The sequence below is a fragment of the Typopeltis vanoorti genome, chromosome 11, assembly GCF_054136105.1.
Source record: "Typopeltis vanoorti isolate ZY-2024b chromosome 11, IOZ_Tvanoo_1.0, whole genome shotgun sequence".
Classification (NCBI taxonomy): Eukaryota; Metazoa; Arthropoda; class Arachnida; order Uropygi; family Thelyphonidae; genus Typopeltis; species Typopeltis vanoorti.
In genome coordinates, this window is record NC_143559.1 from 51780270 (window position 1) to 51924448 (window position 144179).

The window sequence follows — 144179 nt, forward strand, 5'->3', positions numbered from 1 at the left end:
TGATGCTTCATTTTCATGACGTAAACCAAGCCAGTGAAAGCTCCTTCGAAATGTATAGACAAAACAGGTCTACTTCATAATCGCTGTTGCTTCTGAGTATTGTAAGCAACCAACTAATTCGTCAACAGAAGACCACACTTTATTAACGAAAGGATATTTTGGATATTTTGGCCGAAACGATTAAAAGCCTATAAGGCACTATATTGTGTCTGTTAATTACATGGTTAACAGACATCTTCAAGATCGGCGTTTCCTGAAAGGAAAAAAAAACCTTGACAACTTCACGAGACAGGTTAACTCCCCTTCAGTTAGAAGTCCCTTATAAAGGTTCGTGGCGTTCTAGATTGGATTCGATCTTTCTCGGCCGAAGGGCAGATGTAAAGGACCTCGCAATTGCTTTATTAAATACATAATAGATTATCCCATACGTCACGTTTACATACACAAAATAATGTTTCCTTAATCGAAAATTCAAAAGTTTTTTTGAAATTTGGATACAAACTGTTGAACTTGCTTGCTGTTTGAATTTTTATAGTAATTCAAGAGGAACCAAATAGGTTAACTTGTAGAAAGAAATTTACGTATTTCGTTATACTTTCCGGTAAAATTTTATCTCCTTTTATTTTACTACGTTTTAGTGTGAAACGATTACTTTTAAGCTTTTATGCTGGCTCCACTACATTTTTTATTTTCAGCCACACTATACATGTTATCAATTGACATATACTAATGACTGAATATGGAAAGATGGAACTCAATTTATACACCACTTCTTCTTATCAATTTCACTATCATCCTCGAGCACCGCTTTCCATAAATAGGAACATGAGCACACTAAGCGTTATATATTCTATATTCGAAATCGTACCAATAAGGCGTTATTTTCTATTGAACAGAGTTGTTCAACGCAAAAATTAATTCCATAGATAGTTGATCATTGACTCATTCGCCCATTCCGCTACCTGTTAAACAGATTCCCATTTTCTGTTTTCTCTTCCTTCTCGTTTCTTCTGAGTACGCACTTTCAAGGTCATGGGTCAATAAAACAGAAATTCGTAATTATTTTAATCGATTCAAAACTTTTTGATACGTAACTTCGAACTTATCGTACCCACTAATCCTCCTTATTAACATACCACAGGAGCTCTTAACTTTTTTTTTTTTTTTTACCTATCGATCCCCTCATAAAAACATTTCTCACTCACTGACTCTGTTGTATCAATGCACACTGTATTACTTAAAGTGCATCAGATACATCATAATCAAAGGGTTGCAGAAATTCTTTGATTGCTACATTTTGTGTATGACGAAAATTATCGCTGAATGGATCTGCCACCTAGCGGTAAAATTTGCTAAGTTGTCAAAACCGAAATTTACAAGACAAGTTCATAGTTGCATTTTTAAATAATATATTGTATTTTTTATATTTATTAGTTTTATATTATAATATCATTTGCCTGTTAGACCCATTAACATTCTTTCCAGTCAAACGATCTTATTGGGAATCCGTTAAAGGATATACTGAGCAAATATCCTTTTAATTTTGCGTGGATGGGACTGCTATAAAAATGAAACAAAGATAGCATTTTCTCAGTTCAGAGGATAATCAAATTTCAGTTGATTAACTTACACTGTTTAAAGCCCTTGTGTAAATAAAGCTTTAGTCTGAGTTATCAACAAGCAGTTTCTGTTATTAGGGAACATGAGTGAATAATGCTGTCACGAAACTCTTCAACTCTATGTTCAGTTTTAATATATCGGAATCCTGTCAGTTTTGCAAAGCAGTGGACGAATGTGCTAAAGCGATGCCAATCCTCTGGTAACAGCGACTCACTTAATCTCCGTCCCGTCGGGTATTAAATGAAGGCTACTTCCTATTTCCGTTTACACCGCATGACCTCGACAGCCACTGCGTGACACGGCGTTTCGCTATTACCCAGCTTACTACCGACGTGACTCGGGTAAACATTCTAAGCTTAAGGTCATCGTTGTGCGAATGAGTTGCATTAGAATGATTGGATTGCTTTTTCGTGTACAGTTTTAGACGTTGCTAGGAAAACAGAGCTTCTGAGAGGGTGTTTTGCATTCCACGATGTGGCCAAGATCAACATCACTTTTCCATACTTAAGAAGCTAATGCTCAGTAATAGATGCTGCGATCGCTAGGAAACTGCCTTTTCGTGTTTCCAATCGAGCACTTAGAATATACCTTTACGTGCCTTCGCTGAATGCCAATGCATGTTGTGAAAGTATGTGAAAGCCGAAGCAAGTAATTTGTTTGCTTTGGTATTTGCTTCTGTATCTTTTCGTTCATTGATTTGCTCCCAATTACAGTTCGCCTTCATGTCGATACTCTAAATGACTCTTGGTATAAACGTGTACAATGTAGACTTCACCAAATGCAGTCTTATTTGTTACTCTTCGGCGGTTAATAAAGATGGGGTACAGGGAAAGAATCTTTGTAGGATCAGATGACGTCGAATGCAAGATTATGTTCGGCAATTCTCTTTTATTTCTGAGAAATTATAGGAGGGAAAAAAGAAAATAACGAAGAGTTCCACAAAGAATATAACTAGCAAACCTTTAAGAACAAATTAGTAAAATTGTAATCGAACGTCTGTTGATATAAAAGGTTATGAACGCTTGAGTCGACCTGAGTTTTATTGTTTTAAGATATCATTTTCAAGGAAGAGCTAACAAATCACTATAATAATTTATTAAGCAGACATTTGGGACTTAAGCTTCATAAATAATAATTTCAAGTTGTTGGGGGTTTTTTCCTTCAGTCTTTTTCGATCCTACGCGACTTTGTAGGCATTGCTCACAAGGTGTTCCTGGTGAGATTTTTAAAGCGTAGTTCACCACTGCTTTCCCCCAAACCCCCCGATTTTATCTAGTCTCGAGGCCGGCACATGGATGGGAAGAAAAGGTAGGGTTTTTTTTTTTTTTTCTGGATGAAAAAACCCCCTACCTTCGTATGAGACCGGCGCTAACTCACCTTTAGTCGAAAGAGACGAGATAAACAACACACACACACACACACACACACACACACACACACACACACACACACACACACACACACACACACACACACGCACACACACACACACACACACATATATATATATATATATGATAAACACCTAGAACAAAAATGATATTAAAGCAACTGATATAACCACAAGAAAGAACATACGAGGATATAAGAATATAAGATCATAAGTTACCTTCATAACTCTGCTACTAGTATGTTCTTTCTTGTGGCTATATCAGTTGCTATAATATCATTTTTTTCTAGGTGTTTATCAGAACTTTCCAGATCCCCCCCCCTCCCCTCGAATGTAGTGTAAATTTGTCAGGTGAGAGGGAATAGTATAATGGACTGATCTGTCAACTGAAATAGGTCGTTCATACAGGAAGAAAGAGAGTGACTGAAAGAACAGTCTTGTAAAAACACTCTACTTTATTATGTTATATTTGGTAATGAAATATTAATACTTAGCGGTAACAAGCAACTAAATATCATAGAGGAGTTAAATGTTAATATATGAATGCAGTACGAAGGCTGAAATTCATAGTAAAATATTGCAATCCGTTCTGGAAATGTTTGACTGAATATCAGTTTCATTTTTCGTCCTTTCAATATTGGGGAACTGATATTTGTTCCATAGGAAAATATTCTTCTAGCATTTCGAAAACAGTAATTATACGAATTAAATTAATAATAATAATAAATCGAAATTTATATTTATACTATTTTCCATCGAAAGTTTAATTGAAAAAATTTTTGTTGAGATGATTTGTTTGTTTTATTAACGTTTATAACTAATTTTTATTTGTGATGCAATAAGATTTCCAATATTGGTGATCATAGTAAATTTGTAAATATTATAAATATTATATGTTCTTGCCTGATTTCAGTTGATAACTTTTTTGATATAGTTATTGCTTCTCTCTTAATCAAACAGTGTAGAAAAAAGAATCACATCTGAATGAAAAAAAAAAGGTGAAAAAGATGGGACCGAGTTCTGAAAAACTTATGGAGGTGCATCATATATATAGATTATGTAAACTCCGATAATTTATGCTCGCATGGTGTTTTTAAAAATGCATAGTATTGCTCTTTCTGACTGTATATTTCCAGGAATTTATGACGTGCAGGATCCAAAGGAAAAACCTGGTGAAACTCTTCAATATCAACTGTAGCTTATAAGGTATACCTTTCTCGTTTGTCCGCTAGGTGGTAGTACCTAAGCTTTCATTGAAACACCGAGTGGAAAAAACAGCACAGTGTGGCTGATGAAGTTGCTTATTGCGCACTTCTCTGTCCAAAGAATCAGTTGCGGTTATCAAACTCTATCCGCAAAGTAAAACTGCTAAACTAAACAATCTTTGTACCCTCCGTAGGTGCGCCTACGCGAACACGACCAAGCAGAAAATCTTCCGGCGTCCGTCTAGCCACTCACCGCCACTTCCATAAACCCCCCCTAAGAGCGCGATCTAGGCAGGCAGACGACAGCATTCAGCGGAGCGTAACTAGTGGAGACTGGGACGTAGTGTCACCACCCAAGCCGTGCGGTGCTGTGTGTCGGGAGGCTCCAAGTAGGACGAGGGTCGTCTGCTTGTTATTTATTTTATTTTATTTATTTTTTTAAAAATAAAGTAATCCGATGGATACACGACAGTGAGTGAGTGAGTGTCGAAGGGCTGATTCAGAATGCCAACTTCTAGTTTAGGCTTAGGCCTTCTGTCGTCATGAGTGTTACCGCCAACGAGGACCTAGAAGAGGTAAGTTGAAATCTATGTTGTGCGTTCGTTACCCAGGCAACCTAGTATCTAGTATGATTCGGGATGCAGTCTTCGCATGAGAATAAGGGTCGTGTCGACTGACCCACTAAGAAAGGGAAATAACAACTCTTGTTGATAGATATAATATTAATCATAAATGTCAATATTATAACGGGCGTTAAAGAAGTTACTGATATGTTTTGACCTGTTTCCAACCTATTTATTCGAAAGAAACTGAACTGGATTATTTCTGTGAAAGTTATGTCTGCTATTAGTTAAAGGCATTTGTATTAGAAAATATATTATGACTTTTGTGAGATCTAAAAAATTCTTCTGTGCAGTCTGAAGTTTAACTAAATCATTCCAAATTTTGATTGTGTTTCTTTGATTAAGAGAAAACAAAAATATTCTCAAACAAATACTACTCGCCTTGGATTTAATTCCGTTCAAATATCTAGGGTTAATTGTACTAAACGCTTTATAGCAAACATAATTATACTTGTATTTATATAATGATTAAACGACTGATAAGTAGATAGTTTTACTAAATTTCTGGACTATTTTGTGAGTCTTTATATAAATATTGCCCTCTTATTTATACGAATTTTGACAGCATTGAATTTGGCAGTTCTTTATTTGTTGTCTTCTTGAGAATCATTTCAATGATATTGATTAAGAGACGGTGTTTTTGCCAGACATAGTAAAAGATTTACAGTATTAAGAAACAGGAAAGAAAATAATTAAATTTTTGAGATAAGGTAAATATTTGAGATATTAGAGAGAGAGAGAGAGAGAGAGAGAGAGAGACCATGATTCAGAGGAGTAGATCCTAAATGAATGGAAAAATCCAATACTTGTTCAAAAATAGTTTGAACAAATATTGGGTTTATCTCTTTTCTGTTTTGACCAGCTGGCGTCTAACGAACGTTCTCCCCTCGATTATTCCTCGAGGCATCGCTGGTGATTTAACCTACTTTTTAGAAGAAAATTATTTCCATTTTCGTTCGAAAGGGAAAGGAACAAACTAACAGCTGCTGATTTCAATGATATTCTCGCAACGAATGCCGTTTTCACCTCTAGGGCTTGCTGGCTCTAAAATCAAAAATTTAGTGTGTGTGTGTGTGTGTGTGTGTGTGTGTGTGTGTGTGTGTGTGTGTGTGTGTGTGTGTGTGTGTGTGTGTGTGTGTGTGTGTGTGTGTGTGTGTGTGTGTGTGTAGATAGTTTCATTAAAGGATCTGCATAATCCAGTGAAGTTGATAAACTCCCGTCGACAACGAAGAATAGTCTAGATTTTATGTAAAAAGAAAGTTAAGTTGTTTTTGTTTATTTTAAAAGCAAACTTGATACTAAGGAACTTCATGAAGTTAAACAAGTAAATGTTAAAACGAAGATATATCTCGTTACTATATTTTTACTAGGGCGTCAAGAGCCAAATAGGAGATTGGAGCGATATATTTTTGGAGGAAGTGGAGAAGGAGTGTGTTTTTATCTTAGTTCCCAAGAATTCGGCAATACTGTATTCAAGTAGAATAAAAACAGAAATTAACTAATAACTAAACTTATGAAATGTAGAAAAAAATAAAACATTCTATCTACGTTGGGCACCTTTGGAGACTCTAAGTGACTAGAGTTTCAAAAAGATGCGATTTTCTAAGAAGGTCTTTCAATCGTCGTCCAATTTTTTCTCCTGTTTTGATGTTTATATTCATTACAGTGATGCCGGTCTATTTTTAGCCACAGCATAATTAGGAACTATGTACTAAGACTTTTAACTTTACCGTAATAGTATAGATTTATAAGAATGCTTTACTAAACGATTACTGAAACATGTCAAAATATAGCTCTATACACATACACACGCATGCACAGACAATAAGAATCAGTTTTCTTTTCGTTCTGTTATTTCACGTTTCCCGTGGAGACTTTTTCCCCACAAAGAGGAATGAATCATCTATGGGATAACCAAGCGAAGGTGTGTTTTTCTTGTTGTTGTTTATTAATTCTAAATTGTCGTCGCCTGTCGACTGCTCTTGTTAAGTATTCCTAATAGGGTTTATCTACCATCCTTTTAAAATATTTCTTAGCTTTCTTTGATAAATAATCTCGGGTCATAAAACGTATTGACTAATTAGAGTGAAGATTCTTTACGTATACATTTAGATGTTTTTATTCTCTTTCTTTCAGAAAGCTTTCGTTTGCTTCCTTAAGAGCTACCATTCCGTCTCTCTCTTTCTCTCTCGATCTTGAGACCGAGAGAGCGAGAGAGAGAGAGAGAGCGTTCACTGCTCCTCCCTTTAGTTATTGTCGCCTGCATTGTCTGGATTTTGAAGCACTGATTTTAAGTAAATTACTTTAATGACTACTAAGTTCAAACTCAATATTTACAGGTCACGTAAACTTTCAAATAAAAGCCATGTTCTGTCATTAAAAATAAGAACAACGTACACAATCCAAGGAAACGTTCATTCGCTTATTTTTTATTTTTTTCTATTCTTCTATTCGGAATTTAAATCAGTCGTTGAAAGGACAAAAGCAAAAGACAAAATAAGAGATTGTACCGGCGTCCAATTAGGATAGCTAAAGACAGCTACAAACCTTAATTGCTCAATGCACTTCCGAGATGTAAGTAAAATAGTTTTCATTCTGCTGAATGTAAAGGTTAATTAGCATAGCTTGACGACTCTCTGTTCCTTTGGGAAAAAGGAAGATTAAGCTACTTCGAATTTTTACGCATTCTAATATCAGAGGCGTAAACGACACTTCATTTGTTTATGGGAAAGCTAAATATTTACTTACAAATTCAACAAAGTTGAGTGCCTATTTAGCACAACAATTCCCGCTCTGTTTTGAGCACGCTCGCGTGAAGCGTGTAGATAGAGAGTGATATTTAGGAAGAACTGCTGCATTATTAGTAATAATCATAAATTAGTTTTAGTTTTCTGTCGAATTTGTTTTCGAAAGTGAGATATACAAAGTGCTGAATATGCTAATGTTCCATTTTGTGTGTACTTTTCTAATTTTCAAATATATATTCCTAAAAAAGACATTATATTATCTCTTTATAACATGACATTAATTCATATGGATTTTAATCTACGGCAGTGTTTATTTGTAACCAGAATTCTAATAGAAAAGTGTCACGTAATAAAAAAAATGTTGCCTCAAACATTAATCATCATATCCATTGGTAGCATGCAGTTGCCAATGGAAACGATACTGAAAAGAAAGTTATTTCTAGCCAGCAGCTGGCATTTAGAACTCTGTGAGCCAATCGAAGAGCATCAGCAGCTAAACTGAATGTCGTCAGCAGGAAATTTTAAACAGTAGAGTTGAAAAACAAATGAAAACACATTGCACACTGTGTATATTCCATGGAGAGAAATTCACGTCAGTAGAGACTTGCATCTTAAGATACTTTTTTAAATTCTTCTGTTATCGTACGATTGAAAAAGATACAGTTGAATAATGAGGCCTTACATTGTTGAATCTAATAATAATTTTACTTGCTGATTTTACAAAAAAACATAGAAAGTGTGTGTGTGTGTGTGTGTGTGTGTGTGTGTGTGTGTGTGTGTGTGTGTGTGTGTGTGTGTGTGTGTGTGTGTGTGTGTGTGAGAGAGAGAGAGAGAGAGAGAGAGAGAGAGAGAGAGAGTGATAGTAGAAGGCTTTCTTCATTAATATTCATTAATACAGAACTCCATTTGCAAAATTCAACTCACCAGTGGATCATCATTGTTCAACACATGTAAGAGTGTTCTGAAATATTCGTTTCTTATCGGAAAAATGTCCTGGGATGTTTTCCCGTTGGAACTACCACCATCAAATATTGAACAGCTCATTTCGAAACAAGTAAGATGAGTTTGGACCAAGAATTTTTGCTCCTATAAAATTTTTCGGAGATACATTTACAGGGGAACATACTGTAGTTTGAAAGTCGAAAATTAAAAATATCTCCCCTGTAAATGTATCTCTACTGTATCACTTATATGTCGTGCAGTTCAGGTTTTGTGGCGTGTTACTGATTTTCAAATTTTGCGCGTCTTACCAATTTCATTTTGAGAAGATTATATATATACTTAGATCCACTTTTTTTTTACCATATTATTATAGTTTACCCCCTTCATTTTATGCGTTTTGGTTATTCGCTTTCTTTTATTGTCGTAGCATGACAATAAAAGAAAGCAAGCAAGCAAGTTGGTTGACTCTCAGATTACACCAAAGTACAGACTTCGAAATTAGTGCATTCTGTAAGTTGCTTGCCCTCGTTTACAGGATGGTGAATCCAGGCATATCAACCCAAAGACTTAAATTCTGTTGCGCTAGATAGTGAGCTAAGGAGGGCATTAATTACTCGAGTATTTAATATTAGCCCATCTGCGGGTATTACATAGACTAGATGTATAAACTCCCATCCTAAGGTTAACTTTAAGTATAATCAATGAGGAGCAATATTTTCTCAGCCATCCAGTGGCTGAGAAACCAATTTCTGCTTGATAACACTGGAGAGTTCTTTGAACCGAATGGCATTTTGCATTACAGACATATGCATAAGGCACAGTAGATGACAAAGTATCATGATCTAGTCATTATATGAGTAAACTAGTTAATTTTCATTAAGCACATTTCTTTCGCTTATTGCATTAACTTTACTATGTTCTCGGATCTTTTATTTTAGATGAAGTTTTGTTTCTCCTTTTTGAATAGACCAGTTTTTTAAAAAAATTAAAATACTGTATACGCAAATATATACAAATCTAAATTACCTATATGATTAAAGTAACTGATTAACTTGCTGATGATAAAAATTGTGAAGAAAGGCGTCGTCATTGAGAATGTGGCATCTTTAATGACTGCGTCAGTTTCCACTACACAACACACACAGTACTATTAAGTACGTTAAACCTATTATTCGGAAACCTCAGTATTGACTATCATTCCACTACTACACGGTAGTTTTCGATGGATATGAATGCCAGAAAAAAATTTAATTGTCTAGCATTCTTGTCTTTCAAATTCTAATTTGAAGAAGTAAAAACACTATACTAAATCCTGAACTTTATAGGACGTATGTGTTGATTATGCTCAATAAGGTAGTATATGTACGTTAAATGTACAGATGCTCAAATAAAGAAAATAAGGTGATTATTATTATTATTATTATTATTATTATTATTATTATTATTATTATTATTATTATTATTATTATTATTATTATTATTATTATTATTTTTGGTACATTGTACTAAATATTATTTTCTCGGTGGAGGTATTTTTTTTTTTATCGTGTCGATCCTATCTACGAAAGGCGAATAACCTATAGTGCATTTAGTACCGTAAATAGGACAAAGGTGAATATCGCTTTAGAGATTAAACATTGAACTTTTCAAACGATTGAGGTCTTCAGTCAGTGGGGTTGGTGACGGTTTCACAATGGACTTTGAAAATCTATTACCTAAGTATAAACCAATAAAACTGAGATTGCATATTGCGCGTATCACAATTACTGATGATAAAAATTACACTTTCCATGACAGAAGCCGAGGTACGTTCTAAATATAATAGACAGAAAGATATTTTCCTGAAAATGAGCTCAAGATAATACTTGGTTTTTTTATTTCTCAGATTTAGTTAACCGCTTATCGCAATACACATAGTGGTAGATTGTTTACATTCATGTATTTGTTATGGCAAAATAATCAATGAAGAAAAATGTCCATAATACATCAGAAAAAAAAAGTTATTATTCACATTGTGGATAGTTTATATTTGTGGTCTTGAATCTGCTTTTATGTTAACGTTTTTATCTTTTTAGAGATATAGTTGAAAGATTATTTTAATGCCATTTGATTCAGTCACGAAGCCAGAATTATTGTCCTATTTTAATGTATTTCACACGAGCTGCTGTCTCTTTATACATATTATGCTTCATGATAACTGAACTTAAGATCTATAATAGTGTTTACAAGAATATATGTACTAGTTATTTTTATGTGCGTCCCAGCCAAAGTATTTTAAACTTACAGGACATTTGAGTCGTGGATAGGCTCAGGGTTAGATACATAGTTACTAATTACTTTTTAATAATTTTAATTACTTTTAGCGATCGTTTTAATAATTAAATATTTTAATAATAGTAGCAAATAGAAGAGAGAGAGAGAGAGAGAGAGAGTTTCTCTTGTTTATTTACCCAAAGAATAAAATATATGCTACTTCCTAATGCAGAGAAAGTACGGATTTAAACTTATCAAGGTCTGCATAATAAAAAATAGTTATTGACTGTGGTTCATGAATTATTATCGCATTGTGGATATTTCTTAAGTCAGTAAGCCAATGTAGTTAAACGCAAATGGCATAGATCGATGTTGAATATATAGCTGTAACTAAGCAGTAGTAGAACAGAAACTAGAGCAAAGGGAATACTGCATTTATCATTATTGTCATTTAATAACTTCTGTGGCATTGGAACACGCAATGCTTATCTTGAAACCATAACCGTTATCTGCCGTTTCCTATTAATAGAATAGCCGATATCAGGTTGAAATCCCAGAGCAATGTAAGATTGAAGTGGACAGCATTCACTGTATACAAATGATGGGTCTCGGAGGTTCTCCTATGATTAAACTTAAGTGTTAGTGCAATTCAGCATCACTTCTTTTTCCTAAATTATTTAGCTAAATCGATTATTTCTAAATGTGAATTTTCAGTAATAAAACGTTTATTAAGTGGTAAGGTACGAACAACCTAGTTTATGGTGAATTTCTCGCATTCTTTGCTAATTAAATATGCTTGTCGGGTGAATAAATGGCAACCAAGTTATACCCCCCCCCCCCTTACTTGCTGGACAAACTGAAACCCCGAAACCTTTTTGTAATGTTTTTCTTACGGAATCCTAGTACGACAATGGCCTGTTTCTTCGTGTAATACACCCAAGCCGTTCTTTTAAATACATGCACTTTACTGATATAATATGCATTTTGTCTTTGGTTGCATTTGCAAAACTAATCCAAAGGGAAGCTATCTGCTGCAGTCCAAAACCTTACCTAAAAACTCAGAATTTCTCGGCTCTCTTCTTCATCATAGATTAGAAATATATTCTAAGGAAACCAAAAAAGAAAGACTTCTTAAGTAGCAGGTTTCAAAGGAATGCCTTTTAGGTTCTATTAAAAGTTAAATTAACTTATTTCGCAGAAAACCGGCAAAAACGATTGCTTGATTTTCAATTTAGAATACCAAAAAGGAAATTCCATCACGGTACACACAGTAATTGTTAATATGATGAAATAATGGAAGTCGTGACTTTTGTGCATATCTGCTCTTGCTAATTTTGATATCAATGCGTTTTCGATCTTCTTTTTTTATTACTGATGCAGCTGAATTTTCTCCATACACACTTTTCCTGCGTCTGTTGTTATTCACTGCCACTACTGATTCGCTCTATAGAAGTTTTAACGATTCTTTAAAGAATTTTCGTTTCTATAAAGCCAAATAAAGTGTCCTTCTCATTTACGTTTATGCGTCGACCCACACTCCACTGCGCCTGTGTTTGAAACTGACGGAATAGGTTAGTTAATCCTTATTCCCGAAATGTCCTATGTCTGTATATCGAACCGATTTGTCAGTCCACGTCCGTTATGTGACCGGCTAACTCGTTATATGATTGAAAAGGCGTCTGACAAAGATTCCTTACGTCGTAGATGGGATTCGAACCAGGGTCTTTCTAACCAAAGAGTTCGTATCAACCAACTGAGCTACGGAGGCTCTAAATAAGTGTACAAGTTTTAAAAGAATTTGTATTTTCTTTTAAATGAAAATTTTGAATGCAATAAATTTTAGCAGGATAAGAATAGCAGAAGTAAATAATGGATTCCCAAGTGTGTGTGTGTGTGTGTGTGTGTGTGTGTGTGTGTGTGTGTGTGTGTGTGTGTGTGTGTGTGTGTGTGTGTGTGTGTGTGTGTGTGTGTGTGTGTGTGTGATGTTGTTGCTGCTCTGCCATGTCATAGTAACAACGACAGCTCACTGTAACATTTATACATTGTAACTAGCTAGGTTTAGTTATCGAGTGATATTATTTAATTTGATGTCCTTTTTTTAAAAAAAAATGTTCGATTTAATGCGATTTCATAATACAACTTGATCTTTTCATTTAGAGGATTATTGGAAAAACTATACGTTTTTAAGATTGTATTTAAGATTATTTTGACCCCCTACCTTATAACGTTTAAGAGATCTCGTCTACTGAGTAAATTTTAGGTTATCTGTACCGAGTTCCTAAGCTGTAGCTTGTTTAGCTTATTTATATGTAAATCCAGCCTAGTATACGCTTAAATACATGACCACAAATGCAAAATACACGCCGAAATCTGCAAAAGTTCCTGATATGACCTTTACAATCAAATATATTTATTACTAGTAAAGGAACAGTTCAAGCCAGAAGCATTCACCTACACCATCTTTTAATTATTGTACATTTTACAGTGATTTCTATTATCTCTCACACAATGTGCTGTTTTAAGCGCAGAAGAACCTAATACATAGTTCTTTTACTTTCATCTAAAATTACAAACAATTGCATTATGTAATGCATACAAACGTGTTCGTTTTAATTACACAGGAAATTAAAAATAAAACCGGTAGATTTTCTAAATAATCTAAATTAACTTTCTCTTGCGGTTTGTCTACGATCAAGTATCTAATTAAACCATTACGTCTTTTATATTTCAATGAATGATTAAAGATAAATTCGCTTTTAACTTTTCAACAGAAAGGTTTTCCACCTAAAATATTCCCCATTGTTAAATAGCAGGAAATTAATTTATCGCCAATTGATTACTTTAATTTTTCTGCTTGCAAGATTTACCTTTAATTAAATTCCACGTAAGTTAATTAGCAACAGATCGAGGAAGAAAAAAAATTAAAGTGAGGGCGCTGTTGTTGCTGTCCACCACAATGCAATCAGCGCCTCCACAAATTTTGCTTTTATAAATTCAACAATACAGCAGTGACTTATGAGCAATTGTTTATTCTGGAATTATTATAAATTTACGCACTGTAAAACAGTTTTGCTAAATGTCAATTTCCTTTTGATAAACGCAATCACAAAATCCCAATCACAAAATCACAAAGTTAATGAAACTTTCAGGACTTCTGCTCATTTACATGTATTATTTAATGAATAAATTAAACCATGCAGAATAACTCATAGTTGTCTTCTAGTGCTGCCTCGCAAGCAAATACAGGGAATAACAGTATACGAAGACTTTAGATATGTTTCTAAGTTAGTTTAAATTCGCTCAGATTTAGAAATGAATAAATTTATTTATTCATTTCTAATTTTAGAAATGAATAAATTTTTACATTTTTGCTTAAAGGAAAATCATAATATAAATTCCATGGATGGTGCTTTCGAAATTACGTGTATTTTCGATTATCCGAGCTAATGGGAGGAAGGGGGGGGGGAAGCAAAGATAACTGAAAACATGGAGAATCTGAACTTTATATTTTGTCGCATTTCATAAATATAACAACTGAATTTAAGTATAATGATTCTTACTGAACATTCGTACGCATTATTAAATATTAAACCAAATAATCAATAGTTTTTGTATATCTCTGAAATATTTTCTAATGTCAAGATTATATCTTGAATAAATTTAACTAACAAAGCTTAGTTTCAGAATTCTCCTTTTCAAAATTTTCAATTAACGAAACTTTTGTTTTATAATGAGCATAATTTTCATCCTGTTTTCAGGCATTTTTATAAGGTGGCCACACTGAAAAATTACGTACAAGAAATTACATGACTAGTTTACCGCCTTAAGAAATATATCGCATTCTCTTTTCGCTAGACAAAGACTGAGAAACGTGCTCTTGTCACCCACTTCTCGCTCCCTGTGCGTCGTGTGTGTGTGTGTGTGCGCGCGCATTTATTTAGACTTATTTGTTAATTTATTTTAATTAATAAAATAAATATTTCGATGTATTTATTCGGCAAATCAAACACAGATTATCGATGCATTGATAATCTGCCAAAATTAATAATCGAGAATACGCTATTTATTATTATGAATTGTTATAGTTTATTATTACAACATTAATGAAAACAATGAGTAAGACAAACTTTTCTCCTGAAACAGAAGAATGTAATGAGAAACAGAGAATGATAATGATCCTCTTTGTTGGAAGCTATACGTTATTCGCAATTTATCTATTACATCCATTAATCTTTCTTCTATTTCGATGTTGATGATATGCTATGATTAATTTTGCTGAACTGATTTATAGATTTCATACGGCAAAAAATTTACAAAGAGTTCAAATTATTGTCTATAAAGATTACACTGATATTATATTTCTGATTTTGAACTGCTGATTTATAGCGAAAAAGACGAAAACTGTCATAAAACCAAATACAATTTGAGTTGGGTGGATAATTTTCTGATGTTTACTTCACAACAAAAACATTATATCTGTCTTAACAAAAAAGAAGAAATTATTTTAATTAGTGTTCATCATAGAAAGCATTAAGTTGGTGAAAGCAATATTAATAATTCGAACAAAATTTGGGAAAGAAAAGGAAGGGGGCGTAACAAGCAAATAAACGGTGCTAAGGTTACTTTAGAATCTTCCTGCTGAGAAAGTGATTAGTTTTAAGGAAGTTAGTTATTGGAAAATATCCTGTTAACTTGCATTTTGACGAAGGATATGCTGTTGATGACAGTTTTGTCCGGTTTTTTTAAAAAATGTTCTTTCTTGGGTCTCTCAAAATGCTGTCTTTCAAGTGTTTATGTCATAACTTCACAGGATTGATACATATCAAACTAAGTGAAGTATCTAGGTAGTATAGAAACATTTAAAATGCATTAAAAAGAAAGTGGCAGCTGTTATCGTTTAAACTAAACGAAAATCGCTCTGACGAAGATGAGAATTATCGGCAATAAAATGAAACTATAGAAATTATTTACAAAAAAGTACTTTTAAAATACAAATATCTGATGCTGTATACATTGGCGACATCAACATTTTTACACTTCTGGAGGGGAAATGCATGCACTAATGGAAGATTTTAATTTTGTAGGTATATGCACTGAGGAACAAAAGTACATTTGCATACGAAAATCAAATATATAAAGATTTAGATTTGGCAACGTTTCTATTCCCATAATTCCTATATATATATATATATTTATTTTTATTTTTTATTTTTTCTCATACATGCCAATGAATTATTTTGGCCACTTGATCATGGCGGTATAGATGTTCTACAGTCTCATCTTACTGATCGCATAATCTGCATTTGCTGTTATTATTGATGTTCAAAATTTTGCTTTGAACATCATTGCATTAGTTTATAATGCCTGTTCTTGAGCTGCTAGAATAAATCCTTCTGTTTCTTGTTTAATATATAAATTATTATTATTATTATTATTATTATTATTACATTGCACTTCCATTGAATTCGATGGGGATCGAGCGCCGAATGGGGCCCAATGAAAGTGCTCATGAACGATAAAATAGAATAAAATCGCTCATTATCTTTATTAAATAATTCTTTATTTGTATTACAAATCACTCTATTGCAGGGGTCGAGAACCTGCGGCTCTTGGGTGAACAAAGTGCGGCTCTTTTATATTGAATTAAAAGATACGTAATTAATACAAACAACTAAATATTGTTTTTTTTGATACCGCCTGTTCGTGGCGCTAGATACTATGCATATGACGTGTGTTTCGCATGAAATTTTATGACATAAACAACTGACAACTATGTTAAATTTGAAATACCGCTAAATATTAACCCTGCCTATGGTAACTAGGGCCACGGCGAAAATTTGAACTAATTGATGAGCTGTCCTGTCAAACACCACGGTTTTTAGATACATACGGTTTTCACTTAAAAATAAATATTCTGTAGTTAAGTTATTTATTGTGGTACTAAACTGGTGTTTAATTTAGTGTCAGGTAATGTTACGCACAAATTAATTTTTATTATGTTATTATGTTGAATTTGGGTTTTTATTTGCAGGTAAAGTTGTGATAATAACCCTCTTAAAACGAGCTCAAGAAAAAGAAAAATAATCGAAGAAAACAGAGGATTCAATAAAATGTGGATAGTGAAATTTGCATTTACAGAAGTAAATGGAAATCTCAATGTTCAATTTGCCATCTACGACCTTAAAATAACAAATTAAGTAATGTCGAACGACATTTTCGAGGAAAGCATTTAGACTTCAGTAAAAATATCCTGAGGGTGATAATAAAAAAACAAGCTATTGAAGAATTACAAAGGAAAACATTGCTTCAGCAAAGAAATTTGTCAACTTGGACGAAATCTTCGTCAAATACTAATGAAGCAAGTTTTTTGTTATCCCTTGAAATAGCAAAAGCGGGAAAACCGATGGTGAATTTCTGAAAAATTGCATGTATAATGTCTCTGAAATTCTATTTAAGGATATGAAAAATAAGGACGAGATACGTAAAAAAAATTAAAGATTTTATTAAAGATACATCTTTCGGCTAGAACTGTCAAGGAACGGATTGTAACAATTTGTGCAGAAGTTTCAAATATGCAAATTATGGATATTAATTCTGCCGATTTTATATCTATTGCGGTTGATGAATCACGTGATATTTCTGATATGGCACAATGCTGCGTGATGGTTAAATCTATCACATCTTCCGGTATTCAAGAAGAACTTCTTGATCTGCTAACATTTAAAGGAGACACTACGGGTCAAGATATTTCAGAAAACCTTCTAACAAGTTTACAGAATAAAAATATAAATATTAATAATATAGTTTGCATTGCGACTGATGGCGCGCCTTCTATGATTGAGAAAAATAAAGGATTTGTTAAATTATTCTCCACTCATAGTCCACGTGGAGTTATTTCATTTCATTGCATTTTGCATCAAGAAGCTTTATTTGCAAATTCTTTGGGATTATTACCGCAACTAAAAAGAGTGATGGATGTTGTTGTGCTAATGATCAATTTCATCCGATTTCAGGCGTTGAATCACAGACTTTTTACATATTTTTAGAGGAACTAGGTAGTCAACATAAAGATTTAGTGATATTTACATCTGTAAGTTGGTTATCAAGAGGAAAAGCATTTAAACGTTTTTTTTTTCAGTGCTTAAAAGAAGTAATAGTTTTCTTAACCACTAAAAATTATAACGTAAATCATGACACAACCTTACAATTACTAGAGGAAGTCCTTACCTTTGAACAGAAACTAAAAATGTTTTTCGAAGATGTTACTGAAGAAAAATTTATATATTTTAAAATCTAAAAAATTATAGATTGAATTTAAATCAAGAAAACGTTGACTGCAAAATATTAGCTGAAATGATAACTGTAATTTTAAATTAATTTACAAGCAGATTTCAGGATTTTAAAAACCATCTGGAGATGATGAAATTTATATTACATCCGTTAAATTGCAGGTTAAAATTAACAGATATTGAAGCTTTCCCGGAATATCAATTGCAAAACTACAAATAGAGCTCCTGGAAATTCAGAATAAAAGCATCTGGGTATAAAAACTTCAGGAAATGGTAGCACAAATTGAAGAAAATGAGGAAACGATGGAAGAAACACCGCAGGAAATTATATTTAAATGTTGGAATTCTTTCCCAACTAATTATTCAAATACCAGGCGACTTGCATTTGGGGTTTTGACTCTTTTCGGTTCAACGTATAATTGGGAACAATTTTTCTCTTCAATGAATTACATTTAAAATAAGTATAGGAACAAATTGACTAATGAAAGTTTGAAAGCCGAATTACTATTAAAGTGCACGACATTCAATCCAGATTTAAGTAAATTGGCTGAGAAGATGCAAAATCAAAAGTCTCATTAGTGAATTTTAAATTAAAACAATCAAATATCTATTAAAATGCATAATATTGTATTTTTGTTTGGACTAATTCTTTTTGCAATACAAATTTTGACTTTTTGTGCAATATTATACTTACTTAAACATGTTTTGTGATTAAAAACTTAATCAAACGTAATATTGTTTTATTTATTGAGCAAACATAAAAGTGATATTTGATATCTGGAAGTACTGAATTAAAAACAAATTTACCTAAGTTTGAACTAACTGCAACTTTGAGTCACCAGGAAAAATCGAATTGGAGTTGCGGCTCCCAACATTTTGTTTTAATTAATTTTTTTTGGGTGAAATGGCTCTATGGTTCAAAAAGGTTCCCTACCCCTGCCTGTATGGAATTCATTCTTTGTTGTATATAAATTAAATTATATACAACATATACAACAATAATGCCTTAAATGAAAAAGGAAAAAAAAAGATTTAGTAATACAACACGTTATCATAATGCAAAATCTCGCTGATTTGATTTTGGGATTTGATAATATACCAAACATGAACATTTTGACATCGTCGATGTTAGAAAGATTTTTGTAATGACAAATTATTCAAGGTTGAGGACATGGAAGATAATGTCTTAGGTTCTCTTGTTAGCTTTGTATAACTCAAATAAAAATACAGTGTAGTTTAAAAGTTTAGAGACAAGAATTGTTGTATGTTGAGTCTCCGTAACTCAGTCGATATAGACGAAGCCTTTTGGTCGGGAAGACCTGGGTTCGATTCCCATCAGTGAGTGAGGGACCTTTATCTGATCTCTTTAGACGAAAGGAAGGTGAGTTAGCTGATCTCATACGGAGGGGGGGGGTTCACCCGAAAACTCGGGTTTATCGTCCTCCAGAACAGGCAAACCTGTCCCGTAAATGTCGCTTTTAGGGTTTGCAGCGGAGGAGTGACGAACCGGCTACATTAATTAACCATAACAATGATATTGGTATTGAGTGGATTAATTAAAGCATAAAGTCACTATGTAGGAATAAACACAACTAAAATGACTGCTTTGTCTATTTTTATTTCCTCAGAAGAGAAAAATCAATTTAATTTGGTTCGATTTGAATGAGAGTGGAGGCAACTGAGGCTACAAAAGAAAGGGATTATGCCAATTAAATGCCTGATAATACAAAAGGAAAAAATACAGAAAGAAAAGCGCGTTTTTCTGGAGGGGAAAAGTTCTGCCAACTGTGTAATCTTCATTGGAAAAACCCTTCTAAAGGTTCTTCATTTCGTATTCGAATCCAGGTCTTTCTAACCGAAGGGCATGTGGTGACCTCCTCGGACTGCATTACAGAGGGCGCAGCACATGCCAATCAGGTCATATATTTTGGGAGAGTAAAATACACGGTTTCGGATATGATAATGCTAACGCCAATTGAGTCATCGGATGTTGAAACTCACTTATAAATGTTCATTACGTCCTAGAAGAAATTAGAACAAATTAAAATTTGTTATTTTCAAACAGAACATCTAGAAATGAGATCATTGATTCATGTGATTCATATTGGTTCATGTTTTGGTTGACAGATAGCTTAGAGCTTTACGCATGCACAATTCGTTCATCACAACTTGGAATAAAAACAAAGACGACTATGAATTATAATTAGATCAGGACACACACACACACACACACACACACACACACACACACTTTTTTTTCAATTATTTCGACCGAATCTTCACTGATGATTTTCAGAGACTTACAATAAACCTTCACTGTTTTACTTATTTCCCTCATTTATTTTCTTTTGCATTTTATATTTAGCTTGGGATAACAAGAGCGTTCGCTGCATAACGCATGAACTTTACGAAGCGCCTGTCGCTCGCCTTCGGGGCGTCAAAGAAGATGGAATATTTCAGGAAACCGCGGCTAAGTCGGGAGTATTTGAGGCGCCGCAAGAATCCAAGGATATTACCAACACTATTTCACGACGAAGCGATTTCGATCAAACGGTGGCTTTGGTTATATGCAAAGGACGAATAATGGTCGTCTAGGGGGTCTCTTAAGAATTTCAGAATAGCACGAAAAAAAGAAGTAAAGGAATACGCATGACTGTCAGCTTCTTCATCATACTGAGGGGAGGTGATCTAAGCGCATAACGCTAGTGTAAAAAAAAAAAACCTTAAACTTTAAAAAAAAAACATCGCAGGAAATGAAGCTTGTTGCCGATATAGTACGAAGAACAATAGACATTTGATCGATTGAAGCTGACTCATTCTGAATGAATCAAACCTCCCTCAAGGGGAGGAGAGGTTGCAGGAATATTATGCTTATGTTTTCATACTCACTTGCGTTATGAAATTTTCTGAATGAAAAGAAGCGATGACGTCATTCAGGAGCAAGTGAAAGAACTGTGGAATTATGATTGAGAACTTTATTTTTATTTGCAAGAAAACAAGATTTGTAGAAACTATTCCACCAACGCCACCTATTATAAATCACTTCTATTATAGGGTTATATATATATATATATATATCTTTTTTTTTTTTCGATTTTAGAATATTTCTTTCCGTGGAAAATAAATAATTGACAAATAAACTACCAGAAGTTAAAGAATACTCGAATATTAAGTAAAGTGAATAATTTTTAGTAAAATTTTTTATGTTCTGATAAACTTTATAAAAAGCAGTCTAAAAAAAAGTGGAGTTGTTCAGGACTTCCTTTAACAATTGCATCATTATTTTTTTCCATAGTACTAAAGTTAATTACCGTAAAAATAAAGAATTTTATCTTTCTGGATTACCCATTCGGCACTCTAAAATGAATCTTGACTAACCTCAATTCTAATGACTGACTCTAACTTTAGATGAAATATTTGACTGCCAAATAAATTAACAGAAAGTGAAGATTTAATGATTAAGTATGGATATTGTAGAAAAGATGCTTAATAAATTTGGTAATTTATTATCGTTTATAGCTAAAAATAAAAAAAATTCTCTTGAAAGCCACTATGTAACACGCATTTATGCAGTATAACCAAATAGACATACACACTGAGTCGACTCTTATAACTGTTTACATGCAACACAGTTTGAAATTTGTGGAGTTTTGATTGGCAGTACTGGCCTAATTTTCGCGAATATTAACGTGATATCAGTGACAAATTTACGGTATTTAAAAAAAAAGTCACTGAAGGGTGGTGCTGGATTTCAAATGTAAGAATGTTTCTTATAACATTTCTGCCTGTTTAAATATTCTTACTAGCCTAGCCATTAAAAAAAAACCTCCAATATTACTAACAATTTCTTGTTTATACAATGTATTATTTTATCCGTCCATTATTAAACAAGTTATTCCAGGGCTCTGGCAGGACGGACTTTATTTATACTTTTGTCGAGGACTATTCCAATTTTCTTCTGAGGACTATTTTCAGAGGCACAGAAAGGTAGACCTGTTTGAAATTAAAATTTTCAATTATCATTCTGGCCAGTGACGTAAGAGCATTTGAAATTTAGAGTGCAAATACAAAGATGCCCATGAAGTTCATTTTAGGTTTCCGTAGGTTTATTTTTATTTTAATTTTTTGACTAAATTTGGGGAAACATTTAGTACTGATATCATCAATTCCATACCGAATGAGTGGAATTTAATGAAATATGGTATTTAGCATTTCTATTAAAATTTATCGAGATTTCAATTTTGGTTTCAAACAAACCATTTGTAATGGCAAAATTACAAAATTATATGTTACGGTAGAGGATCTCAGCTTCGTTGATCCCCCCCCCCCTTATAAAAGCATTTCTACTCTACTGATCCTCTTAATATAAAAATACAGACATTTCAAGTTTAACTTGATTGCATATACAAAATTGTTAATATTTATTTATTAAAATATATAAAAAAATAAAATAATACATAAGTAACAGTTAGTTCGAAATACAATTACGTCTATTTAATAATAATTATCTATGTATATGTAACTATTATGTTCTCTTCAGATTATTAAAGTAGAACCATTGTTACATAAAGTTATTTGAATGACGTGAATTCGCTGCAAGCGACTTGACAATTCTTGCAAAAAAAACAAAAAAACAATGGAAATATCAACCATCGAAAAATTTTCACTGAATTATTGTATATGCTATAAATACATTGACATATTACATTGTATTTTGGCATATTACATTGTATATGCCAAAAACAACTCCAACTGGGATAAAGCTATTACGAAAAACCTTTTATGATTATCGGCAATAATTTCCTAGCTATTAACAGTATTGTCCATATCTGATTTAATTTTCCTTAATCTTGCCACTAAAATGGTCCTTCCCATTAAAACTACAATTGATTTGATGCAACAAATTTCATAGTGACTCTAAATACTATATTTCATTGAATTCTATCTAGAAAGTGCAGAATTATCATTATTATTAGTCTATCCATGAAAGGTTTGTATAAACCTATAATGCATTCGTACCGTGGGTGGAGAAAGGATTTTTTTATCTTTCTTATTAGTTTTATATTTGTATAAATATAAAACTAATAAGAAATATAAAACTAATAAAATACAATGCATAATTTTTATGCAATAAAAATTATGCATTTTTATTGCATAATTCTGAAATCCTAATGCTAAAAACAGTAAACAACCTAAATTGAATATCAATTTTAATCATTTTTCCGTAAAATTATTCAAATTATATTAAAAATATAATTGAAAGACACAGATAAAATATCCTTTCGACGATTCATGTGGTCCGATTAAAAGAAAATTGGAAGTGACTGGATGAACTTTTATACCGGTTTCAAACACAAAATTTAGATCAAATACATACGTCCTGATTTCCAGGATAACGTACGTACTAAGTGCAGAGGGTCGGATAAAAAGAATCAAATAATTGCCTGTGAATTTTGTCAGACGTACCTTAACATAGAAATAAAATTTCTGCAGTCTTTACACACTAGAAAAATATTCCGTGGTTTAAATTCATGTCTGGGATAGATACAGCTTGCGTTGTTTTCAAAAGACTGTACACTTCCAATATCTCTTGTGAAGGGGGATTAACAATGTCGTTTATATGAGCTCTACTGCGGATGGTCTAGGTTTGTGAACATCAGAGAGCGGTTTCCGAGAGACCGCTTCGCTGATCACAAGGAGAAGAAGAGAAGTGCGCTCTGTGATATTCTTGTTACTCCCGTGACTAGTTGTTTTTACATTGGAGGAAATACATACCTTATAAGATTATGGTTTACTTGGCTCGTGCTGATCTTTTTTTATATATAAGAGATTCAGATTTCCAAACACGGGAAAAGTAGGAAATAAAAATACCGAGAAGCAAAGAAACAGGAGAAGTATATTTTTAAGATCGCTTATGTCAAGATTTAAGATCAGTTATTTCAAGGTTAAGATTGACATAACTGATCTTAAATGGTCAGGTGAAACAGTCGCTCAACCAGGAGTTTTACACTGAATAATATTCTTGAGATATTTTGGATAATTCAAAATATAAAAAAAACTACCCCATCATCAACTCCTCCCCCCCCCCCCCTTCGTATGCTTGTCAGGAAAGGATAAAGGTTTTCGCATTCTATCCAGGATTTGAACCCAGGTATTTTCAATTTGAAAATGTTATGCTTTATTAGTATTATTACTATTATTAATAGTAGTAGTAATAATAGTAATAATGGCGTAATAAGACAGCAATAAACAAACTACTTCACATTGTGCCTATCAATACACAATCGAAAAACTACCCTATCTTTTATATGTCCGATATAGAGAGCTGAAAAGGGCATAAAGTAAATATGCATGAAGAAGTCCTCTCTTGCCAACACAAAGATAAAAACATACACTGCAATATGCCATGAATCTATTCATGTGTTTAATCCGTTCACATCATAAATATTATACCAGACACAGCATGATACGCTTATCAGGCACTCATGGATACAAAATGATTAATATGTGTGCGTCCGTGCTTTTTTTTTTCTTTCAGAAGTATATATATATACACATTTAAACCGATGTCTATCGTGTTGTTGTTGTTATTAAATCAAAACTACTAAATCGGAACTATCCAAAATCATCATTAGACGTTAGTGTAAGCTTCGATGATGTATTTAAGAACATTACCAGAACAAAATAAAACAACTGGGGTAAAAAAGTTGAATTATTGCTTTTAGATTTCATCTAATTATACGCAGCATTTGAGTAGTGACAAAGCGTCAGTAGCTTAATTGGAAAAAGATGCTCTTTAGTTGGGAAGACCCACATTATCCTGTTAAAATTGTGGATTCAGAAGCTAAGAATACTTGACGGATAGTTGGATTTAAGGACCTTTAAGTGATAACTACAAAAATTCAGATTGTTGTTAAATGAAATAATAGGGTTCACTGAAGATGTTCATTGTACACATGTACATAATCAGTTATATGAATACAATCTGGAAGCTCTTTGATGTGTTGGCTTCTTGAACCCAAAACTCTCACGTTTTGTCAACTAAGAAATGTGTAAGAATGAACCAACAAAAAAAAAATTAAGCCAAAAGTGGTTGAAAGAATCTGGTTTTTCCTTTCATAATGACAAAATTGTGTTTCAACTTTTAAATACCCTGTCATGTTGAATACTAGCGCCACAGAATTTTTTTCGATAATGACAGTAGATATTTTATTGAAAAAAAATCGGTACTCCTCTTGAACTTTATTCTGTTATTTTTATTAATTAGTTTTTAATATATTCATCTCTGATATCAAATTTCAATTTCATGAATCGATGTTACTTGATAGGAATAATTCCTCCCAAACGTTTTCTTGATTTTCTCCAAGATAGGAAAATAAGGCGAATTTTTGTTGTCATTCTTGTAGTATGAAGCTACTTCAGATATTTCAGGTACTATCAGTGCACTCTTATTCACTCGGTACCAACTTCGCTAGTTACTTCGCTGCTCTAATTTAAGAGCCCTCTAGTGAAACTATGAAAATTCAAAGTTCTGGAAAAATGTAATGAGTGAATTCAGTAGGACTTTTTTTCAAAAATCAAATAGAAAGATTAGTAGCATGAAAAGAATCAAATAATAAATAAAATTATTGATTTATGATTTAAAAATGTCAGTATAAATATTATCATCATAATTAAAATTGTTGCAAAAACAGAAATAAATTTACGACATTTTCTTTTAAAAAATGTTACACTTTTATCATCTGAATCTGTACTTAATTTAGTTACAAGAAAATTAAATATTCGTGTCATTTCCTGCGAACGGAAGTGGAAAAATGTTTCTTTGTGGAAATGACTCTGTATTTGCCGATGGTATTTCTCATGAAAGATAGCGGAAATTGTGACCGTTCATAGGAAAGGCCTACGACAAAGAGATGATCAAACAATCAAACGTTATTTATGACATTTAATACTAAATCGTTATCCCGTTAAGTGATTTGTGTCGTTCAGGAAATTTCACACTTGTTCCAAACTGACGTCTGGGTGTGTTCCACTGATCTATCCGTGACCAGACGTATCTAGACATTTCCTGGCAGCTCAGACATAGAGAGTCGCATGTATGTTCTCATCGATTCTTTGCGTATGTCAGTAGCACGGAAGTGTTAAGTGCTGGACGAGAGACGGCAGTTATTTTTGCCTTTTTCATGAAGGTCACCCACTTTGAACAAGGGGTGGATAAGTATTTTAGGTAAAACGGAAATTATCTAAATTTGGCAGCTTACGACTCCAATTGTGACATTCTGTTAAAACAATTAATATCATTTATTTAAATTAAGGGGATATTAAATCCCACATTGTTTTAAAACCGAATAAGAAACTCAAAGATTGGAATCAGAGAGTTTCTTGCCGAATATAGTATAGTAAACTATAAAGTATCGGCGATCACTAAGCGTCCGCTAAATGCAAGTGGCCCAGCACGTAGTGCAATACCGGAAATCTCGCAGCAAAGTTATTAGCTCTCTATATTTAAGCAATTAATATCAAATAATCATAGAACGTATAGCACTTATGCCCTTACAAAAACTGAATTAAACTAGGCTTTATTGCGTAATTAATAGGACAATACCAAGGCAACTCGAGGGGATGTTCAAAGTAGTGTAAAAGAGATTTCTTTTATTTTGTGAGAAGCAGCATGGAGTAAAAATAATTCGAAACTACTATTGATTAAAATTTTGAAAGTGGAGAATTTTCACTTAAAAGTTTTGTAAATTAACAGTTTTTTTTAACTCCATATGGGAAATGTCATACAGTTTGCGTTGATAAAAAACAAAAATTGTTATATAATTAATCAATAGCCAATAGATATAATTGTATTTTTAAATAAATTAATTAATTGAGAAGGATAGTACATTTCTAATTATTTCTGGCACACTATTTTTAGAATTATTACATTAAAAATTCAAACGAAACGTTATCTTATGTAATTAGGAATTCTATTTCGTTTTCGATTTTTCATTAGAATTTATATCAGAAATTATCTCGTCATTAAAGTTTCACTAAAACATGTGACAACCTTCCTACTTTTATAGAGAAAGCATACAATAGGAAGGAGTATAAAATTAAGAAGAACCAACAGATATCGGAATATCTGTTGGTTCTTCTTATCATATCGTAAATGCAGCCGTAAGTAGAAACAGAAATGCAGGATTACATGTGCACTGATTCGTAATTTTAATTAAAAAAAAAGAACAGATATATCATTTTTTAAAGATTTTCTAGGTAGTGTATTGATTTAATAAGAAAACATATTGCGTCTATGGGCTCTATCTAATGTCGCCACATGTAAGTTAAGTTCAAATAAAACCAAACAGTAAAATTGTTTGCTTTTCTTTCTCATAATAATTCATACATCTTGGCCTTGGCGAATACTGAGCTTCCGTAGGATAGTCGGCAACGAAGATTCACTTTCGCTGGAAAGAAAGAGTTTCCAGTGGACAAACTATTTTCTCTTCTCATGAGCTTAGCTAACTAAAATCTTGTCTAGGACATGAAGACCATTTTAGCTGAAGATGTGTTAGCTATGCTCATGCGAAGGGAAAATAGTTTGTCTACCGGAAACTCTTTCTTTTATCCCATAAAACAGGAAAATCAGAATAAGCAAAATTTTCCTTTAGCTTGCAATACAATGACTTCATAGTGTTGGATGCGTAATTCAAAACGACCCCACCCAACCTAGCAAATCAGAGATTTCGAGATCACATCATCCCCCCCCCCACCTCTCTCTCTCTCTTTCTTATTCGATTATTCAACCAATTATTAACCAAGTTTCATTTTGATGAATTGTGGATTTTCGATGAATTACCCTTCAACAGCGGTTTTTTAATTTTTTTTCCCATGAGGACCTGTCTTTCGATAAATTTATAAGTTAATTGTTGTTCGATGAGTTGCTTTTTCGGTTGATTGTTATTCTACAACTGGTTTTTTGGTTAATTGTTGTTCGATAACCGCTCTTTTTGGTTAATCGTTGTTCTGCAATTGATTTTTTGATTAACTGTTGTTAGATGACTGCTTTTTTCATTAATTGTTGTTCGAAAATTGCTTTTTTTTTGGTTAATTTTTGTTCAATAACTACTGTTTTGGTCCGTGTTGCTTTTTTGGTTAATTGTTGTTCGATAACTGCTTGTTTGGTTAATTGTTGGTCGATGGCTGCTTTCTTAGTTAACTGTTGTTCGATTAACTGTTAACTATGATTATTTTTTTTGGGGGGGGAAGGGTAAATTGCCTTTCCGTAAATTTTCTTTCGATAAATGATAAATATTTTCGATGAATTTTCTACATAGCAGGACCAAACATATTTTATATGTAGAATAATCATAAAGTAGTCTCGTTTTTACATTAAGTAGCGCCACTTGTTAGAATTTTAATCTTCCTTATCCCCTCATAAATGTGTCATGTGTAATATAATAAACTCTTACTCCCCATCGTAACAAAATAACTGCTTGGAAGCTGTTCGTTATAAAAATGAACTGAAATGGAAGGCGTTTTTAGAAGATTTGACTAAACTTCCATTTTGTGAAATGTATATCGGTATAAAAACAAATCCTGTTAATTTAATATTATTTGCAAATCTGTTTCTTTCATATATCGAAAGAGGTTCAAAGACCGAGTTTTCAATGATGCTTGGCCTGTGAAGTATTAAGACAGCTTAACATTTTTTATCCTTAATTAAAATTTGCCATGGAAATGGATGGAATGGTTTTCCAAACTTCTCGAGAAGTATGCGATCAGTCAAAGGGGATATTTGAACGAGAAAGAAAAAAAAATCCGTTAATAAATCTCCAAGAATGTATAAAGTACGTAGGCCGCAGCGGAGATCCAATGAAATATGTGGAAACTGAGAAAGGGGCGGGGATATTGACTTGGCAGATGGGGTCGATAAGGAAATAATGAACAAGAAAAAAATGCTGGTGAAGTCAACGAAAGTATACACTGAGTGCGTAGATGTTTTTAAAAATTAAGCTAATAGAGTTAACGTTTGTTAACGAGATTAATTGGTGATTAATTAATTGATTGAAATTCATCCAGCATTAAGCCATTTAAAACATAATTAGTACGTCAATGGTGGAGAGGCGATTTTTTCTCTTTTTTTGTCATTGGCGGGTATATTCATGGATATATTCGGTACAAAGTAATGAGATATCTCGATCTCGAAAGAGAAAATGGATATTAAAGAAAATGAGGAAAGAAATGGTTTCGACATGTTGCACAAGCAAAGCTTAGAAACCAACCTACTGGTAGGAAAAATAAAAAAAGAAAAGCAGGCACTTGCGTGACATTCTACAACCTTGCGTGCAAGGATGGCATCTCATTCTTCTCCGGAGATGAGCCGATTTGTTCACTTAAGAACAGACAAAGAATGACCTCATGACCTTTAGGACAATTATTCACAATGCATGAGAACTGGGAATGGCCACACTGTTGAACAGATCGTTAAAACATACTTCTGTGAATGTATCTGAATGTCTTCCAAGGGGAAATTTTTAAATGATCAAAGATCATTTGAAAATTCATTTAAAAACTTTGATTTTAAATGATAAAAGATCGTTTAAAATCAAATGATCGAAGAAATTATAAAAAAAATCATCTGATTGAATAACGTAAACTTTTATCACATGACAGAATTATAACAACTAAAATGGAGAAAATGATTTCAGTATACGAGAATCATTTATTGAAAACGATTCATTAATGGTTATCCAAGTTTTGAAAATAGCATACAGTCAGATTTATTCATAAGGAGAGAATAAGAAAACATCATTGGAAATTACGCAATTCATCTTAGACAAGGCTTCAAAAGAGAACTTTTGATTGTGTACACGCACCAACAATATGCAAATTGTTAGCTAGAGTTTTATGAGGATGAAAATAAAACAATGTTGGTAAGGAGGTTCAAATTGTTTAAATAAAATTTATGCAAAGAAAAGCAGAAAATCAAATCAAGTTCATATTCGTAACATAGTTTAAAGAATTTCTAAATAAGACTTAGAATGTAATAAATAAGAAATCATTTGATACAGAAGAATAGAAACTATATATATATATATTGAGAGAGAGAGAGAGAGAGAGAGAGAGAGAGAGAGAGAGAGAGAGAGAGAGAGAGAGCCCGGTGCACAAAATTCAATAATATAATGAATACACAATGGAGAAAGAAGAAAAATAAAAAAGCGAACATAGACGACGTCTCAGAGAAAGCAAATGCGAAAATGAAAAGAAATGTTACAGGAAATTGGATGAAGGAATATTTTACTCAAGAAAGAACTACAAGATGAGAGGGAGAAAGAGAATGAGCACGAGAGAGAGAAATGCGAACGATTGAATGATGCACAATGCATCACTTGAGGCAAGTTTACAAGAGGAGTTCATTACGGCCGCTACAGCGGCCTGTATTTCTCGGTATAGTCTTCTCCAATATTGTAGCATTTCTCCCGTGTATTGATTTGTGTGCTGCCACCTCCGTAGAACAGAAGTCTTATACACAAGGGCAGAGGGACTGCATGCGATTCAAGTGAAAATATATTTAAAAAAAAAAGTTCTCAAATTATGTCGAATTCAGAGGACTGAGATGCAGTCTTAAAGAGAAAAATAAACTAATTTTATTTTATTCAAACTCTTTTCTGTTTCCCCATTGTACGTACTGGTAGGATTACGAGAGACGTAGATGAGTATCTACACTATTATGGGATGTGTGTTTGCATGCGAAATACATTTGGTCCTTTGTATTATGGGAAAGTTGGGTTATTTTTATGTTTTAATGGTTGCGATTTGTGTTTAGGACTCATAAAGCAGCAAAAGGATTGTATGAAGAATCCATAGGCATCATTCATTGAAAAACCTCCACTTTAGAAACTCGAAACGGAGCCTTAATAAATTTTCCATCTCCACAAACACCCCTTTTTTATATTAAGATGAGATCGCTGCTTTCAAGTAGCAAAATCTGTTTTGCTGCTAAAAGTGTGTGTGTGTGGGGGGGGTATGCTTAAACAGATGTTACTGCTGCTGCTGTTGTTAATACTTTCTGGGATGGTTGGGCTATTTTCAAGTTGCTATTTGTGTACAGAGTATTTTATATTTTAAGGAAGATTTGCTGTTGTTTGAAACAAAAACTCCATTCAATCAAAGCCTTATTTAGTAATTCATGATCCATTACCGTTCCTTTCTGTTTTACGCTTTTGAGTAGACCATACAGGCTACCGAAACCAGATTAGACAGAATAATGTGGTCAATCTTTATTCCGGTGGTATCCTATTATCTCTAAATTGCGTGTGTTGTTCGGACCTGTTTGCCCGTTTTGAAGGCAAACCGGTCCGAAACAAAAAACCCGACTGGAGGAAAAACATATTCGCCTCTGTACGAGGCCGGCTAACTCACCATCAATTGAAAGACCTGATAAAGGTTATCCAAGTCCTGAAAAGGATTTAAACTCAGGTTTTTCCAGTTGGTGATAAAAAAAACACATCTCAAATATAAATATGGTTGAATAAGGAGATTAATTTCCAATAGTAGTGAAACATAGACATTTTCTTTATTTATATGCCTCCCACTAGGAAAGACTGTAAACCTCTGGTGCATTTGTACCGCTTGTGGTATATTTATTTAATTTTTTTTTTACATTATACGGAAATAATATAATTTTTTTACATAACTCCGGAAGACCTTTTTGATACCATGAAACTTTTCACACACCACGTGATGATATCCATTTCCTCCCCCCCCCCCCGTAATGTTTACAAAACATTCCAGCTCACAGTGGGATACGAACACCGTTTGTTGGTGTTGGATAATATACGCTAATCACTCGGCTAACAAGGTCGGCATACATTCTACATTCTTAATGAAGTATTATTTTAATTTTTTATGATAAGCTCAGCCATGAATGTCTGCAAATTTATAATATTACAAATTATACATTTGTAATACAATGGACGGCTGACTAAATCGCTAACTTTACAATCTATGACAAATAATTTGTTCACACAAAACAAATACACTTGCCGGTTAGTCTGTACAGTTGACAAATATAACACACTTATCTTGTGGCCTTAACTACTTTATCGTTAATAGCAAACAATTCAAGCATCATATGGATTCCCTCTTATAATATCCAACATTTTGAAGTCAAGTTAAAGCAAAATCTTACGAGTGAATATAATAAATATAGTAAATATAATAACTATAAATATTTTCTGTTTCTGAATGTTTATTCTCTCTAGAATAAACATTCAGAGACAGAAAAAAAGCGTGAAGGATTTCGAAACCTCGACCCTAAGACATTTGTTATCAAATCTGATTAACTGCTTTCTTTGCTGTGCCTTTGCCGTCACTCTAACTTTAAATGCGAAGAAAGACAGTTTTCTAAAATTAAAAAAAAATAGAAGTTCACATTACTCAAAGATGAGATCCAAAACGGCAAACTTTCTTTTTCTATATTAATTTTCATCAATTAATATTATAGCTTCGCATATTTAAATATATCAAAGGTAGCTGAGTAGAGTTACGGGAGGGGGTGTTCATTCGGTTATATTCAGAAATTAATTTGAACGGTTCGTCATACCTACAGTTAATGATAAGAGATGGCTGTTGACAGTTGTTTGCAGTGTAAACACGGTACAAATGTAAACAGTTACGACAAGTACTTAGGAGTCGAGTGAACAAACAGAGAATTCCAGGCGTGTATGTATCAACGCTATCTAGGAAATCAAGGGCTGTATTCTCTTTGAAGATTCCTGCGCTGTTTGAATATAGCGCTTTGTTCCACCGCCGTCTCCCCTTCTACCAACCCCTGAAGGGATCAGAAGTGTAATTCCAGATTATTCACGGAATATATTGCCATAGGCCAGTGGTTTTCGGACTGTGGAAAGAGCCACTTAGAGAAGCATGAGACCCTGTCTGGTGGAGCGAAGCACTGGTCAGTATTATTATGTAATTTTGAGCACAATTCCCGGATGAACTCGATAAGAGATCCACTTATTTCAATACAATATGAAATTAAAAATACTTTTTGCAAAAAAAAAAAAAAACATCTTGAAGAACGAACCTAGCCATCTCATTAAATATTGTATTGTAATTAATATTAGACATTTAAATTATTAGTTAGACATTTAAAAGATGTCTAAAGTTCACAACTTTAGAAATCTTTTGTCTAAAGTTGATAAAACGGTTCACGAGAGAAGTAATTAATCAAATATTTCACTTTAGGAGCATCCATCTATATATTTTGTTTTCAGTAAAAAATACTAAATATAAAATTTAAAATTTCTTAGTGTCATAAAATAATAAAATTGAAGGAAAAGGTAAAGACTAGCATTGATTATGCTGATTTATATTATTATGATAGCATTTAGGTGATTTTATTATCATTTTCTTTGATATCTATACTCAAAATTGCACCTATGATCTTAAACTAGCTTTGCAAACGATATTCTTGAATATGTTGCCCTTTTCCCCTAACTATTCTTAAATATTTTGTTCTCTATAATAACTATTCTAACTATTAATAGAATAGTTAATAGGAATCCTATCCTATCCCAATGGCTTTAACAGGCCTTAAGGCCCACAACCTTCCAAGCATGCTTGGATTTCGTAACCGAAATACGAGGATAGAATGGTCACTCCTATGCCTCAAGGTATTCTTGGCTGTATCGCTGTGTGTTCAAGGGGCCGGTTTGCTTGCTTGGGGGATGAAAAACACCAGATAAACTGGTGGAAAAAACCCTACTGCCCGCGCCCAAGACCGGCTAACTTGGCTATGGCTGAGGAAGATCTTTCAGCTCCTCACGTCGTGGACGGGATCGAACCTAGGACACTCCTTCCCCAGGCATATGGTTGCGAAGCGCAAAGCCACTAGGCTAACCGCGCGGACGTTAATAGGAATAATAGGAGTATATAAATATTTATCTACAAATATTAGTTGGATATAAATATTATCCCGAAATATTCTTAAATATCGTGCTCTTTCTCCCTAACCATCCTGTCCCATTTTTGTAACAATTAATATTCCATCTACACAGCCTGTAGTAAGAAAGAATATTAATAACTTTATACAGAATAAACAATTTCACAACGCTAAGTATAATCGAAATAATAAATCATACATAAAATATTTCTTTCTTTTATTTTTTTTATATTTGGGAATAACATGAAACATGATTTCAAATTTTCTTGTGCAGAATTTTCTCCCGATTAATTTCGTTATGTTGCAAGTAAAACAACAAATGTATACGGCAGAATGATTTTTAAAGAATGCCGATGGTAGGCATTCTTTAAAAATATAGTGGAATTACTGAGCGAGCACTTTGCAAGAGTATATCATCCACATTGCAGGAATGAAAGAACCAACAGCTTATACGGGAATTGTGGTGAATGAAGTGGAGGTGAGTAGTCTATTACAAAACCTCAATGTCAATACATCTGTGGGACTGGATGATATATCAGCTCGTGTCATACATGAAGCGGCTAAAGAACTGTCAGTGCCCTTGACCATTTTGTTTAACTTGAACCTCGGGTTTGAGTTAGTCCCGAGGTGGTGGAAAGTGGGGAAAATAGTTCCATTGCATAAAGGAGGCTCTAAGACTGCTGTTGTAAATTATCGATCGATCAGCATATCAGGAATTGTTGTCAAGGTCTTGGAGAAAATAGTCAAGAGAAAAAGACAGGATTGGATAGATGAAAATGGGACACTGTATGGGGGACAGCATGGTTTTGTGAAGGGTAGATCATGCCTCAGTAACTTGCTCACGTTTTATAACACAGTGACGGCTGAACTGGATAAGGGTAAAGGGTTCGCAGTGATACAGCTTGACCTGGCTAAGGCCTTTGACAGGATACCACATGGAATTCTAATCCGTAAACTGCAACATAAGGGAATGGATATAGGGTTGGTGAGATGGACATGAGGGTGGTCGATGGAGAGATACCAGAGAGTAATTTACTCAGGAATAGTCCAAAAGACGGCCTGTGAATAGTGGTGTGCCGCAGGGTTCTGTTCTTCGACCACTGTTGTTTAATTTGTTCATTAACGATATAGGAAAGCATCTGAGAGGAACTGTTCATGTGTTCGCTGATGATGCAAAGTTGGGTAGAGCAATAGTGAGTACACAGGATGTCAAATTTTGCAGGATGATTTGGATAGTTTGGAGGACTGGGCTAAGGAGAATGGATGTCAATTTAATGTGGCAAAATGTAAGGTTATGCATTTTGGGATGACAAGATTAGCAGCAGTATATCCCATTGGTGGAACTGTACTTCAGGAGATTGATGAGGCCAGGGATTTGAGAGTGTTGGTGGATAGGGAGTTGAAGTTTAGGGAGCACATCGCAAAAGTGGCTAAATCAGCTCATCAAATCACTTGGTTGCTGAAAAATATTTTAACAAGCAGAGACAAACAGGTTATTGTTCCTCTGTATCGAGCCTTGATAAAACCCCATCTAGATTACTGTGCCCAGATATGAGTGCCAGGGTTTCTTCTTGATGGGGAGGAGGTGGAGAGGATCCAGAGACGAGTGACCAAGATGATAGCAGGTCTATGGAATAAACCTTATGAGAACATGTTGAGGATTTGTGGGTTGCAGAAATTGGTTGATATTCGGAAAAGGGGTGATATGATTGAGACATTCAAATTACTGAAGGGTTTCTATATGATTAATTCAGAAGATATTTTTGAGAATAGGACTGATGGTGGGAGGACTAGGGGCCATACATGGAAGCTGGGCAAGAGTGTGGTTAGCAAGGCTGTTAGAGCTAAGTTTTTTACTTGGAGAGTGGTGAATGAGTGGAATAAGCTGCCAGTGTCTGTTGTGGATGCCATGACTGTGAATGAGTTCAAGGCGACATATGATAGATGATGTGTGAATGTCAAATAGTTGTTCTTGACATGATGTTAGGGCCTCCCTCGATGAGTCTATGGACTCATTGGCGTAATAATAATTTTCCCCGCGATGAATTGTCCGGACATGTAAGAAAACTATAGGTCAATATTGTTTTCTGAAAAGCGTGCGGGAGACGCTGAATTTTGTTTACAGAAGGGGGAATCTAATAAAAAGTTTGAAAACCACTCCCATAGACAGTTTCATAACCTCAGTCACCAGTTGAAAATTTTGTTCAATGCGTGTAACGTTTGCTTTGCTTTAGTTAAAAAATAAAGTAAAAGGGATTGTAAAACGGATACTTCCAATATAAGAAGACCGATAGTGTGCAGAAAAGGTACTATTTTAGTTCTTCGAGTTCATGAAAGTTCTCAAGTCACGTCTTTCAGAATGAATTATAGATTAGTTAGTTTTCTCTTTTATTTAGAAAGCATTCTCCAGATAAAACTATCATTGAAAAAGATTAAAGTACTGGTGATCCAAACATGCGCTTTGGTAGAACAAATTCTCATCCATTTCGAAGTATCTAGAATAAAAACGAGAATGGATTTTATCCCTACTGGAATTTGTGAAAATAAATATTATAAGATATTCTCCCACACCATCTTCATTCTGTCACCGCGCGCATAATCCTATACTTTAAGTGCGATGACCAGAGATACTAGTTCAGATTGTGTTGCTGGATTTTTATTGGCCATTACTGAGTTTGTTTATTGGCTATAAACACACTTTGGGTCATAAACTTCGTGTAATATATCAAGATTTTGCTGACACATCAGCGAGCTCTCGTGCTTGGATTAAAAATAGTCCTGAAGAAAGGGATAGACCATTAAAAAAATGTTTTTTTCAGTTTCTGCTTTTTGTAAATAGAATAGTGACAGACATAAATTAGGTTTGTCCTTAGTTAACGACAATTTTTTTGAATTTTCAATATATTTCAGCTTCTTCATACTCTCTGTTTTTTTTTTATTCTGTCTCTCTACCATTTCGGATGACATCCGGATCCACATCGATATTTTCCTTGCTGCAAAATGAACGTGCCCTAGTCCAAAGCAGCTTTCCAGGCAGGTGCAGTTGATCGTTGCACGCTTTCCATAAATGATTCAATCCACTGGGGACAAAAAGAATAAACCACAGGAATACAGGGTAGTTGCAGTCACTCAGGGAAAATAGAGAACCAGTGGCGCTCCACCCCATTAACTTTTCAAACACCTTCTGCATTGCATCTCATCAGTAATTCTCACGTGTTCACCTACTTACTATCCCCCACCCCTACCCTTACTCCACTTGTGCATAGATCGGAGAGTGTTTTGTTCTTACACCTGAAACACATATGGAAGCTCGTGTTTAATCTTTCACAATGCATGTGCGGAGAACAATCCCATTTAGATGCGATCTGATTGCTGATTTAGCCATTTTGGTATTTATGCTTGGGTTCAGAATGGGGAGAAGTGTGATGCGTAGTGTTGCATTAAAGAAATTCGCTTAGAAAAAGACCCAAAAGAATACATGCAATTTCATTACAGATAGTGTTTTTGTTGCAGAGGAGATGCGTGTCTAAATTTCAAGATAATTTCCGAACTTTGAATTCCAATATTCCAAATATATAAACAACTGTGATTCATTCTAGTCTCTGGTGAGCAGAGTCTCAGCACTTTCAGAATTGGCGAGAGGAAGCTCAGATGTTTACGACATTCACGTGAAATAAGAACGAAGTACGTTATTGCAGGGCCATCGTATTGTAGTCGGTAACGATAGACGTCCTTTAATTTTAAAGACGTGATTTGAATACTCCTGTTAATAACAGAAAAAAAACTATGTTAAAACTTTTTAAACTAAAAATGAGTTAGTGGGTCTACCTGGGAACACGGTTTTCTAATCACACACCGACTATTAAATCAGGAAAAAAATAGACACAAATGACAAACACGGCATACTCTCTTCATAGTATTAGCTGCTTTGGCATAAACTCAATAAGCAACCAGTCTACTGCGTGTGCAAATTTTGAGTCGTATTCTACACACACAGAGAGAGAGAGAGAGAGCAAAAATATATACGCATGAAAGATTTTTGCATATCTTTGTGAAAATTAACAAGATGCCAAATGCGTAGAAGAATAACTTAATAGAAGTTATTCTTCCACGCATTTGGGAGAATACAAGGTTTTTAATCCCATGGAACGTTCGCTACATCCACGTAAATACTAGTTAGGATTAGGAACATTGTTTTTTCGCTATCTCTAATACTTTGATGAAAATGGATTACACCTACCTAATTTACAACAGGAAGATACAAAGGCAATATCTAAGTTGCCACAATACAGTTATTGCCCTATAGCTCTTCATATTTTCTTTTCTCTCTCTCTCTCTCTCTCTCTCTCTGTGTGTGTGTGTGTGTGTGTGTGTGTGTGTGTGTGTGTGTGTGTGTGTGTGTGTGTGTGTGTGTGTGTGTGTGTGTGTGTGTGTGTGTGTGTGTGTGTGTGTGTGTGTGTGTGTGTGTGTACCAGCTAACTCATCTTTAGTTAAAAAGCTCTAAACTGCTTTCCGCATTCAAAACAGGATTCGAACCTAGATCTTCGCATCCCAAGGGAGTCGTCAGTACACGCACACACACATATTAGCTTCCGATTAAGGTACAGAGGCTAGTTCTAGCGTGTTTATTCCATAAACTATTTCATGTTTTTTATTGTAATCGAAAAAAAAACCCATAAAACTACAGCATGAAAAACTATTTTACTTCCTCTTTAAATGAAGGACAAATCCCATCACTCATGGAAGGTAAAGGAAATCCTTAAATGTTCCTACGCAAGAGATTATTTTCCGTTGTTTTCGCTAACCCAGTATTGGATGGTACATCACGAGGTCGTCATCAGTGAACTTAAATGATCTCTCGTGCCATTTTATAACAACATAATATCCAAAGTTCTGCTTATGAATTCCACACAGCAAGTACAGCACCGTTTGGGGGTTTTCCCACACTTTAATGCCTTATAATGGCATCTGAGATGTTTCTTCGCCATAGTTACGACCACAAGGGATATTTTTGTAATTATAAACATAAGAGGACGCAGTGTGTAGCTATTCATTCTTATGTTTACATAAGAAATAGATTGGATATCTCGGCATCACTTCTGGCTGTTGATAATTCCATCTTTCCTCGGAACATCAAGCAAATGGCATCGTGTTTATACTACAACAGTAATGTTCGCTGTTCGCGAATAAACGACGCTGAAATCTTTAATACAACCTGCATAGAAAAAAATTGTAAACGGAAAAAGTGAAGCTGGAACAGCCTTTTGAAGACGGTGATTGTTTGAGTTTGTTTGTAAAGAGAGAAACATAAAAATTCATTGCCTTTCTAACTTCGTAGAGTGAAAATAATATATATATATAGTTGGATGTCAAATAATATTTCTAAGTCTTGAAATTATTCAAGTAAAAAAAGGAGTAATTTTTTCTATCTTTCTTTAGGAATATATGACAGAAAATTTAAAGCAATGCAGGTTTTTTAAGGTATGGATTTAAAGTACAGGGACGGGATAATAGTGCTGGAGCATCGCTGGAATAAATGTATTCGTTTTAAGGAGATTATGTTAAAAAATAAAAATAATTTTGAAATTATAAATTCGTTTTTTCATTGTTAGGCCGAGAATCTTTCAGACCACCCTCGTACATATTCATTCTGAGAAACGAGCAAAAAAAAAAAAAATTTCTATCTTAAACATATTTCAAATACTTCTTCCTCCTTATTGCTATTATAGCGTAACTGCACGCTATCACTCAAGACCATTAAACAATTTAAGGACGAACGCTTCAATAAAATTAAATACTCCACTTTATCATTAGCTGAGATATCATAATTCACTAAATGCGATTTGTTTCATTCGACCTTGGATCCATTTAAGATTATATCTTGCTATTATTTTCTACTTTCCTAATGTTGTCTTTAAATGTTTTCAAGCTTCAAGAGCAACAATGTCCATCTTTAGTTGAAGAAGACGTAAATAAACGTTTAATACCACAAGCTTTTCCGTTGTACTAACACCAAATAGTCTCTGACTGATTTCGATTACTACAAAGGAAACCATGAAAGAAATTCTTCCTGCTGTCGATAAAATCTAACACCTTGTGTTAGAATAAATGTCTGGCGTGTCGCGAAAAAGTGTGATGGATTGGCATCGTGAATGGGAGGGTTACGCAAACTCGATATCCAATATTAAAAAAAGGACATATAGCTTGATGCACTGTTAAAAATGAGTCTTGGTCTACGGTGCTTTGATTTATAGCCTGAACAGTTAACTAACTGATGCATTCATCCATTCTGAGCTGTCCTAATAGTTATTTTAACTATTCAGCTTGTCTTATGATGAGATAAAGATTGATTATTTGGATGCTATTAGTTTAATGTTATCTTAGTTTCAGAGTATTTGTCTGGGAATCATACTTCTTTAGACAGTGCCGATATAATCTATGTAATAACACATTTCACACGCTGTTAATGTCATCATTATAACCGTTAATGCATCTCAAATCTTTCTAAGCGCTTTTAATCCCATCATTACGGACACTAAACCAGAATGTGAAGATGGATTTGTCATCATTTTCCAGTTAATTTCTTTTCAACCCAAGCTATTTCGTGTTCCATTACGTATAGAATGCATCCTCAGTATATCAGTAAAAAAAGCCGAACTTAATTACTTTGTTTCCATTTCCATCCTCTCCTTTCTTAATCGGACATTTTCTATTGCACATAGGAAGCATTATTTGGGAGGAATTGGCTATATTAGTATCGCAAGATGAATTCTTTGCTCATCTCCAGATAGATTAAGCAATTTGTTTTTTTTTCCCTATAATTTCCTATGCATGATTTACGTTCCAAACAAATTCTTAAAATGTTTGCTAATACGTTTTGCAATTTTATCTGATCTCCGAGAAGATATAAATGAAATTAAATACATTTGTTTTTATGAAAACGCATCGGTTTTCATTCATTAATATTTTAGATACACCTGAATGCATAATTGAACATTCATTTAAATATAATTGAATGTAACCCACAATACTGAAAATCGAGACTACTTTTGCTGATATCTTTAAATGCATTGACATTACTCGCACGCAACATAAAAGAACAATGTTATAGGAAGGCTAAGAGAAACCTAGTAGCCAAATCACTGTAAACTATTACTGTAACAAATATAGATTTTATTTCAGTGGCTGTGTGGTCACGAACATGTTTACAAAATTTGACTGCTTTTTGTTGATCAACACTGAATTCATGCGAATTGTGGCGCACGTGAGTTGTGTAAAGCAGCGCATTACAATAACAAACTTTGTTTTTGACGGAAGAAAGAGCTTTTCCATGAAGCATTTTAAGAATGAACAGGATATCGTAGGCCGTAGCTTGAGGGTGTTCAGAGACACAATTCCAACTATGAAATTGTGTTTCACACAATTTAGTTTCTTCAATTTAGTTTAGAAGCAATTCTCAACTCTTAGAAGCAAAACCCCATGGTTTGTGGATCCACTCGTTCCTGAGATATCCAAGAATGTTTGAAGTGAAAAAAAAAAACAGTTGGATAGTCTGCAAATCATACTTGTATCGCCTCCAACTTTTGATCACAGGTAAAAGGACACTCTCTCAAAACATTTTTCCATAACCTCTGGAGTGTTGTCTCTACAATCTGAACCTGCAGCAGGAAAATGGGTATTCGCATTGAAGAAAATAATAAGACATTATGGAAGTTCATTTGTAAATCCACTCCTATGTACACACACGCACACCACACACACACACACCGGCCACTAAATTGGAAACCTTTATGCAGAAATACGAAAACATCACTTATGAAGCATATATGCAAAATACTTGGTCATGTTCTAGGAAACTATTTAACAATAGTCAATATTATTTATGGAAAATGGGAAAAAAGGATCTTTCGGTTCGATAAAGAGCTTATTGTGGTTGTCCATTTGGCTGGAGCCACGATTTTGAAAACAGGCGAACTAACTGGTTTCTCAAGAGGTGAGATATCCTCAGTGTGTTTAATCAGTGGGAAAATTACCCACATTACTGGTCCAAGAGACAACTGTGGTCGTAAGTCAGGAACGAGATCGCTGTCGTCTGTGAAGGGTTGTACCAGTAAACTTCCTATGCGCAGCAATTGACCGACGCATTTAATGAAGGCCGTTCCCGACCCATATCTGACCGAATTATGCGCAGGAAATTGAAGAGAATCGGTAATGGCAGTCGCAGGCCATACGGAAAATACTGATCTCTACCAAGAACCGGAAAGTACATCTACAGTGATCAGGAACACCGTGACTCGACAAAAAGTCATAGTCCAGCGAGTCACGATACACCTTTGTTCCGTACGGACGTAGGCAGAGAGTTTGGTGGGATCCCAATGAAGAATGAGCCAAGCTTGCCTTGTAAACACAAGTCAAGGTCTGGAGGTGGTGTGGGAGATGTTCTGTTGGTACAGAACAGGTCCCTTGATATTGCTGGAAGTCAGGTGTCCTCCAAGGAATATGTGATCATTGTTGCCGATGAAGTCCACCCTTCAATGTCGACGTTTTATCCAGCAGGCGACGGTTGTTTCATGGAAGAGAATGCTCCTGTCCATCGCTCAAGAATTGTTCCCCAGGTGGTTCAGCAAGCATGATGGCCACTTTATGGCCACCACGATAAAGCCAAGATATCAACCCCCCCACTGACAATGTAATCAGACATGTTTGAAAAACAGATCCGGGATTAAAGTCCTATCTGTTAAACCTGAGACAGTTAAAGGTGAATCTGGTTATATTGTAGACGTAGATACAGTCCAGCACCTTTGTGGAATTTATGCAAACTGGATATGTGCTGTTTTAGGGCTATATGAGGTCCAATACAACATTAAATAAAAGTTTCTAATTTAGTGTCCGGTATGTGCATGCTTCGCTATGGCACAAGATTTTCACCATGTTGTTCTCTATAGCTCTGATAATTTCTGTACATGCTGTTTGTCACACGTGTAGAAATGCAATTAACGGCAACACACAAAAATGGAATCAACTGACTTTTTTCTTTGTTGCTGCATGTAGTCTTCAGAATTGCTAAATTTAACACAAGTAATTCAGCAAGACAACGGAATTTTAAAAATCGTCTAATATATCTTTTATTACCCAAGAGGAGTAGGACGAGGCTCTTTAGCTATAACTTTTTGAAGACTACTAGACAGCCAATTCCTATTCTTAGTCATCACTGATAGCTGGCTCAAGGTTATCAATGATTTCATAGGCATTCTGGAGGAAAGCACGGAAGACAACTGCTGCCATTTCGTGGTTCTCCCTAACGGCTTTGCTCCTCGATAGTTATATTGAAGGAAACAATTCGAGTTTAATGTCAGTTGAATATATAGTCAATAGATCATATTCATGCATACTAATAGTAAGCAAAAATATAGAAAGATATTGGCAGAGTGGTTAGCGTATCCGCTCTCCAAGCAAAAGGCTGTGGGTTCGAATCCCGCCATTGGCATGGATGTTTGTGATTGTCTGTGAAAATACTAGTGCTGGTCGGCGGTAGATGGCGTTGGTGTAATTGGTGGATTGAGTGGAGGAGACAGTTATAGAGTAGGTACCCTCCTTCGATGAGTCTTTGGACTCCTTGGAGGTGTCACGTAATAATAATAATAATATAAACTCGAAATAACGTCATTGATCTGACGCAACTAAGAAGCAACGAACTTTCATCTTCGCCAGCGGGATAAGAGAATTAGAAAGATGTAGTTCAATATTAGAACATCAGCTATGATATTTTGGGATCTGTTTTTAAAGGTTGCATTGGTTTATTTGTTAAATTTATTTGTATCGGTGTGCTTGTAACAGCTTTAAAGTAAATTGCAGGTCTTATACCGAGGTGGTGAAGATTTTTCTTAGGGAAAACTCGGGTTTTTCAGCTTGAAACATATGCCAGACGAACGCACGCAGTCAACAGACATGATATGTCCACTCACAGCTTTAGTTGCTTAGGCGGAAATCCCAACCAAACTTCACATCAAACTAGGCCAATACCAGCAATCCACTTACAGAAAGGATTTGTGTAATAAATCCATTATGTAAGATTCATTTCTCTTCCACTATATTTGGGCCATTTTATTGGCAAGGTGTTTCGAAATGATCATATTTGCGAATTTAATGAAATTTGGTATTTAAGATCTCTACTAAAATTTGTCGAGTGTTTTTAATTCTGGTTTAAATCACACACACACACACACACGACTAAAATAGGCAAAACGAATTTGATTGTGCAGCACCTAAGCCAAAACGGCTCTTGCTTCGACTGTTTTGATAATGAATCATTTTCTTACTTGTTCATATGAACCGTAACAGAGTTTATTTATTTTTTTGTGTCGTCCCTCCAAAGGTTGTGTTCACTGTATAACAGCACAGTGGGTAGGCTAGTAATATTTTTGTTATCATGTATTTACTTTCTCAAAATTTATTTTTGCACAGTTCAGAAACCCTCCTCTACGGACCAACTTTTTCAAGTCACGTCAATCCTTCGATAAGCTGAGAAATGGGTCACACTAGGCGATGAAACTCATCTACTACTTAAAGGCAATTCATAACATCCTTGCGTGTGGTGGGATTCGAACCCGGCCTATTGGCTGGAAATTGGTACATTAACCATTTGTCCAACCCGACTGGCCATAACATATGAAATTATATAATCTGTTTACCTATAAAATGCTTCACATGAACTAAAATAAAGTTATTAATCCGAACTGCGAGTTACTTTTAAACGTTTTGCCTGTTTTCTCTTAGCAAATGGCCTTACTGAAACCGAAATTGTGTGAAGACGTTTTAGAACAGATACGGATTGCTAAATTTCAAGGAAATCATTTCTTCGCTAGAGTGACGGAAACTCCATATTGTAAAAATGCATCTAAAACCTTCGCATTTCTCGAAAAAAAATTTTTTGTTAGATTAGAAAATAAATCACATTAATCGTATACAAAAATTTAATTAAATTTATGCAAATAAATGTTAACATAAATATTAATTATTTCACCAGCAAATATATTTCTAATAATTAAATATGTTAATTGAAATATCATTTTATTTTTACTGAATGAATTTTAAAGTAGCTAACTTACAATAAATAAATGAATTATATTATTATTATTATTATTATTATTATTATTATAAAAAACCTTCATGAAGTCAAAGACTCATCATGGGAGGTCCACTATTATATACAGTTTAGTATACCGCGCTTTAAATATATTTACTGTCTCTGCGCTCACCACACTCTCGGGCAATGCATTCCAATCACTCACCACTCTCCAAGCAAAAAACCTGCTCCTCACTCCCTCCTTATACAGCTTCTAGGGATGACCTCTTGTTCTCTTCCTATCTTCACCCGTTCTGTGCAAAACCTCCCCGACATTAATCTGGTAATAACCTCTTAACAGCTTATATGTCCCGATCATGTCCCCTTTCCCCCTTCTATCCACCAATTTTTGCAAATTGTATCTTATCAATCTGTCTTCATACGCAAAATTCCAGAGACTAGAAACTACCTTAGTCAATCGTCTCTGAACTTTTTCGAACACATCTTCATCTTTTTGAAAACCAGGTGACCAAATCTGTTCAAAGTAATCCATATGTGGCCTGATCAAAGCCGTGTATAAAGGAACCATAACATCCTTACTTGAACAAGTCAGTGTCCACTGCATCATTCCTATTATCCGCTGTGTTGTTCTCACAATTTTAGTAAAATGTCGCCGAAAATTTAGCTCCTTGTCTACAATCACTCCCAAATTTCTGATCTCCTCTACCACTTCCAAGATATTTTCACCGATTGTGTACAATTGGTGGAAATATGTGGCAATTTATCACCCCGTTTCTTCTTCCAAAATTTCAAAACCTTACACTTTGCAACATTGAATTGAAATCCCCACTCATTTAACCATTCAGCCAGTGAATTCAAGTCCTCTTGCAAAGTTACATCTGCTCTACTTCTGATAGCTTTCCCCAACATTACATCATCAGCAAACAACTGCATATCGCCATTCAGACCTCTCCAAATATCATTTACCTACAAATTAAACAGCAATGGACCCACAACAGACCCTTGGGGTACACTAGTAGAAACTTTCCTCTTCTGGAATATCGCTCCTCCATAGACAACTCGCTGATACCTATCAGACAGCCAATTTCCAACCCAGCGAACTAATCTACTGTTCAGCCCCATTCGTTTCAATTTAATTACCAGCTTGTCATGTGGCAATTTATCAAATGGTTTTGCAAAATCTAAATATACCACTATATATGCAACACCCTTATCCAACGCATTTGTCACTTTATTATAAAACGTAAGCAGATTGCTAAAGCACGATCTTCCTTTAGTAAATCCATGCTGGCCCCCAAAGAGTATTTTTCTGTTGTCAACCCAATTCTGAATCTTATTCCTAACTAACTTCTCTAATACTTTAACCACCACTCCAGACACATAGACTTGTCTATAATTCAAAGCCCTACCCTTATCACCTTCCTTACGAATTGGAACAATTTTACTCTCTTTCCACTCTTTTGGAACTTGACCCAGTGAGCGACTCATGTTAAAAAGATATGCAAAAGCCGTTGTTAATTCTCTGCAACACTCCCACAAAACACGTGCTGAAATAGCATCAAGTCCCACAGCTTTATTTGCAACAAGTCTATTCAATTCCTCATATACCTCCTGTTCACTTACTAACAGTTCCTCCTCCTCCTTCTATCCCACTGCTTTCAAGTTATGCAGGATGCCACATTCATAAGAATGAAATACCTTTATAAATTGCTCATTAAATATCTCAACTATATCCTCCGCAACGGTTACTGTTCCTCCGTTTTCACCAAATCAATCATATCCTATTATAATTATTCTTTTTTCTACTGGCCACATATCGAAAAAACTTCTTGGGATTTTTTTTGGCCGCTTTAGCTAACTACTGCTCATACCGCAGTTTTGCTACCCTTATCAAGCGAGTCACCTTCCTCACCTGCTCTTTGTACTTCTCATGCAACTAGTTGTTATAAATACTCATCTTGTGTTTCTTCCATAACACCTCTTTCTTTTTCTTCCAGATTGCATACATTTTCTCTTGATTCATCCATTTCACACCTGCTCTAATTATCCTCTTAACCTTTGCAATACATAGTGATATTGCCTCCACCAAATAGTTCTTGAGTAGGGCCCAAGCAGCACTGATAAACTTTTCATCCAGTTCCTCTTTCCATTGCAAGCTGTTTCCTGAGCTTTTAATAATTACCAGTCTTATAATTCCATATATATATCCCTTTCTAAACAGACGTCCTCGAATGACTGGTCACCATGCAAGTGATCACCTGGTGGTAACTCTTACCAACTTACCAACAGATGGAAGATTTGACACCTCATTTATAATAACATCATCTGATGAGATGATCAAATCCAATACACTCTTGATCCTTGTGTACCCTCCGTTACGTACTGCCTAGGATAATTGTCTTTCAAAAACTCCAAAAATTCATTTTCTTTACCCCCAGATGCAGTCTCTTAATTCCAGTCTATATTACCATAATTAAAGTCGCCCATAATGGTCACTTTTCTCTAGTTTGGCCAATTTACCTATACATTTTCTTCTCATTACCCTCCATATTACCAGGTCTATAGCAACACACAACTAAATATTTCATCGTGTTTACTTCTACCTCACACCATGCTGCCTCAAAACCGTGGCCACTATTTGCACCTTGTAAATCCACCTTAGATGGGCACAACTAATCTGCTACCATCAACAGTACTCCTCCTCCTCCCTTTCTTCCCTGTCTGTCTTCACGAAAAATATCATATTCGTTAATCTCTATTCCTGTCAGGATGTCATCGTCATCTAACCATGTCTCGCTTATACCAACAATTTTGGGGCGAATAAGCTCAAGCAAAAGTAACAATTTTGTTCCGCTTATTTTGAATACTTCTAGCATTAGTATATAAACATAAGAAATCATTACTGCTCCTACCAGTGCTACGAACGTCACTTCTCCGAAGTGACATTTCAATACCTACCCCAGTCACTTCCTCTATATTATCACCAATTCTACAACTTTCCTCGTACTAAAACTCTCCCCACCCATCCCGGGCTATCTCATGTGTTTGCCCGCTCACGCATTCACCTCTGGATCCAGCATTCGCATGTTTCACAAAGTGTCTCTCTGTCCACCCTGACGCCCACCCCCCCGTTTCCCTGTTTGTGTTGTGCTTCCACTCTCTCATTTACTTCATTCATGATATTCACCTCTTCGTTTGCAAGTGAGCAAATACCTCTTTCCATTTTGCTCTTTCATATTACCTCGCACCACCTCAGATCTATTCATTACAGTCACTACCTCTCCTGCTAGTAACAATCTCTTCAGCCGACTCACTCCAAAACCATTTAAATGCACTCCATCTTCTTTATACAATTCCACCCGTCCCTCAAATTCCTCCCACGTGCCACTCTCGAATTATTCGTTACATTTTTCGCATGGCTATCTTTCCTTCTACTCTTTTTCACTCTTCGATGTATGTCCATAATTATTTTCATTTCATTTCGAATGCAGTTCATCTCTTGCCTCATCATCGTCATCATCATCATCAACTCTGCCTTCATGTCTGGATCCAATATATATTCATATCTGACATTTTAATATAGTTTCATATTATGTCTTTTAATATTTTTAGTTGTGCAGCCTCTGCAGCAGACCTCACACTGATGCTCTGACAAGGATATCCAAGGATAATTAATTGACTCATTTTTCTTCTCCTGAGTGACATATTGATCTTGCAGTGGAAGCTGCTGATCATGTTTTTATGAATGTTTGGCGTAACAGCAGTAGGCCTGAATGTATACCAAGACATCATCATGGAACTACTATCTTGATGTGAAGAACTGGCAAAAGGTGAAACTACAACTCCAGGTAATAACAGTGAGACACCAGGTTCCATATATTTTAACATACTTGGTGAAACTTGACAAGAAGTAGATAATGCAGGTGACACAGAACAAAGAACTAATATTTGGCCATCTCTACTGGGCCCTGATTCTATGTTATTTGAGGGAGTTTCAACTAACTCAACAGTATTAAGAATAGACGTCGTATTCATTACTGGGATTAACATTGGATCTTACACACTGTCAAAAGATGTTGTCACCGCCTGTGATTCCGCTATTTCTATTATTGTATCATCATTTTGTTTGATCCTTTTGCTAACATTGAACTCTTTACAGATGAAAATAAGTTCTGAGTTGAACTAGGATATCTATTTGAATGAGAAACAGAAATCTCATTTAATGGATAATCAGTTCCTGACAGTTCTGACATTCCTTCTGTATCTTCTGGTGTGTCTAATTCATTTATGTTTGATGATATATATTGGTCTTCATGCATTTACTGTTAGAACCACGAAGATATCTACTCAGAGGTCTTCCTCTTTTCCTCTTAATTAACGGTGGCAATTCTGCGCTGTGTGTTTTTGGTTGTACCTCAGCAAGTAATAAGGCCTGGTCACTCGAGTCATGTTCACTCTTCTCCTGAATATCCATATTGGAAGTATCCCAATGTGCAACTTCTGTAGAGATCTCAACATTCAGAATTTTAGCAGCACTAAGTAACGTAGCAAGTTGGTCCTGCAAAATGATCACTTCACCCTTGTACATAAAATCTATTATCATTTTTAAATCCCTGTATTTTATATCTTTGAGAATAACAACTGGATGTCTGCACGAGATTTCAAGAAATATGCCATAAAAGAAAGAAATACAGGCAGGCAAAACTATTTTGTGTGCTTTAAGTCTCTTACCTTCATATACTAAAGTCGCATCTACAAAAGTTTCAGTAAAAAGTAATTCATTAAAAGCAGTTAATACGTTAACATGGTGATTATTCATTCTTAAACAGATCTGCTGAGCTTCCATCTTCATAATCTAGTAACAATTTGTTTTAAGTTAACCAATAGCAAGTTGTAAAAATGCAACTAACACCTAAATTGGCATGTCTTTACCAGCAATACAATGGTAGTCATACACGTGTAAATTAGGCCTAACTCGACGCATATACGAAACTCCAATCAATGAAAAATCAACGACATTACTGATTTTACTCACCACATTAATGACTTCATTTATCATAAGAATGTCTTATCACACATATACCATGAATATAATTCAACTTCTGCACCAACTAATAATGTAAACAAAAGAACTGATAATTATCCGACATTAACTAATTATTGGTGTATGGTTTAAACATGTCATTATTTTTAAAAAAGAAAATCAAAAATGCATTTGGCACGTGCAAGGATTTGAAGTTCTACGCAATACCTTGCGAGGAATGTGAATGCAAAAAACTCCAACAAAATAAAAGCAAAAGAATTGTAAATATCATTTATGGAATATCACATTACTAGCCTGAAATTAAGACAGTAGAGGGCGTAGAGCTCATTCGTTATAACATACTATATTCATCTTCTCACAATTGTGTGTTGTAAATGGCGATATTGGCAGAACAATCGTACCGTTTTCCTGGCTCTATGAAATGTTTTCTTTTTGTTTAGCAGGAAAATCTAGATGCGTAGATTTTCTTGAAGCATTTACATGGCCATTATAAACGGTAGGAAGTCCAATTACGTTTGTGTAATTTAAGTCAATTAAACAATAATTAATCACCTACTACATAATCTCTTCCGCTATTAGATATTGATCTGTCTACAGAAATTAAGAGCTAATCTGCGTTAGAATATTATTAAATGTCGTTCATTATTTCGAAGAAATTTCGATAAATAAAACTATGTGTTCGACTACAGTAAAACGAGAAGAATGGAAACTTATTCGAATATGCATAACGAGCACATCGTAGATAGATGTGCTAATTTTACGATAATTTGCAAGCCTCGTTGGCGACAGTATAGTGCTTTCGTTTTCCACCCTACACTCTGTTGGGTGAATGTCTTTAATTCGTAGATAATTTCAGAGCCCGGTGTGAGACCACCACTGGAAAACTTAAGTAGACGGAAACGTTCCATGTAGTCTCGAGATCAAAATTTCCCAATTACTAAACCTTAGCTTATTCATGGTACTGATCTACTATAGCTGAATAAATAACAAGCGGCTATAGAAAGGTAAAATCAATTAAGTCACATAGTTAAATTTATTTAATTAAATATTGTACCTTTTCACTGAGGTCAGGTTTTGAGTTGAGTCTAGATTTTTCCAAACAAAAGGTGTAAGGTGTAAGTTACTATTGAAGTACGCAGTATAACTGAAATGAACAATCAGGATTATTAGGATGACTGCAATAGGATCTTTGCAATATACGAAGTATGATAAAAGGAATTTTCACTGTGTGTTTTTCTCCAAGAAAACGAACGACATTTCCATGTTATTCCAATCTGGTCCCTTCCTGTTAGTATCTAGTGTTACCTGCTTTCGGGCTCCGAAATTTTGATCTTATCCAGTACAGTTTTCGACTAAAAATTTCTTACTCGAAAATGTAGTTGGAAAATTGATAAAATTCTCTTACTTCCACCTCTATTAGTATCTTCCAAAAGAACTGAATAAGGCATTCAACATTAACACTCTTAATAAATAGTTTCACTGAGATCTGAAATTTAGAAATAGCATCAGCCATGAAGCACTCTTTCATATTCAATAGCTGCATTAATTTGCAAAGATGTGGGAGATGACCATTTTGAGACTTAATAGCCTGACGTCTACAAATCAACTTTATGATTATTCGGCCCATAGAAGGTGCAATGTAAGGACATTAGTTCAGTTTCAGTTACAATTTCAAACGAATTATTTTCCATATTTATTTACTTTAGTGCTGTCTGCTTGTCACAATTATAATTGTGCTCTGAAGATGATGGATAGAAATCCCGCGAAATATTAGTATGTTTAATAAATTTATTTTTTACTCTTTTGGTGTTGTTTATACTAAAGCCCTATTCTGATTGGACTAGAAATTAGAACGTCTTTCTTCGGGAGGCCTACCGCTATGGATGCATACTGGACACGAGGCCTTCTTAATTTGTTAGAAGTTACAATAAGATAACGTGTGCTAACGTTTTTTTTTCATTAGTTTGGTTTGTTGTTATATGGATAGTGTGTCCACTCTCTAACCAGCAGGATGTGCGTTTTCATTATTGGAGGCCTGAAGTGGCCTGAAAAGTTCCATGTTTGTTTCTAGGACAGGGTTTCTTTTTTTTTTTTTCTAATATTAATGAACTAATATATTTACATTAAAAATAAATAAATAAAAGAAAAGAAAAATAGCGCAGTGAACATCAATAAAGTTAATATTTTAAGATCAAAAATGTTATTTTTTAAAATCATTTGGTGATTCTCTGCTACATGAACATGATAACAGAAAAAAAATAAAGCAGATTCCGGACGTAAAAGGCTTTTAAAAAATATTGGGTAGCTCGATGCATGTCATTCTTTTCCATGCATCCCTATTTGAAATTGAGACTTAAAATTCAACCTGAATCCGCACGTAACAGGTGAAATTATGACAAGAAATATCAGACAATGTCTAAATCAAGAACGGAGAAATATAAAATTTCGAAAACATGCATAAGGACGCTTCGAAGTCGCTAAAGAAAAAAATGCGTCTCGAAATAGTACTACACGTTTTATTTATTTATATAGAGTTTCCTCCCTTTTCTCCCCCGTCCCTATTGGGGCGAGTTGAACCCCCTCATGGGGGGTTAAGTATTTATGGCTGTAGATCCGTGTGTTCACGGGGCCGGTTTGCTTGCTTTGCTTGCGGATGAAAATTCCCCAGATAAACTGGTGTAAAAAAAAACCTGCTGTCCACGACCAAGACCGGCTAACTTGGCTATGGCAGATGCTTAAGCTCCTCACGTCGTCGACGAGAATCGAACCCAGGCCACTCCTTCCCCAGGCATATGGTTGCGAAGCGCAAAGCCACTAGGCTAACCGCGCGGACACACGTTTTATTAAAGTATTGTTTTTCACAAATTTGAATAATATAAAAGTAATTAGGAGAGATTTCAGTTGATAAACTATTTTTTGTCAGATTTTATCTGGTGATCTGTGTATTATCTGCTTGCTACCCACTTTGCAAAAGTATCTATTTGTTCTTGAGATGACAACTAAAATATATAAAACTGTACTGCAAGAACAGAAATATGATATTTCTATACTCTATTAATAGTGCATCCCAAAATAAACATCACAATTACCTCCACATCTTTTGTCTGATCTCATTTCATGCGCGGTCTTCCCCAGGTATGCATGTAGAAGAAGGCCAGTTATTTGCGTGCACTTGGGAGCTGATAAATGATGGTTTTAGGTTTTAGTAGAACTACCATAAATATATAAATAGTGTACACAAAGACCGGATGCAACATCGAGAGCCTGATGTCTGTTGATAAAACCATCGACTGAGAATCTTTCCAACTGCTTATTTTTACAGAAAGAAAACAAAAGAAGAGTATCCTACATCGCTTATGTGGGATGTAGGATTTATAGAAGGGATTTATAGAATTTGTAGGATTTATAGAATAAGCCAAGCCAGTAAGCTACTGTATGTACGGCATTGAATCAGCAGAGATTTCAAGGATGAAGTGCCTCTCAAAGATTCATATTGAACTCATAATACTTATCTATCATACAAATAGTGATTTTGCTGCAGAAGGCGGACATTAAATGAGTGGAAAAAATGTGCTTTAGAGTGATGAATCTCACCGATCGCCAATTTCTTTCGATGAATAATGTAGACCTTGTAAAATTTGTAAAGCTTGAAGGGCGAAGAAATGTTATTAGGAGGAAAATTAAGGAATTAAGGATTCGTTTAATCTGATTAATCAATTATTTACGATTATTTCGGAGTCCAGAGTAGGCCATAATAAGCCTAAATCCGTGAGTCAGAAGACTACGAAGGTTAAAATTCAAGAGAAAACATCTGTAGGATTACGGAAGATAGCGCTTGACAAAAATGTAAACAACTTAAACAGACATTTCACCGTGGACGGGAGGAGATTTGATATACAATTTACTCAATGAATACTGTAAGAGGAGAAACATTTCAGAACTTTAAAATATAAATTATGGTTAGTGGTTTGGTCTTAGAGAACGTATTCATAATGCACAACATCATGACCGAAGAAAACAATGTGTGTGACTAAACGAAATTAAGAAACTGAAACCAGCTAAATATGCTCTTTGTTAGATTGAGATTCGCAATCTCAACCTAAATATTTCTGTTATCAATTTACTGCGTACCACTTACCATTCTGACATTTTTTTAATTTTCAACCCTAAACAGTCAGTTTTTCGCAAGCAGAACTAGTTATATTTCCTCCGCTCAATTTGTAATTACTTCGGAAGTAGCATCAGGGGTATCCAAACAATACGTGCTTTCATAATATCACCGAGTATCTTACCTACAAAGTTCTCATTTCAACTTTCTTTCGCAGAATAAAAATAATTTTTGCATTCTATTAAATTTGCTGTTTCAGTCGTTTTTATTATTTAATTCTTCTTCCTTTTGAATTTATTATTATTTTTTAAAGAATAGTGTCTTTTTTTATTCATTTCTCCAATAGAGAGAGAGATACAATTTTTCTTAATTTTCAACAGAGTATCTTTCCCAATTGTACTGACCCATGAAGAAGAAATATCTGTAAAATGAGACCTAATTTAAAAAAGAAAGAAAAAACATCTAAACTGCTGGTACTTCCCCCCCCCCCCCCATTCACACACACACACTCACTGCGATAAACCCCCTTATATATATATATATATATATATATATATATATATAATAAAATAATAAAATATGGAATAAAAGAGTTAGGGTATCTTTCTTGGGAATATCACTCATGTTCATCCGATTAAAATCTTAATCGGATGATCATGAGTGATATTCATGAACATAAAGTGTTCATGAGTTCACTTTTAGAGTCTATTTGCGGCATAAAGTGCCGCAAATAGACTCTAAAAGTGTCTATTTGCGGCACTGAGTGTGAGAAAATGAAAACTGGATAAAAATCTAGAATTTAGTTAATCGGATATTATCAGTATGCATGTCTCTACTTGTATTTTATATGTGAACCTTTGACGACTTAACGGTTACTTAGATAATCATGTTCATCTAGTTTATAGACCAAACTTTGTACTTTCTGCAACATCATTACCATAGTGGGATTCTCATCCACATCCTGTTGATTGAAGCGTAAAGATGCTATTGAAAATCTTATTATTCTTATTTATTTTCCCTGGTATGCTGTTTTAGCACATTTCAATCTAATATGATAGAAAAATGAAAAGATTAGCTCCATATATATACGTTCTATTATTAGAAACAAGATTCGAACCAGAAATGTTTTATTAATCACCTAGGGTCAGACCATTGTATTACTGAAGCAATAAAACGCCCATCTTATTTAATGTAGATTTAAAAAAGGATAAATGGATCTTAAACGGGTTTTTGAGAAGGGTTTAGTTGTGTTTCAGTGGTAATTTGCAATGGAAGTGCTTGTTTCACTGCTGTATTGAAGATTGTCCAGTTCAATAAGTGTGGAAAGCCTTCCTGTTAAAATTGTAGGAATGTCGAATATTTCTAAATAATCTTTATTAATCTTGCTGATAGAGTAGAAATGTGGAGGAAGTAAATTGTGTCTCGAAATATGAAGGAATATTTATTAATTTGCCTCAGGAACAACTATGGCTGAGAGGTGTAATTCCTGGTGCACTTATCATCATATTTTCTCGTTCATTATCTGATGCATACACGCCAACAATTACTACTGTGAAGATATATGTTCGAACATTCAACTATTTTCAGAATTTTTGGCAGAGGCTAGTGTCTCTCTCTCTCTCTCTGTCTCCCTACAAGATGTGTCGATTGAAATCCAAGTTTGGCACCAGTGTTAGTGAAAATCTTTAGGGATTTGAATGGTTCTAGGAGAAAATTACCATATCTGATCCTAGAGCAGTAATGAATCATGGATTATCATCGAACTCTTGGCTCACCTATTGGCATTAATGCTCGGTATATTACATTTTATGAGTGAAATTAAAGATCGAACTGTATGAAAACTGACTTATTAAAATTATTTATTAATTCTGTCTTATTTAAGTATATTCTGAGTATGTGCTTGGAATATTTGCATTCCAACTAATCTCATTAAAATATATAAATGCATCGTTATGAAAGTAAGGAAGAATTGTAAGAATATATTTGCATAAAGTTAACGGGATAAAAATGACGAATGTAGTTTAAAATTACATAAAAGCGATTGGGTAAAATCTTAAAGAAAATTTATGAAACTGGACAAGACCATACACACATTTTTACTCATGAAAAAAAACCATACAAGCATGTGTTAGCAGTTGTCGAAGACATACTATATTATATGCTGTCTCGCGCATCTCACTCTATTGATGGCAACAAGTTTAAACTTGGGAATAAAATAAATCCGTACTGCGACGTTAATGTATTGACTGCAGAAAGAAAGATGAAATTTGTATCCCCTTACGTGGGGGCAGTGACTGTATAAGGGTATACAGAAATGCGGCTTGAAATGTTTAATTATTGTTAATGCAATATAACACACACACACACAACAGGATTATTCGCAAGCGAAGCGCCATGCAAGTACATGCCCATTCTGTAATTATCTACAATTACATCATCACCTGCACAGAAACCATTGCACGTCACCACAATCACCATTAAGGACCTGACACTTTCTTCGCTTTGCACTAATGGAAGCGCAACATCATCAAATTATTCCAGTTCACAAAACTTTCCAAATTTCTATAAAGGAACACTTTATTGCTGTCATTTTCAGCAACACAGTGAAACGGTATGAAAAGCTTGATAAAATGGTCTCTTTCTCTAACTTTCCCCACGTTCGTTTATTTAATTGTTGAAGAGCGCGTTGTGATTATATGATAACAACAGATTCTGTTTGCGTACACCAGATAGCAGATTTTAGTGTGTATCGTCAGTGTTATGAAATGGGCGATGTGTGTGTTTTCGGCACTAGAAAAGTCCAAGTAGGAAGTTACAACGCTCCTTAAGCCCCTTAAGGGCCCACGATCTTCCCAGATTGGTTTCCAGTACCAGAATTTCAGAATAAGGTTGTTCGTCTTAGGCCTCAATATATATTTTGCATGTAAATTGTACATATTCTCCTGGCTGGTTGCCTAGTTGCAGGATAAAAATCCTTCCCTCCACATGAGACCAGCTAACTCAACTTCCATCGAAAAGTCATAATAAAGTTCTTCTCATAGACGGGATTCGAACCCAGATTTTTTCCAGCCAAAGGGCTTCGTCGAAACCGACTGAGCTACTGAGCTCCGAATTAGTCGTAGTAGTTAATTCTATTATTATTATTATTATTATTATTATTATTATTATTATTATTATTATTATTATTATTATTATTATTATTATTATTATTATTTATATAACATAAATTTATATAACATAATTTCCTTTATATAACATAAAGGAAACCTGGCACCTGATTAATGAAATGCTGGATAATATACACAGAACTACTGCCTCAGAAACAATAAAATACAGCTTTGCCTTTCCTCACACAAACGAACATTCCCCACTAGGTCCACGAGCAACCCAGTCGATGTGGTTCCCCCATAGTAACAAAAGAACTATCACTGGCAATTCAACAAATTAACTTAACAAAGAACCGGGGATAGACTTAATCAGACCAAAAGACACCAAGAAACACTCAACCAACCTACTTTCAGTTATACAAAAACTGTTAAATAAAATCTTCGAAACGGGACACATACTTGAAACACTGAAGGCTGCATTAATCACACCCATACACAAACAGGGAAAAAGAAACATTATAAGTAATTACAGACCCATTGCCACGCTGTCTGTAATCAACCAAATCATGGAGCGCATCGTGCATCAGAAACTCTCCACATACGTTGAAAATTTTCAAATCATACCCAAAACACAATATGGCTTTCAAAAAAATAAAGGAACAGCAACACTCCTGGAAGATTTCACAGATCTAATAAACGTTGCATTGGATAAAAACAGAATAACATTAGTGGCATTCATTGACCTAACAAAAGCATTTGACACACTAACACACAAAACCTTGTTAACAAAACTAACCCATATCGGAATTGGAGGTCGTCTACTCCAGTGGTTTAAAACATACACGAAAAACTGAAAGCACACCACACGTATAGGATCAGCATACAGCAAAGAGGTACATGTAACTGTGGAGTACCGCAAGGAGCTGTCCTATCTCCCATTCTATTTAACATATACACACACGACATAAGTCAACTTCCCCTAAAAAATAAAATCTTCCAGTACGCAGATGACACGGCCATAGTATCTATAAAATATGACATGCTATGACACGCTAGCTTGGACTTCACTTCGATGCTGATCAAAGTTGGAATAGCCATACAAACTACCTACATACCAAGCTTAGGATAATAGCAAGCAAACTATACAGATTAAAAGACATTGCCCCAAACCACATAAAATACTAATCTATAAAGCATTATGTGAAAATATTTTAAGATATGCAATCACATCATATGCATTCTGCGCAGACTACAGACTTAACAGGCTACAATGGTTGCAAAATAAAATGGTATAACTGATATTCTGGGAACAACCCACTTTTATGCAGGAAGCACGGACAAAACACAAAATATTTAAGGTGAAACACTTATGCCACTACACAGTCATGTTAAAGCATTACTACAGTCCAACATATAGAGTAACCAGAACAACATATCAAATAACAAGACCATAGTCAACAAACTACATAACATACAGGGTGTTCGGGATAAATTTGACAGTTTCGTAAGGAAAAAGAAAATCTTCTTTGTATCTATTAAATTTAATGAATTGACAAAAAAACATTACAGGCAGAGTTAATTACAATACTATCAACAAGATTTACTCAAAATAACCACCATTAGCATCGATCACAGCTTCAATTCTGCTTCGGAACCTCGAACAAGCTGATGCTACAGTCTCCCTGGGAAGGGCCGCAAAAACTGTTTTAATTTTATCCATTAACTGGACTTTTGTATTACTGGAAGTGCGATTGGTGTCTTTTTCAACTGCGCCCCATACAAAATAATCCATGGGGTTAAGGTCTGGGGAGTTTGGAGGCCAAACATTTGGACTGGTGAAGTCGTAGAAATTTTCAGACAACCATTTTTGACTTTTCCCAGAGGTGTGGCAAGGGGCCGAATCCTGCTGCCATACATACGGCCTACCATTGGCTACCCTTGTTATCCAGGGCTTGACTACAGTTAGCAACTCCACGAACAAAGCCCGAATTCCAATGCCAGGGTTCTTCAACACCTGTTCCTGCAGATTTGCGAGGAATTCTGCTGTACGAACGCAATCAGATCGTCTGCTAGGGATCTTTCTTCTTGCTACATCCTCGTAGTCACCATTGCAAGTCTCTAGTTCATGCCTGATTGTTTTTACTGTATTCAAGGAGCATTGGGCAGCAGTCGTAATATCCTTATTTTGATGGCAGGCACGAATCATCATGATACAAGTTATTCTCTTCCATGATTCAGGTGGGTTCCAGCTATCCATCCTTTCTGACATCTTGTATATGAATGAAGAAGGGTCCAAACTTTTAAATGAAGAGAAGTGTGTGTTAATACATGTAACTTACGGAAAAATATAATTAATTATAAATATGTCAAATTTATCCCGAACACCCTGTATAAGTACAACAATCACTACCGCAAAGCCACCCGAAACTTCTACGTACCTGACATAATAAACAAACTGCTGTTCGACAACAGAAACCTAGGAACATACAGAGAGCTGAAACAGGCACTATATAAATATTATAGCGAGAATGAAAATTAGAGCAATTCCTGTTTCTCTCTCCCCCCCCCCCGACACACGCACACACACACAAACCTATGACAACTCCCCCCTCAAAAACCATCACTATAAGAACACAAAGAAACAAACGCACCATGTCTAAATCCAACCCTATTTACACAAAAAAGAAGAGAAAAAAAGTTAAACTGTAATAGCAGTCGAAGTCTTCCGAGCACGTACCAACAAACAGTAAAATCAACGCCTGGCTTGTGACCAGTATAGGAACATAACCAAGAAACCACCACCATCTATCATCTATTATTTTCCTCAGATAAGCTCTGCTAAGCTTCGAGGAAGAAAATTATTAACTTGCAAGTATCTGTTATTCACAATTGTAATGTGTTATAAATATTATATATATATAATTATTACAGCATCTATGTATGCAATTTATCTGAGACATAAAAAAAAATATTATTATTATTATTATTATATTTTTTTCGAAGCCTCTCTCTTTTAAGCTAGAAGCATTTATTATAAAAATACTTAAAAATATCAACTTGATTGTTTCGCATAAAACTTCTTTAAAAATGCACAAGAAAAAATGAAGACAAAGTCTGACCTTGAACAGCTGATTCTGGCAATCCACCAAGACTTCTCCTTCTCCTGTCGTACAATGCTCCAATACCTTGTTGCCAAGGCCACTGTCTAGCGATTTGTGTATCGAGACGTTATCTTTGTTACCATGGTCTGCTTAATTTCAATTCCAGAAATAGCGCCAAGAATCGAGTGGACACACACACACACACACACACACACACACACACACACACACACACACACACACACACACACACACACACACACACACACACACACACACAGACTGCAGTATATTTTGCTGCACGTACACATCCAGTAAAATAGCGCAGTCAAGGTAGAAAATGGTAGCTGAGACATTTTGGCACAGTACTATATGAACCGTATAAGAATTCCAAATAGAGTTAAATGTAACAGAAAGATTTTTAGCATTAAGATATCTGCTAGATAGAATTTTATTTCGAGTATAAGACTATTTTTGTGCTGATAGAAGAATTCTTGAATTTGAAAAACTCGAAAAATTCAAACTACTAGAGATCACCCCCTAGTGTTAAAGAGGTTTAGCATCTGTATAGGAAAGAAACTTGGAGAAGTTAGAAATACAACAAATCCTATTTCGGGAAACCGTTGGATACAAATTGAAATCGTAGCTGCAGTAAGTGGTATCCATGGATACCAGCAACATGATGTTCTCCAGCATTCTCTCGAGTGTTGGGCGATGCCTAAATTACTTCACTTGAATAATTTAAGTTGCATTTCACACTTCAGTAAACGGTGGGTTCTTCTCAGCCTGAAGCGATCTTCATAAATTTTTCAACACTAATTCTCTAGGAAGTACTCTGGTAGCATGCGTCAGTAGCCGAGATCAAAGTGCATGCAATTTAGAATGACTTACTGAAAATGTAGGTTTCAACTTTGCTGCAGTAAAAACTTTGAGTTCATCTAAACTGAGAATATCCTGGCAGTATTCCAGTAATCGGCTGAATGGAATATCCATTAAGATGTTGTTTTTAATAATTAATACTGATGGTTTTTGGTTACGAATTTAGAGACGAAATAGAATTCTGCTAATTTTATTTTTGGCGTTCAAAATTAGTGGATCAATTTGTTGATTTTCAAAATATCGTTTTTGTCTTTATGGACTATGAATTACTTCTGATTTGGGAGTAAATATGATATGTAGGCCACTGGTAGCGAGGCTTAATCAAAACACGCACCTTGGAATATTTATGAGCTGTCAAAATAGCCTTCTAACATGGGAAGTGGGCGTTTCCTAATTTCCATTGTAAAATTGTCGTGCATGAAAACAACAGCAAAAATCTATTGTTTAGGTTTCAATGAGGGAAAATATAAAAATAAAATGTGGTATCAACATTTGTATTGACATTGACAACAGCATTTTTTTGTGTGTGCACGGAAAAACAAAATGCGTTTTTTTATTGGAGGAAAACAAATTAACCAACCAAGGAAAGGCTTCTTCTACTCTCAAGTGGCGAGTCATTTCTCACCTTGGAAGAAAAATAGACTGTTCTAATGTAATTTTGTGCTACTTTGCTCCGATGTTGTGCACTGTATTAACTCTCCTCTAAGTGACACTAGATTTCTTTTAAGGAAAATATTGCCAAAGAGAAATCTTAACTTTTGCAAGTAAGTCGTTTTATTTGTTTATTTTTTCTCTGCTAACTGACTTTTCTAAACGTTAAGTTTTCTAAGTTTTCTAAACGTTACTTTACTAAGCGACTGGCCATGGACGGAAGTTACAACAAGGCGCTTTTAGCTGATGGTTCTTCAAATGACTTTGAAAGTCATTTTACGTCTTGGTTGTTAGTGGTTCAACAGACTGCATTGGGAAGAGTTTTCTAATATCTGCGATTGAAGTACATTCTTGAAACTTAGTTTTCGGTTGTGTACATTAGACGGGGATGTTGTGTACAACAAGAAAGAAATAAAGAATATATATATATATATCGTATACGAGGGTGGTCTGAAAAGTTCTCGGCGTCGGCCATAGATGGAAACAGTATCGGCACGATTTTTTTTTCTGAGTCGGTACAGCTGTCATAAGCATCCATGTGAAATTGCACGTCATTCAAGTAGTTTGTTTTATATAGCTGTCTGGAGCCAAAGTCCCTTGAAATGGATAAAACTGAGTACCGTGAGGTTATGAAATTTTTTGTAAAATAAGGTTTAACGACAAAAGAAATTCATTCAAAGTTCATAAAAGTTTACGGGCACTCTTCTCCTTCGTTTTTGACAATTAAGAAAAAATGGGTTGCCGAGTATAAACGTGGCCGTACCAGCCTTGAAGATGATCCACGTGAAGGACGTCCAAAAAAGTGCAACAACACCAGAAATCAATGATCAAGTGCACGATATGATATTGAATGACCGACGAGTCAAAGTACGTGAAATTGTTGTGACTATAGGCATTTCAAAAGAACGTGCATGATATATTTTGCATGAATAATTGCAAATGAAAAAGCTTTGCTCAAGATGGGTGCCGCGCTTGCTCACAGCAGATCAAAAACGCACTCGCATGAAAATCTCTGAAGAGTGCTGGGAGTGTTTTAACAAGAATAAAACTGATTTTGCGCGTCGATTTATTACTATGGATGAGACTTGGATTCACCATTACACACCGGAATCCAAACAGCAGTCAAAAGAGTGGACAGAAGCCGGTTGTTCAGCGCCAAAGAAGACAAAGTTGGTTCCATCAGCAGGAAAGGTCATGGCATCGGTGTTTTGGGATGCTAAAGGCATCTTGTTTATTAATTATCTTGAAAAGGGTAAAACAATAACCGGGGAATATTATTCCGATCTTTTAACCAGACTAGACGAAAAAATTCGTGAGGAAAACCCGGTTTGCAGAAAAAAAAAATCATCTTTCATCAGGACAATGCACCTGTCGACGAGAGTGTTTTGGAAGTGGTAAAATTAAGAGATCTCCACTATGAATTGTTGGAACATCACCCAGATTTGGCTACCTATGACCTCTATCTCTTCCCAAAACTAAAACTCTTCCTCGAAGAACACTTGATTCGAAGAAGAACGTGGTGATTGCAGCTGTAGAGGGGTATTTTATAGATCTTACTGAGAACCACTACAAGGAGAGGATAATGGCGCTGGAGAATCGCTAGAATAAATGTATTAGTCTTATGGGAGATTATGTTGAAAAATAAAAATAATTTTGAAATTATAAATTTGTTTTTTCATTGTTAGGCCGAGAACTTTTCAGACCGCCCTCATATATGAAGATACCACGGATTATTATTTAATTATTTCATTTTTAGTTCATTGATATTTGAACCCAAAGAATTGTGAGCGATTTAGCATAATTACATCTTCAACAACATGTCAACTTTCAGGAAGTCGATGGATAGATTTGAATTTGTATTGGAAAAAGTTTATGGTTTGATCAAAGTTTACCAAGGCTTACATAATGGCTGAAGTGCACACGGAGTTTTGTAAAGAATCTGTTTTTCCATGGATAATAGAAAAACGTTGGTCTCTCTCTCTCTCTCTCTCTCTTTTAATGTACAGACCATCTCTTCATTCCTTCCTCTTTTACGATTGGTAGGCTTTTGAAGCCGGATTAAGCGGAATAGGGTGGTTAATCCTTATTCTCATAGTATTCTTTGTCTTGCGTGTGTTTTTCTATCCAAACGGCATTATCCATACCGAATGATCGAATGAACTATGGAGACTTCTTCCTTCACACTTTCTTTTCTTCTACTCTCTTATTCCATCTCTTAATTTTTCATGCCTTTCTCTGTTTCCCTTCTACTCTCTCTCTCTTTCTCTCTCTCTCTCTCTCTCTCTCTCTCTCTCTCTCTCTCTCTCTCTCTCTCTCTCTCTCTCCTCCCTCTTCCTGCACATAATTCAATAACCTCAGTACTAATTACACATTGCCGAAACCAGGAGCGCTAAATATGTTCCGCTGTTCATTCGGTTAAGCCTTACAGCGAATACCAATTCCTAAACAGACGTTCAACTTAAGGCCGCTGACTGCACAGCGGAGTACGTAATAAACAGTGTACGCCTTGATGAGCTGCCTTGCTGGTTGCCATAGTAGCAGTTCTGTTCAATGTTTTTCGCCTCCGTGTGCAATCTCTGTTCTGCCCATTAATGTCAAATAACGTGAATCATCCTCCGATGCAAGAGATATGGGGGCCTGCTATTGGCCATCCCTATAAAATCAAATCTCTATTGTATGAGCCAGAGTTAACGATTTCACCTGTTCCTACCATCAGGGCAAATGGAGTTTGTCTACGAATCATTGTTTAGAAGTTTCCTATCAAAATAATTTCTAATACAATTCTGTTTACCTTTTATTGAGTGCTATATCTCCTGGACATTAGTGGGGTTAACATAATAAAAATAAACTCTCAATTCAAAATAACTTTTGAATATTCCAACATGTGATAATATTAAAACTTGGATCGCTTGACACCTGTAACATCTGGAAAATCGATCGTTTTTCCAGATGTTACAGGTGTCTTGAGCATATCTCACTTGTTTAAAACTAATTGACAAAAGCGATTCAAAGGATTGTAAACTGAAGAAGATTATTCAACAGTTAAACTCAATATGCAATTCTTATATCAGAATCCAAAGATGCAAAGTTACAAAATGCCTTTATAAGAAAATTTATTCATGGGCTCAAAATTGAGCTTAGTAGATATTTTCTTATTATCATTTCTTTGAGTTTTTATGTGACTTCCATCCACGAAAAGTGATAAACCTATAGTATATTAGTACCGAACGTGGACTTAAGGATTGTTTTCTATTTTTAAAATAAAATAAAATGGTCTTCAATAAATTAGGATGGTGGTGGTCTCACACGGTGTGATAAAATGCATCTCTCACCTAAAGACAATCCACATATACTCCTAACGTATCCACAACCTGTTAGTTGGAGAACTGATACGCTACTCACTCCACAAACCGTGGTGGTCAAAAATCTAAACGGAATTAAATTTTATTACAATTACAACTGGAGTTGATACGTAGATAATGTGGTTATTTATACGACTGAATGGTTGCTGTTAAAGACACTTTTGGAATTTATTTTCACCTTTTTAAAATATTGTCATTTGTTCTCTAAGCTGTTTTCTTTAAAAAAAACTTATTGAGTAAATTGTTTTCTTAATAATAAAATGTTTATTAGTAGTAAATTGTATTTTTATCTCACTTATTTTTACGGTTTTTTTTAATTTTTATTTTCACCAATTTCTATATTTTTAATTTTATTCTGTTCTCCATGATATTTTTCCATCTATACCTCTTCATTTCAGTCTATGCACATTTAACTAACACAAATATAAAAATATTTTATCTAGGTTATCTAGCTCCTTTTATTCTTCATAATTTTTTTAATTATTTATCTATATTCACGTAACTCTTCCATCTCCACTCAAGCATGAGTTGTTCATGTGTAACTATTCAAATACTTTTCTTTCTCCCTTTAAAATTCTAATAAAAGTTCTGTTTCTTTTATCTTTCTTTCATATGTGATGAAAGTGATGTCTTCACTTTCATAAATATCAGCCCTCTCGAACATATCGAGTATCAAATGTAAAATGAAACCTTTTATCAATTAAAAAAAAACTATTAAAACACGTACGTGAATAGAAACTCGGAAAAAAGTAGTTGCATCAAGTTATTCTAAAGGTGAGTCTCTCCAAGTAAACAAACTCAGATACCAAGAAGAAGAAGAACAAAAATAAATCTTCAAAATAACCCGAAAAAACCCAGTAAAGATAGAAGCTCTCGATATAATTAATAAACACAATCCTGCATTAATTAGCTCCTTTAATTCATTAATATTTAATCTTCAGTGGATAATACTTTTAATAAGTTGTGCATGCTGTTAATATACAGAAGGGATTAAACAGCACCTATGAAGGAAGGCTTCTCTAATCTCAAACAAAAGATCAATTCTGATCTGCCCAATTTCTCTTACAACGCACGTAACTTAGGGTTAGCTCCTAAGACCAGGAAAGCTAAAGAGCTTAAGCTGCCGTGTATGGTTACCGTAAGCCCTGAAGATAACGAGGACAAATGCAGCCACCAAGATGAACTGATATAGACCTATAATGGAGGGCAAACTGGGTCAAGGACAGGTTAAAATCGTTCCTGTGGAAAATTGCTTTTCGAGAAATAACATAAACATAAAGGTTACGAAATGAAAGTTCTGTAATCTCAATTCCCATGCAGGTGTGTCCATAATTTTCTGAGGAACATATGACGTCTTCATTGCGCTGCTACCGAAACTATTTTCTTCCATGAAATGGAACTTATTCTTTTTTAATATCTTCAGTTAAGTAGTTCCAATATCTTGTGTACTATATTTTGGTTGATGTTGCTAGTGAGGGGAGTCAACAAAGTGAAATGGAAACGTTGCTAGTGGAAGTGGTACAAAACTATACGGCTTGACGAGTAATACAAACAAAACACAAAATCGGCAATAACTGTTTATAGCAATAATGATCAAGACATTTTCTGATGTTCTGTGGTTTTGTTTCCGATCTTGATAAGTACGGACTTCGATAAACTGTTCAATCCGAATATAGAAAAGAATCGGAGAGAAATCGTAAAATATTTATCTTCCGGTAAAATGTGGGTTTAGTTGGCCGAGTCGTATGAGCTCTACAAAGAATAGACAGTAGGTATCGATGTTTCTGAATGATTTAGGTGGCAGATGAAAATTCACTACTAGAATGAGAAAACCCCGTTGATTAGAAATTTGAAGTTGTCTGAAAACCAAGGTTCCTGGATTATCTGATGCTTAGCATGCCTAGAGTACTAAAATGTATTATAGGTTATTGGCTTTTATAGCATTTGCGTTAAAAATAGTTTTCTTTTTTTTTTTCATTCTTCAGTGTCGTGTTTCACTTTTTGTCTCTCTCTTCAATGTGTCTTCCGTTTTTTCTTTCTCTTTTTGTTCTTCGATGTTTTCTCTCTCTCTCTCTCTCTCTGTGTGTTTTATTTTTCTTTATTTCTTTTTCATTTTATTTTATTCTGTTATCATTTTCTCTCCGTCTGTTGGAAGAAAATAACTTCCAAACAGGCTGTGCAGAAAATGGAGGCTTCTGGGATTGCACCTCAGCAGTTAGTTATTCACATTTGACATCATTGAACGCCGTGTGATCACTCCCATACATCGGTGAATTTTGGGAGTCAAGTCTTTTTTTTGCTAGAAGTGATAAGGTCGCGGCGGACACCATTCCACACAGAATTAGTAGGACAATCATAAACGGAAAATTGAACCATCATCCTCTCTACTGGAGAGTCAATACGCTAGCCATTCGTCCAACCGGCCCGGCTCGCACCTTAGTGATGACATCAAATCATCATAAATCCCTGGTAAGGCCAAAGAGTGTGAAAATTTTCAGGTATCAGCTTTTCGCAATGCAAGGGAATCGCTTTACAATGTTGCCATAAAGGTAAGGTACAGTGTCAAATATCCCTCCTATAGTTTTGAAAAAAAACAGTTTCCTAACTAAAAACGAGGATGAAGCTCTTTTCTTAGTATTAGCATAAAATTCGATATAATTAAACAAAGCGTACAAAATGTTAGAACACAATAAAAGTCGATAGAACTTTCAAAAAATAGTTATCTTTGATTAGTATTTTGTGACTTGTAACACTCTAAGATATCTCATGCATCGTTTTGTTTCCCTTTTCTGCTCAAATGATATTTATAGCAAGTCAACTGACCCAAGCACAAGGCATTTGGAAGTTGTAGTGGCCATCTCTTTACTGTAAATACCAAAGAGAACTTACAGTTTCTATGGAGACGTTCTGGCACCAGCCTTGGTTGTTAAATTAAACTGTTATTTATATAAGTTAAGGAGGATTTATATATATTTGGGAAATGTAAACTAATTGAAGTAATGATATGTGAAAACATAAGCCAGGATGTGCGGTAATGGGATTTTAGGGAGATAGGGCGCTCTGGAGCTCACCGTAGACGGCACAGAGTGAGGTTGGGGTGTTGGATAAGAGAATGGAAAGGATGAAATTGGCAGAGATGGATAGACAGAGAAAGGTTAAGGTGATGGGTAAGGTTAAGAAAATAATAATAGGGGAGTCAATGATTCGTAGATAAAAACAGAAGATGTTGGCCGGGAGGTGCGGTAGAATGTGTAAATAGAGCTGATAGTAGAGAGAGATGATAGTGTAGATGAAATGATTTTAATGGTTGGGACGAATGATTTGGGAAACATCGTAAATCATGTGGAAAGTGATTTAAGGGAGATGTTAGAGATTGCTAGGTTTAAGAGTAAGAGTGTTAGGATTGTCAGTGTTCTGCCCAGATATGATAGTCGAGAAATGAGAAGGAGGGCATTGATGATGAATGAAATGTTAGCTAGGATGTGACGGAAAAGAGGGGTGGGATATATGGATATATGGGAGGAGTTTTATGGGAGAAAAGAGTTATTTGCCGAAGATGGTCTGCATTTGAATAAGTACGGGAGTAAGCTTTTACAGAAGTTACTGTTTAATGAACATATGGGGGATGTTTAGACCAGGGAAACGAGAGTTATTAGAAGGAGAGGGTGCGAGGATGGGTGTCAGAAATAATGACAGGAAAGTAGAGTTAGCTGTAAATACTACTAAGGTCAATAACAACTGTGATATGGGGAATCGTTGTACTCAGAATTTTAACGGGATTCAGAGTGGACTAATTCGCACACTGTGTGATTATGGGGGAAAGGAGTATTGCACTTTATGCATACTAATGCTCGAAGTATTCGGAATAAGTGTGATGAATTTTTGTCATTACTTAGTTCTACTTGGCCAAAAAGTATAGGAATTAGTGAGACTTGGTTAACTAAGAATGATTTAGTCACAGGGATTGAATGTAAGGGATATAGTATCTTCAGAAAGGATAGAGAGAACAGAATGGGGGGGGTACTAATGATAGTCGAAGTGTTAAAGCCAAAAATGGTAGAAGTGCCTCAATGGTGGCAGGCATGTAGAGGGTAGTTCATTTGAGGCTGTTTCGTGTGAGATAGAAATCAACAGGATGAAATATGTAATTGGTTGTTGCTCTAATCCAAGGGGGTATAAGAGAGAATGTAGATGATATGCATTGGCAAATTAGTGACGGCATGTAATGGAAGGGACAAGAGATTTGAAAGTTTTAGATCTGGTCATAGCATCGGAGAACATATCAGTAAGTAATTTAGATACACTGTCTCCACTCGGCGGAAGTGCTCATGTGGTCTTGACTTGGGAGATTGTATTATGTGCTGAATATTCTGTTAAGAAGGGTTATATGTGGAATTACAAGGCTGGTGATTATGACAAGCTGAAAAGTCAGCTTTTAAAAGTGCTATGGCAGGAGAATTTAAAGGGGAGAGATGTTGATGATGAATGGGAGATTATCATGAAATATTTAATGAAAGCTCTGTCTAACTGTATTCCCAGAGTCAGGATTAGGAATCAGTTAGGAGTAAGATGGATGAATAATATTATTAAGCGAGAGTTGCAGATAAAGAGAAAGTTGTGGTATAAGTATAAAGAAAAAGGTGATGAGCATTCCCGTGAGCAGTACAAGATACAGGCAAGAAGGGTAACCTACATGTTAAGGAAGGCCAAAGCTAATTATAGAAGGAAGCTAGCTGATGAGTATAAAAAACCCTAAGGAGTTCTTTCGCAATGTGGCAAATAAAAGGGGGAGTAACTTTCGAAGGATGATTTTAAAAAGTGTTGATGGTAAGGAAATTACAGAAGCTAATCAAATAGTTGAGTTGCTTAGTGATCATTTTGCAAAAGTGTACCATCTTTATGATATTGCAGTTCTGAATGTGTCATTGACTGATGATAGTCTAGTGATAGAAGAATTTGAGGTGCTAGTGATAGAAGAAATATCGGCCCATGTTTTAAGGGAATGCGCAAGAGAATTAGCACCTCCTCTAACTTGGCTGTTTAATTTAAGCCTTAGTTCTGGCTTTCCCTCTTTCAACTCAATTGGAAAGAGGGGAAAATTGTTTCCCTACATAAGGGGCGGGGGGACTCCAGGACTGAGGTAGCAAATTATAGACCAATCAGTATATCGGGAGTAGTGGTTAAGGTTCTGGAGAAATTGATAAAAATTAGAATTCAGGACTGGGTGGACAGCAATATGATACTTCATAAGGGGCAACATGGTTTTCTGAAGGACAGATCTTGCCTTTAGCAATTTCCTCACTTTCTATAATCAAGTAACAATGGAGTTGGATAAAGGAAATCATTTTCCAGTGGTCCTGCTGGACTTTGCAAAGGCATTTGATAATATTCCGCATGGAACTCTGTTGTATAAATTGGAGCAAATGGGCATGGGTCCGAGGCTAGTAATTTGGATGAGAGGGTGGCTAGTGGATAGATATTGAAGAGTGGTTTATGGTGAAGTACAGTAGAAGGCAGGTGATCAGTGGTATGCCTCAGGGCTCAGTGCTTGGTCCTCTGTTATTTAATTTGTACACCAATGATATTGCGAATACTTTGAAAGAGATATTCACTTGTTTGCTGATGATGCAAAACTGGAAAGAGCGATAGTTAATTCAGATGATGTGGATATCTTGCAGGATGACTTAAATATGGTGATGGTTTTGGCTAAATTAAATGGCTCCAATTTAATGTGGTCAAGTGTATGGTGATGCACTTCAGAAGGATGAGATCACATGCTGTTTACTATATTGATGGCACTGAACTACAAGTTGATGACGCTAGAGACTTGGGAGTTATTGTAGACAGAGAACTTAAGTTTCGAGGCATATTGCAAAGGTTTGCAAAAACTTCACATCAGATTACATGGTTATTGAAGAACACACTGAAAAGCAGGGATAAGAAAGTGATTGTCCCACTTTATAAGGCATTAATAAGACCTCATTTGGACTATAGTGCACAGATCTGGTCACCTGGATTTCTTGGTGATGGTGGAGAGGATTCAGAGGCGGGTTACAAAAATTGTTGCAGGCCTGTGTGATATCTCCTAGGAGGATAGATTGAAGGTATGTGGGCTTCAAAAACTAGTTGATAGACGTAGGAGAGGCGATATGATAGGGGAATATAAATTATTAAAAGGGTTTTATAGGATTGATACTGATAACGTTTTTAAGACCAGTGCAGGAAGGGAGAGAACGAGGGGTCATCCCTGGAGATTGTGTAAGAGTGTGGTTAACAAGGGTGTTAAGAGTAGATTTTTGCTTGGAGGGTTGTAAATGGGTGGAATGCGTTGCCAGAGGTGGTTGTGAATGCTTCATCTGTGAATGAGTTTAAGGAGAAGTATGATAGGTAATGTGTGAATAACGGTTAGTTTGTCAATGTTGGGTCTCCCGCGATGAGTCTTTTGACTCCATGGAGGCACCTTATATAATAATAATAATAATAATAATAATAATAATAATAATAATAATAATAATAATAATAATAATAATAATAATAATAATATTTCTTCTGGCTTATGTTCAAATCCAGTTTTAGACAACAGATTCAGGAAAAATATTTTATTCTGAAAAACAGATTCCTTTTGCTAAACTCACAAACCAGTGTTCTTAGAACATAAGAAGCTTATAGATGTTAACTCAGTTTAATCCACTCTAATTAACTCAATTCGTTTTCATATTTCTCAACCTCTACCCTCCTTTTTATCTCTAATATCTTTATTTTTATTGCTGTCTCTTTATTGTTCTAAATATTTCTTATTTCTTCCCTTTTGTCTCACTAAGTTTTGCACATGCATTTCCATTAACTGTTTCTCGCCTCTTCTTTCATTTTTGTGTCTCCACATGACAGTTTTTCACGGATTCCCAAAGATGAAAGATGATGTTTCGCTTCCTCACCGATCGTGACAAAGCCATCGCACGTAAGGAATCATTCTCATAAGGCAGAAAGAAGGAAAGAAAGTGCAAGAAGAAATGACTTCCTAATTATGTTATCAGCGGTAATTATGGTTAGCGGGCCGATGATTACCGGTAGAGTAATTGCTTCGCACTTATTAATTCATAGATGGTTGCGTCAACGAAAAATGTGCAGTGTGAAGGATAAGATGGAACGGTAATTTTTTTTTTAAAAAAATGGACATCCGTAGAAAGAAAGAACCATGCACTGTGAAATGAGGTTGCGCGCATCTGTTCGTAGCGTTTATCATTTTGTCGTAGGACGAAGGATATTTTTTTTTCTTTTCGTTTTACCAACAACGAGTTTGCGCTTCCAAGCAAGCGGTCTTCCCATTTTGTTTAAAGAGAACACGAGAATAATGAAAAGCCTGAAACAAAGAGATAGTTTCGCATCATTCACTGGGACTGCAATTAATATCATTGAGTTTGAATGCTAATACTAGTAATTCATTGTAATGTAGCACACTTTTTTAAGCATCTTTTTTTTCCTATACTAGAATAAACAGAAAATATCATATTATTTATTCGATCCATGCTTCCTAAAGAAACGAAATTGTATTAAAAAGTTAACAATTCGAAACCGGTAATGGAGACATGATACAGTCTGAGTTTACGCATAAGAGTAAACCAGGACAGAAGTGATACAGTGAATAAAATTTAATTTATTTTAAATTTTATTTTAATTTAAAATAAGGTAATTTGCAGGACTCGATAGATTAATGCAAAACCGTCCTCGCCACGCAAAAAATCGCTAATATGTTCTAATCAATGAATAGAAGTTCTAGTGATTAGTTCTGCTACATTTGTGTTTTCTAAGAGTTAAAAATATTTCATTCGAAAGTTTTTTTTATTAAATAAAAAGTAGCCTGTTTTGTCAAGTCTGCAGCTATATGCCAGCTAGCAAAATCTGCTGTCCACTGCCAGTAGGAGGAATTATTTGTCGAGTCGTAGTCATTTGCATAACATACCTTATTCTGTATGCGATAAATGAAAGATAACAGAATTAGAAAAAGAAAAAAAATAGGTTGGCATTTCAACTCGAAGGCTATTGAGATATTACTTTGAGCACCATATTCAGCTTATTTGACACGTTAAGTGATGATAAACTCACCGGGAACATGTGCGAAGAAGGATTCACTAGGATTATTTTTTAATTCTAGTTAATATATAATACAGCATTAATATATATAAACAAATTTAATATTTTTGCTCCTTTAAGGGGGAAACTTTATCAAAATACTTTTTTTCTTCAATTCTTATTTACTTATCCTTTAAAACTAACTCTTGTCGAGTCGTGCGTGCAAATAATTGGAGTTGGAGATAAAGTTTCAAAAATTATTCTCAAAGACGTAATTGAAGATTAAAATTTAATTTAGTGGACTTTCCTGACAATTGAAAATTACATTAGCATTCCGTAATGTGAATATGCTAAATTCCTTAATTATGAAAAAGTACAAAATAAACATTTCGTTAAATATATTTTTTTTTGATAATTTAAATTTAGTTTAGCTGTGAATTAATATCACTCACTTATTTATTTTCTTTTCCAGGTTTTATAGTAGAAATTCTTGAAACATTTTTCCGAGTTAACCATGTTGCCTGTAAGTTTAATAGAGTAAATTTCAGATGCTAAAAGATGCTATTCATTCATTTTGTTCATTTGTTTGTAATATCTATTGATAATGGTACAGTTTTACACTACTAGAAATAATAAATAATTTATAGATGAAAATATAAAAAAAACTGGAAATAATGAAAGAAAAAATATTGAAACATTACCTGTAAAAATGACGAATTAAAAAAAAATCGATATTAAGAATATAAGGGTGTGTGTGTGTGTGTGTGTGTGTGTGTGTGTGTATACGCGCTCGTTAAATTCAATTCTAAATAACTAGATTATACACAGAAATCGCTATGCAGCTATTTTTTTCTTAAATACTTCGAATGACTAAAATATTACAATATTTTCCACACTTCATTTCTTTGCATTGTCATATCAATAAATATTTTTCGCCTCTTCATTCCTTTATAAAGAATTGTAAGAAAGGGAAGGACGTGTTCCAACAACATCAGAACTGAACGCAGCACGTCTGCTGTTTCACGTTTCAGTAAGCTGTTTGGATAGTTAGTTGGTTGGCTAGGTGCGGCTAACAAAACTGTTTATTTTATGAAAGTGGATTTGTTGACGACTTGTTACGACTTAAACTTAATAGGAAGCACCTCTGTAGCTCAGGGTACAAGGTCGTTTTCATTTCAGTTGGAAAGAAACGCTATCTAAGATGCTAGGAACCTTTACAACATTTAAACTTAAGATGGATTTTCCTCCTGAAAAGCAATCAAACCAATCGGAGAAGACAATACACGCAATGAAACATAGAAAACACACTGGTCTCATAGACAGCTCGCGTTATTCCAACCAATATTTATTTCAACTTCATTTAAAACCACTTAATGCTTCGCAGCTATTTATTCCTTTGTGCTATAAAAGTTAATTTCTAATTAACTTCTGCTTGACCACCAGAGATAGAAGCACACTTTGTAATACTCTTCTATTAATCTAGATGATTTGTTAATTACGATTATCGCCTCGTTTGAATATGAAAGCGTTAGCGAATTCATGCTCTCTAGTATTATGATCTATTTTATTAATGCAACTTAAAGTTTAGACGAATGTAAACAGCTTAATTATACAGCAATGTGCTATACATATTTAAGATTTGAGTTATATATCTTTAGCACGCCATAAAATAACAAATTCTATAAGAATATCTGTTATCAACTGCGATATGTCACTTGTGCTACTTTAATGGTTTTAGGTTTATCCTTATTGTTGAATGAATATTACAATCAAAATAAGTTTCTATCTTTTAACGGATGGATTTCAATAAATAATGACATTTGAAACTTTTTATGATAACATTTTAATCATAAAAACAATTAAAAAAAGTTTCTTTTTTTTCAAGTTTAACTTGAAAATCGCACTTCTTTGACTAGTAAATGTACTTTTATTGCTGACACTAAACAGAATGAAACTGAATTTCTTTTTAAATACACCGAATACCAACTTACTAACAAAACGTTGTCAAATGTTATTTTATTCAATATTTTCATTTTTCTGAAATTTAGATAATTAGGACATTTTTGTTCACTTCTTAGCGTGCTATAGTTCACTCATCTCTTCCTGGTCCCATATCTTCGTGTTGGTCCTTCACATCCTTGTCCTTCCAGGACGTGAAGGACCAACAACAAATCATTCGATGAATTATCTTACTAAAGTAAGATATTTCATCTCCTTACTACTAATCTGCTTTAAAAATTTACTAATTAGGTGTCTGGATTGACTGCTTTGAAATCATAGCCTTTCTTTTTTTAAAAAAAAAAAGAATTGCCATTCCTTCATCTACATCTCAAGAAAGAAGGGATGAGTATGAAAAGGGAGATCTGGAAGATGGATGCACATCGCTGACATGAAAAAAATCTTTAATAATCAGTGGGTTTGGGGAGTGAGACATGCTGTATACAGTACCGGTATGCAGTACGTAACGGTACTGCACACCGGTATCAAATAAGCTTCGTTATTTCATGATATTTGCATTTTTATTACGCGTATTTTTTAAGAATTTGCTATAACTATTTTTAGAAATGTTATTAATTTCATTCACGTTTACATATTAAGACGTTCACGCCAGACTGTGTATGGTGAGAGTTACGTCTCAAGTAGGACTGCATTTTAGTGCTACAATAAAACTTTGTTTTGCTACTATGATGTTCATTCCAGTTATTTGTAATCACACTAAATATTCTAGTTAATCTATTTTCCACTATATATAATATGCATTGACTTTATCTGTGTGTTTGTTTAGTGCTACAATAAAAAATACTTCGTTTAGCTTGCATCTGTTCAGTATGGTGCTTTTATGGAGAAGATGTGTTTCACTGGATATGGTCATTTTCATCTAGTGCACTGCCAATATATACAGATCCACCCTTGACAAATTCTGGTGTCCTGATTGAATGTCAAGTACAACATGAGTCGATTTGTCTCTTCCCATTGTGAACGTGTTAAGTAAACCATTTTACTACTTTTATCTGACTTTCTCAGATGCTCTGTTCATCTAAAAAAAAAGCAATACAAAAATTTACTTGAGCCCTAAAGTAAAAAACGAAAAGGATTACTGGTTTCTTTTCCCCTTTCACAGTTAAGGTATTAAAATTAAGTGAGAAAATGAGTGAAGAGTGAAGTACAGAGGCTGTGTCAAAGACTGTTTTTATTCGTGATGGCATCAGCGTCCAACAGCAAGGAATGAATGACATAAAAGACTGCCGAAGTTGTTGGACTGTTGATGAAAAATGACTTCTGTGCGAAGTTTAACTCACTAAATGATCAAAATAAGAGGCTTGGCTGTAGGAACGTTGTTTTGGATATATGCCGGTCCTAAATTCAAGAAAATGTGTAACTTTTTAAGGTGCTTGTTTACGAGTACCTTAAAATGCTCGTATATATGCATTATGCAAATGAGTGATAAAACATTTTCAGTGGAAACAAAGATCGGCATGAAGACTTTTAAGGAATTAGCAAAAATTAAGTTACCTATTGTGGCGAAAGTAGAGAGCAACAGCTACTATCTTTAAGAAAGAAAACATTATCATTCCCTTTAAATCTCTAAGTTTTCCTTCTAAAAAGAATGACTACCAGAACCATTTTTTTTCTTACAAAAATCACTGCTAATAAGTATCAGTTGTTAACATGCTTACTTTCCCTTTGTATTACCAGCATAGAAGATGCCTCAATCCATGATCATAGGACAATAAACCGTCGAGTAGCAACCACCCTAACAATTGTAATGACGTATACATTCACCATGTATTATCCTTCTCAACATACTTTTAATGTAAACTGTATAAATACCGAATTTTAATTATTTCCTTGTGTGTACAGCCAGCTAAATTTAAAGACTAGATACTGCTCTTTCAGCCATGCTTAACTATACGTTCTTGTGTATATATCGCCCCTATTTGTTCTAATCGTTCTCTCTCGCTCCATATTTCATTTTTTTATTCGTTACTGCAACTGGATCTTGTTTTCCTTCACTGCAATCCTTGATAATTTCTTCGCATTTCTTCACGGGTATCACCTACCTCTGTTCATTTATTCGCTCTTTTTCCCATCTGATGCCTATTCTTTTATTCGTTCTCTGTAATGAATTATCGATTTACTGCTCACTCTCCCAACAGCTCTTTCTTTTCTTTACTTTTCTTTTCTTGACCGCATAATCCTTTAACATCGTAATCCGTTTTTTTTTCTCATCTAGTCTAACATCATTAACTCTTATTTTCTCCTATTAATTTCTCCCCTAGCTTCGGTTTTGTACTATACGCACCTGATGGAGATGCTCGGTAATTAAAGTAATATTAATTTCTCTCCCGATTTTATTTATTGTTGTAATACATCAGTTATTTCAAGAATTCAAAGATATTTTCTTTCAATTATCTTTTTCTTCCCCCTTTTTTTTGTTGAGTGTGGCACTCAAGAAAAGAAATTAGATTAACATGGTAACCATATGCTATCCACTCATGCATAATTATTTTCGTCATTCCTCATGTAGTTAATTGTTATTATTAAAATAATCTACATATATTACAACGATAATTATAATGACACATTTCGGCGTGTTTATTTTAAACACTGGTAAAAATGTCATTTGGGTTGTGCCGAATACGAGCTGTTTATGTCGTCATCATTGATGTTATATTAACACTACGTACATTAATTCTGTTATTAGAAATGCATATTTATGGAAAAATATGTGATAAACTGATGTAATTTGAATTCGATTTTACATTTTCAAGTAATAATTTCATGTAACTGGAAAATTTTAATACTTTACTAAAAATATTTGTTCTTTTCCTGAAGTCCAGATATTTTGGATCAGCATGTAATCGAATGCATGATACTCTACATTATGCTAAAAAAGAGGATAATGATTGATGGAATTTTTAAAAGCGCAGTAACGCCATCTATATGTTGTTTAAAAGATGTTTTCTTAAATCTGATTGAAAAGTTAAAATATTGGATATTTTAACCATGCAAACTACATTTGAAACTTAATCTCTTACAGTTCATATTTCGGTAGTACGATGAACAGAGATATTAAATATCTCTTAGTTTGTAGAGTTTTCTTGATATTATTTTAGGAGAATGCTTGCTCCTATATTTATTATTTGTTTACTTGTTTTTGGAATGCGCTTCCCAAAATACTTAAGCACGTTTTCGATTGGTCTCTGTTTGACTTATCTCCCACTGTCTGAATGAATACAAGTAATAAATACTGTCTTGAATAATTTTAATAACCTTTTCTTTATTAGTATTTAGTAATAACTATTGAAATTTTTCAAGTCATGCCAATTTTGTTTAAATCGGTTCATTTCAGTCCCAAATTTAAAGAACAACAACAAAAAAAAAAAAACACTTGAAACGATGCAAAATGATATATTACAAATGATAATAACTGGAGTCGCCTAATATATAATAGATTTCTGTTAGATCTAAATTAGAGCTCTTTTTTTGATAGGAGAAAATTTAATTCTACCGCGAACTAACCTCTTACTCTCCTTAAGTCATCGCTAATTATGTTTAACCATATTTTCATCACTTCTGACGGATATTCATTACAGAAACTTATTGACTGCAATCACTGAATTTCGGATATAATCAAAATATGTTGTTTTGCTGAGAATATAAATTTTATCTTATAATATATGAAAGAATAAAATTTTAAATGTTCTGAACGAGTAAGTCGAGAATGAACTACGGTATTTTGTGGTCACCGATGACGCCTCTTTTGTGTACACATGATTGTACACAAAATAAACAAAAGTTGAGACGATTTTAATAATTTATGATTTGTATGATTTGTAAATAAAAAAAGAAATTTATTAATATCGCATATCATATTTTATAAGGTGTAGCATATGATACTATAGGAAACTCAGTTGCATAAACTGGAGATTATGGGAGTGAAATGAAAACTCTTGACATGGATAAGCGGATGGTTGCGACAGCTATCAGAAAATGGCATACGATGAGTGTGAATCTGCCAGATTTACGGTCCACAGTAGTGTAACCTAGAAATTAGTTCTTAGACCATTGTGGATCAATCTATGCATTAATGATATTGAGAAGGATCTGAGAGATGTCAAATGTTTTACTGATGATGCAAAGATAGGCAGGGAAATCAGGGATGCTACTGATATTCAGCACTTACAGAATGATTTGAATGCGCTGGAAATGTGAGCAAATAATAACGGCTATGAATTTAATGTTAGTCAGTGTAAAGTTATGCACTTTGGCATGATGAGATTTCCAATGGCATGTTATATTGGCGGGATAATGCTATGAGAAACTGATGAGGCTAGGGATCTTGGGGTTATGGTGGATAGGAATTTAAAGGTCAAAGGTCATATTACAGAAACTGTAAATACAATTCAGATGAAAATTGCACTGTTGAAACAAATATTTGCATGTAAGGATACGGAAGTCATTTTTGCCTCTTTACAAAGCCTTGATACTGCTGCACCTGCATTATTGTGTGCAGTCCTCGCGGTTAGCCTAGTGGCTTTGCGCTTCGCAACCATATCCCTGGGGAAGGAGTGTCCTAGGTTCGATCCCGTCAACGACGTGAGGAGCTTCAGGATCTTCCTCAGCCATAGTCAAGTTAGCCGGTCTTGGGCGTGGACAGCAGGGTTTTTTCCGCCAGTTTATGTGGTGTTTTTCATCCCGCAATCAGGCAAACCGGTCTGAGGACACACGGATTACAGTCAGGAATACTGACCCAGCCATAGGTCTGATTCGTCAGCCTATGCCGGTTCCGGAGCCCGGATAAAATTCGGGGGGACTAGATGGTACCGTGAACTCCCGTAAAAAGGGGGAACGCAGTATCATCACACGAAATTTATTTATTTTTATTGTGTGCAGATTTCATCTCTTGGGTTTCTTAAGGATCAAGAAGCAGTGGAAAGGGTGCAGAGTAGAGTTACAAAGATATTATATCGAGAAATTATGGAATGTAGATTATGAGAAGTGATTGAGAATATTTGGACTGCAGACACTGGTAAAGAGGAGAAAGAGAGATAATATGACAGAGGCCCATAAACTTATGAAAGGGTATTATAGGTTATCATTTGATGAACGTTTTTTGTTATAATAAAGGTGGGGAGAGGACAAGGGGACATGTGTAGAAGTTAAGTTTGTTCGCGGTTAAGAAAGGGGTAAGAGCTAGTTTTTCTCTCACAGTGCGAATGAGTTTAAGAGAAGATATGATAAGCTGGTGTGGGGTGACTTATGGTCTCTCTCTCAATGAGTCCTTGACTCCTTGGAAGTCTCAGATAATAAAAATAATCACTGAGTATTACTTTTTTGTATAAAATCTGTAAATTATATTTCAGATTGCATCTTTATATCTGTTTTTAATATAAAAATGAATCAGTCCTCTGTGCCTTTTTAATTCCAAAATAAAGCGTATGGAACTCTTTGCTGAAATCGGTTGGTGGCTAGTCTCTGCTGTAGCAGGACAACGAGTGCGACCTCTGTTTGGTATGAGTAGATAAAAATGAAAAGGATACTGCACAGAACTGCCGTCTCATGTTTAAATGCTAAGTAGTATATTATTTTGCGTGATACCATGTGAATTCTATGGCTAATTTTGCTCAGTTACAAAGTTAAAACTTCGAGTTACTTCCGGGGGGGGGGGGAAATCTACTAACCTATTTAAAGATCAATCAACTCGGAAACTGGTGAACAAAAATTTACAAATATAGAAAAAAAATAGATTAGAAAATTTTCCTGTAATTTATGATTAGATTAAACCTATACACGATTCTGCTTGTGTCCATTTTGAATCCCAGGAAGGAATTGATGAAGCTACGCAGGCACCAATTTAGTAAAAGAAAATGTTTTCTATTGTCATTTCTGTAGATGTGCAGTTTTAAAAAAATGCAATCCCTATTCATTGATTTTTCCATATAATTTCTACTGTCTATGATGGTCTCAACAATTTTTTCCCTGATTCAGATCCCTGGATTAGGAAATTATTTTAAATATAATAAAAAGAAATCCGCATTATGATCATAATATTTTGATTAAGATATCAAATTCAATAATACGATGCATTTTATTTTTCAGTTTCTTTGGTTCATAATTTATTTATTTTTATGAGATATAGATTTTAATTTACCATCATTTTTTAATTTATCTTATATTCCCTTAAAACGCATTCTTCGTTAGTTTTTTTATTCCTTTTCCTCCCATAATTCTAAATGCTAATAAGATTTTCCTGCAGGGATTTTTATAATTTATTAAAATAATTTTATACTCGTAGTTAATATTCACCAGAGAATTAAAAATGCAGTCAAAAGGTTTGTGCAATAATAATGAGAATGCAAGTTGAACATTATTAAAAATATAAATCATATCTACAAAATAAACTGAGGGAATAAAATTAAAAAAAAATTGCTTAAATATTTATAACAACTTTAACTATTTGCGCGCTACATAACTCTAAGGGCTTCGTTTCTCTCTCTTGGAGAAGAAACGTTTCTTCGCTAGCCATGTGACATTAACTAGGAACGTTAAATGAATGGCTAAAGATAAATAAATTCTCTTTGTTTTTATTCCTCAAAGGCAGCCTTGTTTTAGTTGTACAGTTTGGGAAAACGTGCAGCCGATCATAATCCATCGTTCGCGAATTACCTCAGTTAGGTATATTTCTGGTTGCTGGACGAAATGTGATATTCCTAATCCTAACTAGTAGTATTTTCATGCCGGTTTGCATATTCTACGGTTGACTTTCTGAGAAGCGGGGTATAAACACTAAGTTTCTTTTCCAGAGGAAGAATCCTATTTATCTGCGCCAAAGATGATACTTTTGTTAACCTTTCAATGAAAAATTCCCGCATTATTTATGGATTTCAGAATTTAAGTAAATCGTATACGAATTTTAATTACTATACATTAATTTTAATGACATGCAAACGGATCTTTTTTGAAAGTTTCTATGGTTCTGGTTGTCTCCGCCACCAGCAATGTTTTCAAGTTGTACATTAGACAGAACATTTTAGAAAGAAGGTATTACATTCTGTAGTCTAAAAAAAGCTCAAAAAACTGAAGAAAGGACGGGTTGAGACAAAACTCAGTAAAAGAAAAAAGTTTGGATTTTAATAAGAAAATAGAAACCATCCGTTTTATCTTTTCCAACGGGTTGATTCTAATTATCTTTTCACTCTTCAAAAAACGTCTTCCGACAAAATTAAGGCTGACAGGAACAAATGGTGGTAGAACGTAATGGGCTGCAGGTACAAAGGAGAAGAAAGAAATGACCTGTGGGGGTTGCTTCATCTCAAAAGAAATGGATTTCGACATGCAGATAGCACATAAGATGCATTATTTCTAGTAACATTTTTAAATATTAATTCTGAACAAAAGTGCACATTTCAAAACTTATTGGAGAGCGGTGTGCATCTAAACATAAAAGAAATATAAACGTACTGCAGCATCGTACACTGATATACAGAAAACTGCAATTGTTCCTCTGTATATATATATATATATATATATATATCTTTTTTTACTATATTTTCTGAGTAATTTCTCTTGGCAACCGTAATTTGATTTCTATGGAAACGTAACCCATAGCAACAAAAACTGTAAATGGCTTTATCACTTAGAGGTTTGTACAATTCATTAGCGTTTGCTTTTGCATAACAGAGCTGTATAGTCTTCATACATATAAAAGTGTCCTGAACCGTTCTCTGAAACCACTCACATCCATTATAAATCCAAATTTTTGAGTAGAGAAGCTCAACATTGTCTGTAGAATAAGAAAACGTAAATATTCTATATTGTATTAGCAATGATTTAAATGATGGATTTAAGTTGGTTTCTTTCAAGAAAATTTCACTTAGAAGCGCCTCCCTGGTAGTTGTTCCATAGAATTACGAGAGAGAGAGAGAGAGAGAGAATGAATGAATAGCCAGTAATTAATGTTTTAAAAAGTGAGCTGTTTTAGGAGCATTTCCGTAGGACAAGCTGTTTTCTTAATGGTGACTACATCCATTAAAATATTCAAACACTTAAGTAATTAGCAGCCCTGTTGCCTGTCACTCCTCTCTCGGGGCGTTCCAATATCGGAAGATAAGTCGGACGTTTTTAATGCCGCAATACATGTCTAGCGGTGCTGACAAAAAAAAAAAAACTTCGCCGTTGGAGTTCGGGTTTCCCAGCCGATAACGGTGCTCGCTACGGAAGGCGCCCATCACTTTTCATTATGCGAAAACTCCGCGCCGTAACCTGAGAGAGGAAGAGGTGCCTTCATAACTCACGTGCGTGGACACTAACTCCAGCTGTTTATTTTCTCCTCTCTCTCTCTCTCTCTCTCCGATCCTATTCCAGTGACTGATTATTCCCGTGCTGCACCGAAAGACGTATTGCACGCGGAAAATGAGACGTGCTGGACGTGAAGGCGTGGGAATTTATGTTTGATTTAAGGCCTCCCGAATGCTTCATTCAAAAAAAAAAAAAAAAAACGCTTAAAGAAGCTAATAAACCGAAGGAAGATAAACCACCATACCTAAATAGTACATGGAAAAAAGTATTTCCTTCTCGAAATCTATCTCCATATTGCTTTTCATTAGAGGATTCATCTGCTAAGTCTACGGTTTACCAAAGAAAATATGACAAAGACTTTTAAGGAAATCACAGGAAGTGAGATCTTACAATGAAGGCAAGGATATTTACTTTAAGAAATAGTACTGTAGCCAAGTTAGTTTATCGGCAATTTCAACTTGTTTCAGAGTTTAAAATTATTTCAAACAAATTGCAATTCCATTGTATTAAAATTTAAATAAAATATATTAATGACTATGGCTATGGTTACTGTGTAAGTTAATGCATCGAGCCCGGTTAAAGTGAAGGACAATCCTTTTATAGAGTCATAGATAAAGTAGCTAACCAATCTAACCTTTTCCTTCTTCAACCAACTGGTCACTTTAGGAAGGATAGAATCCACTGATTAGGGATAAAAGCGAATTAATGCATCTGTGTGTTTACGGGGCCGGTTTGCTTTTTTAAGGGACGAAAAACCTGAGTTTCTGGGAGAAAAAACCTTCACTTCCGTATGAGAACCGACTAATTCACAATTTGTGAAAACACCCGATGAAAGCTCCTCACGTCATAGACGGGATACGAATGTGGTGTTCAATGCTTCCCTTGACGAGAACATAACGTGCCCATCGGAAAAGTAACATACGAGTATTAACATACTTTTAAAAGTATGAAAATGAACATACTTGTATTAACATAAGGGAATCTAATTCAATATAAATAAAAATTCAAAGGAAAAAATTTTTTTAATCGAAAAATAGTAAAATCAGTTTACGACTAATTATATTTTTAGTTCGCGAGTAATATTTAGTTCACAATCACACAACATAGTTTTTTATATTATTTTTCACTGACACCACAATTAGGTTCATATTCTTGCTATTTTGTTCCTTTCTAGAAGAATAAAAAGTAAAAATCCCATAGATGTAGAATACGATATCGAAGCTTTTTACACAGGTTACCATTAGGTTGCGCTGTATTGATTTAATTAGTCACTAGAATTGTATCTTTATGTCTACTGGAGCTCTTAAGACATTAGTCTTTCATAATTGGCTTTAAAATCCTCCTCTGTTTGAGACACGTTGATTTGACCGTTTTATGAAGCTGATAAGATCATCCTTCATTGCTATACTTCAGCCTTCAATTCCAATAATTTCAGATTTTATTTCACTATCGTGAAATAAAATCTGAGTTTATAAAATCACGATAGTGAAATTTCAATTTTGTTTCAGTGATGACGTCATCGCCCCATCGGAATAATGCTTATTTCATTGTGGTTCTCTGAACATTTTTTTAATTCTGTGGAAGATTTTACTGTGCAATTATGAATATTCTTTCATTGTCAGGTAAGCCTAAACGGAGCAAAATCTCAAATTTTGTTTTTCTTTGTGATTCCTACAATGCGTTGTGGGTTAATTCGTGTACGTCTAAGCTCCTCTCACGAAAAGAGACAGTGACGATCGCATATGTGTATTTCCCACGAACTGAACGCTGCTTAAAGTTTATAGGTATATTATAAAGTAGTATAAAGCACGGCATCATCCATATGGTGCATGAAACGCACGAGCAGGTTTTCTTGAAGGATAACAAATCTAAGACAAAACGTGCTTGGTGATCGTGAGTACTTTACTCTTCAAAGACCTTAACAGTAATTTGCATAAATATTGTGTGATATGTAGAATAGATGGACGTAATGCAAGGTTGAATATATGCATTCTGTTTTAGTTATATTGAAAATACCTTCTGTTTGTTGTTTAATAAAGAAATACAAAAGATCAAAAAAAAAAAACTCATCTACAGCAAGTTCTGCACCATCTAGTGGTAGTACTTTAAATTTCCAAAGTACAATTTATTTTTTTACATATTGGAGATGAGGACAAAGATATCATTACAGAATTTCTTTATGTTACAATATTCTATGTCCAGCCAAAGTGAAGTGTCTTTATTGAGTTCTAAGTCAATCTTTAAGACACTCATTTCCTCATATGATCATCCGAGGTGTTGAGTGAATCTAAATTCAACATTTTTATTGATTAGGGAGGTGATTACCGATGGAGTCCATTAGCTCACCGACAGACTATCAAATGCACATCTTAAGATTACGCTAATGCGGGATAAATAAAATCCTGTTTTTTGCAGATAAATAAAATATCAGTTTTTAGGAGTGGAAGAAAATTCTCTCCCTCTGAATAATATCGGTTAGAAAGGCTTTTCAAAGTTTCAAGCGGCCAACTATCATCCTTATGATAGCGGTACACAATTTTTTCCAAATGTACAAAGAAATAGTCATTCAATTAATGAGGATGGTAGTTTGGATTCTGCTCCGGATGGATTTATACAGGGTAGGTCAAAAATCACGGCACATGCCGTAGAAAGGGTCCGTCTTTGTAAAGCAACTACATAAGCCTTTTAACATCACCAGATACATTTTATTGGTTATGAAAAACTACATCACGTAAATGCCATTTTCGGCTTCACAAAGGCAGGCTCTCTCTATGGAATGTTCCCTGACTTATGGGCCATTGTATAAATAACTGAACATACTTAGAAATGAAAAATGAACACAAGCATTTTACGAAGATGTTGAGTACGTTTCTGGACGAAAAGAGAAAGATCTGTAGTATCAAAATTTTAATTTGACGACCGTTGACTGGGTCTTCATAGCTTGTGTTACTGTAATAAATCTACGTTTTTGTTCCAACTCCTGATTTCTCTATACGGGAAGTTTGGAAAGTCTTCGATATGTCAATTTGCGATGCCGAATGAATAGTATTACTGCCTTTGCAACCAACTGGCTGCAGGTTAGAATTCTGACTGGCATGGGATGTTTGTGAATGCCAGGCAGTAGACAGTTTTCTCTCCATGTGCAATATCAACGTTATTATTAGAGGAACTAAACCGCTTGGAAAATATCATGGCCGATCTCTATGCGGGAGCTTGAATTATGAAACCCTTAGCCTATCCACGATATTTAATATGTAATCTTTTGCAAATATGACTAATATAAAAAACTCGTAGCGAGCGCATCAAAAAGGTCAAATGAGGTTGTTTGAAACTTTGTGTGTGTGTGTGTGTGTGTGTGTGTGTGTGTGTGTGTGTGTGTGTGTGTGTGTGTGTGTGTGTGTGTGTGTGTGTGTGTGTGTGTGTGTGTGTGTGTGTGTGTGTGTGTGTGTGTGTGTGTAAGAGAGAGCGAGAGAGAGAGAGAAGAAGAATATATGCGATAAAGCTCTTGAATCGCACGTTTTAACCACTTGTGTTCCATCTCAAAGTGTGCTAACTCACTCACTCACTCACTCACTCGAGTCTAACTGCGCGTGCATTCCTTTGTCAATCTTTTCCAGAATTCCTTTTCTCACACGCACGTGTGTCGTTTAGTTCTCTCGCTTTTCACCCTGTAGGATGATGGAGCAGGAGGGGAACTGAGATGCCACTTCTTACATTTCATTCTCCACCCCCCCCCCCCCACCCCTCCTTCCTCTTTCTCAGTGCTTGTGCCTAATCGAGCACAAAGCGCTTCTTTGGAGATTCATTGACAACCACCGATAAGGAAATGCTTTTAAAGAACACTGCTGAATACGAAGATACGACAGATTTGAAAGCTTCTTCGATCACCTATAAAGTAGTGACAGAATGCGATAGTTATCGGCTCTCTCAATTGGAGGCTGATGCGACAATATCTCACTCATTCCCCACCTTCTGTCACTCACTCAAAACGTTTTAAAAAGATATCTTTTGAAATTTGTTTATTCCACGGTATTTTTTTTAGAGTTTTCTTTTTCTTTTCTTTCTATATTGCCTTTTAAATGAAGACTGATAATAAAAGACCTCATTTTTATATTTTCTGTTGATCAATAGTTGCATTTTATTATCTAAGTAATATTTGTCCGTTATTTTTATACGAAATACAATTATGTTATGATTTAGAATTACTTCGTTCATTGTATAACCATTTATTTATTTTTTTATCTTTTTTTTTTTAGCAACGCCCACAAAAGCAGTCGTTGTGTCAAAGTCTTCGACGGGACGCTCACGTGAAGTGCCTCGTGCTCACCATTCTCATATTAGGCTGTCTGGCGGTCATCATCTGGTGTCACTGTGCGGAGGTCACCAGGCTTGTGGTGAATTTTCAAAGTTTTCCAATCACCACCAGAAGGCGGGTGAGTCCTTGCGATGAAGGCTACGTGTACATCCCCGTGGCGTTCATGGCCATGCTGTACTTGGTGTACTTGGTGGAATGCTGGCACTGCAGCACGCGACTCGAACTCTCGTACAAAGTGGACGCCAACGCGGTCTACGAGCACATTCGGGAGATGCGCGAAGCCCAACCGGTAATTTGGTGGAAAGCGATTTGCTACCATTACGTCAGGCGGACTCGACACGTGACCAGGTATCGCAACGGCGACGCGTACACCACCACCCAGGTATACTACGAGAGGATCAATTCGCACGCAGCAGGCACGAGCTTCGTGTACAGTCACTGCGGAGTGAAGGACATCTCCAAGAAATTACTCGATCTCGAGAACCATCCGGCAACAAAGATTCGTTTCAGCAAGGGATTCGCCTTCGCCAACCTCGAAGCAGCGAATGAATTTGACGAACAAAGACGTCGATTCTTCCACGAGAATGAACGTCTAGACGACTACATGGAAATGTGCGAAGGTCTTGATCTGCTTGGAGTCAACTTCCAGGAACATATGGTGGCATTCGCGGACCACGACCGGCTGCCGTGGTACGTATCGCACTTCGTCTTCTGGCTCTTTTCCGTGGTGCTGCTGTCATGGCCTTTGCGGGTGATGATCCAGTTCCGGACCGCTTACGTGCATTACAAAGTCAACAAGCTGTTTGGAGTTAACTACATGACGCCCTCTAGCGGGACTTTTGCGGTGGGACGGATGTCTCGAGGAAGCACCATTGACAGCTCGGAATTTGAACGCCACATTACTAATAACAACACCATCGCTCCTAGTTACTCGGAAGCTCTTCTGCTTGATCCCACGGGAAGGGCGCTGTTTCGAGCAGACTCCAACGGCAATATTCCCAACGGGATTTGTCCTGCAGACTACAACCTAACGCGTGACACTCACGCCGGGGAGAATTCTGGCGAATCTTCGTGGCCAGAGAGACGCTGCACCAATCGATGTTCCTGGGCCGGAACCAGTCGGAGGTATTCCATCCCCCGCACTGGAATCCCGGTCTCTATCAGTCGCTCCTCCCTCCAGAATGGCCGCGTGGTGTATTATGTGTCTCCCCTCCCTCCTGATGACGGAAGCGTTCGCAGAAACCCCGTAGTGCGAGAAGACGCCAGCGATCCAGAAAACCCTGCTGCGCCACTTCCTCCGAATTATGACGATGCTCTTCGTCTCAGTCGACCGTTGTTTCTTCCTCTCCGTCGATCTGTGACGGACAGAGACATACCTCGGCGCCTCCCGTCCCAAGAGCATCAACAGAGGTCGCTGAGCGAGGAAGAAGAGCCCTTGAATGTGGAGACTCAGTTATGACCCCTGTGGGATCTACCTCATCTAGGGTAGTTGTATATACACCAACTGTCCTCTTACACTGCCGCCTTTACAAAATATTTAGTAGCTCGCACTCCAGCCCAATTCCTCCGTTCAATGTACAGCGTTCTCCTCGTGTTATCCGCTGGACTTTGTTGGATGTTTCGCGTGGCCATTTTGTTGAAACGAAAAATGAAGTCAAGCTTTCAATAGATGGCGTGGTGGTTTATTTATTCTCTCAAACAATACACACAGACATGCCTAGGTTACACAAATAAATTGCAAATTTACCGTATAACCAATATCATGCTTATAGGTAACTAAAATTATGATGTTTGGAAACTAAATAGATATTTGGATATAATGAATAAATAAGTTTTATATCTCTACAGCGAGGAATTGCAAAATGACTATCTTCTCCATTCATTTCATTGTTGTTGAACAAAATCACCATTAATGTGCTGCATGGTCCCAGTAATCATTTGTTTAAAACAGATATAAATTACTTTTAAAAACTGGTAACCTACAACACATTAGTACCTTAGGTGGTACTAATGTGACAAGAGTTAAACCAGATACTTGCTCTGAAGACCAAAGTTAATATTTTTTATACCACTTCAGGTTTCCAGTAAGCAAGAAAGTGGTGGCACACCGGGTCGTCAAAATCATCTGCTACCTAAAATATCACTATTTTTTTTTAATTAAGCTGCACATTTTTGATAATTAAAGCTAACACATATTTCAGGTGACACAATCGTAAATGTACTACTTGGTCAAGTTCATTATTGATTTACTGTTCAACCTCGAAGTACTGGGTGATTATTAAATAACATCAAGTGTTGAGAGCCCTCTAGCGAATAATGTATTGGACGAAACACACCAATATTCGGTTGACGTACACAGTGGAACATGGGGATTCGATTTAACGAAAAAAAAATAGTACCAAAAGTCGACAACAGAGGAAATTTTGGCGCTGTTTACCGAGTAAAATGCATTAATTTGCATTATCGCATTTCTTGTGAGCGAGTATGCAATAAAAGGAAAGCCTGTGAGATTTCTTATCATTCGTAGACGAACTGCTTTTCGATGCCTCTTACCTTACTTGGGCGTGCTTTGTTAGTCAAACTCTATTATCAGCGGAACAATAATGCCAGTGCTTGTCTTCGTGATTTTCGGCGTTTGAAAATTTTACGAAAAGGACCGATTAGCGTAACAAACTCACAAAAACTGATTCGGCGATTTGAAACTACTGGAACTCCAGCAGTGCAGGTAGGCAGGGGATGCAAACCAACCAATCACCAACAAGTTGAACAAGTTGCATCTACTATTGTGGAACAGGAGATCACGAATGTGCAGGGTACCAGCAGTGCACGAGCAATATCCCGGCAAACGGATATCGCATACACAACAGTGTGGAAAATCCTGCATCACATGTTGAAGTTTTACCCCTATAAAATCAGTCATGTTCAAGAATTGCGCCCTGGTGATGCGACCACACGAATCGACTTATCTTTGAGATTCTTAGCGCGCATGGAAGTGGATGATGCATGCCCGTGGCAGATTTTATGGCGTGCCGAAGCGCACTTTTATTTGAACGGCGATATTAACACACGCACCGTCGCATTTGGGCTGCAACTAATCCGCACGTGTGTCTGCAGACGCCTATCCACTCGCCCAAAGTCACAGTGTGGTGCGGATTTACGGCATCTTTTATCACCGGTCCATACTTACGAGGAAAATGGCCAAAATGGACCACTGACCTGTTCCGTCAATGCTAACAGGTATGCCAGTATGCTACAGAAGTTTGTGGTTCCACAACTGCAGCAAAGAGGATGTCTCGATTCGACCATCTTCATGCAGGATGGTGCCCCACCCCAACTTCAGGTACATCGTGTTTTGCGACAACATTTCTCTGACAGAAGAATCATTAGTCGTGCATTTCCCACGCCATGGCCACCGAAATCGCCTGATCTCAATCCTTGTGACTTTTGGCTGTGGGGATTTCTTAAAAGCATTGTGTATCAAGGACATGTACCCAATATTCCAACTTTGAAAGAACGAATAACGTTACACGTGAGACAAATCAATTCCGATATGTTGCGAGCCACTGTGGAAAATGTCGTGCACCGTATGCAGTTCCTGGAACATCAGAATGGTCATATTGAACCTCATTTGTAATTAACAATAAACGTCATGAAATTGATGTGTGTTGTCTCTCATTTGCCATTTAGTCATTCATTAGTCACACCTATAAAATTGATTTGGCAGTGCCAAAATGTCCCCTGTTGGCGACTTTTAGTACTATATTTTTTCGTTAAATCGAATCCCCATGTTTCACTGTACGTCTACCGAATATTGGTGTATTTCATGCAATACATTACTCGCTAGAAGGCTCTGAACACTTGACGTTATTTTATAATCAGCCGGTATATTAACATACGTCCTGGTAGTGCAATACTTCATCATGTCCTTGATCGTAAACTATCAAAACAAAACGTCATTTGATTTCAGAACGGATCTGATTGTTGGCTATTTGGGAAAAATATTTGGGAATTCTCCAACTCTATCTTAATATTCCCAGCTGAGTCTTTCACTGCATGGGGTCTTGAGTAATAATAATAATAATATTTATCGAAGCGAAGTTTCGATGCTTTCTTCGTTATTCTAGATGCATTTACTTATCTAGTATTGCGGTATTCATTTTTCACTTCCGGTAATAGAACTGTTCATACTGGAAGTGATGCACAAAACTAAAGGGATAATCTAGAGCACAAATGAATAGTGTCATGTACGAAAAGAAAAATGTAGTTTATCTCCGTTAATAGGTTTCCTCAGCAAACTTCTTATTCCCATCTACCAGATTACATTAGACTGGGAAAGAATTCTAATACGATGCTGTCTGTTTAGATTAGGAAAGAATGCTTTCCACTGAAGAAACGGATGTTTTCCTTTTTTGTAAACTTTCGGGCAATCTCTCAAGCTTTGTGTGAGTTCAGAGAAAATAAAATATGATTTGAAAGTCTCATCTAAGATATTCAAATGTTGCTTCTTTTCTGTATGAGTTATTAAAGACCAAAATAGAAACTTAATATATTGCACGCTGAAGATCAGTGTAATGTGTTCAGGCAGGCAGGCATATTACTTTAGACAATTAGAACATATCTAGCATGCGGGCTGCAACATCCCAGCTATATAATCTAAATAGTGTAACTGTCATGGAAAGAGCGAGAGAGCTAGGAAAGAGAAACAAGAACGAGAAGATAAAAGGATCAAGTAGCTGAGAGTGGAAAATTCCAAGCGATCTACATGAAGAATGATAGTTGACAGTCTTCAGAAAGAGAAATAGCTCCGGTCTGATTAGAATTCCAAGTGTGTTTCTTGAACTACCTGGAATTCTAAGCAGGTCATTTGTATTTAGAGTATTTCCCCCTAGAGAATGTCAGCATATAAAACACTGGTAATGATCCCGGCTTTGCGAGAAGATTGCCTCGTAACAAAAAACAACATCTGAAACGGGTGTTAGGATTAAGAAAATATCTGTTGTGCTTACAAGACTGGAGATTGCAGTTTTGTGTCTAAGTTTTTACGTGTAATGATATGTTTATAGAGATTGATAGCTATAGCAGGAAAACATAATCCTAAAATTTAAATTTAAATGAACAAATAATCCAAGCTTTTAAGGATGTCTGCAAAAATTCAAAAGGAATGGAAGACGAGGGACAGATATATTTATGGATCGGATATTGCATAAAACCAACCGTTGTTTGCATTTTTTTTCTAACAAATTTTATTTTTTACTACTTTAGCTGAAATTAAAGTAAGTAAGTGCACAAATAGAAGAAAAATTTTAAAAGAAAGTTTTTTTTAAAAGAAAAATTATTATTATTATTATTATTATTATAAAGTATTCTGGAATGATGACTTCTCAGAAACTCTCAATTCATTCAAAAACTCATGCAGCATAATATTATGATGATCTAAAATGAAGTATAGCTGAAAAAGCATGAAATAATAATAATAATAATAATAATAATATATTTTTTATTCTGCAATAACATTTTATTTATCATCTTGCAAAGCATTTACACATATTAACATATTTACATATATTTACTTATTACATATACATATCTTTTTTACAGTGAATTTCATACAAATTTTCCGTTTTTTGTATTCTAAGTGCGTTAATAATAGTTACTATGGATGGTAATTTATAGTTGGCAATTGGTTAAGGTTACATTTTTTAACAGTATTTTAACAGCTTTTTTTTTGTTGATCTCGGTTGAGATGTATTGTCTCTGCTTGTATCCTCGAAACTTTTTAATGAGCTTATCTGAGGATGACACCGGTTAGATATATGTATTTTTTTTATTGATTTGATTGCTGTGTTGGAAGTAGGCTGATGTTTGGGAGGTCAAATGAATGATCTGAAAGGTCTGATCAAAGTGAAATTGCCGGTATGTTCTGGTGTTATTGCATCTTGGTGTCTTGGTGGTTCACATTCATTTTTTTGTGGTCTTCTTTTTGAACTAATTAGGAGGCTTTTTTTACCACTGTGGCAAGCTTTATATGTCTTCTGAGCTTTTAATTTGTATCAGTTTTGAAGTTTGTGACTTCCCCAAGAATATCTTGGCCTCTCTGGTCCACAAAAATTGGTAATTGTTTTCTGTTTTTGCTTTTTTTGCTTGGTACAACAGTTTATGGTTGAATGGTGTTAAATATTCGGATAGGAAGATTGGTGTGTTGTCTTGCAATGCGTTCAAGCCCTTGGCAACTGGTTTTTTCTGTCTGCTGGCTTTAATGAGATTGTCTCTTGGGCTTGCTTGTAAGATGAACTATGACTGGTGTGGGTCGTGGCAAGCCTTGTTTTTTACTCTTCCTAGGAATCCGATTTATGGTCAGAATGTCGTTAAGCTGTAGGGGTATGTCAATTACATGGCCTAATTTTAAAACGACGTCTCTGAGATTTTCTGTAGGTGCAGTTTCGAGAAGACAGTTTATGATAAGATCTTCTTTATGTTGTTGCTGATTCGTATTGTAGTTTTAGAGAATGAAGTTCTTGACGGAGTTCGGATGTCTCTTTCATCAAATTGTGTTGCTTGTGAGTTAGTGCGTTAATGCTGTTGATGTCTTTTACCGTTTGCAACACTTTTATCACTGCTGAATTATTATGTTTGACCAAATCTTCATATTCGCTAGATTTTTTTGTTATTTGTTCGTTCTGTTTGTCGAAGAGTTCTTGCACAAGATCTACTAAGCTGGCTTTTATAGTCTCTAGACCGTTTTCTATTAGTATATTTAAAGAGTTGAAATTATGGGACTCACCTGCATTTCTTTATCTGTTCATAAAAATATAACGGAAAAACTCACGTAGAAAAATTATTAGGTGTCTACCAGATTCCGTGCTCTTGTGGATTATGTTATTTCGGACAAACGGGAAGATCTGCCTCCATTCGGCTAGAAGAACACCAATCTTATATTGAATACTTTAAACCTGAAAAGTCTGGACTTGCAGAACATGCCATCTTCACTAGACACAGAGTTCATTGGAAAAAGACAAGAGTTCTTCACAAAAGTCAGTTTCTCATGGAACGCCTTTATAAAGAAGCATGTGAAACTCTACTTCATTCTCCTAACTTAAACAGATCCGACGGCTTACGTCTGTCCCCTTTATGGGAGATAGTACTTTACAAATCAGCTAATCTTTCCTAACTTTTTATTGTATTAATTTTTTTTTTTTTTTTTTTTTTTTTTTTTTTTTTTTAGGAAAGTTATTGACCTTTTTAGTTATCTTACACCAGCTACTTAGGTGGCGCTTTTTGGAATTGTCAGTTAATGTTTAATTTTTGTGCCTAATTGTACTGAAGATGCCTGTGACACACGGGCGAAAATTATACCATTAAATAATTTTTCTACGTGAGTTTTTCCGTTATATTTTTATGTATAGTTATGTCTACTCACGGTTTACCTCTTTTAAAATTTATCTGTTCAGTTCGTTGTCTGATTTTGCCTCCGATATATTCGGCTGCGTCGCAGGTACCTTGACTGCCTCAGGTGCATTTCTTTGTTCCTCCTGCAGATTACACACTTCCATTCCTCTCTTTCATTCCAGAAACAACCTGGCAATGTAATAATAATAATAATAATAATAATAATAATAATAATAATAATAATAATAATAATAAAAGCATTGATTTTATCATTATTTCCAAATCGCTAGTTCCTCCGACGTCATTATCACTTTTGAGAAGAAGATTGAAATGAGATGAACTTGTCTTTTTTCTTTCCGTTTATTTTCCTCTTCTTTACAGAAAAACAGACAAATGCATTTATATTCATGTTTTCGAAATCTTTCTTAAACCAGTAAGGCAGACCGCTCTCTGAAAAAAAAAAATCCTCTCTGTGCTTTTTTCCCTAGCACTTATCACTCAACTAACCCATGTTGCCATGGTAACGCAAATATCTGTTCGTTTATATCGCTACACGCTCGATCCCGATGCGCGTTCTCGGCCACAAAAGTACCCTCTGGACATCTTCCATCCACCTGCCTACCACTATTCTAGAAATAGATTGATATAACACACCCCGCAGCGGTTTGTCTAAAGGCATCTATTTTACGTTCGGGATTCACTGGGATGATTTGGATGCGAGTTTGCATTTTTTTAAAATAAATATCTTCAAATATCAGTCCCAATGAAACTACGTAATGGAAATATCAAACCAGGAATGAAAGGAAAAAAATCAGTATGCTGACATTTAATATATATATATATATATATATGTTCGCTTCCTATATGTGTACGTGTCACAACAAGTTGTCAGTAATTTTTTTTCTTTATTCTGAGCCAAAACTTGCTGCATCTTCTCATTTTATTCGTTGAAACTGCACAGTCGATTGCCATTGAACTATCTGTTGTTGTCAGGACAACCGAAGATGAAAAACAAACACAACAGGCAGATTTATGAGCCACCCACACGGTTGTGCACCTGTCGACTCACATAGAAATCATTTATCACAAAGAGAAACGTGGGCGTGCAAGTGAGTGTATTTATGGTCATCTACAGCGAAAGACCTTCTCGTTCTCTTAAAATAAGTAAAAAGACAACCTTAAACACCTTTTACTGAAAAGTGAGAGAAATAACCCAGTCATAGATTCCCAAAGGTATAGGTTTTATTATGCTTTGTTCAGTTTTTTTTTTTTTAATGCAAGCCATAATACGTTTACTCAAGATCGTCCATTGCATGCGTCTACAAATGCCCATGTCTTATATGAGATCGGAACAGAGAGAAGAATAATATAATCTTACTTTCTGTGAATCAAAAAAGCATGCAACATTTCGAGATTCACATCGAAGAAGCGTTAGTTGAAGAAAAAAGACGAACATAAGATAATCGTATTATTATCGGGATATATCTTGAAAAAAAGCTTTCTCAAAAAAAGTCGAATCTGTGCTAATCAGTTCATTTTTGTGCTGATGCTGATAGTTTAATAATTCTTATTTCTCGGAATTTAACAATTATTTCTAATAATTAAAAACCGAATAATTCTTAGAATAGAAATATGAAGTGATTAATTAAAATAATTCTGCATCATCTTAAAATAAACTTTCCAAATTGTGTTCGTAAAAAAAGGTATAAAATAGAACTGTATATTAGTTGATACATAAATGATATCACTGCGCCGATGCATCCATCGTGCTTTATTTACACAGTAGAAATAGTTCACTGTTTCGATGATGGTTGTATCTGGATTATACCAAAATATAAAAACAATGCAAGGAAATATTCACATCACAATACATAAGTAAATACAATTCATTAAAATACTTGATTTTGACATTTCTTTCTTCTTTTTTTTTGTTGAATTTCAGAGGATATCTATTAAGAAAACAAGCTCTTGGATTCTCAGACAAAAAAGGTTGTTCATGAAAGGTGAAATCGTGACGAGAGAGAGAGAAAGAGAGAGAGAGAGGGGGGGGACGAGATTGAGTTCTAGTGAAAGATGTGCAGCATACCGACTCCGTATAAGTGCTGACGTCATGGAATCTAAAATGAGAAAGATTCTAACCTCAACTGACATCCACATGCTATGAATTTTAATCTGTTTGCTTTGTTGAGCAAGAGACATGGTCGAAATAGGATGGTGGAAAGCATAATAGAGTAAGAATAAAACTCTGGACATGGTGAAAAGAGAAAATATCAATATATACAGAAAGTAAAAGAGTGTAGCTGGCTCAGAAGTCATTCCATAATTTAAGAGTTCTTTTGTTCAACACTGATAACAGATTATTGCTGTGAGACCCTACTTCAACGTATTCTTTAAAAACTGTTAAAAACTAGGAGCAAAATCTTTTATCCATTCGAGGGGGTTCTATCTCTCTCCCTTTCTACATACACACGTGGCAAGTGAACTATAAAAGTAATCCATCAAGGGAAATATTCATCTTTACTTTCCCAGTAAGTAATAAAAAAAGCTACCACCATATATATGACAACAAACCATACTGGCAGTTCATTCCTTGCTTTTTACCCAGAAAAGATTTTTAGAAAAAATAAATAAAGAAAGAAAGAAACTGAACAATCAGTAGAGGGCGCTCAATTCTCTGAGGACCTTGCAACCTGCAGGATAATGGGAATTAAACAAATACGTCGAAAATAATATTTGTATAAATATAAAAAAGGATCATTTTATAAGAAATTCTACTAATATATTCATCTTAAAAAGTCTAGAACACATGTAAATCTGAAAGAAACGTGGGTGTTAATGTAATATAATAAATTTAAACAAATTCGCATTATGATCAGCATTCATAATAAATCCTACTTCACTTTGCTAGCATAATCAAAGCATTTGCTCACTGGGTACATTTAGTATAAAAATTCTAAGCTATGCGATAATACGAAATGCTTGGGGATTGGGGAAAGGAAAAATAAAATACAATACTTAAAATATTCAGAAAACTTTTATTTTTTAAAAAATAAAGCTTTACAAAGCTTTATTTTTTCTTATTGAAAACTATTACAATCATACAAAATGGAATTCCACATAGACGAAACTCAGTTTTTCGGTGTAAACCAATTTTGTTCGGTACAAGGTTCGCTTCTCGTTTTGTTCCCGTATGTGATTTGTTTTTAAGTCGAATCTGATTTTTTTTCAGAAATCCAAACGAAGAATGCAAAAGGTGTATGCTTTATAGCAGCGGGCGAATGTGTGGCTCACTATTTTCGATTCAACTGAAATCGCGTCAACACTACAGTATGTTTAAGGGGATTTTTGTATTGATCAAAAATGCATCCTATTGCGGTACCCGAAGCGGAGGATATAGGATGTTATTGAATAGAATTCCTTTGGTTTGCTTGGAACTCCATCGGAAGACTCTTATCTTGTTCTCGTATTCCCCGAGCCCCAAGCGGTGGTCTCTTGCCTCTCCAGCGTGCTCATCATGCATAGATCCGATCACATGAGAACCCAGCCTGCATTGGGCGGAAAATCGAATTTTACGCAAGACTATTCAGCCGTAATTTTGCGGAAGGGGGGGAGAGTGAACCAAGCGAAGGAAGCAGCAACCGATATCGTTATGATATGTCTCCGGGACACTTGCCGTCAATCAATACCTTCCGGGGTTACTATGAGAAAGAGGAGCGATTACCGGTAAGAGATAAATATTTTCCTTCTTTTAATTCTGTTTTCTTATGACAAGGTCACAAAAGTTACTGCGCATATGCAAACTTAACTGGTTGAATTGTTTTTTTTTTTTTTGGAGGAGGAGGAGAATATATAAGAAACTTCATTAAAACATTATAAAGAGATTTAAAGGAAATATTTTTCCTTTAAATCTCTTTTTCTTTTTTCTTTTTTTTTAGTTATTAAATTACTACAGTCTCACACCTGTGCTATTTTCGTTGTTTCTTGTAGTGCATGCGTGCATTTACGTTTCTTAGCAACAGAGAACAGTTGCGTCATCTAACATTATCAAGCTTATAAAACTCTCGGTGAATTAGAGATGTGAGAGTTGTATCTAATGGTTTGCTTTGTTTCAAGTTGCCTACTGACCAGAATGTGTTTTTTCACTATTGTTGATAGCACGTGATGAATGAGGAATGAGACAATATCCAACTACCATTTCGAAATGTGTTTTTGCTAAAAAATCGATATTGTTACGATTAGTTTGATCTTCTGGAGAAAGAGGACCTTTAAAATACTCAGATACTCAGAATTTTCTTCATTTTGTAGGGGACTTTGGAAAACTGAACATGTCATTATATATTAAATGCCCACTGCCCTCTTGATATATTAAAGGCAAAATTTACAATGTTTCACTTTGACCATTAATAAATTATCCAGAAACATAAGCTATTAATATCGGTATATTAAATGAATAGCGTCTTGACTGCTAATCCCAAGTTTTAAATTGAAATAAAGAAATGCATCCATAAATTACGTATTTCGTACATTGTATAAAATCCAATTGTTCATCCTGTAGACGCCCTTTTGTTTTGCAATTCAAATTAACGTGGAAAAATATTATGAATTACCAAACAGAGCTACCAGTTTGTGTTCCGCTCGTGTAAAATACAGCCACGTTATTCTGCTACGTGTTTGTCTACAACAATAGACCAAACGAACCTTTTGAGAATACCCATCCTCTTGCCAATGCATAGTTAATCATTTCAACACGTGCACAGGCTACTCTACGTGAACTGTGAGATGAAATACCAAATTATACATGTAAATGGATTGTAATCATTGACTAACGAAGCAAAGAATGATAAATTATTCATAAGGCTATTTTGAATTGAAATGCAAAATACCACTTCTGGATGTAATTTGCACTTAGCATCGGATATGCTAATCGGAATGGATACTATCTATGTGTGTTGTTTTGTTTATAATCAGCAATTTATCTTTAAAATCTTCCTAAAAGTTTTGAAAATATGCTTTTGAATTGCAACTGCGAAAATGCTTCGTTTTAAAAGCTTCATCATTTGTCTTTCGTTGGTTTTCCACAACTGGCTACTTTCTAAAGTATAAATCTCATGGAACTACTGTAGGATCACGTGGTGAAATGTTGATAATTATGTTTCTCTACTTACATATCGTTTACTGTTTACAATCGCACGTTAAACAACAAATAGTCTTGATTACAAAACATTCCTTCAAATATTTGAAATGTTTAGCTCTATCTTCCATTCAATGGTTCAAACGAAAATAAATTAATTCAAATAAAATTCACAAACAGATGACTTTATTCTTCATTCCTTCATTTGTTTGTTGGCTAGTAGAAGATGTTATGAGGTATAATAATATAAACTTCATCTCCGACTGTAACTTCCTTATTAAAACCTCAGCGAAGGATTCTAACTGACAGACATAAATGGAATTCTTTACTCGCTTTAATTTGAAAACTTTGTAACTTACTAGAATTTCCTAAATTAAAAAAAGTAGCAAAACATCATTCCATACGTTGAATAAAATTAAACTACGCTGTATTCGAATTTGCAATTCAAAAATGAAAATCTACTTCCATCCTTTCTAATTGAAAATTATTTAAAAAAGAGCATAAAAATCATATGACTTTATTAAACTTCGTGGCGGGGGGGGGAGAATAAACGACGACTAAAGTTTAGCTAAATATGCTGGTTGAGAAAAACTTCCATTATTCAATTCAGCCAAAGTGAGGGATGCTTCTTGAGAATTACACCCTTATCTATCTCATTTACCATTAATTATTATGCGACATTAACAAAGAACAGTAATACGAGACACTCGAGACTATCATCTAGTAACCCATTATTAATAACTGTTTGTGTAATCAATCCCCCATCCACTTGTTTAACTTAAGCCGTTTATAAATCTTCTGTCAAAACCAATATTTTGATCTTTGTAAAATTGCAATATACAGGATGTCTCAAAAATCTTTGTATAGTTTTAAACTTTAATAACTTAAAATGTATAAATGTTTAAAGCTTTCATACAGCGAAGGTTTATTCTCAAAGTTCGATGTAACCGCCATCTTGTGCGATACACTCTTCAAGCAGATTTTTGAAACTGTTAAAAGATTCACCATCTGCTGCTTAGCGACTGAATGGACTGTCATTTGTAATCCTAACCTTAATATCATCAAAAGAACGAGGTTTTGATGCACAGACAACTATTTCGCATTTCAATTACTCTCCAAAAACATCCTTGGAATTAAATCAGAGGACCGAGGCGGCCATGAAAGGGACTCTCTTAACTTAGAAATTGTCATCCACTCGTCTAAGAAAGTGTCATTCAACAAACTGCTGGACGCGCTAAGTTCGGAAGGTAATGGAGCACTATATATGCAGAGGACTGTGGACGCTATGAGTCTCATTGAAAGGGATGTCCTGAGGAAGTGGAGACATGGTTGAATGAAGATTTGAGTACAAAGCGTTAGACTATATACGCTAATGGGAGGAGGTGGTATATTTTCTTGAGCTTACTGGATAGAAGTGGTGTTTTTTTTGTTTTTTTTTTGGTAATTTGGATTCCATGAGGTAAGGTAATGTCTGAAAGGGCTTTTTATAATTGTTGTGCTGTTTTTATCTCTCTGTGTGGCATTTTTGCTTTTGAGGTTTTCATCGGTATTGAGTATTTTTTCAGATCATGAGTATTATGGGTTAGGAGATCTATTATGGTTAATTTTCCTGCCTAGTTCCACTTAGGAAAGAGAAACGAGTGACTAGTTTTTGGACTTAACGTGTTTCAGCTAGAAAACAGAGGCTCTGTGAGCTGTTTAAGGTGATCCTGTAGAATGAAATTAGTTTAAAAGATAATGAAGCATATTTATATATATGAAGGGTTTTGCAGTCGATAGAAGAAGGAACCATCATCTTTATATATTTATAAAGAATAATTATTAATTATAATTTTACAATAATGGCAGCATTATATTAGTTTTAAATTATTTTTACCATCCTGTGGGGACAAACAATTTGCTTATTAGTAGAATCAATGGTTCGAATAAAAAGCAACCATCTTTAATCTTTTAGATGAGGATTCCCTCAAACCCTAATATAAGAGACCAAATATGGTACTTTTATTCATTCTTTAATATTAGTTAATAGAGAAGAGGAGATGGACAAGAATATATTAATAAGGACTGTATATAAAACTGTTGAATTAAAATGTAGCAAATAAAATATTCGCAGAATATTTCTTGGCTCTAAGGTGCAACGTAAATGCTCAGCCACGTTCCTGACCTTTTGTGCATTTACCAAGAACCAACTGAAGTCATCTGATGCACTTGACAGATCCGTTCCAATCTTATACACGTAGCATGCTAATGATTTCGCTTCTATTCCTTCTAATTAGACAGACTCCATTTCCAAGTGATTAAGGAGTGTTTCTGAATAAAATGAATTTTTAGGTCACTTCACTCGAAGATTGTAATCACACGAAACTCTCTTGTGGTTACCACCGCTAATTATTGCTAACTTGTTCGTAGAAAAATGCTGTTGGCATTGAAATTCCCTTTTGTGATCGATCGCATGAGGAAATTTTTCTCTGTCTTATTCTAATTGTTTACGATGATAAAAAATACCGAAGTTTGTTGGTTTGCAGAAGTTACTGTTAGAAATCGGAAAAAATAAAAGCGTATCGAAAGTCCACTTCTGTAAACTCAACTGAAATTCATTAGAGTTCGCTTATCCGCATCAGTATTTTATAAATTCCTAATTTCTCTCTCTCGTTCGCTCGCTCTATCTATTCCAGAAGAACTTTCAGCGATAGACAGCCGGAGATAGATAACATTCTCCATCCCACGAAGGTCATTCTGCTTTTAGCATTTGCTCTTCATAAGAGGAAACATTTACATTATGAATTCTCTGCTTCGTTTAAATTAATCCACACTAGTGTATTTACTATTTAGAAAACAAACATTTATATCAGAGTAAACAAAATGTTTACTCTGGTAATGAGTAAATGACAAAATTTAATGAAAGTTCTGCTAATAACATGATAACTAGTGACATCAAAATCTCTTGATTAAAAAAAAAAGATTTTTAGGAATTAAACCAGAAACGTATTTCGCTAAAGCAAAATGAAATATGCGCCGCCGAGTCTAAAAGATAAAAAAATCTTCTGTGCATTTTAATACTGTTGTGAGGATTAACAGCTAGACCATCCGAGAATCCTGATCTAGAAACCAAACATCATAGTGTTTCTTCCAAGCCGTTTCAGTCCTCTTTGATAAGCTAGATTATGTCCAAAGAACTGCCGACAATAATTATGCTACCTAAAGATTGCTATAAACATTCATATCGTAATGGTATTGTAATCCACAGCTGGTTGTAAAGCAGTTCACAGACACCCAAAATGACCAAGGCTTCCTGATACTCAACTATCCAACAATCACAGAAAGCAATTTAAGTATGTTTCATGTTGTTACAGGCATTGCAGTATTTTTTTTTATTCTAATATTTTCTTCAGGTTTTAGTTAAAGACACATGTGTGGTTCAATCTTCAATTATTATGTTTGGATCGCAATATGTCCTTCACTTGAGCTTCTTTTATTATCTTTCATCTAAAGATCCCATTCCGGTTTGATGAACTTACGCTCATAAGAAAAACAAAGGAATATTTATGACTGGAATCCAATAATAGTATTAATAGGCGTGGAGGTTAATATTTGTTTTTCGGTAGTCTCTAGAAATTCAAGCACGGTCAACAAAATTCATAATTTTATAATTCTAGTCAATCCTACATTAAAGTTGTGGCTGTTGAATGTCGTTAAGCACTTGCTGCAACAACTGATTAATATATTATTATTAATTATTAATTATTATAATTATTAATATAATTCATAATATCAAATAACTTAGTGCACTATGAGAAGACAAATAACGTATTTTAAGAATTAAATAATTGTCTCAGTCTACGTTATACTAAAAACTAAAATATACAGTAATTAGAATAAATATTTAGTAAACACAAAACTAATTAATTTATTTATAAACCCCACAACAGCCATTCCTCCAATTACATGAATTAGCCATCTGAATTAATTTGAAAGCAACACTTGCCTTTAAAATAGACCCTAGAGCAAAATTTTAAAAGCGTATTAATATCTCTCAAGGGAGCATTAAGAAACTGCGCGCGAGAGATAAACCAGTGAACTTAAAGTACCAATTACATAAACAAGAAAACCTTTTAGCTGGATGCTAAAATAGAGCGATGTCTAAGATAAGGGAAGGAGCTCATGCACAAAAGCCTACCCAAGGAACTAGTAGGGAAATTCAGGACTGCAAATAGGAAACTGGAATAAAAGAAACCAAAAATTACTGAAAAATTAAACAAAAGAAAAGAAAGAAAAATTAAAAATGAGATATAAAGTTGAGAAAAAAAAAACATTTTTTAAACATGTGCTGTGACTCAAATCATGTCCTCTATCCATGACTATCTTTGCCTTCAACCACGCTACCGGCCAGGACGTAGTAAACATGGATGCGAAGTGCATATTAAAATTGTAATACCATTGATATTACATGAAATATATGATGGATATGAAGCGTATGAGGATGCGTATTTGATCCACAATGGCCGATAAGGTGGTTGAAAGCATAAAACCTCTTTAAAGCTGATCAACAGAATCTAACGTCAATCAAAGGCAAGGAAGTGGGGGGAGTCAGTAAATTTAAGGCAAAAAAAATGTGCATTCGGTAGGAAAATAGATTGCGATGGGTATAAGCTCATTAAACAGTCCTTGAAATAAGAATTAAAGAATACAACAATTGAATATTTTAGACAGTAAATGAGGATTATTGAAATAAATATTAAATCTCAGAAATTCGTAAATTTTAAAGAATTTATAGAGACCATAATAAAAAAAGATAGCGAAGAGGAAAATTAAACGTACAAAGTTCAATTTTAGGATTTGAATTTAAAAAACATGGAATGAGCTTCAGGAATGATTAGAGAAGGGATAACGTTCTGTGTCTTTAAGGGAAAATTAGATAGCTCTTATAGGAAGAAAATGAATGGCTAATGAAAAATTAATTCAGATTAGCTTTCAAATTTAGCACTATTGAATATGTGGGTATTGGTATTATATGTTTGGGAATAAATATCTAGAAGTTAATATTAAAATATGTAAACATGAAAAAAAGATCTGACGAAATGTAGAAAAAGAAAAGATAAGCTTGAAATGCGAATATTCATAATAAAATTCACATTGGGGGGGGGTTCTGCGTATAGGTTTGACTACAGTAAAGATCACTCAGGGTACTCTTATCCTGCTATTTGATTTTTGACACTATGATGCGAACATTTTAAGCATGAACCATAACGTTTTGATAGCCCTATGTATGTTTTCTCTGTATAACATATCTACCTTCCCAAACTGCTATCTTTGTAGGCTAATGACAGTCGTTGCAAGGATTTGATTCAGATTGCGCATGATGGACTGGGATCATTTCGCCAAAAAGTGCAATACTTTCTTTCATGCCTTCGCCATAACTCATGAATTTGTAAATAGCAACGAAAACTGTCTCCGTGATATATCCTTTGATCTACTTAAAATTCTGTTCTCCTAATAATTAATATAATTATTAGTTAAGTATATAATTAAACATAGATATATATACTTAAAGACAGTTGTAAGATGTTTAAAATCAAATTTAGAGTAACTTTAGGGAAAATACCCTTTAAATTGAATGACTTATCTCAATCGTCATACAAACTCTATAGTGTGCTCATATGGTTGACACAATTCTTTTATTTTACGATGCTAGAAATTACTCCGAAGAAAGACATCACAATTCTGTAATAATGGAGATTCGTATAGAATATAAGTTCACGTCTTTTACAGATTGAAAAAAAAATGTATAAAGAGAATGTAGCAATCATATCGGCTCATTAACGTAACTTTACCTATCCTAATTCTTCTAAACAAATTACACTACAAAACACGTAGAAGCTAGTCCTAAAATTTTCTTTTCCAAATATGTAAACAACCGACAGACCTTTTGAATAAATTGAAATTTATTCAAAATCCTTTCTGTTTTTTTTTTTTTGTTGTTGTTGTTGTTTTCATAAGCTAAAAGGGGCGCTGATTACCAACATAAAGTTTTTGTTTAATTTAGAGATATTTATGAAAAATATTCTTAGAACATTAGGAAACAGTTCTTTGTAATCGTTTGAATTTTGCTCATTGTTTTAAATAGAGATGCCATTACCAGGTTTTTACTCTATGTAATTTAAAAACGAAATGACTCAATTATACAGAATAAATTCTGAAAAATATTTCTGTGTCCATATATCACACACAACGAGTGATATAAAAACCCTAATGGAGTCAACTCCTCAACTTCTGACTGCATTAAGTTCCCAGAAATCTATTTGCGTAGCAAGAATTGCTATAAAAGAATTTCTTACCATACGAATAGATTTTTATGAATAAATAGACATCTGAATTTATTCATAATCTATAGCTATTTATAACATTACCTAGAAAGAGTCTTGAATTTTTAGCAAGCGTTGAATAACTTGTTGCTAATTGAAAGATTGTAATTATGACTTGCTAGTTTCGTTAATAAATGCTTCTCAGTCTGTAGAATAGTTATTAAAATATAACACGATCACGAGAAATTTATAGTACACGTCCTTCATTCTTTTAATGAAGAGTTAGTTTCTTTCTTTCTTTCTCTGTTTCTTTTTTTGTTTTGTGATAAACAACTTCTAGTAGCACCTTTAACCTTTACAGGAATGGAAACTTGCCTGATAAAAGACGACAAAGAATCAAATTGCCGACACTAGATAATTCCGTAGTATGCCATAATGAGCACACTGCAGTTTGTAGAAACACATCACAAAGCTCATTTCCTTAAAATATTATACTACAAGTACTATTTCTATACCGTCTATCTCCAAGCTATATAAGTACTGCGTCTAAATTAGAGTTTCTGTTTTTGTAAGAAAAGCTAAGATTTAAAATAGATTTTCCCGAGGTACGAGCCAATCGATTTTTTGCTCGGTAATGAAGAAAATGGGTATTCGTTTTCTTTTTTTCTACTTTCATTAAGAAAGGCAGCATGTACCTTTCGGTAGAGAAGCCTTTACAGATCATTTAGCGGCTAGAACATATGACTACTGTTTGGATGGTTTTTACTGGACGCATTTCAACAGAACCTGTAAGTTCTAATTAAACTGTAACGAAAACTTCACTAACACAATCAAAATCGGTTGTTTTTGTATTTATCAAACCATGTTTTAACGATAATGATCATGAGAAATCTATGGTGTGTACATTATTTTTTTATTAACACTCCCTGTTCGAAAATAAGCCTATGAATAATGTGTTGATTTTTGTAGCGAGTGAATTATTTTATTACATGCATGCAACTAGCTTGGCACCTTGCCAGAAAACAAAATAAAGTAATAATTACTGAAGTGCCATTTCACTTTTAATGTTATACTTTGTCTTCTGCACATTACAGTAATTTTAGAATGGTGTTTATCATTGTTGGAATTATCTCCAATAGGAGCTGTAAATATATCCATACTCAGTGCAATATTTCCACCATTTATTAAATTAATAAACACGATGATTCATTATAGATGAGCAATAATAATTACGTATACTAAATAGATGTCACATGATGGAACATATTCTTTAGCTGTGGTTTGTTGTTTTCAGTTATCTGTGCAGGAAACAACACGAAACTTATATAGCATAAAAACCAACACTGTTATAACGCTTATCGCCTTCTTTAGCATAATAACATTGATCATTTTCATCTTTATTTAAATCAATTCAAATATTTGTTCTCCTAAGTAATACTGTGGTAATATGAACAAGGGTTGTTAATGAATTATTCGAACTTCAGTTCCTGAATGAACAGAGAACTGAGAAGTGCTTTCATTCAATTATATTTTACGTATTAAATTATAAATAGTTCTCAAAAACTAAATGATTTCATAATTTTAATTAAAACACTTTTTTTAAAACTTAATTGTTGGAATCATTTAGTTTTGGAGAAATACGGATCACGTATCTTCCCAGAGAAGAATGAAACGTAAATTGAAAGAAAGTGAAGTATGTATGGTTGACGATCGCTATCATCATTTCTTGTCATCCACACTCAAGAATGCACAGGACACACTATGATTGTACTATCATAATGTTCTCTAGAAATAGTACAGTTATAGTAGTTTCCTTATTTGTTTACTTCCTCTTCGATAGCTTATAATTTCTTACAAATTGATTTTTTATTTATCAGATATCCAATTCGTCGTTTAGTACCTTTCTGTATTGCAACAGTCATAACTATATCTATTACCTCAATCTGTTTCTGCGTCTTTTCTCTGACATTTTTACTTTTAAGTATTTTGTTTTGTTAATTCTTCATCAGCGACCAAACATCAGTGGCCATTTAGTGTTTGATTAATTTTGCACACGCATTATTAAATAATATTTAATACGTTTGGTATCAAGAGTCTAGAAAAACTAATAACTGGTATGAGACTTAACACCGAGTCAGGAAAACTAAATTATAAAGGGAAGAATGGTGAGAAAGTGGGTGTAAGAGCGACAATGTTATATAACTGTGTTAATGACGGGATTGGGCTTTCTCAAGGAAATGTTAACGCGGAAAGAACGATTTCGACTTTGTATTCATCAGGTTCGGACCCATTAAACGCGTGCGAAGATATCTACATGTATAAGGCACTAGAGAAGAATGGAGATCTGCATATTGATCAAGGCAGCAAACTCTATTCCTTTGTTCCTGATACTCCTAGCATTCGTGAACATACATACGTAATAATATACCTGAATGTTCTTTTGTATAATCTTAACTGCAATTGGACAACTTACGATTTCAGATTGTAGGCATTAGTGAGACTTCGCCATCAACATTGGACATACTAACTGGCATCGAGTGTAAATGGTACAGAATTTAGGAAAGATAGAGAAGATAGGAGAGGAGGGGGCGTGCTCTAATGATATCGGATGACTTGAATCAAGTTAGAGTTGAGACCTATTTCATGTGGCAGTGAGTAAGCCATCTGGTGTGAGGTGGAATCTAACAAGATCAATTACATAGTGTGGTGTGGTTACAGACCTGGTGGATCGGTTGCTAGTGATTAAGAAATGCATCACCAAATAGGAAAGATGAGCGCGAAAAGAGTAATCCTAATGGGAGACTCTAATTATCCAAATATTGATTGGATAGCAGTAGAATCTCATGAGAAGAAGGAAAATGCATTTATTGAGCTGTTGCGGGACAACTTCCTCAAAGAGCATGTGACAGAAAGAACTCGAGGTCAAAGAGTATAAAATTTGATTATAGTGTCAGAGGGTGTTTCAGTTAAAGACGTAACTATTTTACCTCTGGTTGGTGATAATGATCATGAGGTACGCACTTGAGAAATGACTACATTTTTGAATGTTCCATTCAAAAAAGGTTACACGATGAACTACAAAGCAGGAAATTATGACCGACTGAGGAATATACTTTGTTCAGTAGAATGGGATCGGTGGCTGGTTGGGAAGACTATCGACAGTGCATGGGAAGAATAAATAGGGTAGGAGTAAAATGGATGTGTAATCTTATTAAGCAAGAGATTCATTAAAAAAGGATAATGTGGAAGGAATACCGTGTGCGTAAGGATGATGTCCGTTATGAGCATTATAAGCAGTAGGCTAGAATAGTCACAACTGTTATACGGAAAGCAAAGTCAGAGTATGAAAAGAAACTGGCTCTGTATGTTAAAGACAATCCACAAGAATTCTGTCGATATGCTGCAAGTAAAAGAAAGAATGAATATGAAAGAATAACCCTTCTAAATGCAGATGGCGTGAGGGTTACAAATTTAGACGAGGTTGTTCAACTAATGAGTGTCCATTTTGCTAAAAGCTGTCAACCTGTACGCGAAATTGGGCTCACTGCTACCTCTTCACTGGATGAAGAAACTCAGGTGTGTGAGGAGGAGTTATTAGAACTGTTGCACAAACTGAATAAGAATTCAGCAATAGGGTCTGATGGGATATCAGCACGTGTGCTAAAAGAGTGTTCAGCTGAACTAGCTATTCCTTTGACCAGGATGTTTAATATGAGTCTCAGAACAGGGAAGATTCCTCGGGAATGGATGGAATGTATGATGATTCCATTGCACAAGGGTGACGTATGTATCCAACTATCGAGCAATCATTATCTCATGAGTGATGGTGAATATTTTGGAAAAATTGATTAGACGCACATTCAGAAATGGGTTAGCAGTTATTTTCTACTTTGCAATGAACAGAATGGTTTTACTAAGGGAAGGTCATGTTTTAGCAATCTGATCACATTCTATAATAATGTTACCATTGAACTGGATTAGGGATACACCATGATACTTTTGGATTTTGCTAAGGCTTTTGACAGAATACAGCATAATAGACTGCTGCATAAATGAGAGAATATGCGTTTGGATTATAGAATATTAACATGGATAAGAGAATGGCTGACAGACAGATATCAAAAATTGGTCTATGGGGGATGTGAGTCTGTAAGATTTAAGGTAACTAGTGGTGTACCACAAGGATCAGTCCTTGGCCCACTGTTATTCAATCTGTACATAATGATATTTGCGAAGGATTTGACAAGCGACATACAGCTATTTGCTCATGATGCAAAGAAAGGTAGGTAATCAGGAATTCTGTTCATATGCAGTCTTTACAGAATGATTTGAATAGGCTGGAATTGTGGGCATGGGAAAATGGGTGTGAGTTCAATATCAGTAAATGTAAAGTCATTCACTTCGGCATAATTAGATATCCAATGTCGTATTATACTGGTGGGATTAGGCTAGAAGAAATTAATGAGGCTAGGGATCTTGGTGTGTTAGTAGATAGAAAGTTGAAGTTTAGGGGCCATGTGGCAAAGATTGCAAATACAACTTAAAAGATAATTGCAATGCTGAAACGAACGTTCACATGAAACGATAAGGATGTCATTTTGCCTATGTACAAGACCTTCATAGCACTTCACCTGGACTATTGTGCTCAGGTCTGGTCTCCTCGTTTTCGTTGTAATTCTGATATAGTGGAAAGAGTGCAAAAGGCGAGTGTTAAAAATCATATCAGAATTGTAGAATACTGATTATGAAGACAAAATGAGAATTTGTAGATTGCAGACACTAGCAAACAGGAGAAAGTGGGAGTGATATGATTGAGACTTAAAAACTTCTGAAAAGGTAATACGGGATTACAGTTGATGGAATTTTTCAATTTATGGAGGTTGGGGAAAGGACAAGAGGAAGCTGAGAATGAATGTCGCTAAGAAGGGAGTGAGGGCTAGCGAGGCCAATCCATTCCAATCACGCACTGTCCTCATAGGGTGAAGATAGGAATAAGTATGGTAGCTGGTGTGTGTGTAGCATGTGGCCACCCTCGATGAGTTCCTGACTCTATGGAGGTCTTTCTTATAATAATAATAATAATAATAATAATAATAATAATAATAATAATAATAATAATAATAATAATAATAATAATAATAATAATCGGTTCCTTTCTAACTATTTCATTGAAGTCATCAGGTGTCCTCTGGTTTTGCACAAAGAATTTTTATATCTGTTTTCTTCAATAGGATATTTTGTCTCAAGCCAGTTTACAGCTCCACATGTTAAAATGGTTCGAACCTTGTCTTATACCAGTTAGTCTAATGTTTTGCCTAGTTTTTCTCTCGTACCTGTGGTTAGCGTATCTGCTTTCCAAGCAACAGGTCGCCGTATTTTAAGTTTTTTTTTAATTTGTGGTTGCCGTTAAGTAGTAGATGAATTTCATCGTCCGGTGTGAGTCCATTTTCTGCTTATGGGAGGCATGAAATGGCTTGAAAAAGTTCCATGTTTGGAGTGTATAGTAGGATTTACGGATAATGTAAAAATAAATTTAAAAATACAAAACAAAACTTAAAATACAATAGAAAAATAATCCTCATCCTATCCACGGTACTTCAAGTAAAAATATTCAAGTGAAAATATGTTCACTATTCAAGTGAAATTATTTATATTTCACTTGAATTTTCATTACTGTCAGCTGAATTCAGATCAGTTAAGTATTTGTAACTGTAGTTTAATTCGGATGGAACTGTAGTCGAAGCAGCTAAGGCTATGAGGCCAATATTTCATGAAGAAATTGTCTTGCTGTAACAAGTTGCCTTCATCATATAATTCCTTAAATACATCATAATCCAGCACATAGAAGTATGTATTTCGCTTATGATATTATCAATATTACTGTGCAAAATCACTTGATCTTTTCTAGACCAAGAAAAACACCCCTGCACACTAATGCCATGGACGATGAGATGATATGTACAATGATATGATGACATGGTGGAATGTCATCAAATCAAATTTCTCTCATTTCATAAAAAAAACACATACCGTAGCGAAACTCCAAGATATCTATTTCCAGCCATCCAGTGTCCGAGTTTTGCGATTTAAGAACCACTGCATTCATCATTGATATCATACTCGAAGTAGTTAAGATCTTATAATCTAGGCAATTTTAGTTTAACTTGTACACGGTATTTACTGACAACCCCTTTATATACAACCTTCTTAGAACGCCATCTACATATTTTGTATATTCTCTATTTTCATTTTCTTAGTATCTTGTGCTCTCCTAGAATATTCCAGTACTTTTGACAACATTGTGTTCTAGTATGTATTAGGACACCTACTAGTCCTCGTTTTTAAAAGAGACATATCGATATATATATACTCCTCTCACCATCTATTACCTATGCTGTTATATAAAGCAAACAAGTACAGTCGATTTCGATGGTATTCTGTACTATCAATGATTCAGTCTTTTACAATGACACTGATATGGCATTATAACAAGTTATTGTCTATGAGTTCTCTAAAGACTTGTCATGATGCCATATCAGTGGCCTATCTGTTGGCGACATCGTAAAAGACTTGAGTCAGTCAACATTAACTAGAGGCAACATTATCGGACAGTGATAATGAGAGCTTGTCAGCTTAGACAAGATATTAAACATGGCATCAGTAGTGTAGACCGCATTGGTGTAAAGAACATCGCAAATGGTCATGAAAAGTCCGTGACTGGAGCAACAAATCACGCAGTACATTTATGCGATTAATAGGTGAGTTTAAGAGAAGTGTATAAGATTGCATCATGGTATTCCACAAGATGATCAATTATGATCTGATATCAATTAGGTGATCAATTATCAGGTCAATTTCTTTCCTTGAGAAAAGAGGAAATCTACATAAAATGATGATGGAAAAGTCGTAGTGTACGTGACGATTTCAAAATACCAGGAGAAAATGACAACATGGAATCATGCTGACTCTTGTACTTCTAACACCTTTGAAAAACAAATCAGAAATGCTGCCAAAATAGACTGATGTTTTCATGCCGTGATATCGACTTGATTTCTTTTTAATAATAAACAAAAGGAAACTGTAGATGTTTGGAAACGAAACAACTGAGGTTATAGAAGTCACTTATTTTGTCTGTTAAATGCGCATGTTTTTTTTCTGGCAAGTTTTGCCAGTTTTTGACAAAACGGATGATCGTATAAACTATACCCGAGTTGTCTTTTACTGCGAAGGAGGCCGTTAAACTAAAACAAACATTTATTGAGAACTAAAACGGACGTGGAACTAAGTGTCTGCAAGCAGGTAGTCGCAATGTTTTCGATAACCACACAGATGAATTCATTTACGATAAAATAATTGAAGTAACAAATTTAGAGAAAACAAAAAGTTAATAATATCGAAAGAAAATAAATCGGATGCGAAAAAAAGAGTGAAATACAAGGTGAAAAGAAATTGAAAATAATTCATGTTTGAGGTTTAATGGAATATTAACAGCACTGAGAAAGGATTAAAACTAATTTTAATACTTCCAATATTTCGTATTCGTTACAGAGACATCTTCGGGGATTACAAAAACGTTTTGTAACAACACACATACACAAATACAATACAAAGTGAAACTAAAGTCTTATCTAGGCATTTGCAGGTGGCCTGGGATGTAAAGAGGGATCTCTGATAATTAAAGTTTCCCAAATTTTGGGAAGTTTAATGCAACCTTATTGTTGATTCCGGAATACAGATGCAGATTCAAAGAATAGTCTTTCTTTTTTGAATTTACTATGGAAGAGTATGGTAGTTTTTTTTCAGGAGATCCTGTGGGATGTATCCAAAACATGGTCTGCAAGGCCAGATTGACCATAATCGTGTTTGCAGATGTAAGAACTGTGTTCTTTTAACCGGATGGATGCTGACCTGCCTGTTTGTTCGAAGTAAGCAAGTTTACAGGAATAAGGTACTCTGTATACACCAAGCACTGACAGAGGAGGGAGCTGGTCTTTAGTGGAGCGGATAAGGGTAGAAAGTTTACGGTGGGGTTTAAAAGCTGTATGGAGGTTGTACTTTTTTTTAATGATTTGGCTATTTTTTATGAAATACCACGGATGTAAGGAATGGTAATGGCATTTCTGAAGTCCTTAAGAGATGGTCGGGGAATGGAGAAGGACTTGATTATGTTTTTAATTGTGTAGTCATTATAGCCATTGGAAAGGAAGGTGTTGTGTATGTGTTTGAGTTCGGTTGAAAGGGCAGTTTTACTGGAACAAAGATTGTGGGCCTTATTGGTCAGAATTTTAATAATGCCATATTGCTGAGAGGGGTGGTGGCAGGAGAGTTTGTTAATGTATCTGCCTGTATGAGTAGGTTTTCTATATACAGAGAAAGAAAGATTACTATTAGGAAGGTGTGTTACTAAGGTGTCTAGGAAGGGTAAGCCTATTGTTATTTTCCTTTTCCATCATAAACTGGATTCTTGGATGTAGACTATTGATGTGACTGAGGAAGGAATCTAATGTGTCTGGGCCATGAGGTCAAATTGAGAACACATCATTTACATATCTTAGCCAGATAAAAGGTTTTAGAGGAGAAGAGTCAATGGCTCGTTTTTCACAATTTTCCATGTAATAATTGGCAAGAGAGGGTTAGAGGGGGGGGGACCCATAGCAGTTAATTCTATCTTTTTGTAGATTTTGTTCTTCCAAGAGAAATGGTTATTTCTCTGGTTATTTCTCTTGGAAGAACAAAATCTACAAACAGATAGAGGGAACTGCTATGGGTTCTCCCCCCCCCCTTGCCTCTCTTCAGATTGTTCAGCTGAACTGACTATTCCTTTGACCAGGCTGTTTAATATGAGTCTCAGAACAGGGAAGATTCTGTGGGAATGGAAAGAATATATGGTAATTCCATTGCACAAGGGTGGTGTGAAGACCGCTGCATATCCAACTATCGACCAATCAGTATCTCAGGAGTGGTGGTGCGAGTGCTAACCAATTTTAGAAAAATTGGTTAGCGCTCGCACCACCTCGCACGCAGCAATGAGTTGACAAAGAATCTCTAGTTTGCAACAAACAGCGTGAGTTTACTAAGGGAAGGTCATATTTTAGAAACTCGCTCACATTCTATAACAATGTTACACTCACAGTTAGACAAGGGAAAATGGATACGCCATGATATTTTTGGATTTTGCTAAGGCTTTTGACAGAATACATCATAGAAGACTATTGCATAATTTGGAGAATATGGGATTGAATTATAAACTATTGACATGGCTAAGAGAATGACGGAATGACAGACATCAAAAGGTCGTCTATTGTGGGTGAACATGCAAGATTCAAGGCAACCAGTAGTGTTCCTCAATGATCAGTCCTTGACTGATGGTCACGGATGGTCTATTGTTAATCAATGTGTACATTAATGATATTGGGAAGTATTTCATAGGTGACATACAGCTATTTGCTGATGATGCAAAGATAAGTAAGGTATTTAGGAGTGCTGCTTGGAAGTTGAGAATGAATGTTGTCAACAAGGGCGTGAAGGGCAGATTTTTCTCTTAAAAAGTGGTGCGTGATTGGAATAGATTTGCCGTTGGATGTTGTGTGTGCAAGCAGTGTGAATGGGTAGGACAGCTGGTACGAATAGTATGGTCTTCCTCAATGAGTTCTTGACAATCTCTCTCTTAATAATAATAATAATAATAATAATAAGCAATCGATTTCTTTAAAAAAAATTTTACTTTCAATATTACAGCGGTTATTTTATGATGAGTCGCTACACTTAAATAAAATAATTTATTTAAGCAAAATTTTACGATTACAATTAAAACAAAAACTAGCATTGTGATAGCAGCACTTAACAAAAAAAATATTTAAAAATGAACTCATTATAATTCAGATTAATTACAGAAACATATATTTTTATAAATCATTTAACCAAACTAAAGCATAAATTAAAAAGTACTTTCCGTTTATTAAGTTCAGATGAATTGAAATGATAGTTCGTTTTTACAGATTTTGGACATTTTCCAATGTTTTACGAACATTCCCCCACATCACAAACAGATGTGTTTAAAATTGTCCATTTACTTCTCATGAACCCCGACGGATATTTGGAGGCAACAACATTATTGAAGTTTAATGATGATTACACTGCTGCTCATAGTTCCTGAACATATTAAGCCAAAAAAGAATACACAAAGCCATCCTTAAAAGTGAAGGTAAAGTAAATGATGTACTCCTAATCATTCTTACGATAATTCCTTTTAACAATGCGTGCTTATCTTCTCAGTGCAGTAAAGACAAAGACTAAATATATAAACATTTTTTTATTCCCGAAATAAAAAAGCTAATTTAAAGTGTTGTCAAAAAAAGCTGTAAGTTTTTCTATAAATGTATTTTTAAATTGAAAAAAAAAAGCTCATAAAATGTATTTAGTATATATGTAGTACTTAGAAGTCGGAATTATAACCACATTAGTGAAACAAGTTTTATCATATAAGAGAGAAACAATAAATAGAAAAATATGTGACTTAGCAGCAAATTGAATTTCGCAAGAAATGATTAACACAAAAATTAATTAGAGAGCTCTAATTCAAATGAAATGCTTTATGAGTTTAGAAGTGTTTTTTAGTGAAGATTAGGAAATTAATTTCACACGTGTTTTTAATTAAACTATTTTAATAGAAAACCTAGATGAATTTATTTCTTATTTTTTCCTTGAGACTTTTTCTTTCTTATGTCAAAAAAAAGCCTTAAGATTCCTTGAGAATTTCTTTGACATAATTGCATGGAAAAGGTAGGCGAGTAGTCACAGAACCAATCTTATTGTCTAATGTCAACTTAGGAGGAACTGCAGTAAGTTTCTTGTAAAACGTATGTTAATAACTGCTCAAGTTTATTACCAAATAAACTGTGCACTATAACTTATTATTCTGAAAGCAATAATTATTGTTCGAAGAAAATTAGAAATCTTTGTATGTTACACACAAGATTCATTAGCAAAATCAATCATCGTGTCTTCTTTTGATGTCTTATGTAGTGAGACAAAATGGGAAACAGTTGCTATTCGATTTATTGGTTTTTGGAGCGTGGAGTCTGCGATCTTGTAACAATACAAAGCGTCACGCAATGATCTAACCTAAAGAAAAGTATTTGCGCTACGAAAAGCAATGGATCAAGCAAAATATAATTTCCCTTAGCAGGAATCCCATTCCAAGAAGACTTGGGTAAATTGCTTCCTTCTGTCTATTTTCTGTTTGTATCAGAACTAGTTTTGGTGAAAGTATTCTAAACAGGGGAAAATGAATTAAGGAGAACAAACTGAAATTGTTATATTTTAACAAAAGATTTTTGTTTATTATTTCACGTGGTGTAACACAAACTCTGATTCTATTTTTATGTTTCTGTATATGAAGAACTATCATTAGATTTTTTTTTCAGGCAGGACAAATGCCAACCTTACATGATGAAAGGAGGTTTTTAATCTTAAGGATTTCTGATTTCTTTCAAAAAAACTAGTTTGTGAACAGATGTTGAGTTAGATCATTTGAAAATATTTTATCTCCTAAATTCTTCGATTGATTTGTCTGTCTTCCGTGAGGAAAAGTCCTAACACATCTCTGTATGAACTGGCTATCTCTTCAGGTGAATGCTCTTTTTCAATTTTCCTGTTTTTCAACACACACACACACACACACACACAGCGTATCAGTGACATACTTGAATACAAAAAAAAAAAAAAAAAAAATCAGCTAACGCCTTTTTATTCCCGTATATACGGGAGTAGGCGAGGCCATTTAGCCCTATCTAACTTTTGGAGACTGAGTGGGCAGTTCAATCTCCACTGGTACTCAACCAGAGACAGATGGCCCAAGGCTATCACTAATTAAGCGGTACGCAGTGAAGAGAGACGGCTCAAATGTGCCGCCATCTCGTGGTCTCTAACCGTAACACAATATATTTAATGTCTGAAATAATGTGGGTTCTACGGTCGATTTTCTTGAGTTTACAGGACGAAAAACCCGAGTTTCCGGGAGGAAAAACCTGCTTGCCCGTGCCAGAGATCGACTAACTCGGGAACCGGTCGAAAAAAGGCTTAGAAAAATTTCCTCTAGTCGCCGACTAGACTCGAAACCAAGACTTCCTTCGTGCGGCCTAGCGCGGTGGTGTGCAAACGCCACATCCACTGAGCTACACAGGCTCTACTTGAATACAATAAAGTATAAATTATTCAGCTATAGACCGACTTGTCTTAATTCATACAATTTATGTTAATATAACATTCCATGTTAAAACAATTAACTCAAATGAAATAAATAACTGAGATCATAAAATATTCTGCTGTAGGTTGATATGCCTTAATGCGAAAGAATTTCTTTAATATAAACAGTTAACTAAGTGGATAAATAGTTCATCTTATTAACTAAAAATGAGTTAATCTGTTTCAAATATAAAGGCACTTTTTTTTTCTCTTTCTCTGAGAAATTTCCCTTTTTGTCCTACAAAAAATAGCGAGTCACAAATCAATTAACAGACTAACAAAATAATTGCTTTGCGTGAGTTGAGTTACTTTTCTGGCGTCAATAATAAATAGGGGATTATCTCAATCAGACACTGCTCTAACCAACTGCAAACGTAATCATACCAAAGCCAATTCCTCCAAGCATGGGTGAGAAAATATTATTACTTGTATTTTTTCGCTGCATTTTTCACTTTTTTTTATCTTTACCATTATTCTTCTTTCCATTCTTCCGTCTCGATATCTTTCTCCGTCCTCTAATTTTTTTTCCCTATCGCTGTTACTGCCTTGTACTGGCTTAGCAATGCTCAACGAAAAATCGCCTATCTACTTATATGTTAATATTCAAACAGTGTTTACTGGCTTGTTTACGCAGCACGCACACGTAGGATTGGTAATCTTCCTTCGCATCTCACTTCCGATAAAGCCATCTCACCTGTCAGCACGCAGTCCGTTCTTCTGTGCTTGAAATCCTCTTTCATCTCTAAGTTTTTTTTTACTGCTTGTACGGATGTAACGGAGCGCGTAAAACACACATTACATCTCAACACGTTCTTTTTGCCAGGGAAATAGAACCTTATGTAGACCACTGACGTGGATGAAAATGGAATGTCACTAACAGTCGCTCTATTCTTCAACCTTTTTTGTATCAGACAACTTCCTTTCTGAAGCCAGTTCGAAATGTGTAAGAAACTAATAGAATTTAAAAATATTTCAAAGATGTTGGTGACAGAATTTCACATAATGTGCCATCCTGTTTAACTGAATACTATTACTAGTCGTAGGAACGATTGCCATAGTCTCTCTCTCTCTCTCTCTCTCTCTCTCTCTCTCTCTCTCTCTCTCTCTCTCTCTCTCTCTCTCTCTCTCTCTCTCTGTCCTTCTGCTTCTTTAATTTCTATTAAGATTCAAGCTTTAAAAGATATGAATATAATTCAGCCTAAGAACAACGTCAACTAATATTCCCCATAATTTAAGTTAGGTCCGAAACCCAGTTTTTATGATTATCTCAAGTCGCTTATATATTTAAAAGTATTCAAAAGGATTAGATATCGAGAGTTTCACGTACACATAAATTCTGAATTTAATTCATTTTTGATTATTTAGTGCTCTCTGACATTATATATGATAACATGCAAGTTACTTAATTAATCAGCAGTTTCAAACAGTAGTGGAGAGGTCAGTGAAGCATCAAAAAGTCCTTATGAAAAGAAACACAATTCACTACTTGCATTATTGTCTTAAAAATTAAACAGAGTGAGCTATGAATTATGCTATCGCAAATTGTCCTGGTTATAGACGCTTTAGCAAGCAATACTTGGGAGTATTATATTAAGGAGTTTAATTTTATTTTTAAAAGTAAATTATGAATAGATTTTCATTTTTATTGCAACAATTACTGTCTTTGATATTCAACCATATAAAAATTACATCCCTTTTTCAAAACATAAATAATTTATTTTTGATTACATGTATCGAATACATGTAATTGGTTTATAGCATTCCGTCGCTTATAAACCTATCCCTTAACTTAAATAAGTTTATGTCGCCGAATTGAAGCCTTTGGCTCTTCATATAATTATTAATTAACTATAGTACCACGGCAAACAGAAGCACGAAGTGTTGCTGACGGCTGTTTTCAGTGACTGTGAAATGTGCTCCCTCTACCGTCTTGCTTACAAGGCTTTGGCTCGACACTTAAGATATTCTTAGTAACGTCTCACTCTATAAAACGAAATGTCAGTGTGTTTTAGGGATATGATGCATGTATTATATAAGAATAGAGATTAGATTGAATTAGGTTATTTAAAATTACACTTTGGGTAATTAAATTGTTATATGTCTACCGCCTGTGTTTCCTTAGAACTCAGGAATAGATACGTCATTTTTATGATTCTCCAATTATTTATGAAGTTGATTTATATTAAATGTTTTTTGGGGGGCTAATAACTTTAGTTTATCAAAAATATTGCATTACTATGGTCAACATAGTCCTTTGTTCGAAACAATGTTTCATATGTATCTGGAGAGGTCTGAATGGTGATGTGCAGTTGTTTGCAGATGATGCAAAGTTGGGCAGAGCTATCAGGTGTAGTGTGGATACTGTAGCTTTGCAAGAGGACTTGAATACACTGTCTGAATGGTTAAATGAGTGGGGATGTCAATTCGATGTTTCAAAGTGTAAGGTTTTGAAATTTGGGAAGCAGAGATGGGATGTAAAGTACACAATCGGTGCGAATATCTTGGAAGAGGTAGAGGAAATGAGAGATCTGGGAGTAATTGTAGAGAAGGACCTAAAATTTCGGGGCCATGTTACTAAAATAGTGAACACAACACAGCGGATAATGGGAATGATGCGGAGGACATTGACTTGTAGAAGTAAGGATGTTATGGTGCCTTTGTATAAGGCTTTAATCAGGCCACATATGGATTACTGTGCACAGATCTGGTCAGCTGGTTTTCAAAAAGATGAAATTGCGTTGGAAAAAGTTCAGAGGCGATTGACTAAGGTGATTTCTGGTCTCTGGAATGTAGAGTATGAAGTCAGATTGACAAAATACAATTTGCAGAAATTGGTGGATAGAAGGAGGAGGGGGGGGATATGATTGAAACATATAAGCTGTTAAGAGGTTATTACCAGATTAACGTCGGGGAGGTTTTGCACAAAATGGGTGAGGAGAGCAGGAGAACAAGAGGTCATTCCTGGAAGTTGTATAAGGAGGGTGTGAGCAAAGGAGTGAGGAGCAGGTTTTTTGCATGGAGAGTGGTGAGTGATTGGAATGCTTTGCCCGAGAGTGTGGTGTGTGCAGAGACAGTGAATATATTTAAGGCACAGTATGATAAACTGTGTGTATAACAGTGGACCTCCCACGATGAGTCTTTGACTCCATGGAGGTTTTTTACAACAACAATAATAATAATAATGTAGGTAATAGAAAATATGCGAACTTGTTACTTTCAAAACTAATCTGCAGTTTCCTTATTAAGAAAGATTGATGACAATTTTCCATTTAATATGAATGCCAGGGGTGCGATAAAATTTTTATAACATAACATAATGCTACCATCCTGCGAAATTAGTTAACTCATCTCTATTCGAAAATAATCTTTAAAATACTCTTATATTCTAACACTAGATTCGAACCCACGTCTTTTCAACTAAAAAAAACAGTTTGTCTTCTACTATGCACTATGAAGGAATGTTTTCACCAGAATGAGTGGATGGATGTGTGGGCGTGCGGGCTTTGCGCCATTTCCAGGAAAAGAAAAATAGCTCCGCAGTATAGTTCTCTGTGGTATCACGCGGTGGGTTACCTTGGGGCATATAAAAATTTCACTTTTTCACAGAATTAACATCGGTCCGAGTTAAAAGCCATTCTGGTCGATGCAGTATAACAGAAACACGTCTGTCCAAAGCCAGCATCATCAATCACTCCAAACCACATCCTAAAGCACTCTTGTCTCCACTCCATTCATGCTCACCGGGGTGTCGGGAACATATCGACAGCACGGGTCGCCACACAAAAGAAGCGTCATTTCGAAGTCTACTCTTTGGGTGCGAAATAATGTGCTCAGCTTCAAGTGGAGCAGAGTTTTTTCGGAGCACATCGGTAACCTCCGCCCTACGTTAATTCTCTTTCGGACCGAGTGAAGGTGAAGGCTATTGCTTTCCTAGTTTCTTTTCTTCAACTCTTCTGTAGTTGTATTTTTGAAAGCAGGCACAGGCTCATATTATGGTCCGATGACTACGCTCTAGCGTTATATTACACTTTGTGAGAAGGAACTGTAAGCAAATGCAGTCATTTGCTTACAGTTTTCAAAGGCAGATGAAATATAGCATGGCACAAAAGGTGGAGGGATTTCTATTGACCAATGAAAGATTAAGAGAAATTAAAACGTACTAAACTGATAGATTACGAAGAGGTACAATTAAAAGCAGAATAATTTAATGAGAAGTAAACAAGACGTCATTGTTAACATCAGTTTACTTAGTCTTTCTTTTGTACACCCAGTGAACTTGGATAGTACTCCGATCATCCATTAATGTTGATGGGATTGAACTCGGTCTTTTTTTAAAGGATAATAGAGGGATTAGTAAAGAAGAAGAAGAAACAAAGCAACGATAATCGAAGCATACCAGTATATACCGAACACGTTGATGGCAGGCGAACTGCATGTTTGATACAGATGGAAATGCGAAAGCCATTAAGAGAAGTGTCAATATGGCTTCACACAGATAAGTTCTTAACTTTCAGTGATTCATAATGATATTTTAAATATATCTGCTAACTTCAAGCAGTAGTTATTTTGGTTTTCATTAATAATGGGCTTCATTGCAATTAAAATCGTTTTCACACCCTCAAATTGCGTAAAACGTCTTTTTAAATAAATGAAGGAAAAATTGTTCTTCCGAAGGATTTCATTAAAGAAACAACGAATAATTTAAAAACGTTTCAAAATGCCCTCTTGAAATGAATAGTTATTAGTTTATGAAGAATAACATTCCCATAGCGAAGTTGCGACGACAATACGCCAATTGTCTTCAGGTTAAAAGGTCTGGGTTCATCCCATGTAGGATATGATGAAGGACTTTATAAGGGCCTTTTAAATGAAGATGATAAAGATGAGTTAAACAGTTATAATATTGTCGTGGTAGGGTTCCCCCCCCCCCGGCTTGGAACTTTCTGTAGTTTTCTATCTCAAATCGTTCAGCACACACTCAATTAATAAGCAGAGTATTCTGGCCTTTACAACCTGATTTCTTGGATTTAGAAATCTTCCAGAAACCTAGTACCACGATATGATTTCAACATAAGGTGCTCGTGTGCTTAATATCCTGAATTGAATAAGTAATAAAGGCAATTCCTTAATATCCAGTGCTAATATTACTTTTTCAGGCTAAACAGTCTCTTGTTGAATTCTCGGTCCCATTCAATATTTACTTAAAGCAAAGGCTCGTTTTTGACTTTATTTCAAAGATTTCCGTGGCTTTCAATGGCTTTCCTTTTTTTTTTTTGTTTAGTGTTGGAGGATAACGGCTAAAAATTCAAGCTATTTTAGATAATTCATAATAGTTAAGGTAAAGTGTTTTCTATTTTCAAAGAAAGTTATTTCTCTTTCTTCTTAAAGCTTTTTACATTCTTATCCTACCATCAACGATGATTGTAACTAAGTTGTCAATCATAGATAAAGTATGGAAAATCCCTATCAATATGCACTTCGGGATCCTAAAAATTTGTGCTGCCTTTAAGTATTTTACCACAGTGGTTTAGCAATTGCACTCCCTTGTCCTTTCATCTATATAAATACATCCAAACGTCTCTAGAATAATGACAAATTTTGGTGTAATGCATTATTTGACATTCAGTTATGTCAAATAATTAATTCCATCAAAACTTATGTAGTATTGAAATATTATGTGAAATAATAATGTGCTGTAATAATCGGTGTTGTTGTTGTCTCATAACGTAGTCGAACCTGATTGAAATGATGATCAAATTACTCCTATAATGATTTTAGTAATGAGAAAATACTCTGGATACAAATAACTGGAATTTAGGGCACGAAATATTCGTGCGAAGACGAGATACAGAATCACAGTTCGGGCATCCAGTGTATAGTTTATTTGTTTATTTTTAGAATTCTTTCTGATCATTTTCATGAGTGGTTCATTCGTAAACCGCATCACTCCAGACTGAAACTTATGAATAGGAAGTTTGATCATTTTTAAGAGTGTTTTTTATTTGCGAAGATAAAACAGCAACCTGGAAAGAAAGTCGAATCAGCAATTAAGTGCAAAATGACCTCATATTATTGAACACTTTCTCACCATTGAGCTAATACAAAGGAGACTATACAAAGAAAATGTCAGAAAAAAAAAGAAGAAAAATCAAATAAAAGTGAGGGTACACACAAACACACACACACACACAAAAAAAACGTAGCCAAAAACATTATTTCTCTGAATGCAATAAGGCATTCAATGTTCTGAATAGACCATTGAAACAATCTTATCTCTGCATTATACTTTTTAATCATTAATAATCGATTATTTCCTCCTCAGTTTTCTTTTTATTAGTGAATAATCTTTGCATAAAGTGCCTACATATCTCATTTGGAACAACCGCGTCGTTTTGGTGGAAAGACCTGGTTAAAATCCCATCTAAGATGCCAGAGCTATTTATGAAGGCTTAGAGTGAGTTAGCCGAACTAACGCACTCACCAGTAGCGAGTTTTTCCTTCAAGAATCTCGAATGCGCCACTCATAAAGAACACACTCCGGTTATAGAAATCTGCAATTAGTAGAAGCATACTATCGAGATAGGATTAAGTTAGGGCCATTACTGGCTACTCAGTTTAATATATCACTCGAAGGTGTTAGTTTGCATATTCTTGTGATATTTAATATTATGGTTATAAATGTTAAAGGAAAGATGAAATTAGTTTTATATCTACTACCCACACATTTCCTAGCGAACATTATCACAGTTTAAGGTGTTCTAAAAAAAGTGCTGTAATTCGTTTGAATAGAGACGCTAAATTTTGCCTCGTTTAATATGGATGGGTTACGCATAAATGAAAATCCTTTTGTCTGATATAGAGCAGTTTTTCTATTTCACGGCATTCAGCTTGCGATTTTAATTAACATTCATTAGTTAACTGATTTAGCAACACAACGCACATAATTATATCCTTATTATGTGTGTGTGTGTGGTGTTTCTTTGAGCTACAAGTTTCTTAATGAGGTATTAAGGAACTATGGTTAAAACTCTTTAATCACGATGAGGAGATTAAAACAAATATGTAGGTTAATATTCTAGAACAAGCCGCATTTAATGGACTTTTTCAGTTAAATATTTGGAATATATATGCATTTATTAAAATACATCTGAAGAATATATTTCAAGGAAATTGTATGTCACGATATATATATAATTTCAGTGGGTGTACAGATAAAAATATTTAAAATTAAAACAATATTCTGAAATGCGAAAATAATTCTTTAAAAAGAGCTCACGATATGATGTTTTTGTTTATATTTTTTAAATATTTACGTTATCTAAAAAGAAGTTTCATGTTTCTCATTAGCTAGGTGGTCTCAAGCTGAGAAACATTCCTCATCAACTACACATATACACACAAAAGTTTCGCTAGCTGCTAGGCCAAAACTGTAGGGAGCAAATACCGAATCCATTCAAAACTTCAGGGTGATAGTCCAATAACATAATTTCTATGTAAAACAACCAAACAAGCATTTTATCCTTATACATGAAATATTCAATGTGAATTTAGAATTGCGTGGAAATGAGATTCTTTTTTCATTTAAAATAAAGTGATAGCAATAAATCTTTGTGTGTGTGTGTGCGTGCGTGCGTGTGTGTGTGTGTGTGTGTGTGTGTGTGTGTGTGTGTGTGTGTGTGTGTGTGTGTGTGTGTGTGTGTGTGTGTGTGTGTGTGTGTGTGTGTGTTAAGTATAAAAAAATCTAATCAACGAGGTCGTCTGACATTTAATCTTTATCCATCCAGATGCCGTAGGTCAGTCTCCTTGCTGTAAAATAAATCTAATCTTTGTGAAGAAAAGGTTAGAGTGACTGTTCTGCCCTTCGCTAATATGTCGTCTCTGGAAGATAGGTTCTCTAACAACAATTGGATTAGCAAGCGTGGAAGGAAGTGTCTTATTACATTCTGGGAGATGGGTTCACTTGGAGAAGCAACAGCGCAACACTAAAACGTTTAGCTGACAAAAGCTGATCTTGCAGTTCGGAAAGGTAACCTTTAGGCGTAAGTAAAAGCACGGGGATAAACGAATCGCGATATCTACCGAGGACCACATATTCACAAGATGTCAGGAATTGACAGATGCATATCCAAATATTATTATTAAAACCTAGTAATGCGAAAGTAGTGAATCATAATAAATAATATGGCATTAGCATGTTAAAATGTGGATTATCATTATTAACGTTTTAGCATTATCATGGTAGACGTTAGGAATTTCTTTCTTTAGCTCATAGTTTAAATATTATCCGCTAGATGGCAGAAAACTCTTATTATTGGAATTTTAGAAGGGTGATACAGTATGTTGATTGAATTTGTGTATGCGTGTATGTAAGTAAAGAATTATATAAATCTCAAATTTGTTATATTTTTTATTTGTTCTTTCACCATCTGCACAGCTGTCCTTGAATAGACTGCCTTGTGGTCACTTCTCATCACGTCACGGCCGACGACTTATTCGAAGTCCGTTTGGTAAACAGTGGACCAATACCGGCTGCTAATTTCCCAAGAGACTTAGAAACTACCGGCAGTATGTACGTGTGTCGAGATAAACAATAAAAAGAAAAGCATGCAGAGAATGTAGTTGGAATTGTAGTCCTGACTTCTCGCAGGTAAATTCACGCTTTGGCACGTTTACGACGAAGACAATGCAAGAAGTGCTACGAACACGGATCGAAGGCTACAGAGTGTAGAAATTCATCCTGAGCTGCAGTGAACTGGAAAAAGAAACTGGGAAAGAAATAATGGAACTTCAATACATAAGATAAAAAAGTTTTTTTCGATATATTATGAATATAGGTCTTGGGGAAAAAAAAATGAAAAGAAAATTTGATTTTCTTTGTAATGTAGCTGCATGTAATGCTTTGTAGGTAGATCAGGTCTGAGAATTTCGTAAATATTACAAAAAATCTGTTACAAAATAAAATGAACAAAGTGACTACAAAATAAGTATAAAAATTATCCAGTCATTAAAAAGTAGGTTTCGAAGTGATTTAATAATCAGAGCCCTGAAATGGCTTTGCTTAAGTTCTGGAGATAATTTAAAGTTTCTTGAAGTTTCTTTCAGATGCTTTGAAAGATTTGAAATAAGGAGGAAATGCTGTTCGGAAGGAAGTCATTTTTTTAGATGCCTCCATAGCGCAATTGGCAGAACGGCGGTACATTGCGCCCTTCGATTGGAAGTTCGATTCTCGTCGCGACGGGAGGAATCCTTATGTGGACTTTTTCAATCGAAGGTGAGTTAGCCGATCTCATACGGCAGAACACACGCAATTTACAGACAAAAAATGCTAGTGTGGGTGGAGGTGGGCTGTAGATGGCGTTGATGGAGATGATTGGTAGCAGAGGTTCGGTGTAGTGGTTGAGACAGTTGTATGATAGTAGGTGTCCTCCCGCGATGAGTCTTCGGACTCCTTGGAGGTGTCACGAATAATAATAATAATAATTATTATTTATTTATTATCGTTCTTAGCAAATAATTTTCTACCATTCGCAATAGTTAAGCCTAATTTTCTACTAAAACTAGTCCTATAATTTTGTAGAATTAATTCATCTAAAAATTATTTAAAATTCAAATTAATTCCATCTAGCTAGAACCTAGTGCCACGGATGGGGAAAAAATCTCATAGGCACTTATACACAATCTCATGCATTTAAAAATCAGAAAAATGCCAGGTCATTGGCATTTTGACTCACTGGTGTAATCGGTAAGGACAAATACCACTCATTTTTTTTTCTTGGTCGATATCAACAATCTTCGCTGGAGTGAACTGGGTTTAAATCCTAGAGTTTGTCTGTTTTCCCAGAAGAACACATGTACTGGCTCATTCGGCTGTAATTAGAAAAAAAAGGTGAATCTGCTACATTGTGTGTTAATCTGTTTTTTTTTTTTTAGTTATTCAAAAACCAAACTCCAGACACCACAATCCTTAAGGCAGTTTTAATGCATCATCTCCTCCTCTCCAAATTCTGATTATACAAATAGCATCTCACACCTACGTATCTCAAACTGTAATCCTTCTCCAGGTAATTGTTGTTCATTAGGTGCATATCTTATATTGCGCAAGTATTTACCATAGTCGTTTCTTTATTTGTAAAACCAGGCTATTCGGGGACTCTGGCTAGTGGATAGATTGTATTAAGATCTGATCAAATGCACTGGTTTCCATAAATTAAGGAACAAAGAGAAAAATCACAATAACTCAAAACCTGTGTGATGAATTTTATGGAATTCTGTAAAAACCAGTACGATATGAGACCTGAAAAAGATTGTTAATAAATAGTTTAATTCAGTAACAAATCGTACATGAATACAATGGTCAAAAACAATAGGCGAAAATGAAATTGGCAAAGTGCCTCAATAACGAATGTGGTCACCCTCACAGCAATACGGCACTTGCAATGATGCTTCATATATTGTTTATAATGGTGTCTAGGAAATCATTGTTTTTTTATGTGGTTCTCATCCATGAAAGATTATTAGTAAACCTATAGTACATTTGTACCGTGGATGGACTAAGGATTTTTTTTCGTTTGTATTAATTACATATATATATATATGTTAAAGATACTAAGCAATTATATAAGCTCGGTTTTAATCATTTTTCCCCAAGTAAGAAAACAGATAAGAAGTCAACTTTGCGCCTGCACGTAGTGCAAGTCTGAGGCAACTCGTGGTAAAGGTGGAGTAAGATCCGATCACTTTCCTTAGTATTTTCCCCTAATGCAAAGCGCATCCCCTTGAGGAGATGTATGATGCTCTGCATTAAAGGCAAGCGCCACTACCCAGACCGGTTTCGACCTTCATTGAGCTCTCGTCAGTGGGAGCCAGACCTAAAAATGCCGAGGTTGAAGTAATACAGAGTTTATAAATTTTACCTAAACAAGTTGCCACAAGGTGCTTTGACCTTATTAACACGTTCATTGCCAATCACGCGATATCGCGCGATACGAGTTCTCACCAAACGGCCGATCACGTGTTATCGCGTGGACGTCGCTAACTAAATAAAAGAATAAAAAAAATTTGGCCACCACACGAAATTCCAATTTTCAGCTTGGCAATGAAAGTGTTAAATAAAAATCTCAGGATGAGAGTAAGATGTAGGAAGTTTTTTACCTTAGGTATATACTATGTTAAAGATACCAAACAATTTTATAAACTAGGTTTTAATCCTTTTTCCCAAGTAAGCAAACAGACTTGTCTGTTTGCTTACTTGGGAAACCACTCGACCAACCAAGCTGGCATCAGTTGCCGATAAAACCGTTGCTCCTGCAAAGCTATCCTAAGTCGCTAAATCCTTTAGCGACTTAGGACAGCTTTGCAGGAGCAATGGTTTTCAATATATTGTACCTTCAATCATAAAAGGGAATCAGGCTAATGCTTGTTAAAATGCCATAGAACACTAGATGGTTATTTTTGTTATTAAATCAAATAAGAAGACTAGGTAGGTTTGTATAGCAAGCAGACACTCATTGACATTTTTTAATCTGTCAATGAGTGTGTGATACAAAATTATGTTTACAGTAACTTTGCATAAAGCAACGTTAGATTCCATTAATATATTATAGTAATGTTATAAACGAACATGTATGTGATTGCCTAAAATCATTTCGTTATTTCTTTTTTTTTTATCGCAATGAGAAAAACGTTTTCATTTCTAATTTAAACGCCTTCTCTGGTAGAGCTGCCAAAAGAATTCTTTATATAATGAATATCTCCACTTTTCATTCCGCCCTAAACTCTGCTTGCTATACAAACCTAGTCTTCAACTCTTGGCACTGTGAAGTAAAATATGCAGGGTACCAAAACTGATTTGTAACCAAGACCGTAGGTTTTCTCTGGCCCAATTATGGCAGTTTTCCAAATATTGCCTAATTAATAATAGTCAATAAAAGATTGGATTTCAACTTCAAAATTCCATGTGGAAAAGACAAAAGAATACATTGTCAAAACAAGTGTGTGTGTACTACGATGTCGTTCCCAAGTAGTTTGTAAAGTGGATCGGAGCCTTCGCAGCTCAGTGTAAATTCTTTGGCTCGAAAGACGGATGGGACCCATTGACTGTAAAGACATCGATTAGAATCCTGTCCAAGAAGCTTTACAAGAACTTTCAACTAAAAGTGAGTTATTGGCTCTCATACGGAGGTGTAATGGTTTCATTTCTGGAAATTCGTTTTTTTTTATTTTATTTTTTTCTATCGCAACACAGTCAGATAATCCAAAGAACATACGAAATTAGCAGACACCTTCTCATGCTAAATGAACAGATTCTTTCTTCTTCCATGATCACTTGAGAGCTTATGATAGGTTTTAGATCTCATACGTATGTGTGGAATTTTATAACAAATGTTAGGTCACTGCTTTTGCCAAATAAATTGACTTAATGGAACCTAATTTTTGCAACAGAATGCTATAATATAAAACCAACATTAAATAACAGCAGCAAAGGAATCCCTAGAAAAGACAAGACCAAAATTATTTAAAAGAAAAAATAAATAAACTCCGTAATAGATGATAAAGCATACAAAAGAATACGTCTTATATAGAAGAGATCAAGAGAAAGCCCTCATTATCAAATAAATTTGTCCTATTTAGAATAAGTAAAACATTCTGTTCAGGAATATGAATTGATACTAATTATTAAAGAAGTATTTGGCAAACCGATAACGAAAAGGAGATTTATAACAATGCGAGAAGTAGAAATTGAGTTGAAAGAAACAAAAATTGAAAATCTCTGGGATGCGATAGCTTAAAGTCAGAGTTATGTAAATATGCATGAAGAATATCTAGAGAAAGACGTCATTTTTGAATAACGCATATTCAACAGAAATCGCATCAGGAATAGAAAATTGCAATAAAATTCCAATTTATAAAAAAGATAAAAAAAGACGATCAAAAAATTGCTGAAGCTTTTGAATCTTCAATTCCTGTTATAAAAATATGTAGCGAAATACTAGAAGAATTTTATTTTTTACTCACTTGTCGAAAAGGACGTTCGCATATTGATCTAGCGTTCTGTTTAAAATCAGCGATACAAAAACATGAGAATCTAATCTATAAATACATATTACATTTATAGATTTTCTGGAAAAAATAATTCGATAATGAAATGAAATATTTTTATTAATATATTATGATCATGACAAATACCAAAAAACATTCTAAGAGATATTACATGCATGTATAAGATAAGGAAATACGGTTAAAATGAAACTTGATTATTGTGTTGAAAAGAAATAAATCATAATTTATACAAGGATGTTTTCAAGCATTATTCGATACATATTTAAATGAAATAATAAAAAATAGAATAGAAAGAAAGAACAGATAGCTTAATTAAAAAAAAGTTGCTAAAGTATTTCTAATGTTAATTTAAACACTTCTTTGGACAATTGCAAAGGCAATAATTACCGATTTAAAGATAAATTTCAGAAAGGCATTCTAAATCTAAAGAAAATTTCTAGAGCGGAAATCTCAACAGAAAATCTAAAAAGTCAGAATCCAATTAAGATGAAATAGTAAAAATTAATTAACTTTTTGAAAAAAAAGTTAATTCTTTCGTTTATTTAGGATTTTTCTTCATTTGAAGGTGAAGGAAACATAATTATAGAAATTTTGAAATACTTAAAAATAACACAAGCAAAAGTATTTTTTGTGATTAAACCAAACCTGGTGCAAAGAGAGAGCTAGATTAAAAGTATGCTGTGCATTTGCAACCAAACTACTTTAGGGAGAATGAAATATAGATAGGTGGAAAAAGGTTAACAGCAGCCAAAAATTAAATTTAAAAGAAAACAGCAAAATATATAATTTTATCATAAAATGAATGAAGAAATAATGAAAGTATTAGACCATGAAAAAGCAATAGAAAATAAATAGATATAAACAGAATTAGATGAAGCATATTAATAGAAAGAAGAGAAAGAAAAGAAAAATGTGCCTAAACTTGCTCGACCAATCGGAAAAACAGACTGCCGATAGACTTCTAAAGCCAATACAGGCAATAATATGCCCACCTTTTAATGGTTGAGTAGATAATCCAATCTCCATATTGTTTTTTTAATCTGTCAATGAGTGTGTGTTACCTGCTGGTTTGTCTAATTTTGCAGCAGAAACTTTGTCATGTAAAACCAGCTAACTCATATTTGGCTGAAATAAAAATCTTTCATTCAAAATTAACTTTTAAATAGCTGTATTTTGCGTTACTTGATTCAATTGTGAAAATATAACTATTGAATACAAATGCTTTTGTACAAGCAAGCAAACAACAATGAAAAAAAAAACTATAAAGAAATGTAGCTGTAGTTGTTCTTTCAATGATGAAAGAGAAGCACTAACAAGCGAGACAGTGGTCTTTGTTAGTCTGATGCAGTAATCAGCATAAGCATGAGGAGTCTAAGGAATCTGAAAAATCTTCATAAAACAGGCTATAATGACAGAAATATATTCTTCCTTGTAATAGCGTAGAATATGGACCTCCTTTAGCATGTTATCTAAGGACTGGAGTGGAATACTTTAGTGGCTGCACGGCAACTATTAACCATGATGAATATATTAGCACTCTAACAAAGTTTTAATTTACTCTGACTACCATTATTCCATTTAGTGCAGTTGTCACAGTGGCAGATTGTAAATATGAAAATTAACTGCGTATTTTCAGTTAGCAGACAGTATTAAAGAATAAAAACCTTATAATCTATATTTCACTATCATTAATTTTATTTAAAATTTTTTTACACAAATTTAGTATTCTACTAAGAATTGATCTTCACAGTTCTGAAAGCAAGAAAAAAAAAAAAAAACGAAATTGCATTTATAGTTCGGTGCATTAATTTCTAATTGTTCTGATTTATAACTTTCAACCAAATAAAGTCAAGTAATTCACTTAAGCTGTGGCGCCATCTGTCATCATCATTTGCAAACAAAACAAGAAAAGTGATCCATCACAGGAATGAATTTCAATTAAGAAATTTACATACTATTACTATGAAGCACTAACTTGAAAACTAAATGAACTAAGAAGCGTAAAATTTGCCTGTAAGGAGATGATCATCTCAAAACTCTTGGGATCATTAATCATAACAAGTTAGGGACAGTATAATAACCAGGTTAAGAAGTTTGTTTTTGATTGTTAATAGAAAACGAAGATTCTAAACAGAGGTTAACATAAAGTTATGTATGAACTGTAAAGAATGGGCCCATTTAAGCCACGTACTTGCAAAGGTAAAGTTTATTTTCTTTAATAATTCAACCGATGTTTCAGAATAAATTCATTAACTTTGATTTACTTGTGAAATGCATTGCAAATTCAAGAATTATTTCACATCACTTTGAATCTTTTACATTTTGCTTGATTGCATGAAAAAAGTTCCACGTTTAGTCTCTAGAGAAATTTCTGGATCATTATACCCCCATAGCTCCCATAGGAAAACTTATAGTACTAATGTACTATAGGTTTACAACCGTTCTTGAATAGGAAACACATAAAAGTTATCTTAGTATAATCACAGAATGCAAGATTGACAGATTAAACATAGAAATTTAAATTCCAATAGGAAGATTAGCTTCACCCGGAAACTCGGGTGAAGTGATTTTTCGTACCGAGGCAAACCGGCCCGTGAACACACGTAGATACTTAATCTCTCATAGGAAGTTCAACCAGTCCTACGGGACGGTTGAGGAACTGGGGAACCTCCATACAAATAAACAATCCTTATACATCATAGCGTATCTCTTATTGCTCACTTGAACTATTCAGAAACCCGAAATTCCCATTGAAATTTTCCCTTGTTATGAATGTATTAGGAACTTATTAAAAGTTATTCCTGGGATACAGAATTTTATTATTATTAAAAATAAGTGGAACAGTTAATGCAGATATCTGTAACAAAACGAGAGCAGAATAAAATTCCAACATTGAATTATTGTTAACAAATAAGATAGTGATGCAGTTTGCTTTCTTCCTTCACTTTCATAAGAAGTATGGGTAATTTTCTGTGTTTCGGGCCATCACTCGTCTTATATCAAAGTCAGCTTCTTGACTAAAACCACACTGTCTGACATTGAAGTGGATAAGAGTGTGATTGTTTTCTATGACATCTTTGACACGGTTCCCAACTTCCTGTAATCAAAACAACAACAAGTGGTTACTCGCATGTACAAAAAAAAGATAAATATACTTACAAACATTATTAGAGATGCCATCTGGAATAATTAATTCATAGAAAATAATATAATCAGCTAAGATTTTAAATTAATTAATGCTGACACAGATAATTGTATAACGCAGATCTGTCATTTGCATGTGCATATTTGCCAACATTTTGTTTATTGGAAAAAAAAACACTGGAACCTTGTTCTGATGAGGCTGTCTAAATCTATATCAGTTTAAACGCCTAGAAATATTTCTCGAGTATTTCAATGGAATCGAAGCAGTAAATTTCCAACCAAATGACATGTGCCGTTCTTGAAAGTCCAATGAAAGAATCATCCACGATTCTTTCATTGGATTAGTTTAAAAGAAATTATTTTATATTTCATACTGAATGATTTTAGGTAAGAATTGCTGTAATAGTTTTAGTGTTACCTAAAACTGAATATGAACTATTTGTGGCAGATACTTCTAATTAACGTAGCAGCGTTTCAATAGACAAAATCGAAAAATAAAATTATGGATTGTAAATCATCACATGAGGGGGTGATTGCACTTTTTTTTATTATCGAATTGTAAGTTTTTCTTCAAGGCAACACTTACTATTTCATTTTTTTCTCCTGAAAGTAGTTCCTATGACACTTGATACAGTGAGCCAAGCGATCGTGTAGGTCTTAAAATACTTGCAGAATTTCTGTTTTATGAGTATAGCTTGAGATATTTTTGAACTTCGATTGTTATCAAAAATTCTTTTTATTCGTATAGCCGGTACTCAAGGTTGTCACTTTAGCAATCGTATTTGCCTAGCTGTGTTTTCACAAATGCTGAAGACATGAAAACAACTTTCGATAGGTCGATAGTTGTTTACATATATTTTATTCCTTAATTTTTCGGAATTAAGTGACAAATTGTATTTTAAATGAGATTATCGAGTTTTTGATACCATCAAAACCAAATAATTTCATTTATATCTCATGGCATGAATGAGTGTCTAGTAAGAACAGAATATAACATTTCTCCCACTCTCTCTCTCTCTCTCTCTCTCTCTCTCTCTCTCTCTCTCTGTGTGTGTGTGTGTGTGTGTGTGTGTGTGTGTGTGTGTGTGTGTGTGTGTGTGTGTGTGTGTGTGTGTGTGTGTGTGTGTGTGTGTGTGTGTGTGTGTGTGTGTGTGTGTGTTCAAGAAAACTCATTCCTTCAAAAAAGGTGCTATCAGCTAACCTCCACTTAAACAGTTCCTATTGTTAATAAGTAGATTAATACTTTGAACTATTACACAACGTAAACAGTTCTTTTCTTCTTCTTGAATAAATTATTTTCGTCGATATAATTCAATGAAAATAGACCATCTTTAAAGCTTTTCATATTATCATCATTCTGATTGTAAACAAGTAACTATATGTATCAGTAGACAAAAACTATACAAAAGCTAATGAGTTTTGTAACTTTATATCACAGACACCGATATTTATTCTTCAGAATACTTCAGTTGGATATTAAAGCTATCTTCAGAAACAAACATAGGAGTGAAGTATACTGGGAAACTTTGAGAAACCACAGTTTTTGACGTAATGCTATGGGTATATTTTCAAGCAATATTTAAAATATTTAACTCTTATATGCGGGATAACCGAAAAGGAAAACCCTGCTAACTTTATAGAGAGCTTTGCTAAGCTACCTTAGCTATGTTAAAAGGTAGCCAAAGCTTCTAGCTTTTAAGAGAACTGCAGCTGCACTTCCTCCAATATATATATATATATATATATATATAAATATGTATATATATGTATATGCGCTTTGAAGATCTATCTATCTATCTGATACCTCATCGCTAGGTGGCCAAGGTGTTGCACGTGCGTTCATACGAAATTCCTCATCAACTCATCAGATCCATGTTATCAAGATACGGTTCGGTCACAGGAAAAATACGCACATTGTCAGCAGCCACGAAGAAGCCCGAATTTGCCCATGTCAAAAGCTTTCGAAGGCAGGCATTAATGCATTTTCCAAACAACGACGCACTACACGACCTCCCAAAATTAATCAACACGGACATAAACGGAATAACCTATACTTTCTACTTATCTTCCTCATCACAGTGCTTCTTCTGTCATGAAGATGGTCACATTAGGAAACAATGCCCCTATATTACCAACAGTTCATCAACAAACATCCCAGCCCAGAATAGTAAACCAGTTGAACAGAATAACATCGCACATGAAGAAAATCAAAGCATAGGAAAAAGTAAACCAAAAATTCTCTCCTCATCACAAACTTCAGAGGAAAGAAAATCCCGAACTGAAAAAGACAACGCTCACGTCGCTCTTGAACGCCTGCCAAGTAATGAGATCCAAGGCTCAGAAAACGAAGTCTCACAACACGAAAACACGGATCCTCCCAACAGAGATGACAAGGACGAACTAATTAAAAGCAATCCCCAGACCCAGCAACCAGAATCACTAACTCAGCCTCCCACAAATTCAAAACCTCACCCTATAGAAGAAACTACTCAAAATGGCCTTTCTCCACCTGCAGCCAGCCAAGGAGAAACAGAGTTCCCAGACGATGAGGAAACTGTATTTCCACATGACGACCTAGAAGAAGAGGAAGCTGAGGGCGAACTTCCTCACACTGAGGGTCCCCTAACCATGAAGCAGCTGTCATCCTTTATACAGAAAGTGCGAGGTTCTCCTCACAAACTAACTATAGCCCTTAAATACACCACAAGAATCCCGGAACTAATATCTCAACTTCAGGACCTACACTCGAAACTGAAATGCAAAAAGAGCAGAGCAGAGGTTAACAGGAGTAAGCGAATCTACTACCTAATTAATGGCATACAAACACAGTACCAGGACCAATATTAGATTAAACTTACAATCAAACTTTCATAAATCATAATGTCTATAAGCCTTTTCTCTCTCAATGCAAGAGGATGTGCCTCTGCTCTACGCAACAGAATAGTCCTTGACCAGGTACAAAAATATCAGATAGACCTAATACTAATGCAAGAAACAAACATCAACTCCTCATCCAATTTATCCAGAAGATGGGCAGAGTGGCCTTATGACTTACAGCACTCTGCAACCCAACAACATCATGGAGCAGGAGTTAGCTTAGGTGTACATCATAGATCTCCCTACAAACTAAAAGTGATTGCTGATATACCAGGATATGCCTTGTATGCTCACATAATAGCACCCAACCATAATACCCTGCATGTGTTCAACATCTACATACCACAGCAGGATGCTCTGGCATCACAAATCCTGGATTTCGTTCAAAACCATCTGACTAGTATAGACCAAGAACATGTCATAATAGCGGGAGACTTTAATTGCACTCTTGACCAAGAAAAAGACAGACTTCAGTGTGCTGAACATCGTAGCCAATTAATAAACAAACTTCAAACACTGGTAAACGATAATGAACTCATCGACGTCTTCCGGCATCAACATCCTGATAAGAAATCCTACACATGGAGGTCAGCAATCACAACGACAAATAGGCCACTCTACCAAGCACGACTGGACAGATACTACATTTCCAAACATACCTTGCCTCTAGTTAGAAACATCTCACACATCCCTTTCTACATTTCAGATCATTGCTTCGTCAAGCTGCAACTTTCATTATCCTTGGAAGCATCCAAATCAGGAAGTGCCTACTGGATCTTCAACAATACTCTCCTGAAAGATCCAGATTATATAACAAACACTCAGGCTTTAATAACCAACCTCACTCACTCGAAAGTGGATACAGAACCAATGAAAACATGGTGGCCCCACCTAAAATCACGAATAAAATCCTTTACGCAGATCTACAGTCACCAGAAAAATCAACAGAAGAACATTAGAATTAGACAACTTGAAGAACAGCTCAAGTATCTCCCAGAAGAAAGCCCTGAACATCATTCTGCCTTCCAAGCCATGCAAAGACAGGCAGAACTATCGGCAAAAGGTGCCCTACTTAGATCGCGCAATACACAAATAAATCTTTCAGACGCCCCCACAAAATATTTTTTCTCTTTGGAAAAAAAATGCCAGGCAGCAAATTCCATCTCTGCTATCAGACTTCAAGATGACAGCATCACAGAAGATCCAAGAAAAATCACCTCTGAAATCCTACAATACTACAAGAATGCATACAGCACTGCAGGAACATCCCGTCATGCCATTCACGAAATACTGAAAGACACAAAAAAAATCTCTGCGACAGATCGGAATAACTTAGAAAAGAAAATCACGCTACATGAACTGAAAACCGCATGCACATCCTTGCCAAAGAACAAATCTCCTGGCCTTGATGGTCTCACGTCAGAGTTTTTCCAAGTCTTCTGGAATCAACTCGGACCACTTCTCCTCGAAACACTGCAAGAAGCCTACATCAATGGCCTCCCACAATCCGTCACGACCTCAGTAGCACGATTGATACCAAAGAAGGGAGACCACACGGATATCCGAAACTGGCGTCCAATCTCCCTAATTAATACCGATTGCAAAATAATTTCCAAAGTTATAGCAAACCGAATAAAGCCAACACTGCCTGAAGTTATTGGCAAACATCAAACGTACTCTGTCCCAGGAAGATCAATACATGATAACCTCCATTTAATAAGAGACCTCATCCACATCGCAAACAGCCAACATGAAGACCTAGCACTCGTCAGCCTTGATCAGGAGAAGGCTTTCGACAGGGTAGAGCACGAATACCTTTATGAAGTTCTAAAGGCATTTGGCTATGGTCCTCTCATCATTGAAACAGTGCAATTGCTTTACAGAGATGCACACTTCTGTTTAAAAATCAACAACAGGCTCACTCGCACTTTGTCATACTCTCGAGGCATCAAGCAAGGATGTCCTCTCTCTGGTCAATTATACACACTGGCCATAGAACCCTTCTTAAAAAGAATACACGACACCATCATCTCCAAACGAACCAGAATAATAGAACCACATCAAAAAATTACCTTATCAGCATATGCCGATGACGTCACTGTAATAGTACGAAATGAAGAAGAAATGACAGTAACCGAGGAAGCACACAGACTATATGCACAAGCCTCAGGGGCCAAATTAAATTCTGCCAAAACCACGGGCTTGTGGTCAGGCAGATGGAAGTCTAGAAATGATTCTCCGATCGAATTTACCTGGTCAAGCGAAGGACAAAGATACTTAGGTGTGCACCTTGGCAACACCAAAATATATAACACACTGAACTGGACACAGCTGCACAATCGTTTTAAACAGGTGCTAGGTAAATGGAACAGCGTTCGTTCCATGTCTTCACTTAGAGGAAGAGTACTAATAGTTAACCAGATGGCTGCGAGTGTCTTATGGCATACCCTCAAAGTACTCACACCTCCTGAAGAATTTCTCTACCACATTCAGAAGGAAATCAAACGTTTCCTCTGGAACAAAACTCACTGGACAACATACCCTCAACTCTGCAAGCCACTCAACAAGGGAGGTCAAGGCCTGATTTCCCTTGAAAACAAGATTCGATCCTTCAGGATAATCCTCCTCCTAAAGACACTTCAATGCAATCACACCTATGTAACCACCTTCGATTACATCACGAAAGCATCCACCAGAGGACTTACACTTTCCACAATCCTCCGAATGGCCAGTCCTGCACCATCTCCTCCTAAACTACCTCCTTTTTACAAAGATGCCCTACAGCGATGGAAAAACACAGGACTCCATCACACACTCACAGGATCAACAGAGTCAGCTGTACTTACAGAACCACTATTTTCAAACAAAAACATCACAAGTCTCACAACTGGCCAGCCTTTTCTTTTCCCTACATGGAACTGGGCAGGAATAAGAGTCATAGGAGACCTCCTAACGCACACCCTAAAGTGGAAAGCATTCACAAGCCTACCAATAAATAACCCAAAAACTGAAAAGCAATATCAACAGTTGCAAGCCTCCATTATCAAAGCCTATCCAGATATCGCTACACCTCAGGAAATCCGTATTCCTTCTAGAAACTGCTCGGGGCCAATATTTCATCTTGTACAATCTGAAGCCTCACTTCCAATTCATCCCTCCAACTACAAGAAAATATACCACTTCCTCATGTCAGTGTCCCCATCCTCACCATTCTTATATTCAGCCTTAACACTCTCATCTACAAGGCTGCATATACCACACAGTTTTCAGTGGGATCTGCCATATAAATCAAAATGTGCCAAACCAGATTCCGAAATACAGTGGAGACTATGGCATAACATCTTGCCAACTCCTTCAAAGCTCTACAAATTTAAGCTAAGAGAAACGGATCTGTGTCCATTCTGTGACGTTTCAGGCACCTTGGAACACACATATCTGACCTGCCCTGCAAACAAAGTGATAATCACCTATGCCCTGAATACCGCCTCTAGCACCTGTAACTACACACACAGCCAAGAAGACTACTGGAATTTAGTCCACACAGAAGAAAACAGACACAGAACATGCAATTTCATCTTCATCTGCGCTAAGGCCGTCATCTACAGCTTTTACCTAAAACAGACAAGAAGTAACCAGCACCCATCCATCACTGAAACTGCACAAACCCTCATGCACATCCTCCGTCGGAAACTAAAAAGCAGGCTTCTATTGGAACTTGAGCACTTCAAAGAAACAAGAACTGTCGCGAAATTCCTAGAGGAGTGGAATCCAACTGGCACCCTCTTCTGGATTGACGACGACAATGTGCTTCATCTGAATGATAACTCAGACTGAAACTGAACTGTTAATTTTGAATATTCATTTATATCTCTATTGTACACCCGAAAGGAAAATGTTTTTCTTTCTCTGTAAATATATACTTATAATATGTAAATAGTCATTGTTGCCTATCGTGTAATGTTTATTTTAACAAGTTAAATAAAAAAAAAAAAAAAAAAAAAAAAATATCTATATCTATCTATCTATATATATATATATATATATATGTATATATATGTATATGCGCTTTGAAGATCTATCTATCTATCTATCTATCTATCTATATATATATATATATATATATATATATATATATATATATATATATATATATATATATATATATATATGTAATCCTTTTAGGGAGCGAAGAACATTCATAAGGGCTTTACAAGGGAAGGTGGGATGTCTAGTCTCATACGGAGGTAAAAAGCTTTTCTTAGCGAAACTCTGTTTTTTCATCTTGATAAACAGAAAAACCGGCTAGAGGAACATACACACAATTTACCCACGTAAGCACAGAACACAGATAGGATTAAAAGATCTATCATTACAATTATCAGGATACTAAGACGTCAAGTCACTTGGCCGTAACAGACAAATGAGTCTACCACGGAAGGAAAGATAAGATGAGATTAGATATATACCTTGCCAAAAGTGTGTAAGAATACCATACATATACAGGGTGTCGACATTGGACCTTCCTAGTTTTAAAGAACGGTAAAAATCGAACGTAATATGCCAAGAATTCGAATTAACATTGTGCGCGCTGCTAAATGAGCACACGTGGAAGTGTACTGATTTTTTTTTCTTCACAAAAACTTAGTGAGTGTTCCTTCTCATTTGCACAATTTCGACACCATGGTCCATACACTTAAAAGTAGTAGTAACACGTTGAAGCTAGGGAGATCCGATGTGTGGGCATCCTATATATATATATATATATATAGTATGCATACGAACAGGTGGATAATAAAGAGTTTAATAGATGTTAACATGCATTTTGAGAAACACACGTGAAATGGGCATCGATTATTTACACCAGATGCGCACAATGGAATCCTGTTGTTCCCATTTTCACCTGAATTTCATAAACGAAATTTCTTACTTCTTAAAGGATTAAAAACAGTTTGCCTTATTTTTCATTCTACATGATGATCATTTAAATTAATAAAAAATTAAATTAGGTAAAATAAAAAAACCTACCTCTCCTAATGGGTTAGAAGATAGATCAAAATCCCTTATAGTGGAGTTTTTGACAAGCAAATCGCTAAGTAACTCAGCCACATCTCTTCCTTGGATTCTATTGCCTGATACATCCAAGAAGTCTATTGTATAGTTTAGGATTACAGACTTAAAGAGTACATTGGCGCCTTCGGCTTCTATAAAATTCAATGGAACAGAAAGGTATTTCAAGGTCTTATTCTGAGGAAGAGAAGCTGCTATATCAATAATTCCCTCATTTCCAATCTCGTTATGAATCATAACCAGAGTGCGTAAAGGACAGGAACTCAAAAGAAGCCTGGCAAGAGCACGACATCCTTGATTTCCAATGTGGTTGAAAGAAAAATCTAACTCTTCCAGGGACGGATGATCTAAAAGTTTTGATACCATGTAGTTAATATGACTGTCATTAACACAACTGTAACGCAGCTTGAATACTTTTAGATTGGTCATTTTTGCTAAGGCGTCCGAGAGGTGCATACAGTCTTGGTTGGTGATCTTAAACATTTCCCATTGAAAATCAATTCCGCAGTCACTCATGGCATATCTCAAGCTCAATTCTTCAAGTTTGGAGAGTTTAAGTATATATTTTCCAATATCTAAGTGATCATAAACGATGTCTCTACCGAGATCTTCGTACTCTGGTGTGATACCGAATGTTTCCTTTGGTGGCAGTTGAAGTTCTTCGATATTTAAACGTGTAAGAAATGGAGAGCAAACTTCAAGAGTCTTCTCCAACTCTATGGGATCACTTTTACCAGGAACGAATTTTTTAAACAAGTTTTCAGCTGTACGTTCAATGAACATTTGCTTCCAACTTTTCATGTACTTGTAAACATCACACACTTGCCAAAGTGCTTTGCAACAGCGCTCCCAGAAAATTTCATCCGAAATTAGAGGAATGGAGCGTTCTTTGGGGGTATCCGTTGAAATCTGTTTCATGATTGCAACTCGATCTTCATTACT

At 35.0% G+C, this 144179-nt stretch overlaps 1 protein-coding gene across 2 annotated transcripts; it reads left to right on the forward strand.

The window, feature by feature from the left end:
* Positions 1 to 4539: 4539 nt before the first annotated feature.
* LOC150101575 (transmembrane protein 151B-like) lies at positions 4540 to 89872 on the forward strand. Of its 2 annotated transcripts, none has more exons than XM_090400638.1 (2): positions 4540 to 4790; positions 87967 to 89872. In XM_090400638.1, exons 1-2 carry the CDS (start codon positions 4758 to 4760, stop codon positions 89482 to 89484), a joined length of 1551 nt encoding a protein of 516 aa, XP_090256764.1. In that variant the 5' UTR covers positions 4540 to 4757; the 3' UTR covers positions 89485 to 89872. The 2 variants fall into 2 exon arrangements, with proteins under 2 accessions (XP_090256764.1, XP_090256765.1); XM_090400639.1 differs by lacking the exon at positions 4540 to 4790 and adding an exon at positions 73906 to 73931.
* The last annotated feature ends 54307 nt before the right edge of the window (positions 89873 to 144179 follow it).

What these genes read in the sequence shown, in the direction of transcription:
- LOC150101575 (XM_090400638.1), top strand. Translation starts at nt 4,758, where the DNA reads ATGAGTGTTACCGCCAACGAGGACCTAGAAGAG. An exon ending in CCAACGAGGACCTAGAAGAG is followed by an intron (nt 4,791 to 87,966) that starts GTAAGTTGAAAT and finishes TTTTTTTTTTAG; the next exon opens with CAACGCCCACAAAAGCAGTC.